We start from the raw sequence: 144,179 nt of genomic DNA, 5'->3' as shown, positions 1-144,179 counted from the left end.
AATGGCTGTCGGCTGAGAAATCACGGTACGAAGTGGGCCATTCGCCAACGCCGTGTCCCATTTATCGTTCGCTACGTGCGCAGCACAGCGGCGCATTTCACATCATGAGCATACCTCAGTGACGTCAGTCTACCCTGCAATTGGCATAAAGTTCTGACCACTCCTTCTTGGTGTTGCATTTGCTCTGTCAGTCAGTGTAAATATACGTTTATTTACAAGCTGCTCTACGTCGCACCGACACAGATAGATCTGATGACGACGATGGGAGAGGAAAGGGCTAGGCGTGGGAAGGAAGCGGACATGGCCTTGATTAGGGTACTGGTGTGAAAATGGGAAACCACGGAAAACCATCTTCAGGACTGTTGCTAGTAGGGTTCGAACCCACTATTTCCCGCCGAATACTGGATACTTGTCGCACTTAAGCGACTGCAGCTATCGAGCTCGGTTTTATGAAAATAAAGAAGCTTTAAAAAATGCTATTTGTTCGGGGCGTCAACCCATGTGGATCTTTTGCCCCTACTGACACTATATTGTATGAACCTGCGTGTATACGTAATTGTAATGATGCCGATGATGCTTGTTGTTTAAAGGGGCCTAACATCGAAGGTCATCAGCCCCGTAATTGTAATGACGGTAGTGTGGAAAGTTGTATGTGAGGAAAGGAAGAATAAAGAAACTTACTCGTGATTTTAAACGTCTTTAATGGGCAGTTAAGGCGAAAATGGAGCTCAACTCGTTCAACAGGAAAGGGTAGTTTAGGGATAGAAATAGTACTGTGAAAAGTATATGCAGAAGAGAGACCTATTCAAGACTCTGACTCCAATCTTAACCAACATGGAAATCATAACGCATCAGAATATTAACCGTCGATATTAAGAAGTTCATTAGAGAATGCAGTAAAACATATCAAGAATCACAAAGCTGTTGGCAATGATGGTTGATGGCATCTCATGTGAAATGATCAGGAGATAGATGACATAAGCTTTGATATACTTAATTCAATCTGTAACAAAGTATGGCATAACAAGTGTTGGCCAAAGGAATGGGTAACATCTGTTTTCACACCACTGAGTTCAACGAGGAATTGTGGTAACTATCGAGCAAAATAATGTGTTAATATGACGTGCAAACAAAGCACTGCTACACATTCTGAATCAATGCTTGAAACCATATGTCCAGTGTCACATTCCCATTGAGCAGGCTGCATTTGAGCAAGGAAGAGGAAGAAGGGAACACTTAACATGCGATAACTTATTGAAAAACCCCTGGAGTTAAACTCTTATCAACGGTAAGTATATCATGAGAAGAGTATTGGGTGACTGGCAAGGGCTCAGTTGGTGGCAAACTAATAGTTAATTTGCGTTTTGCAGACGGCGCCACCCTACTTGCAAGTAGCAAAGACGAAATTATTACATTGTTAAAACGCGCTGAGAAGAATAGTCGCAATCTTGTCCTGGAGATCAACCGCAGTAGAAGGTCACTGTCTTAGACAAAGATGATCATCAGTGATAAAAACAAAAAGTTACAAGTCAATGGGTGGTTAAAAGACAGGGAAACTGTGCATGAATTTATATATTTAGGCTCGTTGATGAGCGATGCTAGAGGTTCGATACGGGAGATCAAGAGAAGAATTGCTCCTGGGGTTACTGCAATGAGCAAAATTCGTAAGAGATGGCGTGATCGAGCGTCAACACAAAACAGCGCCTTGTTAAACCTTTAGTGTTCTCCATATTCTTCTTTGGCTGTAAAACATGGACAATCAAGGCAAGAGAAAAACCGTTTGGATGCATTTGGGAATATGGGCCTGGGAACGAATGCATCGGATTCAATGGACGGAGAACATATCGAATAACTCCACAATCAAAGAACTGGGAATACAGAAATGACTCTCCACTAACGGTGGATCAGAAACTTTTACAGTTATTCGGCCACATAATCGGGCGAAAAGGAGACACCTTGGAGAAGGTTATGTCCAAGGAAAATCGAATAGCAGAAGTTCAAGAGGGAGGCTGGCTAAAATGTGCGTTACCCACTTGCCTCTTCGAGACTATACGAAAGGCAAGTCGGAAAGATTTGAAGCATCTAGTAGCCTATCTTTTATCTCATAATATGTGAACATGAGCCTAACTAAAGAGAGAGAATAAACGAATGGCCTCACCTCTTATGAGCACGCACTGTTATCTAGGCTGCCTACGTATCAATTTCGGCGTTCCGTTTCACTCTACTGGATGGCAGAAAAACGGATCTCTGTTGGGCGATCTATGGCTGAGATTTAATTAATTTTATCGGGTGAACACCAAATGTGTCACCAAAGATCTTTTACTTACCGACATCGTACAAAGAATGCTGAATAGACAATTTTCCACCCTTCGAAAATCCGAACACTTCTGCCGGGTTTTGAAACCGCGATCTTAAGATTCGGAGGCCAGCACTCTATCACTGACCCAGAGAGGGAGCAATAATAATAATAATAATAATAATAATAATAATAATAATAATAATAATAATAATAATAATAGTAATAATAATAATAAATAATAATAATAATAATAATAATAATAATAAATAACAACTCTAATCAGGTAGAAATAAGGAAATTCCCTGTTGGTGAGATATATGGTGATTACGGGGGATGAAGAGCGTTATTTTGCATTTGAAGTGAAAACTTCTCTCTTTCGTCTCCTGTCTGACTTCACAGAGCAAACTTTGCTCTCTTACGAACCACATGGCAGCAAGGTATCGAGAGGTCTACGTAGTTGTTTATTTTCTCCTTTCATATCATTTTATCTTGTGTACACAGTCCAAGGACCCTCCGTTTTTCCCCTCTTCTAACTAATGATTCGGAGGCTATAACTTAACAAAAAATATAGATCAATGAAAGAAGCAATTAGGAATGAAGGAAATGTATAAATTGGTTCTATGAAGTTTCTTTATCACGTATAAATTCGGAAGGCCTTGACCTGAAACATGGAACTGTCACCCCAGCGACTGCTCGCTTGTTAAAAGAACATCCTCATCAGTCACACGAAGCTAGCGAGAAAAATCAATACGTAACTCTTAACTTTTGAACCCATAAGGCACACGAGGAAATACTCAGCAATTCTTACTATTCATACAACTGAGATTAAGACAGTTTATTATTTAATAGTTGTTGAGGTTCTTGAAAGTGCCATAAAAAGCCACTAATAACCAATGGCTAGCATAATAATAATAATAATAATAATAATAATAATAATAATAATAATAATAATAATAATAATAATAATACCACCATATACTGTCCGACTCTTGCCAAGCTGAGAAGCTCAGACAGTAAACCACTGGTCTTCTGAGCTCAAGTTGGCGGGTTCGATTCCGGCTTAGCCCGGCGGTGTTTGGAAGGTGCTTAAATACACCACCATCGTGTCGCTAGATTTACTGGCATGTAAAACAATTCCTTCGGGACAAAATTTCGGGACGTCGACGTCTCAGAAAACAGTAAAAGTAGTCAGTGGAACATAAAACCAATAACATTATCGACAGCGAGTTGTATCAAACATGAAGACTACAGAATGGAGGACTAAGCTATCTGGCGTTCCCCAAGGGTCCATTCTTGTACCTCTTTTATTCTTAATCTATATTAATGACATTTCTTCTCATCTGAATGACTGCAACTATCATCTTTATGTTGACGATCTTCAGATATACTCACACTTTAAAGTCTCCGACAATGACAAAGCAATCCACCATATGAACTCGACGTTAAGAAAATAAAACTTATTCGAACTTTCATTTTTTCAATAATTTATTACTGTGATGTCATATTAACCGATGCAACTGCAGAACAAACTATGAAACTTCAAAGGGCAATGACCTCTTGCATACGATTTATATTTTCTTTGAACTTTAGGACACATATTTCCCCTTATTATTATAAGCTATCCTGGCTGAAAATCGATCAACTAAGAAATTTACATACTGTGACACTAATGTTTCGACTTCTGAACGAATCTACACCTGAATACCTATCCTCACATTTTACCTTCCTCTCATCTATCCATGGACAGAATACCAGATCGACTTCTACCCGTATGATACCGGTTAATCACTCAACTGTATACAGCCACTCTTTCCTAGTGTCTGGGACAAGGCCATGGAACACACTCCCTGTCAGTATACGTAATAGCACTTCAACAGTCTCATTTACACGGCCTTATCGAGATTTCCTCTTAAATACGTGATCAGCTTGTATGAATGTTAGTGTGTATGAGTGCAAGTATGATTTAGAGCTATTGTTAGGGTGATGTAGATAGGCTAGATAATATTAATCATTAAAAATAACAATTATAGTCTGTTATAATATTACTCTATTAATTTAGGTAGTTCCTAGAGACTGTTAATGTTATTTTTCCAAGTTATGTGACTGTGTACTGTATGTTGTGGTTAAGTGTAAGAGAGAGCCGTGAGCCCTAACTTCGCCACATACAAAGGCATAAAATAAATAAATAAATAAATAAATAAATAAATAAATAAATAAATAAATAAATAAATAAATAAATAAATAAATAAATAAATAAATAAATAAATAAATAAATAAATAAATAAATAAATAAATATTATTATTATTAGAGTTGTAGATCGATTAAAATTTTGATCGGTTAACCGAATGACTTTAACTACAACTAGAGCGGATATACGCGAAGTTAGTGTTTTGGCTGATACAAACTGTATGGCAATGCGGATATTATTTTGCTGATCATTTCCAAATAATGACGTTTATTGATTTTCACTCTTGACATTGGTATAGGAGAATAGTGATATATACAGAGCCTTGAGACCATAAAGCCGTAAATCTGACCTAAGACTAACTGGCTCCTTCCCGCATTTAGTGGAAGGAAGGAACAAAGTTCAATACGTCGGTAGTTGTCACAAGAGAAAATCGCTCATAAACCTGTGACTGTAGGGGTTCTTGTGCTAGGTGTCAGGCCTATTGTAATATGTTAACAGATCTATCCGTTTCAGCACCTTCAGGTCAAATGTAGTTAAATATTTACAATAATCCGCGGATAACCATTTTGTGGATGCGGATAACCATTCGCGGATGCGGGTGCGGATGAAGCAAGTGAGGATGCGGATATTATTTTGTATATCCGCGCAGGGCTCTAGCTATAACTTCGAGAAAAACACCTGGCATAAAACGTTTTTATAATTCGAGATGCTATGAAGACATACTTTTTATTTTAAATTTTAATTGTATTGATGGCATGCAACTAAAAAAATTAAAAAGTAGTTACGTTAATATTTTAAATATATTTAAATAATGGTAATTTAAACGTTTGAAAGTGTGAGGTTGACAATTAGAGTCACACCTGTTTGCTATAGGACTTCAGACATGTCATTACATTGACATGTTCAGAACTAAGAGCCGCCCTTCTCATAGTAACAATATTTCTAGCATCAATGAACACTCTTTCACAAGGAACTGAAGTAGCTGGAATGCAAAGCAATTTTTTTTTCGCTATGCGTGCGAGATGTGGAAGTTGGACTGAATGTATTTTCCACCATTGCAGAGGGTCTGCGAAGTCATCTTCCAGTTTCACCAACGATTTGTAGATTGCAATCTCCATCTCAAGTGGTGTCGAATTCGAAACCGAAATGGCATGACCAGAATCCTGCTTGTATACGTCGGGTTCAAAATTCAGTTTCCTCTTCCTGCTGTATGGTTTGACTGGAACTTGTACTCCGTCCACGTCCCTCTCGGAAATTCTTTTCCACACGGATTCCCTGTCCTTTTCTTCAATACATCTAAGATATTTAAATCTTGGATCAAGAGCAGTAACTTCTTGGCAAGTCTTCAAATTACACCAGCCATTACATCTTCTACAAGAGTCCTTTTAAATTAGCTATGTATCCAGGATCGATATCGGAGCAATGTAAAGATAATTTCAAGGATGTTATCGCAGGCAATACTATACAACACTATCTGTCACATACTTGCTATCACCAACGAGGTCTGATATTTCTAAGCATGGCCTAAGACACACAATCATTTTATCTATCATCACTCATTTAATTGTTGATAGGGGTTTGATATTAGAAGAGTGGGTCGATAGGACGTTTATAATACCCCTTTTAGCTTTCATAAGACTCTTGAACATGAAATATGTACTATTCCATCAAGTAACATGGTCCTGTTTCAATTTAGAAGCATCAAGGTCTTGTTCTTTAAGTCTTTTATCAAGCTGATTTTCTAGATAAAAGCTGTGTTTAAAATGTCCCACTATTTTCCTGCACTTTAAAAGTAATGTCCTGATAGCAGCATCACTGATAGCTTTATTTAAACTTGATTGTAGAGTGTGGGCTGCACATCGAAAATTGTCGAACTTCGCTCTTTCAACTCCTAGAACGATATTTCTTGCGTTGTCAGTGGAAACAGCGACAACTTTATCTTACAAACCCCATTCACGAACTACATCTTCAAACTCTTCAGTGCAGTTAGCAGCATTGTGGTTTTCTGTAATAGGTTTAACCTGTAATGTTGAATTACGATATTTTCCCAATTTGAATCAATCCAGTGAGCTGTAACCCCCAATTAGTTACGGTTAGGTATGGAAGACCAAAAATCCCCCGTGAGACTAACAAATTCTGCATGTTTCAGTTCCTCTAATAATTTTAACCTTTCTACGTAATACAACTTGTCAATATTTTTGTTTTGTTTTGTTTGTTACCGTGTCTCTAGAGGGAACATTGTAAGTGTGAGAATTGAGAGCTTCCCGTAAAACCCTCTTCTAGACCATGATCAGAGACAATGTTGACTATCCTGCACAATCCACTTCACTAGTTTATTCATAATTTCATTTTCCTTTGGCTCAGACGGCAGCGCGTCGGCCTCTCACCGCTGGATACCGTGGTTCAAATCCCGGTCGCTCCATGTGAGATTTGTGCTGGACAAAGCGGAGGCGGGACAGGTTTTTCTCCGGGTACTCCGGTTTTCCCTGTCATCTTTCATTCCAGCAACACTCTCCATTCTCATTTCATAGCATCTATCAGCCATTAATAAATCTCTTTGGGAGTGGCGACCCCATCGTACTAATAGCCTATATCTGCTTCATTCATTCCATCCCTGACCCGGTCAATGACTGGAAAACAGGTTGTAGGTTTTCATTTTCATTTTCCTTATTAGAGGACACAGGCTTCACTATAAGGTGCTCCAACGTTGGCTGAGAAGATGAACTAGTGGTGACATTGATAGACGCAGATACACTTTGGAAAGGATGAATATGTTTGAGATGATATTGAAGACTACTTGTACTTCCTGTATAACTGAACGGTTTTCCGCATTTCTTACAAACAGTCGCGTCGACTGGGAATTAAAAGTGCGGGGGCAAAAACATATATAGACAACAAACACTACCTGGGTTTGTGGGATATAGCGCGGCGGGGGTGAATACATCAAAACTGCAAAAAAAAAGCGCTACAAAATGCTAAGTTTTTTTATGCTCTCTGAGCGAATTTCCACAGAGAGGTAAATGTCGACAGTTTACCAACTTAAGTGCGGTAATAATATTTTTTCGAGATTTTGATTCAATACTATCGTATTCAATAAAACTTTCACCAAAGGAACAATATTACACAAGTACGGCGTGATTATACAATTAAATAAGCATGTAGTGTTTGACTGCACACTAAGAAACGAACAGATGCTAAAGACTGATGAACGTGTGCGGCAAGCGGGTGCGTATTTCCGATAATAATTATGTTAATAATTAAAGAAAATAAAGGAAAGAATTAGCTGATAGGACAAGAGGGCTTGTACAAACTGCTTTTTAAAAAAAATAATTCATATAATTCCTAGTTAAAAACGTAATGCTTTCTCCACAAAGTGGAAAAAACAAATAACTTGCTACTGCCTACAAACCACTGTCTTTCTGTCTGTCACCTTACCACAATCGTTTCGTTTACATCCGAAACTTACACCAAGTTTTCCTTGCATCGGTTTATAAGCCATATTTGTACTGTCTTCTGAATAACAACTGCACACGAACTGAAAGTTGTCATTTTTTCTACTGTTTCTTTCTGGCAAATGGTATCTGTCCATTCGCACATTACGCAGGAATTCCTGGAAATTAACCTTCTGTCGGTCGCGCGGTGTCTGTGATACACGCGAGTCTTTCATCACATCATATTCCTTAAACGATAAAAGCTCCACTGGCCCACGCTTTTCAGTAGCTGCTTATCGCCGCTTCGGGAAGTCCCTGTCGGAAGTCCCTTTCGGTCTACACGTTTTATCCATGTATATCTTGTGGGATACAGGGGGACCGATCAAGACGCGGCGTGACATCCTTATGAAGTTCACAAACACTGAATGTGATTACAGTACATACTGTCTTCCAATTACCAACCCCATACCAACTGAGCTTAAAGTTGTCACATTTTCCACTGTTTGTTTCTTTTCGGCAATTGTATCTGTCCATTCGCACATTTCCTGGAAATACCTTAATGACAGTACTAAAGTAGCCTGTATTTCCTTTCCAATAGTTTGTAAAAGCAATGGTCATAAACCTCGTTTTAGAAGAAAGCAATTAATGAGATGATATTGCTTTTACCTTTCTGAAAGAAAGACATCAGCATCAGCTTACTTTAATGACCTATCAATCACATAATAGCTGCGGCTTGCACACCAAATGACAAATAACAATACTCTACACAAGTTTTGTGCCACGCAAAACAGCCATTTTTTCTTCGCCACACTGTAATTTTAATCGGCTCGATTAATCGGTTAAAGCACACTGATCGGTTAATCAGATTTTTAGATTAATCGGTTCGATTAATCGATTAAATCGATACCTCATTTCTTCTTCTTCTTCTTATTATTATTATTGCTAGGGCCAATAAGAACCGCGAGATTTCAACTGATTGTCTTCTTGTTAGCCAACCAGGTTTTCATCCCTTTGGAGTGTGCTTTCTTCCATGCATCAGAATGGACATGCTTCAGTCGAGTTGGGACTTCTTCTTGATGAACCTGTCTAAGTTTGTGTATGAGTGGTACATGGAATTGAATGTCTGTTTCTGTGATTTCATATTTTAAAAGAACCTTCTTCTTCTTCTTCTATTATTATTATTATTATTATTATTATTATTATTATTATTATTACTTCCGTTTATGGCCATTAAAGACCACGTTAAATAACTGTTATACATTTTGGAAGTCTTTTTTACAGCCCAGAATCGCTGCATTCTTTCCTTGGCAGCCTGTCGTCTTTCCGTCATCCAACCACTGCTCTGCTTTTGTTCTTCATAGAAGCCCTTGATGTTGTTGATTTGTTACCGGTAATGTGTTCGGTATGAGATGTCCCCTCACCTTATTCCAGCTTTGTTGAAATCCTTCCTCACCTGGAACCACCTGTTAGAAATTTTAGGTCTACTATCAAGTATTTGAAAGATTTGTTTTATCAATCACTTTCCATCCATTCTGAAGAGGTGTCCATAGAATTTCAGTCTTCTTTTCCCAATAGACTGCATCAGTCAATTTTCCTCATACAGTTCTTCATGTCCACGTAACATATATTGCCCATCTGCAAGCTTTCTTGTGAATAATTTCTCTCTTATCCTTCACCGTGCCTCCTAGGCCAGCCTTCCCAGGCACTCGGAGGCTCTGACTAGGATCGTAGTTGAAAACAGCTGCTGCGCCAGTGAGCTGTCATCATGTAGTAGTAGTAGTAGTAGTAGTAGTAGTAGTAATAGCAGTATTAGTAGTATTCGACTCTTCGGCCGAATGGTTCGGCTTAAAGGGCTCCGGGTTTGATTTCCGGTCGGGCTGAAGATGTTAGCCACGTCTGGTTAATTCTCCTCGATCAGGGGATGGGTGTCTGTGTTCGTACACATTAATACACTACTTCATTTATATACAACATACACACTGCCAAACACCTCAAAAACATGCAATACTGAATACATCCCTCCACATAGGGTTGACGTCAGGAAGGACATTCAACCGTAAAACTGGGCTTAAACTACATTAGTGCTGACCACACCGAGGAAAATACCTGGAAGAAGTCAATACCATGCAATTCTAATTCAATGGCACATGGTCTCCGGAGAGGCCTGGTGCAGGTCTTTTGAAATGACGCCTATAGACGACCTGGGCGTCTGCGAGGATGGGCCCCTACCTATGATGAATTCTAATTATGAAGACGGCACACACACCCAGTCCCAAAGCCAGAGGAATAAACCAATTAAGGTTAACATTCCCTCCCAACCGGGAATCGAACCCGAGACCCCACGAACCAAAGGTCTGCACGCAAACCATTTAGCCCTAGAGCCGGACACCATGCAATACACCCGATATCATGTTACTTGAGAAGCCCAAGGGAGCCCGTTACATCACTGATATTGCATGTCCTAGTCGTACAAACTGCACGTAAAAAACACACACACACACACACACAATATTATCTAAGTACACTGCTTTATCACTATAAATTAAAGCAACACAGAGAATCAAGAAAATTATCACTGCGCCAACAGTAGTGGCGTACAAAGGTCTTATTCCAAAGACACTGCACTAATAATCGAGATTCACCTGCATCCCTTCAGTTATACAAAACTACAAAAAGAAGCATCTTAGCCCACATGTCTGGAAGTTCTTGGGTAGGCAACATCCCCTACAGGACTTCAACATTTGAATAATCACCAGAAGTTGTTCGTAAATATTTTAAATCTGTTGTATACCTGCCGCTGACGGGTTAAGTTTTGTAATTGCAGCAGTAATGCGAGATGAGTGGCAGCAGAAGAGACAGCGCACACCTCATCAACAATAGTCAATAATGTTACTGTCGATAAGTTTTAGGAGCTTAAGACAATACAGGTGATTACAATGTGTTTTCTTCCGGCCCGGCGATCACGTTTCCTTTCTCATTTCGATAGCCATCATCATCATCTTCCTGATGAGTAGGGACCAATGATCACGTCACCCTTTGGGTGGGGGCGGTAATGTAACATTCACAGTATCCCCTGACTGTCGAAAGAGGCAACTAAAAGGGGCCCCAGGCGTTCGTACCTTGGGAGCATGAGTTGGCAACCACGGGGCCCTTAGCTAAGTCCTGGCATTGCTTTAACCTAGTTGTGCCAGGCTTTTCACTTCCATCTATCCTATCCGACCTTCGATTTGTTCTTTTCTGATCCCCACGGTATTAGGTTTGCGTGACCTAGGGAGTCTTTCACGCTCTCCGTGGCCCTTGTCTTTCTTTTGCCGATACTTTCGTTTTTCGAAGGGTTGCACCCCTTTAATATTTTCGCTGTGGTTAGTATTAATAGAGGATGGTTGGCCAGTTGTACTTCCTCTAAAAACAATAATCACTACCACTAACTATCATGTGGTTTAAAAACTTTCACCACAATCAACACCATTACCAGTCACTTCGTTACCATGACGACCAATGGACTTATGAATAAAAATATAAATTCGTGAATATTTCCATTAATGTAGCTCGTGCAGCAAAACTGTATCAGATTTAAATAATTGAAAATTACAATTTCTATGTATACTATTATTATTATTATTATTATTATTATTATTATTGCTACGAACACTTCTTTTTACGCAGATCTGATATTTTCGGAGAAATGTGACTGTTTGTAAAAATAAATTACAATATCTCTGCATGAACCATGAAGCATAAAACCCTATGGCGCTAGAACTAGAGCCCTAATATGCCTTGGCCTGCCAAGCGAACGCTGTTCATCTCAGCTGCGGCCTGGTCATTCCAGGAACCATTAGAACCGTTAGAACGGTAGCGTTGTACTGTTTGTGAAAAGTGAGAAACTGTGCTGTTTTTCATTTGATCGAGCATTTCATATTGCAGCATTGCTTTCGATCGCGACAATCCAATCTGTTAATATCGTATTCTGACAAGAATACTGACGTCACTGTAATGACCTGTGACGAGTTCAGTTTAATATTTGTCTGTGTCTGTTACAGCATCAGGGGAAAATGGGTGGATGAATTTTAATGAAGCTTGGTATTACAGTTTCAAAAAAGGTCGAGTAGGGTCTTAGCTATAAGTTGTCCAAAAATTTAACCAGAAGGGGGTGCTTCACTAGGGGCCTAAAAAATAAGCATCCATGCATCTCTTACGATTCGTTTTATACAAAAATATCTCGTGGCGAATTTTTGTTCTGTACCTCTTTCTGGAACAGGAAAAATAATGTTAATATCGGGTAACAGTCATGTGGAAGTCCAAAACCGGTAACTAGCTCCATAAAGTGTAAAGAGAGTCGCTATGGAGATCGTTTTGGCAACGTTTTGAGGGCTTTGTACACCTGTCAGTATTTTTTTTTTAATATTAACCCGATACTTGGCTTTCTTTTATACCAAAGGAGGCGATCAAATCAAAACCAGCAGTAATGAAAAAAATACGAAACTGCAAAGGGTCCAAGAGAGCAAGGAAGCGAGTACGTCACGACAAGCGGCTGAGAGGCATGACCACTCAACATGTCTCAGAACCCGGGGAACAAAATGTAATAATGCAAATGCTATGTCATTGACCCGTCGACAACGGGTACTACAACTAGTCTACGATAAATATGCCGGTACACAATTTGAACAATAATTCATCCCAACACAGAAATCTATTTCAGTATATTGAAATGGAATGGCTTACTGCCGGGATGTGTCCGAGGACTTCGGCTTGCCAGGTGCAGGTCTTTTGATTTGACTCCAGTAGGCGACCTGCGCGTCATTATGAGGATGAAATTATGATGAAGACGACACATACCCCCAGCCCCCGTGCCAGCGGAATTAACCAATGATGGTTAAAATTCATGACCCTCCCAGGAATCGAACCCGGGGCCCCTGCAACCAAAGGCTAGCACGCTAACCATTTAGCTATGGAGCCGGACTGTTTCAGTATATGAATCCATAGACGAGAGCAGCATCATACAGTGAAAAAACATTAATTTATATATTCCATGCTAAAGGTTAATGTTGAAACTACAGTGCAATGTTGGTTACACGGTTCATATATGGGGTACCATTAAGTGTACACCGTGACACACTGCACAATGCATTATTAAAGTCTGAAATGACATAGCTGGGAGATAACGTTGTTATGAACGATACAGAAAATAATTTTCTTCGTCATAAAAAAAGCAATTACACTGCTCTATTGTAAAGAAGATCTTTTGTAACGTTGCATTCTTAAAATTAAATTCTGTGAGGCTACAATATTTATGAACACAATAACATAATGCTACAGTGAGCAGTAAGAAATCTGCGCGTGATCGTTTACTTAAACATATTTTACTTGCAGTAAGTGAGGAAAAAACCCATGGCCGTATAATATAGCATGCAAGCTTGACTATCGAATAGACTTGCAGAACTTGAAGCAAAAATGAAATGACATCTAATGAACTTCTATACCGTAATTTACTGAAACAGCCATAAATATACACTGGCCGAAAATGAAATCCCAGCACCAAGAAGGAGTTGTACTAGATAAAGAAGAGCGCGTAACATCCCAATTAGAGCATGGTTCCATTAAATGGGATCCTCATCAAGATTGCTTGATTCGAGAACTGGAACCGAACCAAAAGAAATCAGCACGATTTGTTCTGGGTGATTTCCGACAAAAGATACTGCTACGTAAAAGTTGCAAACTTTGGGCTAGGAAAACATGGGAGTAGAGAGACGAGCTGCTCGACTAAGCGGTATGTTCAGAACTGTCAGTAGAGAGCTGGCGTGGAAGGAGATTAGTAGACGAATAAGCCTGGATGGAGTTTTTAAAGGTAGGAAATATCATTATATGAAGATAAAGTTGGAATTCAAGATGACAAACTGGGGCAAATATTAGTTCATAACAAGAGGAATTACGCATTACGATACTTTATCAAGAGTAAGGTTCAATAAATTTCCAACTTCTTAGAAATCATTTAAGGAAAGACTAGGTAAACAACTGCTAGGGAATATGCCAGCTGAGCGACAACCCTAAGTGCAGATCAGTGGTGCTTGCTTGATTGATTGATTGATTGATTGATTGATTGATTGATCTGACTGATTGATTGATCTGACTGAAGAGCTTTTCTGTCTATGGAGTAGAAATTCATGTTATACACAGGTGCATTAATGACAACATATACATTCATGTCTGAGGCCGGACTCGAACTAACAGCCAAACAGAGCTCGGCTGCAAAAACCAACACCTTGGCACGTGAGCTACCTTGATCGTTGAAAGACACCCTGAACGATGTATGGCTAAATTTTTATTTCCTGAATTGTTGTTGCTGTTTTTTGGTCATCATAACTCATGAACAGTGAGAATCAACACTACAATTCATATTCTACTATTCATATATTTTTCGGTGCCTAGTGCGCCTCTTCATTGATGCAAGCTGATGGGGAGCTGCTGAAGTCCCAACCAGCCTTCGGGCTGAGTACTCTACATACACATATCAACAATCTCCACCTTTAAGCATGTTGCTGCTTAGGTCATCAGTGCACAGACTGGTTTGATGCCAGCCTATCCTGTGCTAACCTGTTCATTTCTACGTAACTACTACATCCTACATCTACTCTAATCTGTTTGTCATATTAATACCTTGGTCTTCGCCTACCGCTTTTTACCGGGTACACTCCCTCAAAAACCAACTGAACAAGTCCTGGATGTCTTGAGAAGTTAGTGTTCTATCATTCTCTCTCTTCCTATGGTTCAATTTCGCCAAATTTAGTCTTTCTCCATTAGCAATCGATCTATCCATCTCATCTTCAGTATTATCCTGTAACACTATATTTCAAACGCGTCTATTCTCTTTCTTTCTGAGCTAATTATCGTCCAGTATTTTATTTCTATACAATGCCACGTTCCAGACGAAAATCTTCCAAAACACCTTTCTAATTCCTATATCAATGTTCGAAGTGAGCAAATATATTTTCTTAAGAAAGACCTTCTTGCTTGTGCTAGTCTGCGTTTTATGTCCTCCTTACTTCTGGCATCGTTAGTTATGTCACTACCCAGGTAACAATATTCATCTACTTCCTTCAAGACTTCATTTCGGGCCGATGACCTAGATGTTAGGTCCCTTTAAACAACAAGCATCAAGACTTCATTTCCTAATCTAATATTTTCTGCATCACCTGACTTCGTTCAACTGCACTCCATTACCTGTATTTTGGATTTGTTTCTTTTCATCTTGTATTCCTTCTCCAAGACTGGGTCCATACTATTCAGCAATTTCTCCAGATCTGCAGGCTCATAAAATAACAATATCATCGGCAAATCTCAGAGTTTTGATTTCCTCTCCTTGCATTGTGATTCCTTTTGAAATTTTTCTTCTTTGATTTTCTTCAGCGCCTGTTCTATTTAAACATTGAAAAATAGTGGGGACAAACTGCAGTCTTGCCTCACTCCTTTCTGGATTGCTGTTTCTTTTTCATAGCATTCAATTCTTATCACTGGAGACCGAATTTTGTACAGATTGTAGATAATTCTTCTTTCTCGGGATCTGATCTCGATCACCTTCAGAACCTCAAATAGAGTGGTCAATCAGCATTATCGAATGCCTTTTCTAGACCTACGAATGCCATGTACGTGGGCTTGTTTTTCTTAAATCGATCCTGTAAGCATAATCCAATTTCCCATGTTCACACTAGGAAAATGTTGGGGCTGTACCTTAATTAAGGCCACGGCCGCCCCCTTCCCATTCCTAGCCCTTTCCTATCCCATCGCCACAGTAAGACCTATGTGTGTCGTAAAGTCAATTCACAAAATAAGCAGAATCCAGTAAAGTCATATCAATTAGGCTGGAGTAATCGCACTTCTTATTTTCAATTTTCTGGATTTGTTACTGATTTTACGTCCTATTAACTACTTTCACAGTTTTCAGAGAAGCCCATGTGTCAGAAATGCTTTTACGTGCCGGTAAATCTGCCGACACGAGGCTAGCGAATTTGACACAACCACCAGACTTAGTCGGAATCGAACTCGCAATCTGGATTCCGAAAGCCGGTGTCTACCATCTTAAACACATAGGCCGGCTTTTTTGATTTGAAAGCATTAACTACAAAACGACAGTGGTAAAAATACTTTGTTTCAATTATTGTGCAGTAGAAAGTATCAAAGCAGTGTGGTAATGCTACTACATTAGCCCATAGTACGTAAGAAATAAACAAGGCGGCTTTAAAACAAGTTTTTGGGATATTACCATAAAGCTATTCAGTGACTATATTTTACAGACTCTCTATTTCCCATGGCAATAATTCACTACTGAAACCAATACCTCCTAGATATATAAGGCCTCACAACTGTTCTTGGAATATACTGTGACGTCAGCATCGCGAGGCAAGCTTGAACCTTTTCAGCAATAACACAGCAATGAGTTTGGCCATGTAACGCTGAAATTAGAAGGGTTTTAATTCGTTTAATGGTGCCAATTGCTAATACCGTTGTACGTAATGGTACTGATGTGTTGCGTTATCAACTGTAAGGAGAATTCCGACAGTGATAACGAAGTGCATGCATTAAGTTTACGAAAGACAAGGTTATGCGGCAGATATGTTTACGTGCAATTCCAAGACAAGACTACAGATTTACTAATAACTCAATGGTGAATAACTATTATTACATTCACACACAATCATAATGAGTATAGGCCTACACGCAATAGCTGGTGATATGTAGGCATGTTTACTTTTCAATGATATTAGGTTATGTTAGTTTACAATCATGGGATACATTATTTCAACGCTATTATTATTTTTATTATTATTATACGCATTAAAACATACCACCTACAAGAGCTGCTGGTGTAGGCCGAATCACTCTGTAAATGCACGAATTTCGCTCACGGTGATACATTATTTTACAGGTATGCCACAGACATTTCAAAGTCGGTGATATTTTATGGGAAGAGAACTGGTACTGATCCTCAGGAAAATTTTTTAACTACTCTTCTTCCAAGACCATGACTGTCAGCGACTGCAGTGGCTTATATCTTTCCCAACTGCCCATCATATTTATAGTCACGTTCTGGCTGGTGAGGAGAAGAACCAGGCAAAAATGTAAAATAGAAAGAGGAGCAATAAACAGAGCCACTGGAGATAGTACATATCTCATACACAGAATTCCAATCCACAATCTTACACAGCTGAAAAGTACAATAAACATGTTGTTACCTGATGGTAATTTTTCTCTACGTCGATACATCAAGGCAACCATACTGCATAGCATATGGAATCATCTTATAGGACATGGCCTTTATTCTAAACGGGTTTTATTAAAGTATAAAATATTTCTAATGTATATGTGGACAAAATTACTAATGCAAATGCGGTATATTCTTTAGTTACAAAACATCATAGTTGCATCACAAGGAATGAGTGTAACAATGTGTAGAAAGATTCAAGAAATAAGTTAATTCTAGTCCTAGTTGGTGAAGTGAACACCGAAGATGATGTCCCCACAGTTAATTTAATAGTCATAGTTACAAACATTTCTTAGTTCATAAAGGAGTATGTGTATGATTTTCTTGTTATTTGTTGAACTTTTTGTCTGATATCTCCTCATGTTTGCAAACTTATGGCCGACCCCATGGTGAAGGTATATAATGCCTGCCTCTTACCCGGAGGCCCCGGATTCGATTCCCGGCCAAATCATGGATTTTTACCTAGATCTGAGGGCTGGTTCGAGGTCCACTCAGCCTGCGTGATTACATTTGCGAGCTATCTGACGGTGAAATAGCGGCCCAGATCTAGAAAGCCAAGAATAACGACTGAGAGGATTCGTCCTGCCGAACACAAGACACCTCGTAATCTGCAGGCCTTCGGGCTTAGCAGGGCCAAGGCCAAGCACTTCAGGGCTGTTGCGCCGTGCGATTTTTACAAATTTATGAGACATAGTAGCAATTTAATGTTGACACATGTCAATACTTTTAAAAGAGTAGGCTCCAGTCTGAATGGTAGTCTAATATTAGGGCAGAAACTTACATACTTTCTGGAATACATAAAACATAAAATTCAAGGTTTTGAACAGAATGACGAATTGGTAACATCGATGGTAGGTGAAATACTCATTAAACCATGAACTTCAAGGGAGGAAATACTGCAAATCCTGCCAGAGTGATGCTACATCAGCTTCGATGTTAGGCCTATGCTAATATTACACGTGCTAGTTTACTGTGAAGATCATGTAATGCCTATTTAAAATGAAATAAGTTTGTAACATCCTGTTGTGCTGTTAGCAATTCGGCCTAAGTAAGTTAACATTGCAAAATGCTGCCATGTTTTACAACTGTTTGCTTTTTTTCTTTAATGGCAGAGTCACGAAAACACGGTAATAACGACAGTATAATTCAATATCCTTTAAATTTGAAACGCTATTTGTTAGTAAATAAATTATTCCATTGGCAAAAAATATTAAAATCATGTCTGTGTTTAACCATGTTCCGCGTTTCTCTGAATTGCTATCGCCTCCTTAGCGTGACGTCACCACGCTGTTGTTAGGCCTTATTATCTAGGAGGTGTTGGTTGGTGAAACGGATATTCAGCATACCTGTCCACCAATAGGATCTCTCTTCTCTCGACGTAGTAGTTGTAGAACTGTGAATTATTTATCCACTGATCCAAATTTCTGAATATGTTCGTGAAATCGTCTTGCACTGATTATAACGTGTTCTGTATAACCTAATTGTACGTTTAGGCAGCTCTTCTCTTCAGTCGTCGATGTACTTGTAGACTACCTGTCAAAAAATGTTGATATTTTCGGCAACTTTTCAATTTCTTTCAAATGTTGTTCTTTTAATTTACGTTTTTCGGCACCACTAGGATATTTTCTATTCATTTTACAAGAACATTAAAGTTGTAACTTACGAATGGTTCAATAATCAGAGGTAAACTGGAAGTTCTTTTCGTGATGAAAATATATAGTACAGCATGCGCATTCCACCGTGCTTCCCCTGTCCCCTCCCGCTCACTTCCTAGACCTCTTCCCCCTTTCCCTCTCTGCCCGTACTCGCAAGCTGCCAGAGTTTTTTCGTCAACAATAACCTTTACAATAATGACAGTGCGTAAGCAGCGAGGATTCGTGTCTTCGGACGGTAATTAATTCTAGCAGTGATGAAATACTAACACGGACAGCAGATAAGAAGGAAGAAAGAGTGCGTGTTTGATATTTTGCGAGCGTAAATATTCATATATATGTACGGAGGTTGAGCAACGGGCCCCTTGGCACGTGGGGCCCGGGGCTGCAGCCCCTTTAGCCCCCCCCCCCACTTAATCCGGCCCTGGTTGTCGCTAGTCAGTCTGTTGATAAGATGCCACCTGGCTGACTTTTGAGAAAATTTTGACCTTCTGCTCTCCTTACCAGGCCACACCACCGTAATCGATGCCACAATCAATATTTTTAGTTGCCAAATAGATAAGAACGCGAAGAGTTAGATTTTTGATTCCATATGTGTAAACAAGAAAACATTTAAATGCAAGCATGATAGATAGTCTTCGAAAAATCTTACCACTGAACCTCGTGATCTTGGGTACAAGACAGTTCCTTGCTAATCTGTCAGCCATCACCGTTACCCATAAAGCAGAAATATTTATGACTTTCTGAGTGGTGAATGCAACCAGACAAAAATAATAAAAGGTGAACAGGAGGGACTGACAAGGAACTCAATCATAATTAGATACCAACAATGTCATTGAATGGGCATCTGTAAGTCTAAAACTAAACGTAATCACTATTTAGTTGGCACTTTACGGCAGTGATCTGCAAAGTGGAGCTGCGCGATTTTTATGGAATGTTCGTACTGTGTTTATAATTTAATCTCTATAATGCATATTTATAAGCCGCGAACTTTCAAATATTAAAGCCATTCTAATTAGAGAGGTGTATGCAATACTGATGCGAGTAAAAAAATGAACCAATTAGTTTATTCCTAAGAATATATGCAACGCACTTTTACATGGGCTGCCTGGCCGTGACGGTAAAGACGAGCTCGGTTCGCCCGGAAGGACGCGATTTCGATAATAGCCCTTCAAGAAGTCGAAAAATCTGAAACGAGATTTCCACTTCGGGAGGTGCACATGGCCCTGAGGTTCACTCAGCCTGCACCAACAATGAGTACCAGGTTAAATCCTGGAGAGAAATCCGGCCGGACGCAGAGCTAACCACTCTACCCCAGCACGTAACGAGGTTAGGGGTAGTGGAAGCCTTTACCTTCCACCCCTCCGAGGGCCTTCATGGACTGTATGGAGATGACTTTGCTTCCTAGCTATCACTTTTCTTCCGGCGCCACTGATCTCGAACGGTTCCTTAAAATCCAGGACGACAGTTGTCATCCATAAATAGGAGTCATGGAACACCTCTGATCCATTGAATACATTCTTGCAGAATGGCGTCCTGGTAATATTAATTGAATTTCTCGAACCATACTGTATAGACAATGCTATTACCTAATGGCATGATTCCATAAAATAAAATAAAAAAGTAAACGCAAGCAAGCTTGTAATTTTACGTGACTGTTGATGTCGAGATTATAGCTACGGGACCTCCAGTTTTACGTGGACTTCGTCCGACCCACAGAGACGTGATTTACATTTTTAAATAATAATAATAATAATAATAATAATAATAATAATAATAATAATAATAATAACATGGATTTACATCCACTCAAATGAAAGTGATTTTAGGAGACGCCGGAATGCCAGTATTTTGCATTGAAAAGGAATCCTTTAAAGAGCCAGTAACTCTTCTATCGACATGGGTGTCTGGCATGTTGTTGTTTTTGAGTCATCAGCCCACAGAGTGGTTTGATGCAGCTCTCCACGCCAGCCTATCCTGTGCTAACCTTTTCATTTCTACGTAACTACTGCTTCCTACATCTGCTCTAATCTACTTTTCGTATTCATACCTTGGCCTACCCTACCGTTCTTACCGCCGACACTTCTCCCAAAAACCAACTGAATAAGTCCTGGGTGTTTTAAGATGTGTCCTATCATCCTATCTCTTCTCGTCAAATTTACAAATCGACCACCTCTCACCAATTCGATTCGGCATCTCTTCGTTCATGATTCGATCTAGCCATCTCACCTTCAACGTTCTTCTGTAACACAAGATTTCAAAAGCTTCTATTCTCTTCCTTTTTGAACTAGCTATCGTCCATGTTTCACTTCCATACAATGTCCAAACGAAAGTGTTTAGAAACACCTTTCTAATTCCTATATCAATGTTCGAAGTAAGCAAATTTATTTTCTTACGAAAGCTCTTCCTTGCCTGTGCTAGTCTGCATTTGATGTCCTCTTTACTTCTGCCATCGTTAGTTATTTTACTACCCAAGTAACAATATTAATTTACTTCCTTTATTACTTCATATAAGCACGTTCAAAACACGATTCCGCCCTGAAATAATGTGCAGAGAAAGCAAGCACCTAAACAAATAAACGACGCTTCTCATCAAGGTAGCCGCGGTTTCGAAACCTGGTCAATGCAAAGGGATATCTGAAACGTAAAGTTCTTACGGCTCCGATTTCACGTAAAACTGTACGTCCTGTGGCTTTGACCGCGGTATCAACAGTCACGCAAAACTCCAAGCTTGCTTGTTTACATAAATTACGTACATGAAATATGACGAACACATTAGCAGATCACATGACATGATACCTCCCAGCAAACATGACTATCAGGACATTGTTCCCGTCTTCTTAGACACTAGGAGAGATGATTGGAGGTTTAAATGCAAAGTAGTGAGGAGGGAAATGCTGAAATCTACATACAGGTCCTCAGGTGATGTGAATTAATAAAAAATGCGTACAACAGCGAAGTCTATTCCAATAATTAATAATGAACCATTCTGACATTAATATGTAGGTACTACGTATTCACTGAATTTGCGCATGTTTTATTTGGAGTAATACACCAAGAGCTCCACGGAATCTGGAGATCGAATTGTGTTTAGTTTAATACTTAGCGAATAACTACACAATTCAATGAGTCCTCATAATAAAAGTGCATAAATATAAAACAAATACATCGATATTCATAACTTCTACAGAGAACAAAACTTCCAGCTCTTGCCGATATGCGTTGATGAAGACGCGCTTTATTACCCTAAAACTATCATGACGTAAGCACCACCATCGCCAGTTAACACGAATGAACAATATTTTCATGTTAGTGATGCTCAGCGTTGACATGGACTAAGCAACAAAAGTCTAAATTATGAATATCTCTGTTATCATAGCTGGTTCGGTAAAACTGTATAAACATAAATTATCGGGAAATTGTATGCCAACAACTTTAGTTAGGGGCTGCCTGGCCGAGGCGGTAAAGGCGTGCTCGGTTCGCCCGGAAGGACGTGGGTTCGAATCCCCGTCAGGAAGTCGTAAAATTTAAGAAACGAGATTGCCACTTCGGGAGGTGCATATGGCCCTGAGGTTCACTCAGCCTACACCAAAAATGAGTACCAGGTTAATTCCTGGGGGCAAAGGCGGCCGGGCGTAGAGCTAACCACTCTACCTCATCACGTTAACAATGGTTAACGATTTACCTTCCACTCCTCCAAGGGCCTTCATGGCCTGCACAGAGGTCTCTTTCTCCTTGACAGCTTTAGTTATGTAGTATTTATCGATAGGTCTTCCCGTAAATTACCATTTCACCCAGCGTGAATACAATTATTTATAACCTAGACTGTATTCTGTATTCTCCAACTTTCGTTAAATTCTGTTCAGCGTTGATATGGACTATGCATCAAAAATTTAAATTCCTGAATCTCTCTATCATAGTATAAGACCTACGTGATCGTGAATTGTATTATCTATAACTTTTGTTATGTAGTGTTTATCGATAGGACAAATAATAACATAGATATTTGACAATTAAATTTTAGGCCTTCCCCTAAACTATAATTTCACTCAGCCTGAATAAAATTATATATAGCCTAGATTCTAGTAACTTATTCCCCGACTCTGCATAGCGATTTTCAATCAATTCTGTTCATATATTCTCTCGTGATGCGCGGTCAGACAGACAAGACAGACAGACAGACAGACAGACAGACAGACAGACAGACAGACAGACAGACAGACAGACAGACAGACAGACAGACAGACAGACAGACAGACAGACAGACATGACGGAAAATTAATAATAGCATTTTCTTCTTACTGCGCGCACGACCGATATAGAAATGCCATTCCTTTTTTGTTTAATTCTGAGCAATGTACAGACAAATCTCTTATTATATGTATATTTATATATAGGCCTAGATTCGTCAGTGGAGCCAAGAAGGAACATTCTTCCTCCCCACTTGAAAAACGGAAGTTATGATTTTAATTTGTAAACAAGAATAGGCTATTTTAAAAACTTTGTTAATATATACATCTTCATTATGGATTATAGACTGTTATGCCTTTCAGCGTTCAGTCTGCAAACCTCTGTGAATTTACTAATCGCCGCCACAAACCTCTATTTGTAACTAGTTCTGTGGCCTCGTTTAGTTCTGTGCCCCTTATCTTTAAATCGTTGGAAACTGAGTCTAAACATCTTGGTCTTCCTCTACCCCTCTTACCCTGCATAAGAATCCATTATTCTCCTAGGTAACTATCCTCCTCCATTCGCCTCACTGCACCTTGATTCAATCTCACTTACTATACTACCATCCTGGGAGAAAACACATCCTAAACAGTCTACTTGAAATGATCTGCCTGTTCCAGCTTCGTATACTCAATCTGACACAATTCTCTTGGATTTCTTACCTACTTACATCAATTTAGTCTTAGAAAGGCTAATTTTCACACCATACTCGTTGCACCTATTTTCAAGTTCCAAGATATTAGACTGCAGGCTTTCGGCACAATTTTCCATTAAGACCAAGTCGTCAGCATAGGCCAGACTGCTTACTGCCATTTCATGTAACTCAATACCTCCCTGCCATTTATTATCTTTCAGCAGATGATCCAAGTGAACAATGTACCGTGGATGAGAGTTTACTGACTTACCTAACCCCTATAAGTACCTTGAACCAAGAACAACTTATTCTACTGTCAATTCTCACTGCAGCCCAATTGTCAACATAAATGATTGTAATAATTAAAATATACCCTTAATCTCGTAGTCCCTCAGTACGGCGAACATCTTTTCCCTCAGTTCTCTGTCATGTGCCTTCTCTAGATCTACGAAACATAAATACAACTATCTATTCCTCTCGTAGTATTTTTCAAATACCCGGCGCATACTGAAAATCTGATACTGGTCTGAAACCACACTGGTTTTCAACCAACTTCCTCTCAACCACTGATCGCACCCTCCCTTCCAAGATGTCAGTGAACTCTTTGTCTGGTATACTGATTAATGAGATGCCTCGATAGTTCTAGTTTTTTTTTTTTTTTTTTTGCTAGTGGTTTTACGTCGCACTGACACAAATAGGTCTTATGGCGACGATGGGGCAGGAAAGGGCTACGAGTTGGAAGGAAGCGGCCGTGGCCTTAATTAAGGTACAGACCCAGCATTTGCCTGGTGTGAAAATGGGAAACCACGGAAAACCATCTTCAGGGCTGCCGACAGTGCGATTCGGACCCACTATCTCCCGGATGCAAGCTCACAGCCGTGCGCCCCTAAGCGCACGGCCAGCTCGCTCGGTTGATAGTTGTTGCAATCCTTCCTGTTTCCTTGCTTATAAATAGGTGAAATTACTGCGCTTGTCCAATCTGAAGGTATCTTACTAACACTCCATGCTAATCTTATTACTCTATGAAGCCATTTTATACCTGTCTTCCCACAATACTTCACAATTTCAGGTCTAATTTCATCGATTCCTGCTGATTTATGACAACAGAGTTTACTTACCATCCTTTCCACTTCATCAAGTGTAATTTCACCAACATCATTGTCCTCCTCCCCATGAGCTTGGTTGTTTTTGCGACGTCACCAGGAAGATTTCCTTTTACGTTGAGAAGATTTTCAAAATATTCCTTCCACCTCTCCAGTGATTCCCTGGGATATATTATGAGTTCGCCTGATTTACCAAAAACACTATTCATTTCCATTTTCCCTCCCTTCCTAAGATTCTTTATTACTGTCCAGAAAGGTTTCCCTGCTGCTTGACCTAGCCTTTCCAAGTTATTACCAAAGTCTTCCCACGACTTCTTCTTGGATTCAACAACTATTTGTTTCGTTCTGTTTCTTCTACATAAAATTCCCTGTCTACATCAGCCCTTGTTTGGAGCCATTTCTAATAAGCCTTTTCTTTAAGTTTACAAGCTGCTCTCACTTTATCATTCCACGAAGATGTTCGCCTTCTCCCATCCTTACACACAGTTGTTCCTAGACATCCACTTGCTGTTTCTACTACAGCATCCCTGTATGCCACCCATTCTTTTTTTATATCCTAAAACTGCTTATTGTGCATTGTTTGGAACTTTTCACTAATCATATCTACGTACTTCTGTCCAATTTCCTCCTTCTAGAGATGTTCTAGCCTTATTCGCCTACAGACAGATTTCACATTCTCTATCCTAGGCCTAGAGATATTTGGTTTGCTACATATCAGATAGTGGTCTGTATAATAAAAAAATCCAAGAATTTCCTCACATTCCTGACAGATTTCCTGAATTGAGAGTCGGTTATGATCTATTCTATTATGGATCTAGTGCCCCTACCCTCCCATGTGTAGCGGTGAATGGCCTTATGCTTGAAGAATGTATTTGTGACTGTTAATCCCATACTGGCACAGAATTCTAGCAAACTCTTCCCATTCCCATTGGCTTCCATATCTTCCCCACATTTACCAATCACCCTTTCGTATCCTTCAGTTCGATTTCCAAATTCTCGCATTGGAATCGCCCAATAGCACTATTCTATCCTTGCTGCTGACCCTGACTACGATGTCACTCAATGCTTCATAAAACTCGTCAACTTCATCGTCATCTGCACCCCCACATGGTGAATATACCGAGACAATTCTCGTTCTAATTCTTCCAACCGCCAAATCTACCCACATCATTCGCTCATTTACGTGCCTGACGGCGACTATGTTGCGTGCAGTAGTATTCCTGATGAAAAAGCCCAACTCCACACTCTGCCCTTCCCTTTTTATCACCTTTCAAGTACACTTCATAATCTCCTACCTCTTCCTCGTTCTCTCCACTTACTCGAATATCATTAACTCCTAACACATCCAGACGCATCTTCTTTGCTGACTCAGCCAGTTCTACTATCTCTCTTCCATAAGCCCCATTAATATTGATACAACCCAATCGAATTCCATTTCGTTCGCCAAGTTGTTTCCAAGGAGTCCCTCATTTGTCAAATGAGAGTGGGAATTCGTTGCTTAAAACGCTCTGAACATGCTCGATGACAAATTCTGTGAAGCAGGATGCTACCCTTGCTTACACATTGTCGAAGTGAGGATCTCTCCTCTAACGGGTTAGGGACCACCGATGGATTGCATAGTCGCAGCCGCCTGAGCACAAGGAGAGCCATAATTCAGAATACGTCCGAGATGCCCACTCCCATTTCATAGCAACTGGTATCCCGACTCTCAGGACCATTTAATAGACCACTCATCCGTTGCCTATGGGTCACGGGCCGATGACCTTCGATGTTAGGCCCCTTAAAACAACAAGCATCATCAACCTATGGGTCACGAACTAGGACGTGACTACAGTAACCCACACCATGAACCATTTTCTAATAATAATAATAATAATAATAATAATAATAATAATAATAATAATAATAATAATAATAATATCATCGAACGGAGTGCCTTTATGGAGAAGAAACCCTGACAAGGGGCGCAGACTCTGACCCCGAAAAAAAAAATAGAAAGGAAGTTCCTTCGAAATATCTTGGTCCGATGAAGTGTCAAAATGACCAACGTACTTTCCGGTTGAGATCAAATCAGAAACTCGATAAAATCATCGAAAAAATTACGACGACGATGAGGAAAAGAAGACTGACCTTTTATGGACACATTAAAAGGATGAATCAAGAGATTTAGGGCAACGAAATACTCCTACAAGAAAAGTGGAAAAAACAGTCTGGGTGGCTTACAAAGACCTAGCAGAAGTGGGTGTCAAACAGGAAGAGATACAGGACAGAACAACATTTAGGAGAAAGGTTGCGGGAATGAGGGCTGCACCCGAAAAGCCACTGTCCAACCCGCGGAACATCTCGGCGGAAGAAAGAGAAAGGAGAAGCCAAAAACTTAAGGATCTTTAGCAAGAGGGCAAATAAAAGGGCGTTAAGTCTGCGTGACAGAAGGGCAGGTTGATTGTGTAAGCGTGGATCACAGGTGGCCGTACCGATGAATGAATGAATGAATGAATGAATGAATGAATGAATATCGAACGAGTCAGGCGCACCGCTATATGGGGTTGTGTAGCTTAAGCTTACGTTCTGCAGGTGGCGGGTTTCGAACCCCACCGTCGGCAGCTCTGAAGATGATTTCCGTGATTTCCCATTTTTACCCTACGCTGAACCTTAGCCTAATTGAAGCCATGACCACTTCCTTCCCAATCCTAGCCCTTCCCTCTCCTACGATCGCCGAAAACCTTTTTGTGTTACTGTGACGATAAAACAGTAGTATAATAATAATAATAATAATAATAATAATAATAATAATAATAATAATAATAATAATAATAATAATAATAATAATAGTTTATTACCAGGATGACAAACCAGCGATGGAGACAATAGGTAGCCAGAGACCAGACAAAATAAAGTGAATTAATGTATACAACAGATGTTTCTAATAAGATTTAACTGTTGAATGAATACTATGATTTATATACAGGTTGAAACAGTGTTATTTGTGGAGGTGGTTATTTTATATTTTATAACACAATAACTCGTACTCATATATTATTTTTGGGCCTTTTCGTCCTGTTCTGACTGTACGGTATTTAAGGAGTAGGACAACATAGGTAACAATTTCATTACACCTTTAATATACAAAGCAATGCAGATAGAAACAAAACGTACATTTCATATTACAACACACTTATTTGTACACCAGTAATACAAACAATTAAACATTTTCTGCGATACAAGAAGAACCTAATATCTAATGGCATAACCTCTGGCCTTTATTACGGCTTTACAACGTCTCGGCATAGAATTTACTAGCCTTTTACAGACAGTGGAGTCAATTTTTTCCCACTCCTCTGCCACAATTTCCTTTAATTGACTTGATTAACATTTTCGGACCAGATGGGAACAGCAGAGTATGGAGGAAAGCAAATACTGCGAATGCGCCTAATAGTACCCACCTACAGTGAAACGTGGAGGTGGTTGCATTCTAGTGTGGAGGTGCTTGTCCTCTATAAAGGTGTTGCAACCATCCCCTTTATCGATGGGTTCATGGACAGATGGGGCTATCTTGAAGTATTGCAGAAAAATGTGAAACAGAGCGCTCAAAAGATGGGACTTCTACCCTCGTGCGTATTCCAGAAAGACAATGATCCTACCATCGGATTTTTTATTATGGACATTCGAATTTATGCTTTAATTAAAAACGAACCAACAGGCCTATTGCAAAGTGAGTTATACCAATATTCTCCTTGTTTAATTCTACATTAGGGTATATGAGATAGGATTACAAGATCTTCTTTACAGACGAGACCTGGTGCAGACAGAATCATACTATGAAATATGGGTGGCAAGAAAACGTGTCTGATGCTTTAGAAAACCACTTTGACAACTATAATCTGTACAGAGGGTACATTCAGCAAATTTATGGATAGCGTAGAGGGTTCAAAACACCGTCTGGAGCTGGGAAACGCATCACAATTTTACACATCGGAAGTGAAGAAGGATTTCTTGACGGTGCAGAACTTTGTTTTATTGGCAAGAAAGGGAGTGGTGATTACCACAATGAGATGAACTCGACCCATTATGAAGAATGGTTCACGAAAGTCCTGAGTTTATTGTCTCAAAGGTCTACTGTAGTTATCGATGCTTGTTGTTTAAAGGGGTCTAACATCTAGGTCATCGGCCCCTAATGGTACGAAATGAGACGAAATGCAATTACAAGATAAAAGTCCAAAATCCTCCACTGACCAGAATTCAAAACATGAGGACGAAGAATGAACGGATGGATATGTATTTAAAACAATCAGTGGAGCCGACCCAAAATGACTCAGTCACAGAAAGTGACGTAAAACACCGGTATTACTGGCCAAGGGACTGCTTCGATAGCACAATACTGAATCGATGATGTTTGCAGTCTAAAGGGGGTCCAGAATCCAGGTCATCGGCCCCTCATAATGGTACTTATCGGTAGGAAAATAGAACCATGGTATTTGTCATGGTGCGGTACTAATTATAAGTAGCTTAGACTAGCGGTATTCCACACATTATGGTACTACTCACAGGTAATGAAATTCGGACACCTAAATTCACTATCCATTGCAGCTCACCTAGAAGAACTACAGGCAATTTTCGAAAATAATAAGGTGCATTGTATTGGCATATCAGAAAGCTGGTTACGTGGAGATTTGCCGTCATGTGCTGTAAATCTCGACGGATACTCGCTCTTACGACATGACCGTACTGACAGACGAGGTGGTGGAGTAGCCTTTTACTACAGGAATGATTTAAAATGCAAGATTATCTGCACCTCAGACCCAAGCCTTCCCCTGCGACCTGAGTATATGTTTGTTGAACTCGACTGTAATAAGAAAATATTAATAGGAATTGTATATAAGCCACCTAATATTAGACAAATGGGGGAATTCGAAGCAGCTTTAACTGATCTTATCTCGGTCTACGAAGATGTCATAGTCATGGGGGATTTTAATACTGACTTGTTAAAACAAACTAGTGAATCGGATAAGTTGTGTCACATATTCCATGCTCTGAACATGGAAATCCTACCACTTAAAGCTACGAATCATGTCTACTACCCTGACCACTCGACTCACACTTTAATTGACCTTATAATTTCAAATCAACCCCAGAAAGTCGTTAAGCACGGACAGATCCCTGCTCCTGGGATTTCAACTCACGACTTATTGTACTTATGTTACTCTATCCGAGGACCGAAGTATAAAGCACGCTACGTTATTTTACGAGACATAAAACATATTGAATTAGATGACCTTCGTAATGACGCATATAACTTACCGTGGGATGACATACGTAATTTTCATGACATTGACTCAAAAGTCAACAGATTCAACTCATTAGTGCTGAACTTGTATGACAAACATGCTCCGGAGAGGCAGGTAAGATTTACCCGCCCCCCTTCTCCCTGGCTGACGACCGAGATAAGATCTGTTATGGCCAGCCGTGACCGTTGGTACAGACAATTCAGACGAACACGTGACAAATATGACTTTGAGCAATACAGGATACTTAGAAACAAAGTTAAACAGCTAATTAGAAACAGTAAATGCCGCTACTTTCAACAATTAGCTGGAAATAATAATTTAAACCAAACCTGGAAGAAGTTACGATCTCTGGGCATAGGCAAAGCCGTAGAAGAGCACATTCCCACCATATCTCTAGATACCTTAAATGATTACTTTTCTCAGCCTAAAGTCGGACCAGTTCCATTACCAGCTAATCCCACAAACTTAGCACGCTCTTCCGAGTGCGACCAGTTCTCTTTCCACACCGTTAGCGCAAATGATGTTAAACGTGTACTCTACTCTATCACTTCCGATGCGACAGGTAATGACGGTATCTCTATAAAATTAATTAAAAACATCATCGGGGCTGTACTACCAATACTGACTCACATATTCAACTACTGCCTGACCAATGGAGTATTCCCTAACGTTTGGAAAGACGCACTAATAAGGCCTATCCCGAAAAACAATACCTTGGATTCTCCATCAGATTACCGCCCTGTGTCCATCCTGCCACCCCTCGCAAAAGCACTAGAACGTCTGATTCATGCACAAATCACTGTATACCTGACCCAAAATTCCCTCCTTGACCCTTTTCAATCCGGCTTTAAAAAAGGACATAGTACCGCGACAGCATTACTGCGAGTTACGGACGACATCAGACAAGCGATAGACCAACGATATGTGACTGTAGCAACACTACTAGACCTAAGCAGCGCCTTTGACACAGTTAGCCCTGGGTTACTATTGCTGAAACTCCGTAGTCTCAACTTTAATATGACATCTCTTAAATTTTTTAGCTCTTACCTCACTGACCGTCGGCAACGAGTATCAGTAGGAACAATGTACTCAGGATGGCACAACAAATCAATAGGTGTCCCGCAGGGGTCGGTTTTGGGCCCACTTCTATTTGTTGTTAGTGTGAACGACATAGGGGACGCATTGAAATATAGCAAGTACCATATCTATGCAGATGATCTTCAGATTTATTATCACTCATATCCACAAGACATAGATGCAGCCATTGACAGAGTAAATTTTGACTTACGACGACTGAATGACTATGCAAAAAATAACAGCTTGTTAATAAATCCTAACAAAACTCAGGCTATTATATTTGGTACCAAAATAAACCTCAACTTGTTAAAAAGTAGACATGTACCCCCAATTATTTTAAATAACATTGTCGTGCCCTATTGTACGTCAGTGAGAAACTTAGGCGTTATAATGACTGAGACCCTCAACTGGACTGAACAAGTGACAAATACATGCCGTAAAGTGCAGAAATCCCTTTTTCCTCTCAAACGCTACTCTACTATATTTCCAAAAAATCTTAAAATACAACTGGTAAAATCCCTAATCTTACCAATTCTAGACTACTGCGACACTGTACTTACGGACATATCTCAAGACAGTAACAAGATGCTTGAACGGAGTTTAAACACCTGTATTCGATTCATATTTAAGCTGCGATATGGTTCTCACATTTCACCTTATTACAGGGAGTTGTCATGGCTTCGTGTTCATGAGCGTCGCAGTCTCCACATGTTGTCTCTTCTGCATGGAGTTCTAAACACAGGTGTACCGAATTATCTCTCTTCAAAATTTAATTACCTCTCCTCCTATCATAACCACGATACACGATCTGGCTCCTGTTTAACAATATCTCTCAGTCACTCCAGGACCTACAACCGCTCCTTTGTAGTCACTGCCGCGAGGCTGTGGAATACCCTACCTGCTACCATTAGGGATTTGCGTTCTCGTAGGAGATTTAAGACGGATTGCCGAAATCACTTTCTGAATACCTCTAGCTGACTTTCGATGTGTGTAGTGTGAATGAGTGCGTGAATGAGCATATATTCATAAAAATTAGAAATATATTTGCTAGTTATAGGTTTGTTTTTTTTTTCTTCTGTGTTTCCGTCTGTTATTATCACTAGTGTTAGTTTTATATTTATCATCATGTACACTTAGATTGTAGTGTTGTCCATTCTATAATAGTTTTTTTATTACAATCTCAAAATTTTCTATTAGTACCATATTATTTTAAAAGATCTGTTTATTTAAATATTATATGTACGTTACTCATTTTAAATATTGTGGTTAAGTGTAAGAGAGGGCCTTGAGCCCTAACTTCGCCACGAATAAAGACGAATTACTTACTTACTTACTTACTAATACAGACCTATGGGGTTTCGCACATTGCGGCGCCGTTTACAGGCAACGCAAACCTATGGTTTTCATCACATAAGTGTACTAACCACAGGGACTCGTACTATCCCGTGGTGTTCCTTATATAGTGGGTACTAATCATAGGCAAGCCAGAACCATGGTGTCGCTAATGTAGTGGTACTAATCACAGGTACTGTAAAAGCCTGACCGCACGGTGCTCCTGTGTGCTACTAATCACGAACTTATGTGGTACCTAACATAATGGTACTACGCGCAAGTAAAAGCGACCCATGGTGTTTCCCGCGTGGTGGTACTAATCACAAGTAGTTTCATGGTTCTAAGACAATCATCCCTTGGTCGCCCCTTTTAGTCGCCTCTTACGACAGATAGGGGATACCGTGCGTGTATTCTTCATCTGCGCCACCCACCCACAGGGGGTAGTGTGTTTGGTCCGCGAGAGGTATTTTATTTCCCTCCAGTCCGCCGGCAAGCCGGTTAGGACCCCCCTATCCGCCACCTGGGACGCGCCACGTGGGAGTATCACCTCTCCCCCTGCTACGCCAGCGTAGTAGGTTCGTGGTCTACTGTAGTTAAAGATCAAGCTCCATATCATACGACGATAGTCGATCCTTCAACTAAAAACCCGAACATGTCATGGCTGAAATCTGAAATTATATCTTGGACAACATCAAAGAATATTTCACTACCACCTGGTAGCGTGAATATAAATTGAAAGGTACTGGAGACAAACGCACCCTTGTTGGACACCAGACTAGACGACAGTCTCTGTTGAGTGAAATCTTTTAACTCTTATATCACGCTCTTGTCTGTCACTTAGTTTGTTCTTTTTAGAATTCTCAGAAAATTCTTTGTTGTGCTATTGTACCGAAATTTATTAAGCACATAATTCACTGTAGAGTGCGTTTTGTTTACTTCTTGCCCAATTTGTCTAAGGCAATAGCCTTTAACCCTCAAACACACGCGTATGGGGTGGAATCCACCCCAGGTCATTTTATTTCTTAGTGAAGTGTACAAATACCTTTTCTGTGCTCTCCCCGCTCTTGTACATTTCTGGCTGGATCCCTGCAGAAAGAGTCATTAGTACATAATCTAACTTAAAATCTCCAATTAATACAGTAATTCGTATTTTACAATACAATGATATGTGGGGTGGAAAGCACCCCGACGCGTGTGTCTGCGTCCTAAGATTAGGCGCGTGTGCTTGAGGGTTAAGCGCTAGGTTAACGATAAATTGTTTCAAATCAGTGCTCAGCTCTTTGCCCTTACCTATTGTGTACGCATCTGACTAAACAAGGACACTTACTATGTACATGCCCCATAGGCCGCGCAGTCTGGCGGTATGTGCACAACGTTTATTTGCGTTCGGAATTTCCTGGTCATTACCTCGTATGTACAAACAAGACTTTGCAAGTAAATAGGCCACTACATAACATATTGCCCTCCCATTACGAACTGTATATGCACTAGTATCAAACAGCGGATATAAGAGTTAAAAGAATTCACTCAGCAGAGACTGTTGTCTAGTCTGGTGTCCAACAAGGGTGCGTTTGTCTCCAGTATCTTTCAATTTATATTCAGAGTTTATCTTTAGGGAGGCCTCGACAGATCTGGACCACATACCTTTTATTAACGGGACACTATAGTGAAATTTCTAACTTTCATATTTCCAGATTTTTTTCTGAGGTGTAACTCCTCAGATATAGTAATGCAACCAACTTTCAATATTGTACCTATACAACTTTTTGAGTAGGAATTTTTTTACTCTCCTTTTACCAACATCGTTAAAAAAGTCCCTTGCATCACAATATTTTTCCATTTGGCACCAAATTTTTGCATTAATATGCTGTATAGTTATGCCAACAAACATCAGTATCACAGTTTGTTGTTTGAGAAATATATTGGCCTGTAGAATTTTTTAAAATGTAATGTTTAATTTTTCTAAGAAAATATGTGTACATACAAAATTTGGTAGGTCACAAAAAAAATTGAATCACCTTAAACAGCAAAATGCACACTGACATTTATGCACCAACTATCTAGCTACTATTGTATAAAATTTCACCTACATTAGACAAAAATTGCACGATAAGGGATTATTTTTGTGAAAGAAATCATGATTTTGCTAAGCCATAAAATGTAAAATAAAAATATATGCAACTTCACTCACTTTAGAACTGTCCTGCACAATAAGTATGCCCTTCAGAGTTCTTTTTTCTCTCCTCCAGTGATATCTTCGTGACCGTATTCTTTTTCCTTATTTCTTTGCTTTTACCTGAGCTCCATTTCCCGCTTTGCTGTAAGCGCCTTTGGTCTCGCTGGTGACTGATGTCCACAGCAGAAGTTGGTTCTGGCTTCCCTCTGATGGACTGAAGGACTTCAAGTGTTCTAACACACCCCATATTGAACTCACAGCACTCACAATACAAAGCTGAAGTTTATTCCTAGTAACAAATACTTATTTTGGACATTTGGTCATTTATTCCAAAGAACACTGTGAAGGTTCTTATTTGGATTTTGTGTCTTCCCTTTTGTGCACCTTTGTAGCAGTGCATCTGATGCAAGTCTCTGATATGTTGGCATTATTTTTAAAACTATATCATACAAAATATCACATCTGCTACTCAATGCTTAGATTACATTTGAAATCCAAATGAGAGGGACGTAGGAAACGGAAAGCAGCAACTGGAGGGGGCGTGTCCAGTAGAGCATGGGACAGTTAAATGCTAGCGCAGCACCATTTAAAAGAGACGCTGTGGGTTTTAAAATGGCGGCATTTCAAAAATAAAAAGCATTTTTCGAAAGAACACACATCAGGGTATTTTTTAGAGTTCTAAACCCAATTTTGATATTTTCCTCGAAATTCATTACATTTCACTACAGTGTCCACTTAATAGTGAGCGTCTCAATAATATCAGATACGCAGATGGCACAGTTTTATTTGCTGATTCCTTGGAAGGTCTACAACTGATGCGAAGGTATCAAAAGTAAGTGCACTGAACGGCTTAAAAATCAGTCACATAAAGCACTGAAAGAAACTTCCGTTTGGGAAAATCAAATGATCATACATACTATGTCTTCAGTAAAATGTGTGACACAATGTTGCCTAGCAACCGAACAGACTGTGATGTGAAGTGTTGGTGGATGGCCATTACATACAGATCCATGGGCTGTGCAGCTCTGTTGCTAGATAACACTGGGTCATGCATTTTGTTACATGGCACTATTCCACTACACAAAGTATTTGGATGACCCCCTCCCCCAACTCTAACAATAAGACATATTTATGTTAAAAGACAAAATGTTTGTATATTAATAATCAACAGAACATTTCAAGAAAATTACTTCTAAATGGTACAAAAATGGAGAGAGTAAATGTCTCAATACCTAGGGAGCTGTGTAAATTCAGATTTGGACCAATCAGTCGAAATCAAATGCTGAATAGAACAGGTACAAAATTCCTTCGCCTTAGTTCTATTAGTAAAAGTTACCATTTGAACATTCAGACTAAACCTCGATTGGTGAAATACTACGTGAAGATACAGGGTCATTGACTGCAACACTACAAAGACAATTTTAGAAAATAGAAAAAGAAATAGACGCGTTTGAGACATGGGTCTAGAGACGCATATAAAGAATTTTATGGACAGACCACCTAACAAATCATGAAGTTTTACGGAGACTCAGGAAGGATGAATAATTATTAAAACCGTTAATCAAATTTTAAAAATGAATATCTGGGACATAGCGTGAAACATCGTGAAAGGTTTGGACTCTTTCATTTAATACTTAAAGGGGAAAGTAGCTGGCAGTCGTAGGCGTGGAAAACCTCGGATGACCTGGCTAAAAATTTGAAGAGTTGGTTTAACACTTCATCGACAGAACTACTGTACTTCAAATTGCAGTCAACAAAAGAAAAATTGCCATGTGGACCGCCAACATCCGGTAACGGATCACCACTCTAGGGAAAAGAAGAATTTGCACTATGGATTCAAAGTACAATATTAGCAAAAAGAACGCAGCGAGTTCACACATAATTTGAATGTAGGCCTACTAGGCTATACTTTGCCATGAAATACTGTAAGTTTTCAAATTAAACACATGCCCATATCGTTCACCATTCGCATTATTCTGCTATATGAGATCGGGAGGTAAAGGGATTCGGAATACTTCACTCATGAGTTGAAAGCAGCCAGCACAAAGTGCTGTAGTGCGAATGATTACTGGTGTGTGTGCACGGGTGGGCAGCAGGATACATGGCATGACGAGATGGATGTCAAGTTCGAAGTGAACACACTGCATGAAGCTTTTATTAATCGACTTACGTGAAGACCTATGGTTGAAAACTAAAGAATATACAGATCGAATGAACGGATGTGGTACAGGTCGTGGGGTCGAACAGTACCATCGGCAAGTGGTTCACTGCAATTTCCCGTTTTCATACCAGGCATGTGAGGGTTCCTTATGTAAAGCCATGGGCACAATCTTTCTAGTTCCAGCGCCTCCCTATAGCATCGTCGTAAAAAACAAAACACATTTATGCTCAAGTGCAAAAACTTCTAGGAAAACAAAGAAAGAAAGAGAAACGAAAGTGGCGATGATTAAATTTTTAAGGGAAAGTAGACCTAAAACGAAATAAAAAACCTTTTAAACACTATATTACAGTAAAAAATTGAGGGGCTCCAAAACTTCGTAAAATCAGAAAGGAACGGACTACAAGGGCGACATGAAATATTCACTATATGCCTCGCAAACGTAATTCTCTCAGTCGAAACAGAACAGGAGTTGACCAAGGGAAGTCGTGTAAGAAATATGAAAGCGAGGAAACTGACAAAAGTAAGTGAAGAATACAAATGGATGCATTTGCAGTCCTCGGTAAAGGAATACATAACGACACCTAAGAATATAAATCTAGTACGACCTATTACAAGAGAAGAAAAAACTATTTCCTTTAGATTTCAACGTCTCTCTCAATAAGTTCATTGATAATGCTCCATAACATCTTTGAAACTTACATGTAGGCTATTAACAACTAAACAATTATTGAACATGCGAATTTTCTTATACTGTTCGGGTTAATTGGTACGAGGTTTTCATTATATTTCAATACGTCTTCAGAGAATAGGCTATAATGTAACTATACATGAAAGGTGTAACGAATTTCAGCTTTACTTGAAAATATCACTTTAATTTAGATGACCGCAACAGCTAATTTGACAACCCGATGTATCATTGTTTGTTTTATTTTATCAAAGAAGCATTAATACAGACAACGAAATCTAAAATATTCCATCAAACGGCCAACGAGTATTTCACACTACGGTACTTAGATATAGGCCTACGTGCTTTTCTAACTGGTCACTGGAGGACGGTGTAATTGTTTTTCGTCAATGAGCAGCCTGTCATATGAGGTTTTCAAGCTTTTGTCCGTGTTGATTAAGCTCAGTGTTTATGAAATGAATTAATAATAATAATAATAATAATAATAATAATAATAATAATAATTGTACCGGGCGGTACACCTCTACTCTGTTTATTTAAAAGTTGCGCCAGTTGAAACTCCTCTTCTGGAGGAAGGTTGAACTTTATCTATTCTATTAATTCTCTACTTTCTCAGAAGATGTCACCACGTGGAAAATTTTGAGTTTTTGAACTGTGTCACTTTTGATGTGTTTTTGTTTCGCTTGAAGTAAGAAGTGTGAACTTTATCTTCTAGAGGACACTACTGAAGAATTACAATAGTGCAACCTAGTGCGAAATCAAAGAACTATTTTGTTGGAGAAATTTTTATTTCAAGAGTTTGTTCTTTGTTAAATTTCTTTCTGTCATGGTTTAAGTTGGCTGTATACCCCTCTTTTTCCCCTTATTTTGGATCTAGCCAATCCCGAATTTCTTTAATTAATTTTCCACCAATAATGTGTTTCTTCTTCCTCTATGTAGGGGTTTCTTTTCCCTAGCCAATAAAAACTTTGAGGGAGGGTGTTTTATTTCCCCTAACGCCTAGAATCTTCCGCGAGAGGATATAAACTGCTGATTTTGGGGTCTCCGGGCCACTTCTGTTCCATCTTTCAGTGTATTAAGTACATAGCAGGAGGCGGGAAGCGCCTCTTTCTTCTTCAGCCGTTCAACACCAGGTAATGGCCTATTAATAACTTCTTTTCTTGCTAGGTCCGCAGTTTAACACTCGCGGCGGGTTCGAAGCATTTCCATCATGTAACCTTTTCCTAAAATGTAATTACTCTTTTCATCTTTTTCTTGTAAAGCTACATATTGGGATAGAGAGTGCTAACCCTCTCGAGCTCCCACTCACATTTGTTTTGAGGTGAACTTATTTTCTCAAACTATTCTTCGTTTATGTAATGTAAAGTGTTCTTCTCTAAGTCACCTCTGTAGTATGGGATTAGCCCTTGCGTTAGCGGCCCAGAGCCAGATTAGGTTTTAAAAAACAAAGTGTATTAGGAGTGCAAGATCGCCTCCTCTCAAATTGTTAGTTTAGAGGTCATGTAATCAACCTTCTTTTCATGTAATAGACCTCTGTAGGTTGGGTATTTTACCCCTGTGAATACGTCCTTAGAGGACAGCTTGAAGGTAGAGTTTGGTGTGGCCTTTGAGAGGCTTAAATTTTAAGAGCGGATCGCTCTTTTGAAAATGGAGTGTCATATGCCTCGTGGAGGCTTTTCTGTGTAATTCGGAGCCAGGGGCTCCTAGGGATGAATGGGGTTTTCTGCCCCTCTGTTAAAACTTGTGTTTGTGGTAAAACTGAGCTGATCGCAGAAGTCAGGGCGTGAAGCCCAAAACCTGTAAATATTGTATCTCCCCTTGTTTTGCTACATTGTACCTGCCATGTCTGTTATTGCTTTGTTTTTGAAAAGAAAATATAACCTAGTTAAATTTTAAATTAATTTTACATGCACTATAATTTCGTAGCTTGAAACCCATTCACGCCCGCACCTTCTTACGCCTCTACCTACCGCTAAAACACGGTAACAAGTGGTAGCAGAGCGTGGTTGAATGGGTCTCAATTTAGCCCCTTTTGACGGCTAAACATTGCTTTGATTCGAACTCTAACAATTGTCTCAGTTGCTGGAATTTTTTGAGTTTCTCAAAATTGTTCTGTCATCATGCCCGGCCCTCGCGATGTTCTCCTCCTTAACTATTTGCGCAAAGAGGAGTTGATATACGAGTTAACTATCAGAAATGTGCAATCTGGAGGCACGGTTGCAATCGACACCAACAAGCTTAGAGAGTCCCTTGATTTGCCCATTTCCATCCCCAATTTGGGAGAGAAAGAAATTGATGACTCTCTTTCCACGATTGTCGAGAATATTACTGGGCTAGCATCGGTAGTCAGCTTTTTTGATGAAAACGATCCGTCTCCTAATCAAATTAAGCGTGTGCAAGGCAGGCTGTATCACTTTGCAAATAGAGTTAATGATCTGTTGTCTCTAAAGGTGAATGACGTTCAGAGGAAGGACGCTAATACGCTCCTTGAAACTATTTCTGAATTGTCTAATAAGGTCACTCAATTGCTAACCGGCGAAGTTCCTCCCAAAACTGATCAACCCGCCACAGTGAACGTAGGTAGTGATGAAGAGCCTCCTCAGGGAGAAGTCAATAGGATAACCGTTGCTGCTCAAACTATCTCTGCCCCATCGAACAACGAATCTGAACGCCGTGCGTCATTGGGTAACATCCGCTCGGAATTAACTTCTTTGCCATTGAAACCTTTAACGACTATGTCACCTGGGTTCAGTAGCTTGCCTCATCCATTGGCAATGTTGCTTAGAGGTATCTCTAAGTTTTCCGTCAACACCACCAGTGATGTAATTTCATTTTTAAGATTTCTAGTGGAATTTCAGGATCATGCTCTGGTTTTTTCTCTTTCGCCATGTCAAATTTTGCAAATTATCTATCCGTATGCTATTGGTATTCTCTCGGATAAAATCGTAAGAGCCATTGCCGAGCAATCATCTATTGAGGATTTCCATGCCCATTTGCTAGCTAACTTCATCCCGGCTAGGGCCAGGTCCTCCCTGATTCAGAAGTACTATTACCGTGTACAGCGCTTGGATGAAAACTTGGCTGATTTCATTCAAGATATCAAATTCTACACTAGGGTGTTTGCTCTGCACTTTCCTGAAGATCAGATTGTGCAGGCTATTGTAGAAGGTATTTCGCCATCCTACAGGTCATATTTGTGTTTCGCGGCGTGTCCACAAACCTTCTCTGAACTTGAAGCATTGGCCGTCTCAGCGGAAGGAGTTAGATACGCCGATTCTTTGCGTGTCGCGAAAGAACCCCCGCCTTCCTTTAGTAACACTCGGCCTCCACCTCGCCGACCAGTCAATCCCCGTAAATGTTATGCTTGCGGGTCGCCTGACCATCTGCGCAACAAGTGTCCACTGATCAAGCCAAGTGGGACTAGGAATGGAGCTGGTTCATCACAAGGCTGCTTTAAATGTGGGGCTTTCTCACATATCGCCAAGAATTGCCCAAACTCAAATAGCACCCCCTCCTGCTCTGGTGCAAATTCCACCCATGCCAATAATAAAAAGTGACTAGCGGCTTCGGCTGAGTCGACTAATTCTGCTTTCCAAGGCTCAGCCCCGGGCAAAAGGGTCGAGAATTCAGGGAATGAGCAATCTTCAAATTCTTTTTTTGAATGCCCCAGAGAGTGTCTTAGGATTGCGGCGGATACCCCCGCACCGGTTCCTTTTCTTAGGATTGAGTTGAATAACGAGCCTATAACAGCTCTCTTAGATTCAGGCAGCGTTTGTTCCATTATTTCGGCTGATTGGTATTCTAAATTGAAATCTGTTTGTAAACTCCCTGACTATGACTCATCTCCTGTTAAATATGTTTCGGCTAATTCATCTCCATTAGAAATTCTAGGTTCCTTACATGTCAAAATTCGTGTTTTTAAATTTACATGGAAAATCAAATTGTTTGTGGCCAAGCATTTGTCTTGCCCCATCATACTGGGAGCGGACTTCATGTCTCACACTGGTCTGGTGCTCGATCTTCAGAGTAGGTCGTGCACATTCAAATTTGCGTCCAATTGTAGAATTCCCTTGTTAAAGTGTAATTCTGTATCATGTTCATCTATTTCGCCTACCCAGGATGAGATGTTGTTAGACCTTAGACATCTACCTGAGGAGCAGGCTGATAGTATTCGGAAACTGTGTCAGTCGTTTCCCGAGGTGTTCTCTGATACTCTTGGTGTTACTGACCTTATTGAATACAAAATTGAGGTCACGGATTCAATTCCTGTCCGTTTTCCACCGTATAGGCTATCTCCACCTAAAATGAAGGCTCTGAAAGAAATCATCGATCAGATGTTGAAGGATGGTATTATTAGGCCCTCTAAGTCAGCGTATTCATCGCCTATTTTTCTAGTACCGAAACCTCAAGGAGGCTTCAGGCCTGTCATTGATTACAGGGCTCTCAATCGGAAGGTGGTGTTGCAATCTGTGCCCCTTCCCGACCTTCATTCTTGCTTTTCTTGGTTTCGTAAGGCCAAGTTCTTCACCATCTTGGATTTGAATCAGGCCTATAATCAAATTCCCCTTGCCGAAGAGTCTAAACATCTTACAGCGTTTGCCACGGACTGGAATTTATATGAATACAACCGCGTGCCTTTCGGGCTCCCCACGGGGGCAGCTGTGCTCACTAGGCTACTAGATAGGGTCTTTTCCGACATCAAATTTGAGTACTTATATCACTACTTGGATGATGTCGTCGTATTTTCCGAAACCTTTGAAGAACATCTAGATCATTTGCGAGAAGTTCTCAATCGCCTTCGTAAGGCTGGGTTAACTGTTAAGTTGTCCAAGGTTGCCTTTGCTAAGCCCTCTATGTCATTCCTAGGGCATATTGTGTCACCTGATGGTGTAGCAGTCGATCATTCTAGAACACAGGCCATCCGTGATTTTAAACCTCCCAAGGACATTAAAGGTATCGCCAGGTTCATTGGCATGGTGAATTTCTTCAGGAAGTTCATTCCTAATTTTGCTAATAGAGCGGCGCCCTTAAACCTTCTTCGTAGGAAAGGCATTAAATTCGAGTGGGGACCTTCTCAACAAGCCGCTTTTGAAGATCTGAAATTAGCTCTCTGTAATGCCCCTGTACTTGCTATGCCTGATTTCTCGAAGAAATTCATCGTCCAAACCGACGCATCGTCGTCAGCAGTAGCTGCAGTTCTTCTTCAAGAGACTGAACTAGGGAGGCGACCCATCGCCTATGCGTCTAGGACATTGTCAGCTCAAGAAGCAAAGTACTCCATATATGAGCTTGAAGGTTTGGCAGTCTTATTCGCCTTAGAAAAGTTCCGTCTCTATCTGGAACACGTCAAATTCGATCTGGAGACAGATAATCAAGCCTTAAGCTGGGTCTTAGGTAGGCCGCGTCGTACTGGTCGTATAGCCCGCTGGGCTATTCGTATTTCCGCCTTCCAGTTTGATGTTAGACATATCAGAGGTACCGAAAATGTTGTTGCTGATGGACTCAGCCGTATGTTTTCTAACGACGTCGAGACCCATGAACCTGTCGACAGTTCATCACCTTCCGAGTCCATACTATCTGGTGTTAATGCCATCTTAACAGATGCTCCCATGCTTTTTAGGGATATTGAGAAATACCAACGTGAAGATCCGACGCTGGCTCCGATAATGGAAACCCTTTCTTCTGGGGAACATGCTGTCCCTTATGTTCTAAGGAATGGTGTTCTATGTTGCCCTTCGAGGCATGATAAGTTGATGAAAGTTGTTGTTCCAGCGGTTCTTGTACCTATGATCTTCAAATACTATCATGAGACCCCATTGGGGGGGCATCTTGGAATCTTTAAAACTCGTGAAAAGATTCGTGAAATGTTCATCTGGAAAGGTATGGACGGTGAAATCCGTGAACTTGTAAAAGCTTGTAAATCTTGTTTGCTCAGTAAACCAACCATGTCCACCAAGGTAGGCCTCTTGTCTTCGCATCAAGCGTCGCGCCCCATGGAACGCCTGTATATTGATTATGTGGGACCCTTCCCCCAGTCAAAGGGCAATGCCCACAAGTTCATCTTTGTGTGTGTAGATGGTTTTACAAGATTTTCCTGGTTATTTCCGACTAAGCTGGCTACCGCTCAGTCTACAATTACTTGCTTAAATTCTATTTTTGCTTCTTTTGGTCCGTGTCAATATATTGTATCTGATAATGCTAAGGCTTTTACATCAAATTTATTTCGTAAATTCTGTTTTGACTTGTCCATCTCTCATGTAACTACTTCTGCTTATTACCCTCAACCTTCTCTGGCTGAACGGGTTAACCGTAATCTCAGGTCCGCACTTATTGCCTATCATCATGAAGATCATTCTAGGTGGGACACGTCCCTGCATTGGTTAGCTTTTGCTTTGAATTCGGCGGTCCATGAATCACACAAATTTACTCCAGCTTCTTTAATGTTCAAGTTTGTTCCCAACTCGCCGCTCTCTAACCTCTGGTCTCTGAATGACATTCTGCCCGAGACAATAGATCCGGACAACATTAAAGATCTTTGGAAGAAGGCTAAAGCTAATCTTAAAGTATCTCATGAAAAGGTTAGGGAAAGGTATGATCGTGGACGGAGACCCACCACTTTGAAGGTAGGTGACCAGGTTATGGTCAAAAATTTTGTTCCCGCGGGCAAGCTTGCCCCCAGATTTCATGGACCTTGTATCATTCTCGATTTTCTTACGCCGGTTACCTTATTGCTAAGTAATCCAGCCACCGAGAGGATATTTAGAGTTCACCTGTCCCAGGTGAAACCGGTGTAATTTCTGTGTTAACTTGCTCCATATTATTTTGAAAGGATATGAAGGTTATATTTTTTTTGAGTTTCACTTTTAAGGCATTCTGCCCTTCTGTAATATTTTGGTTTTAGATGTAAGCCTTGTGTAAAACCTGCCCCGAAACGTTAAACTGCCATCCTGTTCTTGCCACGGCCATTACCACGCTCCCGTCTCCTGCTCCACCTTACACTGTGGCTTCATAATAGTAAATGCCATGGATATCTACACGCCGCTGGCCCCTCAACCTCTCCACAAGCCTGTACCCTCAAAGAAAATGATTGTCCAACACAATTCTGCCGCCTAGCTTTAATGTTTCAGCGCCCCCGCAGCCGCGCAGCGCCGTGCAGCGACTGGGGAGGGGGAGGGGCCCCCTCCTCTCCAGCGAGGACGACATGTGCACGGCGAGCCGGAGCTCACCTCCCGGCCAAGGCTGATGTGCGGCGCACGACCTGCTACATGCCCGCAGCCTGTATCTGTTCACCGCGGGCGCGGCGTACTTCAACACCTCTGCTCCCCTCATAGTGCGGGCGAGCGGTATCTCAGGGTACTTGAGGGGTCCGAGCGGCCTCCGTTGGACGCAAGCTGCAACGGCCGGTCTGGCCATCCGACTCAATCTACATCAACTACATGGACAGTCACCATAAGCAATAATTACATTTGGGAATTTAACAACAATATTTGGTGAACATTGCAAAACTTTTCTTCACTTTTAAGCATTAAAGGTTTATCTTCAGAAATTCAACTACTACAACAGAAAAACTTTACTGCACCGGCAACAACAAAATTTTGAAATTGCAACCAACCAAATTACTAAAATCTTATAAATGCTTCCGCAATTAATCTTAATATCAACATCAAAACTTGGACCTTATTTTGGAAACAAAGCTTATGTTCTTCTGTGTTACCCCTTGGAGGAACTTTTGGGGGGGGGAGGTCTGTACCGGGCGGTACACCTCTACTCTGTTTATTTAAAAGTTGCGCCAGTTGAAACTCCTCTTCTGGAGGAAGGTTGAACTTTATCTATTCTATTAATTCTCTACTTTCTCAGAAGATGTCACCACGTGGAAAATTTTGAGTTTTTGAACTGTGTCACTTTTGATGTGTTTTTGTTTCGCTTGAAGTAAGAAGTGTGAACTTTATCTTCTAGAGGACACTACTGAAGAATTACAATAGTGCAACCTAGTGCGAAATCAAAGAACTATTTTGTTGGAGAAATTTTTATTTCAAGAGTTTGTTCTTTGTTAAATTTCTTTCTGTCATGGTTTAAGTTGGCTGTATACCCCTCTTTTTCCCCTTATTTTGGATCTAGCCAATCCCGAATTTCTTTAATTAATTTTCCACCAATAATGTGTTTCTTCTTCCTCTATGTAGGGGTTTCTTTTCCCTAGCCAATAAAAACTTTGAGGGAGGGTGTTTTATTTCCCCTAACGCCTAGAATCTTCCGCGAGAGGATATAAACTGCTGATTTTGGGGTCTCCGGGCCACTTCTGTTCCATCTTTCAGTGTATTAAGTACATAGCAGGAGGCGGGAAGCGCCTCTTTCTTCTTCAGCCGTTCAACACCAGGTAATGGCCTATTAATAACTTCTTTTCTTGCTAGGTCGGCAGTTTAACACTCGCGGCGGGTTCGAAGCATTTCCATCATGTAACCTTTTCCTAAAATGTAATTACTCTTTTCATCTTTTTCTTGTAAAGCTACATATTGGGATAGAGAGTGCTAACCCTCTCGAGCTCCCACTCACATTTGTTTTGAGGTGAACTTATTTTCTCAAACTATTCTTCGTTTATGTAATGTAAAGTGTTCTTCTCTAAGTCACCTCTGTAGTATGGGATTAGCCCTTGCGTTAGCGGCCCAGAGCCAGATTAGGTTTTAAAAAACAAAGTGTATTAGGAGTGCAAGATCGCCTCCTCTCAAATTGTTAGTTTAGAGGTCATGTAATCAACCTTCTTTTCATGTAATAGACCTCTGTAGGTTGGGTATTTTACCCCTGTGAATACGTCCTTAGAGGACAGCTTGAAGGTAGAGTTTGGTGTGGCCTTTGAGAGGCTTAAATTTTAAGAGCGGATCGCTCTTTTGAAAATGGAGTGTCATATGCCTCGTGGAGGCTTTTCTGTGTAATTCGGAGCCAGGGGCTCCTAGGGATGAATGGGGTTTTCTGCCCCTCTGTTAAAACTTGTGTTTGTGGTAAAACTGAGCTGATCGCAGAAGTCAGGGCGTGAAGCCCAAAACCTGTAAATATTGTATCTCCCCTTGTTTTGCTACATTGTACCTGCCATGTCTGTTATTGCTTTGTTTTTGAAAAGAAAATATAACCTAGTTAAATTTTAAATTAATTTTACATGCACTATAATTTCGTAGCTTGAAACCCATTCACGCCCGCACCTTCTTACGCCTCTACCTACCGCTAAAACACGGTAACAATAATAATTGTACCGTGAGGTACACCTCTACGCCGCACATTTAAATCTTGCGCTAATAGAACTCCTTTACAGGAGAAACACTGAACTTGGAACTAGATCTACTCAAACTTTTCCTCAGAAGATGTCACTACCGTAATTTTGGTATTGTGAAAATTCCAGTACTGTGTGAATTTCAACTTGTTTTGTTTTCCGTTCATCAAGAAGTTTGGACATTTTCTCATAGACGTCACCACTAACAAACTTTTGATAACAAATTTTTGATAATGAGACAATGTCTCTCATAGTGCATTGGCACTGACGGTGGCTACAATTAGCCTACGCAGTGGCCTCCACGGTATGCACTATCCAGCGTCTTGGTAGGTGTGCTAGGTACCAACTGATGAGCCCAGCCTAGCACACGGGGGCGAAGCGCTGGCAACCAGGAATGAGTTAGCTGGAAAATTTATAATGTCCAATAACGGACCATTTATATTGGTATTATTAAACTTTGATCATGCACACTGGTGGGAAGTGAAGGAACCTTTTTGAAGAAATTTTGTATTCATAAGATTTTTCTTTACTAAATTTTCTGCTTATCACAGACTTCTTCCTCGATTCTGAGTGTCACTTTTAATGTTATCCAAAAAAATTGTGAGGGTGTGGCTGTTTGATTCGTGAAAGGTCTCGAACATTCCCCGAGAGTTTATAAACTGCAGATTTTCACGTCTCTTGGCCATTTGATCAACATCTAACTTAGTGTGTGTGTCAAGCAGGAGGCGGGAGGTGCCTCTTTCTTCAGGCAGCAGGTCTTCAGTAAGGTAATGGCCAGTTAACATCTTATTTCTTTGCTAGCTCCGCAGTTTAACCTGAGGGAAAGGTCCGAAACCTTAAATATGTAACCTACTTCCCTACAAAGGTAATTCTCTGCCGGCTTATGTAAAAAGTTCATAAAATCTTTAACTGTAAATCGGGGATAGAGAGTAATGCACCTCTCGAGCTCCCCTTCATTTTGGTTTGAGGTGACTACGTTTTGTAACTGCTTTTCTTCCTTTCCGTAATTTGTTAAATTTCTTTATTATACGAGTCACCTCCATAGTTTGGGAATAGCCCCTGTTTCATAGGCCTAGTGCCTTTTAGGTTTTAAGAATGCATATTTAGGAGTGCAAGTACGCGCCTCCATTCAATTTGGTGTATAGGGCCATTTACTTAACCTGTTCTTTTTTCTGTTAAGGCCCAGTAGGTTGGGTACAAGATACCCCCCCCCCGTTTCATTTTTTTTTAAGTTGTGCCTTGATAGCAAGTAATTGTAAAGTCTGATATTGCCTTGAATAGGCTTGAAAAACTGAGAGCGTGTTAGCTCTTTTCAAGTGTGGTAACTGTGCCTCTGGGAGGCTTGATATTTGAAGTTGGGAGCAAGTGCTCCAGGGAGTAGCGGTTTTCTGCCCTTGTGTAAAATAGTAATCGTTTGTAAGGTCGAGCTGAGAGCTCAGGAAATGTAAAGCGAGGGGCTGGAAGCCCGGATTACTAAACTGTCACTAAATTTTGGATGTACTTGCCTTGTATAAACTTTGTCATGCAACCTGTTATGTTATCGTTATCTCACCTAGTGAACAGTTGTTAAAGTTCTGTTGTTGTTGATTGTTGAAATTCAAAAAATATAACCTTTCTTAAAGTTTTAAATTAACTTTGATTTTGTAGTTGGACCCATTCACCCCGGCACCTTCTTTCACCTCTGCTGGTCCACGGGTAACCCCGTAACAACAACAACAACAACAACAACAACAACAACAACAATAATAATAATAATAATAATAATAAGAAGAAGAAGAAGTATGTACGCCTACCACTTAGTCCCATTTTTTTACTAGTAGTTCAACGTCGCAGTAACACATCAAAGGTTTTCGGCGACACAAGGATAGGAAAGGGCTAACATTAGGAATGAAGCGGCCGGGGTCTTGATTAAGGTACAGCCCCAGCATTCGCCTGGTGCGAAAATGGAAAACCGCGGAAAACCATCTTCAGGACTGCCGACGGTGGGATTCGAACTCACTATCTATCGAATGCAAGCGTATAGCTACGCGATCCTAACCGCACGGCCAACTTGCTCGGTAGTCCCGTTTCTTGGTACTGGGTCGGAAATGAAGTGAAATGAATTTATATGGCATGTTTTTACGGCAGGATATCTTTCCTGACACAACCAAACTCAGTTGAGGACCTAATGAAGATGAGATTGGTGGAGAATGAAAGTGAGTAAGGAGGTGGGAGGGCTCGGCTGTGGCTTATGAACAGTAACTGCCTTGGCATTTGCCTGGAAGTGAAAATGGAAAACCACATAAAACCATTCTCAGGACAGCCGACGGTGGGATTCGGACCCACGCGTTTCACGAATGCAGAGCTTGGCTCCATAGACATATTGCATTAACATGCGCGACTACTCTGCTCGATAAAAAAATACACACAGGCGAATTCGTTGATCACATCTTCGGAGTCTAGTTCAGTGGTCCGCAAAGTAGGGGAACACGGACAGTAATCTACGGCGGCACGTCTAAGATCGGAAGTTCATATGACGAAAAAAATTAATTATTTGAACAATTATTGCTATCCTCAGATTCTCAGTACAGAAAGCCATGCTATTCCTATTCAAAATTAATATGCTTTCGCGGAAATACCTTACTTAGAATTTCACAAGTGATGACCAGAAAGGCTGTCGTTTAGACCTGCCAGCACGAGTTCGGAGATTAGGTGCTGTCACACGTCCTTGACGACTCCAATTATGCCAGCACATTTTCAGATCCAAACCTACCGCCCGTGGCGCCAACTCCCACCACTGTAGCTTAAGTGCAATATGTTACGATAACAGACTCTTCTATCCCAGCCTGGAACTTGTTTTCTATGAGTGAACAATATTCTGTGCTGTACAGATGGATTTCTGTGCGTTCTGAGTAGGGGTAGTTACTCTTTTGTTAGTGCAAAATGTATCGTCATTACCATGGACAAGTGGCTGATTCACAGTGGTAAACAGCGATCCCGTGAAAATGTTTCGTAGAGCGACTAAAGAACAGGATGCGTATTTGGTTGTATGTTCACCTCCCACATTTGCTTCAGCTCTCGCCGGTAAGGTTAATTTTATTCGACAAAAACAAGAGTGCGCAAATATCAAGACGATTATCTAAAACTAGGTTTCACTTGTGAGTAACCAGAAATGGCCTCAGTGTGTTCTTTGCTTGGATATTTTGCCCATCGATAGTTTAAAATCTGCAAAACTTACAAAACACTTCCAGACAAAATATACAGAACATCGACTTTTTTAAGCGCCGCGAGCGACAATTGAAGGTAAATGTTAAAATCCTACAAAAGCACGCTACAGTTACTACGAAAGCACTAAGAGCATCCTTACAGGTTTTAACTACCATCGCTTGTTATCAAAGGCGAATCTATAATAATTATTCTTTCCGATGAGACCTGCTAAGGACCACGTACCAATTTCAATTCATTTCTTCATACTTTGTTGTTTTCTCTTCCGTTCCTTTCAAATATTCTTTCATCCTTTCACTATGCTGTTTCTTTCTGTTCTCGGACTACTTTGCACCAGGTTTCATGTTCAATCTTCCGCGGCATCTTTCCATACTTACTACCCTCTTTCTAAAAATCTCTCTCTTCTCTTATGTCTTTCTAAATCTTTCTTTACTTCTTGAATCCAGCTAGTTGTTGCCTTTTTGTCCCAAAGGTAGCTGAAAATCCTTTTTTTTGTTAATCTGGAATCATCCATTCTGTAAACATGTCCAAAAAATTGCAATCTACGTTTTCTTATGGTTTCTGTTATGTTTTCTATGTTCCTGTATATTTCATCAATAGATCTTAATTTCCATACTTCTGTTGTTTTCACAGGGCCTAAGATTTTCTCAGAATTCTCTTTTCTAGCACCTCCAGTTTATCTAATCTATAGTTTAGTACCAGGCATTCACTTACGTATAGGCATTCGAGTTTCACCATTGTAGTGTAGTGCGTTATTTTAAGATATTTAGATAGACACTTTTTGTTATAAAATGTTTTGCGATTCCATATGCTCTTTCCATCTTGTGTGTCCTTTGTTCTACTGCAGATTTGTCTAAACCATTTTCTTGAATTATTTCTCCCAGATATTTGAATTTCGTTACTCTTTCCACTGGACCAATATCTGTTGCCAACAATTTTGGAGCATTTTTGATGTTTGTAATAAATTTTGTTTTTTCTGCGGAGATTCTCAAACCTGTCTTGTTGGCTATTTCTTCCAAGAGATTGATTTGTGTTGTTGCACTTGTTAGGTTTTTCGACAATAGGCCTATAGCAAAATCGTCTGCAAATGCTAGGCAATTTATTTCAATGCCTTTGGTTTCTTTCCCCCAAAGTTACTGGGAAAATATGTTCTTTAAGCTTTACATTACAAATTCTTACAATTTTCTCTAGAACAAAGTTGAATAGAAGGGGCGGCAAACTGTCACCTTACCGTACCCCTGTATTTATCTTAATAGGTTTTGATATCTCACCCATAAATTTCAACTTTGAAATTGTGTCAGTAAGTGTTTCACGTATTAGGTTTGCCAATTTAGTTTTCACTCCAAATTGACGAATGTTTTATCTATGGTTTCTCTATCAACAGAGTCAAAGGCCTTTTTAAAATCTACAAAAGTCACAACAGTGTCCTTTGAATTCAATATCCTATGGCGAATTATGGATTTTAAGTTAAATATTTGTTCTGAACAAGATTTACCTTTAGAGATCCAAATGATACCCAGTTCCTTGTCAAGTGGTTTCTGCTCTATTCAGCAATATTTTTGAGAATAACTTGTATGCAATTTGCAGAAGAGAGATGCTTCTATAGTTATCAACCTTTTGCATGTTCCCTTTTTTATGCTTTGGGTGTGTTAGAGCCATTTTCTATTCTTCTGGAATTCTCTCTGTTCTCCAAATATATTCAAAGATTAACTGCAGCTCGTCAATGATTTTTGGTTGAAACCATTTCAAAAGTTCAGATGTCATGGAGTCTTCTCCACTAGCTTTATTATTTTTCAGATTGTTAATTACTTCTTTAATTTCTTCAGCAGTGGGTGGTACATCATCTTCCAGATTTTCAGTTGTTTGAGAGAATTCCAACTTATGGTCGGGTTCAGGGCAGTTTAAAAGTTGATCAAAGTGCTTCGCAAAACAAACTCCACGAACACAAGATTGATGACCAAATACTGGTTCAAAGCCCGCTAACAGGCCCGACAACAGCAATTCCTCTTAACGTACATGATGTACGCGGCACGTGCCAATGATTACGCCCCATTGAAATGAAATGTCGTATGGCTTTTAGTGCCGGGATATCCCAGGATGGGTTCGGCTCGCCTAGTGCAGGTCTTTCTATTTGACTCCCGTACGCGACCTGCGCGTCGTGATGAGGATGAAATGATGATGAAGACAACACATACGCCCAGCCCCCGTGTCATTGGAATTAACCAATTAAGGTTAAAATCCCCGAACCCGGGACCCTCTGAACCGAAGGCTAGTACGCTGACCGCTCAGCCAACGAGTCGGACATTATGCCCCATTGTATAGCCTTGATACCGCATTTGACCTTGAACAGTTGTGAGGGGAGAGTCCTGTCAACGCACTAGTACCGTACGTGCATTTCTTTTCTGAAGAAGAAACTGTATATTAAAACAGTAACCAATGCACTGTAACTACAGCTCAAATTATTATTATTATTATTATTATTATTATTATTATTATTATTATTATTATTATTATTATTCTCAAGACCCGTCCCACCCGAAGAGTTCACCGCGTCGCTGAAATACCCGGTAACAAGTGACACCTTCTTGCAGAGCATGAGACATGCGATGCTGAGGTAACGTTTACTCCTAACATTTACATGTCGCTTCCGTAACAGTGTATTTAAGTTGCAAAATGAAAATAAGATCATGCTAGATTAATGATCCTCTATATGAATGAATTTTGGCAAATTTTAAGAGACAAACATACTTTCAAGCAAAAAATAAACAAAAACAATCGACCAAGAGCCGTACGGGCTGCAAACTGCCACTACAATTATTAAAAGAAATACGTTAAATAGAGATTCAAGCGCGTGTAGCCAACAAAAGAACATCAGACTGAATGCTCCAAATGACTACTATGACGTCATACGGTAGCCATCTAGCGAGGAGACAGTCTGTAACTTTCAAAGTCTGTTCATAGAGCGCGACATAACACAAGCTGCTGTGCAGCAATGTTTACAGCTGATCTCCGTAACACATACGTCACGATTATGATTAAGTAATCATGTGCAATGTGTGGAGCTTCAATCACTCCGGTCCTTTACATCGGTAGATGAGATATGTGACTGCATAGCAACAAGCAACTAAAGATATCAGTTACTTCTGTAAGTATTTCGAAACATTTTTATAAGTCGACTCAGTATAAGATTGTTTCTTATTCCAAAAATACATCCTTTTCAATAGGAGGAAAACCTCACAGTAGTAGGAGTGGTAAGAAAACACAGCATAGTTTCACATGTCTAAAGACTTTTGAAAATATTAATAAACTCAAGTGTTCCAAATGGCCATATAACGCAGCAAGTCTCTTTAAAACTATAGTCATTTGATTTATTGTACGTATTTACTTACGAACATTCCTCTGCAACGGATTAGTTCACGGATTTAAATATAACGATATTTTACATAAAAGCATTTAAATAATGACTGATAAGATCCCTAATTTGGAGTTATCAAGAAGGGGTCTCTCTATTCTTCATTTATTTGACTGACGTCAAGTATTATGCAAAGTGGAGTAAAAGTTTAGCAGAATTTGCATGGTCTCGAGTTTATGTCTTCATGATTCTTTAAAAGTAATCTGTATAATCTGTAATCAATAACGCCAATGACACAAGTTTTTCACTGGCTTAGGAGAAACAAATTTAAGAACAGTTTTTAATATAGCATAATGATCTTAGACTAATTTCGAATGCCTTTGTGTTAAAGAGTACTGTGTTTTCCGGCTCAACATTCACATAATTTCATAAAATGCCACTGACTGATCAAAATACAAATTCAATTACCCTCGTTTAGAAAACGGCTGAGAGTTCATATCAATAAAGGAAAGTAGGTAGGTAACAAACAGGCTACTTTCAGTTAGTCTTCCAACCATTTCTTTCCAAGGAGAAAATGTTCTAGTATACTATACTTCTCATCAAGAATAATTTGTGCTTTCTTGGCTGGTTTCATTCTCATGAACTTTCCTCACTTTTCCCCAGAATGGAGAGAGATGGCTGCAGTTTACCACCTCTAAATAATAATAATAATAATAATAATAATAATAATAATAATAATAATAATAATAATAATAATAATAATAATGCATCTATAGAACAGACAGAGGATATTAATGATAATATGATTATATACCAGTTTATACAGGGTTTACAGGAGTAGCTGAATTGTGTGATCTCATATTTAGTCATAAATTTACTTAAAATAAACAACGGAGTTAAATAAAAGGCAGGTGAGGTATAAAACACGTGGTAATGAACAGACAAATGTTTTATTTCTGGGTATGAAAGAGCACACTTAAATAGGGCACTCTAGTGCAAATTGGAGTAGTTGTTGGAAGGTTGCAAATAGGTATAAACTGCAGAGGAACATGATACATTGCTGGCTTAGTGGTAAAACTGATAAAGTTCATTTAAAAAACAAAGAGTGTTTATTCATGCAAGCAAACCACACGGAGGTTATCTTACACCTTACACCTTACCTTACACCTTAATCTGGAACAGTCTCAAAATGACTGAGTTGAGATGATTCTTTGATTAAGAGGTAAAACCGACTATATTAACTGGTCAGTTTTACTTTATTATGATACCACAAAATAATGAAGTAACAGCGACCAAGTCCTACATAGCCAGTTTTACCACTTGATGGTGTCAGTTGATTGTACACTAGAAGGTGCGTGTATCTGCTTGTAGCTAGCAAAATTACCTAAACCAGTTGACTGCACAAATTGTGTGTACAAATGCATGAGAGAACGACCCAATTTAACGGGGAATGTAGAGGAAACATTTGTCACACATACCACAACCTATCATATTTGGGACAAAACAATATTTTACTTCAACTTGTAAGACGTTCTTATGTTGAACGGAGGCTGATAAGAACGAAGACAGAGAATGAAAGGTACTTCTTTAAGTCACGGGCCTGTTAATACTACAGTACTGGGCGTTGTGGATACAGCAAATTTCTTAGTAGAGGACAAAGGAGAATCACCAAATAAAACCCAAATAGATGTTAGTAAGAAAATCAAGGACCACACACAATCATTTCCAACGCAAGAAAGCAGTTACTGTAGGAAGACAACCAAAAGAAAGTACCTCGATGCAAAATTATCCATTTCCTAATTATATGAGTTGTTTAAAACCAAATGTGTGGACCATAACTTTAAATGCACTCATCCTTTGCCCGTATATCACCAGCTATTTTCCACATACTACAACTTGTCCTTCTTTAAGCCAAAAAAGACCTGTGTTTACTTTGTATGAATGATCAAAGTGTGTGTGTGTGTGAAAAAAGGAGAGTCCAAAATAAGAATGCCAGGAAAAGGAAAGTAAAGTGCAAGATAAAGAAAAAGACATTTGAATGATCCAGAATTTGAGTGCCACCCCACCTTTGATTTGGAAAATGTTCTTCAGATACCCCGTTTAGAAGTATAACTGTACTGCAGTCGCAAACTTTCAGCTATCAAATCTCACTATCTGTTAAGCAGCTCGTCGAAAGAAAAGCTGCTTTGCATGGACTGAAATTATGGTCAAAGGGACAGTTCTGAAATAGGTAAAGATTTACTCAACTGGTTGGAAATCACACGAGCAACAACTGAAGAAGTTTCATTGTTCTCAGACATCTCCAGTGGACAAAAAAGAAACCCCATTTATTGCCAGCCTTATTTTTGTTTGTAACTGAGTATGGTTTCAGTGTACGGGATCCTCATCAGGATTACTTGATTCCAGAAATGGAAAAATTCCAAAGAAAGGCAGCTTCATTTGTTCTGGGTGATTTCCAACGAAAGAATAGCGTTACGAAAATCTTGCCAAGTTTGGGTGGAAGACTTAGGAGAAAGGAGATGAGTTACTTGAATAAGTGGTATGTTCCGAGCTGTCAGTGGAGAGATGGCGTGGAATAACATTAGCAGACGAATAAGTTCGAGTGGTGTTTGTTTAAAAGTAGGAAAGACCACAATATGAAGATAAAGTTGGAATTCAAAGGAACAAATTGGGGAAAATATTTGTTTTATACCATTTCACTCAGTGTGAGTAAAATTATTTATGACCTAGATTATAGCGACTTATTTTCCGACTTTGCATACCAATTTTTATTAAATTCTCTTCAGCAGTTTTCTCGTGATGCATGTACATACAGACAGATAGGCAGACAGAAATTACGAAAAATTAAAAAGTGCATATCCTTGTTACTGTGGACATGACTGATACAGAAGTACCATCCTTTTTAAATTCTGAACAATGTACAGACGAAACTCATACTGTATAGGCCTTCCATTTGAAAGTATTGGAACATAAGTTTAAGGAGAAAGGACACTCACACATGGAAGTTGATTCCATGGACAGTGCCACAGAATAAAAATATACCTGATGCAAGACTGACTAAACATTTTCCAGCTTGCTAGATCCTGAAGAAATTCTAACAAAAGTGGCAAGTAGTACATTACCAAAAAATTGAGTTACAAAGACTTCCAAGATCTGAAAGACTTACTAAAGAGTACCATGCAAAAAACAACCTGTGACGAAATGGATTACCAGTGAAGTGGTAGAAAATAGTGATAATGAGATATAAAAAGGAAGAAAAGGGTGTCATTCTCTCCCACTAAGATTACTGTGGTGAATACAGGGAATTGAACGTGTTTGGAAGAGCGAGACCTTACAGATTGGCTAAGCAGCAAGCAGCAGTACATAAAACACTTGCAATTCCTCAAGAAAAACGGAAGATCTCCTGAAATTATATAGCAAAAATGTGATACTTGAAGAGTACCATCACCTCTTATCAAACATTACTATACTCCGACAAGAAGAAGTGTAGAAATCCAGTGCATCAGATTTGGATTAACAAAGTAACAAGGATTATCTTTGGTCATTTACAAACTGCTTCTAACAGTTCTCTAGTATTGTAAACTGATGTATTGTTTCCCCATATCTGTTAAAACAATGTTCGTGTTGTTTCTTGCAATATAACATTGAGTATCGGAGGAAATAAAAGGGCATACAATTTGGTATTCAATTATTCCTTTCCATAAAATGGTAAATGTGTCCAAGTCTCACGATCACTGTTAACTTCCAGCACCTGAATTAAAATAAACAAAACTGAGAGTAAAAGTAAATTAACAGAATTTAGAAAGTTGAATAATCCTTGATTTATAGTGAACATTTCATTTTTAAACTGGTGTAGTGTAAAATTAACAAATGTGGATTTGGTCACTTTTACTTCTAAGCCAATGATATATGGTGATGGGGAATAATCTCAGAAGTGTATAAAACGCACTGATTATGAATATGTTCACTTGTCCTTTTGCCTCACTGGTTTAGGGACATATGGGCCTATTTCCCAACAAACAGTATAGACATTGCAAGATTTGCAATAAATATAACCTTATTGTGACAAGTAAAGTCTAGTATGATGCTGAATTTTGATTCAAGATAAGGGTATTATTTTACCATATTTGTATTTCATGTTACAATTTGATTTGTACGGATATTCTTTTATCTATGCAGGGGATTGTCACTTGCCCGGTTGCCAGTGCTACAAGCTTGTCTCCTGCCAAGCACTTTGCCATAATGCGTTTCTCGGCACCATAATTTCCCCTCCTTTGCAGTCTGCTGAGAGCTTTATCAGCGTAAGGTTCAGTTTAGTCATGTGTTCACATGTTTAGTGCTCAGTGTGTTGTTCCAATGCCATTTTCATTACATGAGCGTGTGTGTGTGTACATACCTTCATGGAGTACAGGAAATCTTTTGCGAAAGCACACTATGACTCAATGCTGGCTGCATTACGGCAAAGTGTTTAGAGGGAGACAGTGCTCTCAGTACAAGCAACTGGGTGAGTGACGATATATATATACTGAATATACAGAAGAATGTCCCTATATAATACGGAAATAAGAATGCTAAATTTACAATACAAATGGCTAAATATTTAGTTTCTTATGATCCTTATTGGTTTGGCTCAGATTCCTGATACATTTTTGTCCTGAACTTCAGTCAAATTAAACCAATTTCTAGTTTTTGTGAACGTGATGATATGATTTTTATTCGTCATATAACCTATACCGGTATGTATAATTTACTATACGGTATTTGATTAGTAAATCACATGTGAAAGAAATATGGTATAAAAGCATATTTTTAGTCATATTATAATAGTGTTAGCCATTCTCCAGGTATTATTCACATGTATTTTGTCAATAATGCAAAATGATTTTGTTTGTGTTTGGTCAGTTTGAATTTCCTTTCCTTGTAGTTATAGGCCTATGTAGTTTGAAAGTAACAGGTTTTGTGGGCAGTAAGTTATCAAAATAGATAGCCAATCAAGTTATGTGGCGAGTTTGCTTCTGGTCTTCTAAGCAAACTTAAGACAATACGTAATTTCTTTTGCATCATATTTCTTAGTTTTAATATCTATAAGTGCATCAGATTTGGATTAACAAAGTAACCAGTGCTGTTAACAAGGATTACCTTTGGCCATTTAGAAACTGCTTCTACAGTTCTCTAGTATTGTAAACTGATGTATTGTTTTCCCATATCTGTTAAAACAATGTTCGTGTTGTTTCTTGCATTATAACATTGAGTATCTGAGGAAATAAAAGGGCATGTAATTTGGTATTCAATTATTCCTTTCTTCTTGTCAGAGTCTAGTAATGTTTGATAGAGGTGATTGTACTCTTCCAAGTATCACATTTTTGCTATATAATTAGAGAGATCCTCCTTTTTTTCTTGAGGAAATTGCAAGTGGTTTTATGTACTGCTGCTTGCTACATAGCCAATCTGTAAGGTCTCCCTCTTCCAAACACATTCAGTTCCCTGTATTCACCACAGTAATCATAGCTAGAGAGACTGACACCCTTTCTTTCCTTTTTATATCTCATTATCACTATGACAAATGAAATGTTCACTATAAATCAAGGATTATTCAAGACTTTCTAAATTTTGTTAATTTACTTCTACTCTCAGTTTTGTTTATTTTAAGTCAGGTGCTGGAAGTTAACAGTGATTATGGGACTTGGCACAATATCTATTAGAATATCTATTGGACGAAACAAGGGAATTGATCAACACTGTAGAAAAGAGGAAAATCAAAATCCTTGGCCACACACTTCGACATAACACATTCCTCATGACTATACTGGAAGGAAAAGTTCTGGGTAAGAAGGGAAGAGGAAGGCCGAGGAAGAAGTATCTGGATTCCGTGATGGACAGGCTTAATTTGAAAAAATATGTTGATATGAAATGCTCAGCAGAGGAGAGACAAATGTGGTTGCAGCGACAAGGCCTTTGGGATATGAATTAATGAAGTGCATGCATATTTCCAGAGTTTTTAGGCCATAGAAATCCAAGTCCTATTTATCAGTACAGTGATTTAGAATAATACAGTATTAAAATTCTTGTTTTTGATGGAGTTGTTTCGGAAGAAGCACTGCTTGAAATTTGTCACAAAGGTTCTTTTTCAAGCTTTTCTAATTCTATGAAATACTTTCCACACATCACAGCAACTTAGGTTCAAGGAAATATTCCCCCAAAATTCTGATGAAGTATATTCTTTACTGTTAGCAGGTACCAGGATGCTTCGCCAAGTATGTTATAAAGTCCTGGAGAAGGTGCCAGTTCCTATCCGAACACTCCACACTGGATCATTATGGAGGTCAAGTCACCAAGTAGAGTTAACTTCAGTGCGTTACCCAGATGTCAAGAGAGGGAATTATGCAGTACTGAGTGACCAACATGTTCAATATTTTGAAAACATCCTGGGTAAAGATCGAGTGATCACAGATGAGTCTGAAGTTCAGTCTTACAATGTGGACTGGATGAAAATGGTAAGAGGTATGTTGTAAACGTTAATGTTATGTCCAAATTACTCATTTTTACTTTGTACTTACACACACACACTCAGGTGAGTGTAACTGGATTATTTTGAGGAAACAGTGCTGATTATAACCTGATTAGCCTATCATACAACATTTTGTAAACCAGAGAGGCTATTAGCTATCAAATTGTAGCAAACAACTGCTGAAAGATTAAAGTAGCCGAGCAAAATGGGGGAGTCTGATCATGATCTTTCTTTATCCTCTTATTTTCCACTTCCTCTGCATTTAGTTACTTCTACAGAACTTATATCACATAAACCAAGACTGAAGAACTGGACTTATTCAAAATAGACAAAACTGATCCAAGGTACATACAGCCCATTAATAGCCTTGGCCTGTTAAGATGACTGCTGCCCAGCCACATGGCCTGCAGATACTGGAGTGCCATGCGGTCAGCATGACAACATCCTCAGCTAAATTGCTTGGTTTTTGTGACCGGGTCCACTGCCTTTCACATCAGACAGCTACTCAGTTGGACTTACGAGGCTGATTGAACCCCATTTCAGCCTTCAGTCCAGAAAGAACACTTTCAACTATAATATACAATATTGTGATTTCCCAGCCTTGAAGTGGAATGAGTTTCTCATCAGTACTGAACCAAATAACTTTAGTTTCTGAATAAAATATGTCTGAATTTCTTTCTTTTTGACAGGTGCAAGTAAAGTAGTACTCAAACCAAAAAGTACAGAAGAAGTATCAGCCATTCTCAAGTACTGTAATGATCAGACTCTGGCTGTGTGTCCACAAGGTGGTAATACTGGATTAGTGGGAGGAAGTGTACCAGTGTTTGATGAGGTCATCATATCAACCACCCTAATGAACAACATTATCAGTCTTGATGAGTTCTCAGGTAACTTATATTTAGTTATCTCCAGCCTTCCTTAAAAAGTTTCATACATTTATAAAAAGAATGTGAGTAGTCTGTAACTTTTATCATTATTGACTACCTGCCTGAATTACTGGACTTAAGATCTAATATCAGTAGATAATTACAAAAATAATGTTATTAGTTTTTACGTCCCACTAACTATGTTTTAAGTTTTCGGAGAAGTCTTGGAGAAGTTCTTTTACATGCCAGTAGATCTACCGACAAAAAGCGGACGTATTTCGAGTACTTTCAAATATCACTGGACTAAGCCAGGATCAAATCTGCCACGTGGGGGTCAGAAGGCCATCAATCGTTTGAGCCACTCAGCCTGGTGCAGCATCAGTAGAAACAATACTTCTGACATTACGGTCTTTGTCCTCTATAATGAAGCTAGAGTTAGATAGATACTTGTCCAGATCAAAATCTTAACAGGCAAGACTGGTAACATAGGCTACCACCAAAATCTTTACATTTCATGTCAGTCAGGCACCAATGTAATGTAGTTCAGATGAAAGTGTTCAATTAAGTTACATCATGATGGCATTCAAAATTGCAATTTCTCCAATCTTTTCTTATCTAACAATTTAGGTGGCACAACTGGTTAGGCACTTGTCCTTTGTTACTATATTTATAGGATAAAATAGTGGTAAAGTCAATCGGGATTTAGAGGTTCATAAATTTGAGAGTAATTTACTGATTTCTAATTTACTGATACAGTAATGCATTTCTTTCAGACCATTTTGAAGGATGTTAAACTACCAGCACCATCCTTCTCATTTTAAACAGAGTAAGTTATCAAATTGTCTGTGCCTTTCTCTCATACAAGGTGTCAGTAAACAAGAGGTAGCCGACACACACTGAAGTTCATCCATACAAAAAACCAGCAACTGAAACAATTTAATTAAACAAAGACAAGAATAACAACATTAAAGAAAGTCCAGTGAGTCTACCGACACAAGGCTGACTTATTTGAGCACCTTCAAATACCACCAGACTAAGCCAGGATCGAACCTGCTAAGTTTGGGGTCAGAAGGCCAGTTCATCAACTGTCCGAGCCATTCAGCCTAGTGGAATATGATTATTTTAGTATGGAGTATCTACATTAAAAAAATTTGTACATTAACTAGCTGATAAATTTTTCAGTATTTCACTGTATGAAACCAATCAAATTAATTTTTTTTTTTCGCTATTTGCTTTACGTCGCACCAACACAGATATGTCTTACGGCGACGATGGGATAGGAAAGGCCTAGGAATTGAAAGGAAGCGGCCGTGGCCTTCATTAAGGTACAGCCCCGGCATTAACCTGGTGTGAAAATGGGAAACCATGGAAAACCATCTTCAGGGCTGCTGACAGTGGGGCTCGAACCCACTATCACCCAATTACTGGATACTGGATGTAGGATGCTAAATGGATACTGGCTGCACTTAAGAGACTGCAGCTATCAAGCTCGGTAATGAAATTTTTAGTCAGAAGTAATTGTGCTTAAATAATCAATCTCAATGCCAGCATGCTCCGCAATGACAGTACTACGGGTGTGGTATTGGTCATGTAGAATTACACCACTGATTGATGCTTCATGGCATAGTGAGGTAACAACTACATTATTAGGCATGTCAGTGTACAATAAATTTACAAGTACCTAATTTCTTTTATGGATCGAGTATCTTATTGATACAATATATAACTTGTGAAAGAGGAATGCAAAAAGCATTTAGTGATGAGAGATGGGTTGGGGAAGATAAGTAATCTGAATGCATTGTTAACCTAATTGTGGGTCAAGACAAATCAAGGGGCCGATGACCTTCGATGTTAGGCCCCTTAAAACAACAAGCATCATCATCATCATCAGCAAGACAAATCAAGCCAAAAATGCTGATCAGGACAAATGTAACAATGTTCATACAGATTATAATGGCAAACTTCAAACCTTGGCTGTTCTCTCTGTGCGCACTCTTTCTTGCATGTGTTTTTATTCTACGTCTTGATTAAGGATGTGCCATTTCACTTTTGAGGCTCTCAATTATTGTTGCTTCTACACTGTAGTTTCTTGAACGTTTCTATTACCAAAACAAAATTATATCTAATTCTATTTGGAGAGTAAGGTGACATCTCCTTAATCATATCACAGCCTTTGTTCCAGATTTAATAACGGTAAAGATGCTAAAAGACCCTTCTTCTAAATAAAACTAACACAAGTTAGTACAGGTTTTGAGACAGGGACAGGGGATACATCAGAACAAACTTCTGTTTTTCTATTTGCTTTACGTCGCACCGGCGTCTTATGACGACGATGGGAGAGGAAAGGCCTAGGAATAGGAAGGAAATGGTCATGGTCTTAAGTAAAGTACAGTCCCAGCATTTGCCTGGTGTGAAAATAGGAAACCACGGAAAACCATATTCAGGGCTGCCAACAGTGGGATTCAAACCCACTATCTCCCGGATGCGAGCTCACAGCTGCGCGCCCCTAACCACACAGCCTACTCGCCCGGTAACAAACTTTTTAATTAGTATATAAACAATAAGCATAATTGTGTGTAGAAGAATAACAGAAATGGATCAGAAGATTAATATAAATGATAAAAGCCACCAGCTGAATCTAATTAGATGCTTGAATAGTATAACCTTGATGCCAGTTGCTACTTGAGATAACAGGTCTAAAACTTATCTGATATGCAAACAAGAACCTGTCCACGATTTATATGCTTGTAACACCTTATCTTGAAGTGTCAGGAGATTGAAAAATGGGTACACTTTTTTCATTTCCATTCCTTTGGTAATTAAATCCAATTAGGATTATTAATGCAATGCATAATCTTGGCTAAGGTTTCTGTTGGAAGATCATGCCATGATCTTAATAAATAAGATATTCACCATGCAATTAAAATCCTTAAACATTCTTTATATATCTTGTGAATGGTGAAATATAATGGGAAGGCAGGGATGAAATGGCTTCATAGAGTATTAAGATTAGCATGGAATGGTTTTTTTTTTTTTTGTTTTTTTTTGCTAGGGGCTTTACGTCGCACCGATACAGATAGGTCTTATGGCGATGATGGGATAGGAAAGGCCTAGGAGTTGGAAGGAAGCGGCCGTGGCTTTAATTAAGGTACAGCCCCAGCATTTGCCTGGTGTGAAAATCGGAAACCACGGAAAACCATTTTCAGGGCTGCCGATAGTGGGATTCGAACCTACTATCTCCCGGATGCAAGCTCACAGCCACGCGCCTCTACGTGCACGGCCAACTCACCTGGTAGCATGGAATGTTAGTGAGGTACCTTGTGATTGGACAAAAGTAGTAATTGCACCCCTCTATCAGCAAGGGAACAGGAAGGATTGCAGCAACTATCAAGGTATTCCACTGGTATTTTGGGAGGATGCGATCGTGTTTGAGGGTAAGCTGGATGAAAACTGTGTGGTTTCGGACTGCAGAGGAGCTGTCAGGATCAGGTCAGATTTTCAGTGTGTGTCAGGTAATTGAAAAATGCTATGAGAGGTATAGTTAGTTATGTTTATGTTTCATAGATCTAAAGAAGGCATATGACAGAGTACTGAGGGAAAAGATGTAAGCCATTCTGTGGGACTGTGGGATTAATGGGAGATTATTAAAAGCAATCAAAGGTATTTATTTTACAGTTGGGCTGCAGTGAGAATTGATGGTGGAATGAGTTCTTGGTCCAAGGTACTTACAGGGATTAGACAAGGTTGTAATCACTCACCTTTGGTGTTCACATGGATCATGCCCACCTGGTGGCCATGATCATTAAGGTGTTGAAGTCTATATGGTCTGACACTGTCGTTAGCCGGTTCCGAGTCCCACTGGTTGAAAAAATTTTCACCATCAGAATGTTGGCTGGCAGGATAGAGGAGGTGGTGCTATACAATTTCTAATCACTAGACTGTGTGCCGAAAGCCTGAATTAAATTCCAAAACCTCTCCGTGGTGCTCATATGGAGTGAGGGCATGTGACGCTGTTGATGGTGATTCATCCGTCGGATGGGGGCGTAAAGCTCTGAGCAGAGTCCCTTTGTTTTATTCAACAGGAGTAGGTTACGTGCCAACACTGAGTTTCACCCTCCTGCTACCTCATCATCATCGTCATCATTATCATCATCATCATCATCATCATCATGACACATCCAGACACGCAGGTCGCTTATGGCCGTCAAACAGAAAGACCTGCACCAAGTGAGCCAACACGTCCTTGGACATTCCCGGCACTAAAAGCCATATGATGTATGTTGTATGTTGGGTATTCAGCCCAAAGGCTGGTTTGATCCTCTTCAGCTCCACCAACAGCTGTCATAAATAGCCTAGGCATTACTGAAGAGGCGTACTAGGGAAATGAGGAGTGAGGTAGTTTCCCGTTGCTTTCCTCACCGAGCCAGCCGTTGCTGTTACATATCAGTCTGCCAAGCCCACTGAAATGCATGCACCAACCGACCCTATGAGCGATATTTTCATACCATTCATAGCAGGGACTGGCTGCATAAGGAATGGTATTACTAGCATCATTCATACCTCAGTCACTTTCATATTGTCAAAGCCAAGGATGAGACTGAGACAGGTCAATGAAAGTAACAAATTTGATATAGCCCATACCAGAAGACATAGTGCACTGTAAACACTACATCTCGCCAGCAAAGGCATAGCCATATGATAAATAAATAAAATACATGGATCATCTACTAAAAGGTATAAAGTGGCAGGGAAGGATTCAATTAGGTGGAAATGTAGTATGCCGACAACTTGGTCTTCATGGCAGATTATGCTGAAAACCTGCAGTCTTGAACTTGAAAATAGGTGCAATGAGTGAGATATGAAAATTAGCTTTTCCAAGACTAAAGAGATGTCGGTAGGTAAGAAACCTAAGAGAATTAAATGCCAGGTTGGGAATACAAAGCTCGAACAAGTAGATCATTTCAGGTATTTAGGATGTGTATTCTCGCCGTAGCCGTGTTGAAACACCGGATCCCGTGAGATCTCCGAAGTTAAGCAACATTGGGCGTGGTCAGGAGTTGGATGGGTTACCACGCGCTGTTGGTGGGGGTAAGGGAATGGAGGAGTGGAAAGGAACTGGCCACCCTACCGCACGTAAACTCCGGCTCAGGAACACCTCTGCGGAGGTTCGGACCTGCCTTCGGGCAGAATAACCCTTACCTTACCTATTCTCGCAGGATGGTAGTATAGTAAGTGTTATTGAATGAAGGTGTGGCCAAGCTAATGCAGTGAGCTCGCAGTTCCGATCAAGAGTATTCTGTAAGAAAGAAGTCAGCTCCAAGATGAAACAAACAATCTTTACATAGGTCTGTTTTCATACCAACTTTGCTTAACGGGAGTGAAAGCTGAGTTGACACAGGATATCTTTAATAATTTACAAACAGATGGGAACAATGTATGGATTGGAATGAGATAAAGGCTAACTCAGGAATTAACTCAACTGATGAGGCTGTACGCATAACCCAGCTTTGGTGGTGGGGTCATGTGAGGCAAATGGAGGAGGATAGGTTACTTAGGAAAATAATGGACTCAGTCATGGATGACAAGAGGAGTAGAGCGAGACCAAAATTATGATGGTTAAACTCAGTTTCTAATAATTTAAGATATGAGGTATAGAACTAAATGAGGCCACAGAGTGAGTTAGTTAGTTAGTTTAGTGAAATCACAGAGTCTTGCAGACTACTATAATAAAGATTTATATAATTATGTCTGTCTGTCTTGTACCTTTCAAGGGAGGTGGTGTTCTATTTTGAAGAAAAACACCCCACTTTTTTTTTTGACAGGAAATCTGTTTACCATTGCCTTTACCGCTGCTTTAGTTAACTTCATTTGTACTTGGTAATTTAGAATTTAAATTTTTTTAAACAGGCCTACTTAAACCTGAAAGTCAATTAGCATTTTTATGGTGTTGAAATAAAATAGTTGAATTGCTAGTTTACTTTATGTAAAACAAGACAGGTAAGTTCACACTTACTTCCATTTTATTTGAACAAGGTTTCCCACATTTTGACTCCAAGAACAGCACCCAATATTCTTCAGTTGCTAAAAATTATTGCTTTTGAGAACCAACGGAAGTGGAATTACAATAGCAAGAGTGAACTGAAATGAAACTGTGCTGGTGTTCAAGTCCTTTGCTGCTTTATCATTTACCAGTCCTTGTTTCCTCTCAACTTAAAAATTAGAATTTACATGAATTGCTATCACCATTGCAAATTCTAAGATTCTTTCCATGGCATTTCCTCTGCAAATTTACAGCAATTTTAGTCCTCAAAAAACATGTTCATTCCAGAAATACAGTAAGTAGTGCTTTATGCTTCATATGTACGTAATTTAACTATGATAGTAGTGCTCTAACACCAACCACCTACCATAATAAGGCAGGTCATTACAAGAAAGAAATAATTGAACATTATACACTACATATTAAACAGGGTGTCTGAAAATATGTTACGGAAAATTTATGGTCATAATATGCTCAAAAATGTACGAGAGGATCTGTCGTCCATCTTTTCCTAAACCGTTTGGTTAATTACTAGTGGTAACTGCTTCATATCTCTTATGCTCTATGGTGTAGTGACCTGAATTTGTAAGAAAATGTTAGTGGTGAAATGTTAATATTATCTCTGAAAATTCCCACGGAAAATGCATCAGGTATACAGAAATTATCACAACCCTTAATAGTGAACAGATTGCAGACATGAGTGTGCGACTGAGGACTGCGCGCTATTGGCAAGGAGTACAGTAGTGCATTGCATGACAACACTGTAGGGAAGGAGCGTGGACAAGCAAGGGGTATCAGGAAGAAGAAATGTGTAACAGCATTTCCTGTAAGTGTCCTCCTTCCTTTAGTGCACAAGACAAAAATGAAATTACCGGCTGAGTTGGCCGTGCGGTTAAAGGCGCTCGGCTGTGAGATTGCATCCGGGAGATAGTGGGTTCGAATCCCACTGTCGGCAGCCCTGAAGATGATTTTCCGTGGTTTCCCCATTTCCTTAATTAAGGCCATGGCTGCTTCCTTCCAACTCCTAGGCCTTTCCTATCCCATCGTCGCCGTAAGACTGACAGCCACTAGCAAAAAAATGAAATTAAAAAAATATTGATGTTCAGAGTATGATAGATAAACAATTACATAAATCAATTATTGAAAAACTTCTTCAATGTCTAAGGATTCTAAAGTCGAGCTATAAAGATCCGCTCTGTTATGGCAGGGAATCAAAATACCATAAATTTGGCATTAATGGTGGTGCACGTTTTTAATAAACACCTAATAATAATGTACGGAAGTACCATGTCAAACTTTGTTTTTATTAACCTACTAGTTATATTAGCCGGTGTTGCCTGGGCATTTTATTGATTGTTTACTTTTAGGTATTTTATTACCTGTTAATTTTGTTTGAAGCAAATTTTTGTATTTTTCGTTATTGTGACGTTGAATAATTAAGAACTATTATGTAGTTTAAAAGTTATTGTAATGTTTTTAATTTCAAGACTTACAGATTATTTTGTTTCTCGTTAATTAAACTAATCTCGGTAAGTTTGGACATTTTCTTCATCACCACTTTTTGCCATGCCTATGCAGCCAAACTGGTATTTACATGGCATCTGGAGCACCACAATACAACTCAGTGACTACAGAAACTATGGATTTGATGGTAATATTGGTAGTTTTAGATTATTCTTGTACATCATTCAATCCCCTAAGTTTGCTAGAAGGTTGTCTTACTCCTCCAGTATCTTTTTGAGATAGGAATTTGTTTTTGTACGAAGTTTGGTTGAGAGCTGTCCTGGAAGATACTGCTCATACATACATCTACAATTTGGATAATTTTCTCTTTCACACCTTTTACTTTTAGAATTTGTATTACCTGTTTAAAGAGCCTCCGTGACTCAGACAGCAGCGCGTCGGCCTCTCACCGCTGGATACCGTGGTTCAAATCCCGGTCGTTCCATGTGAGATTTGTGCTGGACAAAGCAGAGGCGGGACAGGTTTTCTCCGGGTACTCCGGTTTTCCCTGTCATCTTTCATTCCAGCAACACTCTCCATTCTCATTTCATAGCATCTATCAGTCATTAACAAAAAATCACTTTGGGAGTGGCGACCCCATCGTACTAATAGCCTATATCTGCTTCATTCATTCCATCCCTGACCCGGTCAATGACTGGAAAACAGGTTGTAGGTTTTCATTTTCATTACCTGTTTAAAGTGGTTTTCTTAAGTTTTCTTAATTTATTGTGGCTGTTGATTATAAACTCTTGTAAATTTAGAAATATTGTTGTGTGTATAATTTTACCTTTTAGCTTGACATTATTTAGTTTTGCCTTAAAGTATTTCCTTGTGGCAGCTCAAATTGTCTGGGAAGTAGTTGATCCTTTCAAACAAATAATAAAAATAAGTTATAACTAGAGAGCGGAAAAATGTGAAAAATATTTATTTTTATGTGCTGAAAAACTTTAAAATAAGTGATTAGCAAATTAAAATTATTTTCCTTTAAATATCACGTAACTACTCATGTTCAAGAAGTAAATAAATATAACGTTTTGTATTAAAATATGGTGCTACCAAACGTGCTCCTTAAGGAAAAATTTAAATTCTTGCCTTGCGCTGCCTTGGACTACCTCAATTACGACCTGAATTCTTATCTTCAAGAAGTAGCGCACTGTGCATATACGTTTTTCATTTGTTTCCGGTATTGCGCTTTTCACCATTTTTCTCTTCGCAATTGTTTTTTACGTCAACTGTTCTAAAGAATCTACAAGATCCTAGTTACATACTTCAATTATATTAAATTGTATTTTACACACACACACACACACACACACACACACACACATTTTCGCAACCGAAACAATTACGGACTGGATCATCAAGCTATTCACCGAGTTCCATCGGCATTTGAAAGCACAGTGCCGGACATTGATTGTGTTGCGCTGATCTTCAGGAGCTAGCAATTCGCTTCAATCAAGTGACTCGTCTTCGGTTTCTACACTATTTTGGACTTCATATTCATTAAATTATGTTATGACTTTGTGCCTGACCTCTTCTCGTAAACATTTGGAGACAGTGCCAAACTTTGCGTGTGTTGTGCTACTATTCAGAAGATCGCGCCTTAATTCATACAAGTGACTGACCTCCTACTACTTCTAGTTTTCACGATTTCAAATCGCCCAGTGCCAATCCCCATCATCTTATTTTGCCTCTTCAACAGTTTTTGTGAAAGACTCATTCTTTAATTTCTTATTTATCTATGCATTGTTTTTGCATTTTATTCGGCTGATGATGACCCAGATTGGGGTCGAAACCGGTACCGGTTCCGCTTGTAATTAAATAGAAATGTAACTCTACATTTCTTATTTATTTGTATTGGATAGGTTGAACTACGTTATTTGTTATTTCAATTTAATTGTGATACAGTTCAATATGGACCATCATGAAATTTTTATCTTTAAACTAATATCGGCTGTTATTATTTTACATATCACCCCCTTCCCCCCAGGGGTGTTTGCCCCTTCAGTATCTTTCTAGATAGTAACTCATATCTGTACAGAGTTTGGTTGAGAGCTGTTCTGGAACATATATACATAATCTGGGACATTTTTTATCACACCTTCTTACCCCCACCCCCATGCCAATGGCAACTCAAAGGCATCCATAGTGTCAGTATTCATCTAAGCAACCCCCAGAACTATGGATTCGATAGAAATATTAGTCGTTTTTGATTATTTTTAGTATCATCCCCTCTGCTAGCGGTGTCTTATCCCACATAATTATTTTCTAGATAGTATAGTAAGTCATGTGTGCACCAATTTTAGTTGACAGCTATGCTGGTATATAACACACACAGCCATAATCTTGGTCATTTTGGACATTCTTTTTCACCCCTTCTCAACCTCCATTCCGACAGGGCCTGAACTATGACTTGAATGGTATCCTAAGTGTCACGGTGTTAGGGAAGTCCTGCCTCCACAGTCATTTTTTCAGATAGTAAGCCATGTGTGCAATATGTTTGTTTGAAAGGTATGCTGGAACATACATTCATCCATAATCTTGGTTATTTTGGATATTTTCTTTTTCACCCCTTCTCACCCCCCATGCCACTGCAGGTGAATTTGGACTTAAACAACATCTGGAGTGTCATTATTCATCTAGCGACCCCGAAACCTATGGATTCAACACTAATTTTGATTATTTTTATATGCCACACTCTCCCGACCACAACTGCTAGGGGTGGTTTACCTCCAGAGTGCTTTTTTTTGAAGACGGTCATGTGTAGCAGAATCTCTCCTTGGCCTAGCCTACATTTACGCTCGTGCCTACTTCGAACACCAGGGCTGTACTGTATTCTACTGCAGAATCCCTGAGCTGACATTGCTGTGGTTACAGCTGGTCATTTCTTAATCCAATTCCTAGAGCGGGGTATGTGATGCCAATATCTCCAAAACGGTTATGTTAGCCCATGTTAATGTGCCAAAGGACCTAAATATAGGGAATGGAGAGGGATGTTAAAATTTCTTGTAGATGTTGGTTACCCATAGGGTCCTTAGGGTCCTCAGATTGGTGGAACGGTATGGATTTCTATAAGGAACAGATGGACATACAGACAGACATTCTGTATTATATATGTATAGATAGATATCACAGGATACTATGTACAAAACTTAGCCTTTAATACTTGTCAATACCTCAGGACATGTTTGCAACATTTACTTTCATTACATAACTTATGTTACGTGGGTATGTCATTTCAGTCATTATTTTGCCTTTCGACTCTGCATGAGCAATACCTCGTATTCCACAATGCTCTTCTGATCTATTATCCTCCTTAGGACTGGTCACACCTCCTGGCCACGCATGGATATGCAGTCCATCAGAACAATGTTCATTGTGCTCATTTTTCTATCCTAATGTGTAAAGGAAAATGGAACCTTAAATGCATTGTACTGTAGTAGTGCGCAAATACTTCATGAACGTATACATTCCTACACTACATTCCCTGTAATGGTGTGCCAAATGTCACTCACAGGGTCGGCTGGTATGTATATTGCAGTGTGTTTGGCAGACTGATATGTAATGGAACGAAAATGTATGCAATGATGCTTTTTTTTCTCCCAGTAAGCACATGTATATCTTACAGGCTTCAATGCTGTATAAGAAGGGGATATTCTTTTGACTGTTTCTATTACTACACGGTGATGCCTTTTATGTCTTTCAGCATATAACTTGTGATGTTATGGCTTTTCTGTTTGGACAAGAGGAGTCAAATGAAAGGGTATTTAAACCTAATGAATTTTCTGAATAAAAATTCTTATTGTCATTTGTGTCTAGAAGTACATCACAGTACTGACAGCAAGATTAATCTTTCAAGCCACTTAATGATAGTTATTTATTCCATATCCCTAGTTTCCTATTTTTTGCCTACGTAATTTCTGTGAATGTTCTTTATCTAGCCTAATGTTATTACCAGGAGTACTGGTGTGCCAGGCCGGCTGCATATTGGAAGCTCTAGAGACTTACCTCTCGGAGCGAGGATACATTATGCCATTGGATCTTGGAGCTAAAGGGAGCTGTCACATAGGTGGCAATGTGTCCACTAATGCTGGTGGTATACGGCTGTTGCGGTATGGCAGTCTTCATGGCAGTGTGCTGGGAGTAGAGGCTGTAAGTTCCTCCTATAGAAGCAAGCAATAATTTAAGGCTAAAGTACATGTGTTTTCTGTATAACCTTACCATATAAATTGTACTAAAGATCTGTGTCATATTTCCAAACTAAAGATAAGGTCAACTTCAATCATTAACTATTACAGAGCTATTGTGTTGTTGTACTGTACTCTCTACCAGTTGTGACAGTTCTTCCCTATCACAAATATCCAACTCGAAGATGGTAATTGTAAGAATAGTAAGGTACTGATTTAAACAAATGTGGAGCTGTACTGAGCTAACACGTATGGTGTTATATTTTATGTTACTGCATATGTTTAATGTTGTGTTCTGGTTTTAAAAATTTAGAAAAGAACAAAAAATTTCCATTTGTTATGGAATGTTTTCTCTGAGTTTTTCCACCTAAAAGGTGTGCAATTCATGGAAGACTCATTATTTAGAATTATACAATCAGTATTAGAAAAAAAAAAAAAAAAAACCCTGAAGATTTCAATTTTTTGAAAAGCAATCTTGTGCTCTTTAAAATGCAGTTTAATTCAAAAATCTATCTCTAGCATAAGAGTTCCATACAAGAAGACGAAGACAACTACTACTACTACTACTACATTTGGACCAAGAGTATGACAAAATGGAGGGATGGCACTATAGTATACATAGAACTTTATTAGTCTATATCAGAGGTGCTCATGCTGGGCATTTCGTCCCGCGGGCACACAACACTGTAAGTGGGCCGGCAGGCAGGCGATGAGCGTATGTTATTCAGACACAGTGACGTTGTGGTTATGATACAGGACGTAAAGGTTGAATGAAGTTCTCCCAGTCACTCTCAATCAGAGCTTGAAATGGAGCCAGAAAATAATTAATTAAAGAAAGGGGCAGAAATCCACATCATTTCCAATTTATGTTGTAAGAAATAAGTTATTTATGTTCATTGCAGTTTATGTATTTTGACCGGATACAATAAAGAATTAGGCCAATAAACTAAAAAATATTTTTGTACTGTACGTAATGAATTACAATTTTCAATATCAATCAATCAATACTGATCTGCATTTAGGGCAGTCGCCCAGGTGGCAGATTCCCTATCTGTTGTTTTCCTAGACTTTCCCTACATGATTTCAAAGAAATTGGAAATTTATTAAACATCTCCCTTTGTAAGTTATTCCAATCCCTAACTCCCCTTCCTATAAATGAATATTTGCCCCAGTTTGTCCTCTTGAATTCCAACTTTATCTTCATATTGTGATTTTTTTTCCTACTTTTATAAACGCCACTCAAACTTATTCGTCTACTAATGTCATTCCACGCCATCTCTCCGCTGACAACTCGGAACATACCACTTATTTTTGCAAGTAATCAGCTTCATTTTCCGTATCAAATTCTAATCACAAATAGTTACAATAGGTAATTGAAAACCTTCCACCTTTTGATACTTTTTATTTGCTTTTTTAGCAAATTATTATTTGTAAACAGTACATATTTCGTTCTCACTTGGAAACATCTTCAGCTGTTGTTAAGCTTAGGTGAATCGCTAAGTTTCTGAACTCACACCAGGCAAATGCTGGGGCTGTACCTTAATTAAGGCCACGGCCGCTTCCTTCCAACTCCTAGGCCTTTCCTATCCCATCGTCGCCATAAGACCTATCTGTGTCGGTGCGACGTAAAGCCCCTAGCAAAAAAAAAAAAGTTTCTGAACACGTTATTTGCAAGTACATTGATCCTCTTAAAGACTACTTGAAATCAAATTAAATTAAATTAAAATGATGTTAAAACAATGTGGGAGTTAATGGGTTAATGAAATGAGACTGGATAATTACATAGTTGGTCAGCTTAAAAACTATATCTATTCATTGGAATAGTTGTTAAAACTAACAAAGTAACAAAGTGAAACTTTGCCATCTGTTCACCCAAACTGATCGTTGTGCTGCAGTGACGAATCTCTGCACTGTAGCCACTAGTTTCTCCATTGCTGTAATGGGAAGCGAGGAGAAGTGCTCTCACTTCCTCTTTCTATTCGCTATGCTTTGGTAGTAAAGAGTTACGAGGTGGTTGTTACATTTCAATACATTTATCAGAGACTTTAATGTAACTCACATTGCATGAAAGATGGAAATTTAATTTTTACTTGAAAATATTACTTAATTCAGGTGACTGCAACAGATGATTTCATAACTTTATTTTTCATTAGTTTTTTTAAAATATTAAATAAGCATTATTACTGACAACTAAATCTAAAATGTTAAATAATCAATAGCCAATGAATATTTCACACTAAATTCTGCCCATTATACTTCCCTCCAGGTACTATTTAGTATAACTCAGTTTTTCTATTTTCCGTCATTGAATAGCTTCACATACAAGGTTTTTAAACTTTGGTACAAATATCTAAATTTTAGAAAAAATCTGACTTACAAAGTTTTAATTCTTACGTGTTGATTTGGTGGGAGGAAAAAAACACAAATATATCAACATGGGTCTAGAAATGTTTAATTTCTTGAGTTACCTATCAACTTAGTGTCAACCAATAAAACTGAGACACTGATATGTTATAAAGGCCCCAGTACAATTATCAGCTAAACTGTGCAGCTTTTCATTTAGAAGAACTAAGCAACAAACTGAACTACTAACAGAACTGAAGATCTGCACCTGTTATACAGGTTTTCCTTCACTTTGCCCAGGTGTTTTCCTCTCAGTTCCATGCCTCTGTTTGTGTAGTCAGGTCGAATAAGAGGGCAACGTGAAGGTGGACTTTCCTTCCGCGCTATTGCAAAATGTCTTGGCAGAAATCTCTCCACCGTGCATGCGTATTTGGTACATGCAACGAGGATATATGTGGGTATATGCCGTATGCCTTCTGCTTAACTTCATTCAGTAGAGTATGCCTCCTGATTTTTTGGATGTACTTTCTGCTTTTCTTTATTGATTTAATTTAATTTTGCTATTCTGTCACTGAGTTTTAACATTCCTACTTAAGCATTGTGCTCATAACTAAAATGGAAGTTGTAATATGTGTATAAGATTTTTCTCGCCATTTGTTGAATAATATATGAACTGATGTTTGCTTTCGGGCGTGTTCCATCGAAATAGCCTATCGAGCAAGTTGCTAATAGCAACCTACCCCCAGCGTGGTTGTTACAGTTATAGATGGCTATCATTCATTACAGATGGTACAAACACAATTTAACTCGCCATGACTTTACATTTCAAGGTATCAAGCATGTCCGATTGATCGATTTATACCTACTGCTACTAATATTGTTATTTTACCAATAAATTTTACTGGCGTATTTTATAATGTAGTGTCTAAAAAAAAGCAGCTACCTACCGTATAGGGTGGTATTGTTATTGCATAGGTTTGAATATTTAGCAAATATGCAGTATATAACATAACATTGGTATATTGATCAGTTTTGTGGCTATGGGTTGATCTCTCATCTTTCCATCAGAATGGAAATTATTTCATGAGTTTTCAACACTGTCCTGTAGAGTCTTACATGTTTCTAACAGTTTCTTTGAGAACGAAAGCAAACAACACACTGTTCAGCAACAAGAAAGATGGATCATTATTTGGAAATGGGTAGCTTGAATCAAAAAAGTAAATCTGAAAATGAAGATAGTGATACCTACTTCGAAGAGTAAGTCATTATATTACAGGAAACCAGTTGTATACGGCCAGGATGAGTGGCTCATCCAATTTAGGCGCTGGCCTTCTGACCCCAACTTGGCAGGTTTGTTCCTGGCTCAGTCTGGTGGTATTTGAAGGTGCCTCGTGTCAGTAGATTTACTGGCACGTAAAAGAATACCTGCAGGACTAAATTTTGGCACCTCGGCGCTTCCGGAAACTGTTAAAAGTAGTTAGTGGGACGTTAAAACAATAACATTATTATTCTGTTTTATATATGAAGTGCCATTAACTAATTTTAGGAACAGTGGTGATCTGAAAATCGGGATTAGTCACGGCCTAACTTTGGAGTATACCCTGAAAAAATGTTGCAACTGCAGCCCTGAATCAGGTGGTCTTCTGTGGCTAACTAGGAAAATGCAGTAAGTTGTTGTTTACTTGTTGGGAGTTTTTTTGTTGATAAGGAAGATTGGTTCATTTAAACACCAAAGTGAAGAGCTGTATAGACTGTCAGGACTGGTGAAATACTTGATTGTTTTGAGTATTTCACTAACACAGGTTATTATTTTATCGCAACACTTTCACTGGTGGCATCTAATTTCTCAACAAGCATATCGTAATCTGCTTCGTTTTTTTACCTCTGTTTGAGTAATGCCGAGCCACTGTGTCCTGCAGTTCAGGCAAAACACAATAAGCCTCTATAAAGTTAAGGGTTGCATCTCTTCGTGTTGGCTGGGATATTAGAATCTTGGTATTACCATGGCTAACTGAGGAAACTGTGTGATTAACTCAGTGTACTGCACAGTTTAAAAAATTGCACAATTAACTGTACAGTTCATCCAGTTTTGTGTTCAGACAGGATATCATATGGTAAAATAGCTGTTTAACTTAAAGTATACAGGGATCTTAATTTTTTTTGCTATTTGCTTTACGTCGCACCGACACAGATAGGTCCTATGGCGACGATGGGGGACAGGAAAGGCCTAGGAATGGGAAGAAAGCGGCTGTGGCCATAACTAAGGTACAGCCCGAGCATTTGCCTGGTGTGGAAATGGGAAACCACGGAAAACCATTTTCAGGGCTGCCGACAGTGGGGTTCGAACCCGCTATCTCCTGGAATGCGAGCTCACAGCTGTGTACCCCTAACCGCACGACCAACTCTCACCCGGTCACAGGGATCTTTATATATAAATATCCTAGATGAATGGAACAATGTTTTCTAGCAACTCTCTGTGAGTGAATTGTGTAGCCTGTCAGAATACACATTACACAAGGAATATGAGTATGTCAACAGAGTATACTAATATTCTTTAAAATCACTATAACAATACGCAAAACATAAAATTTATATTTTGTGGTCAACAGAGTACAGTATGACATAATTCCTGCAGATAATTTAATGGTGTATGGTCTCTGGAGAGGCCTGGTGCATGTCTTTTCCTAGTAGATGGCCTGTAGGCGACCTATATGTCGTGAGGATGGGGCCCTACCTAAGATGATATCTAATGATGAAGACATCAAAAACACCCAGTTCCTGAGCTAGATGAATTAACCAATTAAGGTTAAAGTCCTCAACGCGGCCGGGAATTGAACTTGGAACTCCTTTGATCAAAAGCCAGCATGCTAACCATTTAGTTAAGGAGCTGGGCATTCTTGCAGATAACCCCACAGGATTGCTTTAAGATCATATTTGACAGTTGCGTAACTCAGAAACTAAGCCCTTTTGAAAATCACGCTCTTCTGGGGAAAAGGAATTATTTTGCAGATAGAGAGTCATAATTGCAACAGAAAAACGAGCCTGTTGAAAGGTTTAAATTGGAAGTCTCATTATCAAGATTGAGTGTTGTACAGGGTGGAAATGAACTCTACCAATGAACTTTCATAGTTGGTTCAGGGATTTTGGCATAAGGAACCCATGATTGCTGGTGATTCATTAGTGAATAAATGTATTTCTTTCTTCTTTTTAAACGTGACTGACTGCCTTTGTGTTTGTTAATTGCAATTGTACTCAATGATGAGCATAATGTTTAAATTACATTTTGCAGTCTCACCACAAGGTTTGAACTCTACCACAAAAGCGAATACTGCAGCAATTAGTCACATGATTCTGTGCTGAGTTAGCATATGCAAGGGTAGTTCAGTTCAAAACACAAAACAAATATTCCATGTAAACAAATAAAATAACATGTCCTGACTGACTGACTGATTCATCATCCCCGAGCCAAATATACTAAGACAGAAAGAAATGAAATTTTGAGGATACATTTGTATTACAGTGTAGGTGCTCATTAAGAGAGGATTTTTGGATATTCCATTGCTAAGGGGGTGAATTGTTTAAATGAGTATATCTTTATCTCAGAAACTTGACAGTTTAGAGGCATCAAAATTGGTATTTGGAATCTACTTTATTTTTTAAGAAACACATATTTTTTTGTTTTGTAAAAATCCTTTTAGGGGGCATAAGGGAGTGGGAGGGGGGGGTGTATGAAAAGAGGTTGTCTTTTTTATGAGGATACTTACATATAAAAATCTGAAGATATTACAGACATGAAAATTGGTGGTGGTGGGGAGTTGGCTAGGGGGTGAGGTCTTGACATCATAAATATTCATTTCTCTCAAACCATTTGGCATACAAGTTTGAAATTTCACATTATGGTTGCTCCTATATGTCTTAGAATTTAAATCAAAAGTGGTTTAATATCATATACCCCTAAGGGGTTTTGACTATGGGGGTCAGGCCTAAGAATACAAATATTCATATCTCTGAATTCGACTGGCATATGAGGCTGAAATTTCATGTGATGTTTGCTACTCAATGTAATAGATTTTAAATAAGAAGTGGTCTTAAATCAGTACACCACTAAGGGTGTTTGACTGGGGGTGGGGGGTAGCTGAAGACATAAATACACAGTTAAAAAAAATTAGGGTAACATGTTTCTGAATGTATGCCATGCTCCACAAAACAATACCTCACACCCAGGTAGTAGTACCAAATAAACCTTTTATCTTTACCGTTGAAATATACAGAAGATCATCGATGGATTTGTGTTCATTTTCTGAACACAAAGGAAAATGTCCAAATAGGGGCGAAAACAAAGTGATAACAGTCCTCCAGGGTGAATTTTTATCACAGCTGGAGAGCTTCAGTATGGTGTATGTACTCTACCAGCATTTATCACTGTTTGGAAACTACGTAGCATACTCTGTATAAATCAACGGAGGTCACGTTGCGGTATCATGTCCCATTCTTCAATGAGGGCCTGTTCGAGGTCTTGGAGATTCTGTGGTGAAACAGGACGCCCACGAACACTTCTGTCAAGCCTATCCCCACACATGCTCGATTGGATTACGGTCGGGACTCACTGCTGGCCATTCCATCTCTTGGATGTCCAGTTCTCGCAAGACAGCTCTGTTGATGCACGCTACATGAGCCCTGGCATTGTCGAGCAGGAGTACGAATTCAGGGCCAACACCGCATGCAGCAACCAAATTATGCTTTAGCGGCATCTGCTCGATGTACCCCGGAGCGGTAAGATTACCACAGACGACGACATCCATACGGCCATCAATACTGATGCCACCCCACACCATCACAGAACCTTGTCCGAATCGGTTGCATTCCTGGACAACATTTGGCATGTAGTGCTCACCACGGCGTCTCCATACACATTGATGTCTATGACGCTGTGTCAGGGGAAATCTGGACTCGTGTGTGAACAACACAGGACACCATTGGCGAAGATGCCAGTTGACGTGGGTACGGGCAAACAGAAGACGAGCTGTGCAATGTTGCTGCGTTAGTTAAACGGGGCACTCGAACAGGATGTCTAGGTCATAAGGACACTTCTCTTAACCTGTTCTAGTCAGACACCGTAACTCCAGTGACCCTCCCGAGGTCTGGTTGCAGTTCTCTGGCAGTTGCTGAACAACGCCGCAACGTACAGATGGTCAGATATCGGTCATCCTGTGGGGTTGTCATGCGTCCACGACCTTGTCCAACCCTTCTCGTGAACTTACCTGTCTCATTGTAGTGATTCTACAAGCGGTGAATAACTGACGGAGAGACAGCAACACGACGAAAAGTCCATCCTTCCTGGATCAAAGTGATGGCCTTTGCAAATTGAACCTCGTTAAGATGTCTCATGGGATCTGCTGGTTGACGTACATGTTCAAATGACCGCACTACTCTGTGTACCTCACAACAACACATGGGCACACTGCTATTCACTTTGTTTTGAGGGGTCACCTGACATTTTAATGCCTACAGATGGAGTAAAACTTCGATTTGACATACTCTGAGTAGCTATGGTCTCAGCATATTCTGTACGACTATTGGAAACCCATCTACCAAATTAACATTCACATGCCAGATGTTACAAAACATGTTCCCCTAATTTTTTTAAAACTGTGTATTAATTTCTCTCAAACCATTTGACATACGAGATTGAAATTTCACATGATGGTTGTCCTGTATGTCTCAGATTTTAAATAAAAAGTGGTCTTAAAATAATACACCACTAAGGCGTTTTAACCGAGAGGGAGAGGCCTGAAAAAAATATTCGTATCTCTGAAAGTGTTTGACTTATGAACTTAAAATTTCTCATGATGGTTGCTCCTATATGTTTTAGATTTTAAATAAGAAAAGGTCTTAAAACGATACACCTCTAAGAGGTTTTGGCTGGGAGTGATGACTTATGACAATATTATTCATCCCTCCAAACCGTTTGTTATATGAATTTGAAATTTTACAAGAACTTTGGATGTTGTAGATGTCAAATTTGATATAATTCAAAATATTTCACTTTAAGGATCGGGATCATGTAGAAGTTGTTAAAGTTGTAAAACTAAGTCTCCGCAACAGCCAAGGTACTGAATTTCCGACTCCTTTTATTTATTGCCAAAAAAAGTTATTTAGAAAACTCAGGGGTTAAACAGAAATAATCTTCAACTTGATACGCAACTGGAGGAACATTGTTTTGGAACTGTATACCATTAATGGTACCTACGAATTCTTGTGGATATTGAATGTCTAATATTTCAAGATTTAAACCTCTCAAATTACTAATTACTTTCCCCAAGCTTAATACATATAATAGGCCTAAATAATCAAGGAGGTTTCATCTCGAATGTATCAGAGATAGGTGTTGCCCTCTATGTCTTATATTTTAAATAAGAAGTGGTCTTCAAACACAACACCCCTTGGGGTTTTGACTGGGGGGATGAGGAATGATGACAAAAATATTCACCTATGAAACCGTTTGAATTACAAAGTTAAAACTTCAAATCGTATCCTAGGTGTTAAGTAACAGAAAGTTTGAAACAAATTCAACCCCTCAGAGAGTTAAATGAGTGTTAAGATCCAAAAACAGATACTGTATATTCATTCCTTCCTCCAAAACTATTTAACGTACAAAGACAAAATTCCAAATAGTGGTATATATTTTAAATTCTAGGTGTGAAATACGAAATACTTTTAAACATTCCACCCCTAAGGTGTTAAATGGGTTTATCTCAGCAAATGAAACTATTCATCCCTCCAAAACTGTTTGAGGTACAAATTTGTAATTTCACTTATTTTTACAAATGGAGTAACTTACATTTATTTTTCCACCTATTCAATACAATCAATACCACACTATGTGGTCAATTAGACACAGAAAATCTAAATATTATGGGACATGTTTCGCTCTTCTTGTTGGGAATCATCAGCCATATTAATTTAATCTTAAAACAAACACTGTTTATAGGACAATGACACTTTATAATTTGTAAAAATTGAACTGTGATTTATTATGATGTTAACTTTACAGAATAGTGGTTATAAAATATGCTGTTGAGGCATAACATGTACACACATGCTAAAATTATTGTAAACATTTAAAATCTTGTCTAAAAGAAAGTTTGTGTCAATATAAAGTTCTAAAAATGGCACGTGTCTGGTACTGAAGTGGATCCTGTTCGTTATAAAAGTCAGCATATATTTGCTGGGGCAGTTGTCAATGTAAGTTTTCAATAAACTAAAATGGTTGAAAACTTGAGGGTGAATCTTGTTTATATTCCGACATTAAAAGATTGGCTAAGAGAAAAGGCGAATATTGTGATGTTATCCTCATTACGTTGATTGTTCTAAAATATTATCTGATATAACCATTGCAAACAGATGTTGGTTGAAGCTGCTTTGAGACAAGTTTTTTTCGGGTATTTGACAGGTTATGTTTGTTTTTCACGTGAAAATGTAGTCCTTCAGAAGATGTGAAACATCGATGAATAGAATGTGGTTATATCATATGTCGTATGTATATCTATCTTTAGCAGCATTGTAATTTTATAAGAAGGTTCTTGGTTTATGTCCCACATGTTAAATATCATATACAGTACTTCAAAATATTTTTCCTCTAAAGGATTTAGATGGTGGTTGACTGTCAGAAACACAATATCCATTCTTCTGAAACCGTTTCAGGTACGATCTTAAAATTTTACATGAAGGGTAAAATGTCCTAGATGTTAAAAAATATTTTTAAAACAATCACCACTTAAAAAACATTTATCCCCCATTATTGTTCGACGTACATCTAAATTTCACAGGTTGATCGCTTTTACATCTTAGATGTTAAATAAGATAGGGTTTGAAAACATTTCAATTCTTCTGTACGGGTTTCAATTGCATGTTAGAAAATAAAATAAATAATCGTTCCCCCAAAACCGTTTGATGTGTGAAGTGAGGTGTATTTTACAAGCTCAGTTGACAGAAGACTCTCCAAAATGTAAAACTTTGAAAAATAACTTTCAATTTAAAACCTTAGCAAAGCACTGTTATCTTGCTAGTGTAGTATAAAAAGAAGAAAGAAATGTACCGGTATTTACTTAGTACTAACTTGTTCTGTTTGTAACATCTCCATTCTAAAAGTTTTGTTTCCTTCCCACTAGCCTGCAAATTACTTTCTGACCTTAGTTTAACAGGAAGTACCATGAACAGTTCCTTTCTTTCCTCTTGGCCCATATCTCAGTTACAGACTAATATTGAGCTTATTATCTCTAGGCCTGGATTCAGTTAATTATGCCAATCATCTATCGGGCCAACTTTTCTGAGCTGCCATTCTTGTATAACAGATTCAGTACAAAATATTTGCCCTTGTTACTGATACAAAGGACTGACAAAATTATTCTTGTACTGTCTATTTCTGGCTTAGGTACAATTGTGAGACAGCTGCAGGTTGACATAATTGCTTCTGTAGTAACATTATTGGTAATGTTTTGTTGCAGGTAAAGGCTGATGGAGAAGTTATTGATTGCCTTAGCACTCTCAAGAAGGATAACACTGGCTTCCATTTGAAACATCTTTTTATAGGGTCAGAGGGTACACTGGGACTAGTGACAAAAGTGGCAATTCAATGCCCTCCAAGTCCAAAAGCTGTGAATGTTGCTTTCCTAGGTAACTATTGCTGTTATTCACCTGCACATCGTCTTAACTATTGCAAATCTCTTTAGGTAAAATTTAGGTGATGTGTAGGTTTCAGAATGGAATATTCTTGGTAGAATTAGAAGGACTGTTATGAGCTGAAATATTATTATGCAGCTTGTTTATAAACAGGTACATACTGAGTGAAGACAAATAACTTTAACATTTCAAACAGAAATATGTTCATCATTTTCTATGCATCTTCTTACTTGCCATAAAGGTTTTGGATTAATTTCAAATGCTCACTATACTTACTCAAAGAATGAATAATTATAATGAAATATGCCTAGGCAATATGTTAACATCAGGTTTCATCCCCCTTTCTTAATATGCTGTACTAAACAATAATATTTAAACTTATGTTTTAATGGTCCACCTTTTCAATACTATATTATGCAATGTTTACATTAGATGTTTTAAACTTGGTTTACAGATCAAAACCATGAAGTTTATATTCTATGAGTACTAAACAAATCAAACAATAGTTGGAAATAGAGCTCACTGAATAAATGGGAGTAGGCTCTTGGCAGCATGTCAGCAGAGACAGTTTCATTTTCTTTTTTCAGGTTTTTTAATGAATCAAAGTACCAGTATTTCAAATTAAATATTAGTACTGTATCATAAAATATGAAGTGCTGGTATTCTGAATAGTTCTTTATGAAATAATATAAACTGTTATCAGTCACACCAGTTTTATTATTTACTCCACTATACATTTCAGATACTTTGCTCCATGGTCAGGTGGTGAAATGGTGATTCATAACTGTTGCTTTACTTGATATGCTATTGTTTTCAAAGGATATTATACTATTGCATATTATGTTGGTTAAACTGTAGGAGTATGTCTTCTCAGAAATCTACTGTTGCTGCTAAATATTGTTTTTAAATATTCATTTTCATTTTTATCATTGAGCATGTGTTGTGGATCTGTTAATTGATGACTGCAAATTTCTAGAGTTCCAAAAATGTTCACTTTTATCCCTTTTGGATGAGTTCATAAAATAGTGAGAGAATTCTGTATATTTGATTCTCTTCATATCCTGTGTTATGTAATTGTCCAGCACAGCTGATTTTTCATGCTTTTGTTGCCAAAGTACTGTCAGGTGTTCCTGAAATCTTATGTCAAATCTCTGGTGCATTGACTGAGTGTGGTAGAATGTGATCCAGGTTGTTTATGGTTGAGAAGCTGATGAGGCGCAAATTATACTCATCAGACAACACACACCTATAGTTAACCCACCATAGATGTAATAAATTCATAATGTACATAGCTCCTACTCTTAAAAGCAATAGTATAATATTCTTTATTAGTGGGGGATAAAACCAATAACATTATTATTGATATTCTTTTGAAAACAATTGTGTATCAAGAACAACAATTATATATCACCATTTCACCACCTGAAAGTCCATCTCCATTGCTAAATGGTTAGTGTGCTGGTCCTTGGTCACAGGGGCCCCGGGTTCAGGGCTGGAAATTTTAACCACCACTGGTTAATTTCGCTGGCTCGGTGTATGTGTCATCTTCATCATAATTTCATCATCACGACATGCATGTCGCCTACGGGAGTCAAATCGAAAGACCTGCACCTGGCGAGCTGAACATGTCCTCGGACACTCTGGGCACTAAAAGCCATACACCATTTCATTTACCACATGACAAAATGGAGCAAAGTCTCTGAAACGCGTTGTGGAATAAATAATTTAATGAAACTTGTGACTGATAACAGTTTATATTATTTCATAAAGAATTCATTTACAGTCATGGACAAGGTCTACATAAAGACATGACTATGTATAATATAAGAGTTGATCAAATAATTCAAAGGTCACTTTTAGTAATGGAGAAGAGAGAGTGCCAAAAAATGTTTTTTCAGAGAAGTTAACAGTAAAGAGACCAAGAGGAAGGCCCCAAAAGAGATGGACAGATTCAGTGTGGGAGTGCATAGAGAAGAGGGGAGGAAAACCAGAAGATGTACTTAAAAAAGGAGAAGAGTGATGGAGAGACGGGCAACAATGGAGGTCCTTGATTCACAACCCAACCCGGGAAGCTGGAAACGGGAAATGAAGTTGATGATGATATATAAAATCCCTATTGTGTCTGTTATTCACAGCAATATCTAGAAAACAAGAAAGTTTCAACAGCTGAAATTAGTACCTACCAGTTTTAGATTGTTTTCTTCTTGTATAGGAAATGTAACAATGAACCTCTCACGATCACAATTTCTGTACTTTCTAAAAGAAAAATATTTCTTTCAGCGAAGTGATCCTCTCATATTCACTGTGATGACGTACGCAGCTATATCTATCAGCATGAATACGAACTACGTGCATCCCGACTTGTGTCACCTTCCACAGAGATATTGAGAAAATGGAAACTTTGAGAGGCAAACTGATACAAAATATAGATTACAGTGATGAGCATCATACTCAAACTCTTTTGTGAAAAATATTTTCACTAAAGTAAATTAATTTTTTTTCCATTATGGCATATGAAAACACATTATCTCCATCAATAAGCACCAGATGAAATTGTGATTTTGCTGTACATAATAGCATTCATGTCATCTATTGGCATAAGACCGAACCAAGTCCTAGTATCTGCTCTGAAGTTTTTGTGTATCGAAAGGGATAACTGATAAAAGACAATCGTTAATGCTTCTCATTCAGTGCAGTGAGGTGGTCATTTTGGGGCAAGTAGCAACATTAACATCATCTACTGGCATCAGATTGAACCTAGTCCTAATCCTCGCTTTTATGTGTTGATATTACCGAGAGCAATATTAACAAATGACAATAATTCATTATTTAATATATTTGTTTTCTGTGTGTTTTAGTCTGGGTCGTAGACACCATCTCGATTTGTCATCACCATGACTATGTTGGCATGTAAAAGATCTCTGGTGACAAATTTGGTGTAATTGTAATCACAAAGACATACAGACAGGATGCTGTCAATTGTGTACATTATTTTCTTTACACACACACACGCACGCACGCACACACACACACACACACACACACAAAATGAAACATCATCTTGCCAAACACTTGATTGCTACATTAGCATGTCAACCAATTACCAACACCACAAAATCACAACATGAGTTCACAGACTTGACTAACGACTTTCACTAAGAACAACTGCCGTTAACAACTCTGCACCGTCTCTGTATATACCTTGCCTGGCCAGGCTTCTAGGAAAGTATGACACAACATGTTTTCTACAATTTTCTCAAGTCTCCAATAACCTATTTACAAATGAATAGAATGTTGACAATGATGAGTTGTTCTATTACCGTGTGTTGCACAACATTACATTTTATATATACATCATATTTACAGGTAATAATAAATTATATACTATTAATTATGTGTTCTTACATTAAATAAACTCTTATTAATATATATATACAGCAGATGTATCGTGACATAACCTCACATGTTTTGTTACACAAGACAGATCATACAACACACAAATAATAAATGTTCGACCACAATTTATACCAAATAAATTTTGTACATAACTACATAAATAATAATAATAGACGTAAACAACTTCATAGCCACACCTCAAAAGTCATAATAATAATAATAATAACACTCGATATTTTCACTATTTACCCACGGGCTTGGAGAATTGTTTCCAAGTTTTGTACTAGTCCATTACACTTGCATCAATTCTCTTCAGTGGAGCTTGGAGCTCTAGGCTTAGTTTAACTGGCTATATGTCCACACATACAGATTATTAGAAGAAATTTCAAAAACATTGATTATGTCACACACTGTATATGTGTTGATCATGATGGCTTCAACATTAATATTTATGATAGTTTAAACACTGATGCTTTGTTGCCAGGAAAGAAAGATTTTATATTTAGGTTGTTCCTGACTCTTGTCCCTATGTTCATCACCATGACAATGTCGGCATGTAAAAGATCTCTGGTGACATATTTGGTGTTCACCTGACAAAATTAATTAAAACTCAGCCAATAATGCCCAAGAGAAAGAGATATGACTCTAAATTCTTAGACCTGTATGTGTAACTTAAGAATATCAGATGATACAGAGAAATCAGACAGGCTAATTATAAATGGGACAAGGCAACCATGACTTCCCATTCTGCTCTTTCAGCAGCAGATCAGCTACTTGTAATGAACAAATGTCAACAGGTTCTGAATAGTTTGATAGGTGACCAAATAATGTACTTTAGCATTGACTCCTTACAGTTCGACGTTAATGAAGTTAATAAAGCTGGTTTGTGCAACGGAATGAGACTGACTGTCCTAAAGCAAGACAAAAATATCGTACGTGCAGAAATTCTGATGGACTCAGCTTCAGGAAGAATTATTTTATTCCAAGAATAAATTTAGCACCTGTTAATCCCGATGTGCCACTTATTCTTAATCTATCCAAAAGTCAAGCTGAGCTGCTGGGATCAAGATTACAGCAATTGAATGCATTGGGCAAGGAGACAAGAGTTAGCATATTTCAACATTGTGAAAATAAGTATATTCAGTATTTTTCAACCAAAACATGCTTCATATATTGCAATGATGTAGATCAGGGCCTCTCAGAGTGCATGCGCCAGTGCACTGCACGCCGCAAGGTGGAGGAGACGACTTCATTAGGTTGACCAGAGTGCAAAACCCCCCACTCCTCTTTTCCTACATCTGTCTCACCCGTTCGGCCTGTCTCCGCCTTCTTCACATTCCCCGCTGATTCTCCCCTCACTGCGAAATGTTTATGTGCGGTGAGTGAAGACACTTTGTTGTATGGAACAATATTACCGGTGTTAAAAACTCTTCTTTCAGTTTGGTTTGAGTATACAGTTTATCTTCTCTACCTCTTCTTTTCCTATTTCTTTGCAGTTACACCAGTAATGTCTGGAACAAGGGATCGGCTGACAGCAATTTTGAGAGTGCTCTTTAAATCACAATCAGAAATACTCACATGCAATCAAGTTTTTGTACAAGTCAAAAGATAGAAATAATCTTCGCTGTTTTTCAATGCAACTTAGGAAAATCTTCCTTCGAGAAATTCTCACAGAATTTGAACAAAGTCTTTGTATTGAAAAACAGATATTTTTGATCATAACATAATTATTGTCCCACTGGTTAAGCATTTGGCTTTATCATCGCAACTGAGAAAAATCATGAAAGTTCCCAGTTCGATTGAAATGGACTTTCGGAAGTCTTTCCTTTCTTCAAAATAGGTTGCTTCATTATTACGTTGTTGTCTTGCACTTATCTATTTCACTGATAAACAAGCCGTCTATCACCGAACGCTTCGTCACCTTCAACACACTACACCATCTGAGTCTAGCTGAGTTGAGCCGAGTTGGACCGATGCACAGTGCATGGAGTCTCTGCGCCTCGATTTGCACCCAAGATTTTGGGCGTTTGAGAGGCCCTGATGTAGATGGTATAATGCCATCTCTTGGAGTAATTTGTACTCGGATGAATGGCGACTCTTCACAGATTCCTCCAAAGTAAGTTTGAAAGCTGTTTTGTTTTATTACATAATGGTAACAAACTCCCTTTGATTTCAATTGCCCATTCGGTGCATTTGAAGGAATCTTATGAACATGGAATACCTATTAAATTGCATCAACTATAAATATTTCAGCTGGAATATATGTGAGGACCTAAAAGTAATTGGTGTTCTTTTAGGTATGCAGCTGGGTTATACGAAATACTGCTGCTTTTTGTGAGAATGGGACAGTAGAGTTAGATCTGAATATTACACTGTCCATGATTGGCCAGTAAACCGGGCGAGTTGGCCATGCGCGTAGAGGCGCGCGGCTGTGAGCTTGCATCCGGGAGATAGTAGGTTCGAATCCCACTATCGGCAGCCCTGAAGATGGTTTTCCGTGGTTTCCCATTTTCACACCAGGCAAATGCTGGGGCTGTACCTTAATTAAGGCCACGGCCGCTTCCTTCCAACTCCTAGGCCTTTCCTATCCCATCGTCGCCACAAGACCTATCTGTGTCGGTGCGACGTAAAGCCCCTAGCAAAAAAAAAAAAAAAAAGGCCAGCAAGACAAATGAAAACAGGCCATAAGAATGTGTTGCATAAACATTAAAAAAAAAACACAATTGGCTTTACATCACACTGACACAGATAGGTCTTATGGCGACGATGGATTAGGAGTGGGAAAGAAGCGACCGTGGCCTTACTGAGGGGGTGAGAGGCCAAGGGGTACAAGTGACATTTTTGAAAAAAAAATGAGTTAAGTGCAGAAATGGATACCTAATATATGTAAAATTGTGGCCAAGAGATACAAGTACACCTCCATCTGGTGCTGTGATCTGGTGAGTGAAAGAAAAACTGCTTAGTAAATTGTCTGTTTTCTTTGGAGGCCAAGAGGTATATGTGACTTGGTCATAAATGTCTGTTTATTAATGTAAAAAGTGTTACTGTTTTGAAGTGCAGTTAAAATTTGTGGTGCTTATAAGTGAATAAAGGAACTGTACTGCCTTTCTTCTTTCCATTCACACATATATTCATATCTTTTTTTATACTGAAATGATGGAAATAAGACTGAAGAAGTTAAAGTAGCCCTGGGAAAGGAACACACTGGAAACTTTCCTAAGTACAGTAGTCATTGTTCATGCCAGAAAGCACTTAACAAGAAATATCTCGCTGTTAACCTTAATCTTAAGAGAATGTATCAGATTTATAAAAAATTTTGTGAGGGGAAGCGAACTGAACCAGTACGGGGAAACCTTTAACAACATATTTTTAACACATTGCTGTAATCTCAGCTTCTATAAGCTACATAGAGACACGTGCGACAAGCTGCAAAATAACCATTGACCATGGTTTGCCTGACAAAAGAATTAATGCTCTTGTCGAAAAGGAGTTCCATCTACGGAAAGAAAAAAGCGCTCGGAAAACTGGTGGATGTAAAAAAATTGGTTGAAAATTATCCTAAAGGTGAGGCTTCCCAAGGATGTCAAGAGAACATGTCCTGTCTGTTGACATTTATTAACAGTTTGCCACCTACCATCATGCATCTGACCGCACTTGGTGAATATAAGGGGGACAAAACAAAGGATGACCATGGACATTGTTCTATAAATGTAACATTAAACGAAGATATGGAACTCTTAACATACAAGATGAAAGCTAAAGCAGTTGGAAGAGATGTTCAGACATTGCCATCGCTTACTCACAGGTCAACGTTGCCAAAAATTAATGGAAATAAGTACCAAGATTTATTCAGCCTTCTACCATTCGTTCCTCCTGTACATCACAGATTCTACAGACAACTGAGTGCTCAAGTCAGTCCATGGAGCATAAAGACGATCGAAGCTTGTGGAGGAAAAGAACAGAAACAACCAGTTACAGGTCTCGGAACCAACATGTGCAGCATGAGTTGAAGAACACATTTTCCCAAAGAGCAGTTACTCAGACAATGCAATTGACAATATCTTTGACAGTATTTCAGATTAAATGAAATGTATCAAGAAATGTAGAGTTGATCATATTTTCTTTATTTTTTATTATTTCATTAATCTGAAGAGAGAATTTTCAGAAATTTACAATTCATTTTATAAATTTTAAGAGACAATTTTTCTGTATTTAATTTTGGTTCATATTATACAAGTAGATTTGCAAAGTCATATAACTTTTATTCACCTCCTATCTTTTTAGTTCTCACTTGGAAGCCAAGGGGTACAAACAATACCTTTTATCGCGGTATCAATGATAACTGTCGACCGGCTACAGTAACAATAGGCATGGACACATAAAACACTATCTTAACATGATATATAAATAATATTTCCATATGTATGTCCTAGAATTAAATATCCAATCTAAACTTTAACCTCGATTTTCTCAAAAGTAACTTTCTGTCACTTGTACCCCTTGCCCTCTCACCCCCTCAATTTAGGTACAGCCCCAGCATTTGCTTGGCGTGAAAATGGGAAACCACTGAAAACCATCTTCCGAGCTGTCAGCAGCGGGGTTCAAACCCTCTATCTCCCGAATGCAAGCTCACAGCTGCGCGACACTAACCGCACGGCCACTTGCTCTGTCATAAAAATCTTGTTAAATCTTGCACTAGTTCCATTCCACACTCTTGCACATTAAGATAGAGCTAATGAAAAACTTTATCCAGGATATGGGTAGGAATGAGAGGGTATTTGTAGGTCCAAAGCTTGGGGTTTGATGAGATTGAATATGATGCAGTTTTAGAGGGAAAAGGAAAACATGCCTGGGTATGTTTTAAGGATGCCACAAAATATTTCCTAGGGAACAGGAAACCTGAAAACTACAGAGATTATGTGATGAAAGTACAGGATTATGCAGAACTGATCAACTGACATAAATTACATTTGATCCTAAAATATCCTGGAATCATTGCCAACAAAAAAAAAAAAAAAAAAACTAGAGGAATGTTATTTATCTTGTAGATTCATTACAATTTGAAACATAATTGATCATCAGTTCCAAGGAACATTTTGCTTCATACTGTGTATTTGTGCCTACTCCATGAAAGATTAACTAGTTCTCCGTGGTGTCCCATTTTCACCTTACCTTAATTAAGTCCATGGCCGCTTCTTTTCGACAGCTGGGCCTTTCATAACCTATTGTCGCCATAAGACGTATCTGTGTCGGTGCAACGTAAAACAAATTAAAAAAAATTAACTAGAGTTGTTTGACATTGAACTGTTTTAGGATTGAATACCTTTGATGATGTTCTGAAAGTTTCTCAAGCTGCCCGGCATGGTCTTGCGGAGATTCTTTCATCATGTGAAATGATGGATGGCAGTACAATGGAAGCTGTAACCACTAATCTCCAACTACGGAATCCTATTGGAGAACATCCTTTCTATGTTCTACTAGAAACATCTGGAAGCCATGGAGAACATGATGAAGAGAAATTGTCAAAATTTCTTGAGAAATATATGTCAAATGGGCTAGTTTTGGACGGGACTGTGGCAAGTGAACCATCCAGGATACAGGTACAAATTTATTTAATCCTTTTTGATTCTTTTGCTATTCTGAAAGCCTGGCTCAGACTGTTGAGGCTAAAATCCTTGACGTGGCTGAAATCGACCCCACGGTCCTGCAAATCAGAGGCCACTATGCTGATCATTCAACCACAGAGTCGGACGAGTAAGCAACATGTTAAATATACATAATGATTGTACCGGGCGGTACACCTCTACACCGTTTATTTAAAAGTTGCGCCAGTTGAAACTCCTCTTCTGGAGGAAGGTTGAACTTTATCTATTCTATTAATTCTCTACTTTCTCAGAAGATGTCACCACGTGGAAAATTTTGAGTTTTTGAACTGTGTCACTTTTGATGTGTTTTTGTTTAGCTTGAAGTAAGAAGTGTGAACTTTCTCTTCTAGAGGACACTACTGAAGATCAACAATAGTGCAACCTAGTGCGGAGTCAAAGAACTATTTTGTTGAAGAAATTTTTATTTCAAATGTTTGTTCTTTGCTAAATTTCTTTCTGTTATTGTTTAAGTTGGCTGTATACCCCTCTCTTTCCCCTTGTTTTGCATGTAGCCAATCCCGAATTTCTTAAATTAATTTCTATCCAATCAGATGTATCTTCCCCCAACTTGAATCGATTGCGGGGTCCTATCCAATAAAAACATTGTGGGCGGGTGTTTTCATTCCCCTAACGCCTAGAAACTTCCGCGAGAGTATATAAACTGCTGATTTTAGGGTCTCCGGGCCACTTCTGTTCCATCTTTCAGTGTATTAAGTACATAGCAGAAGGCGGGAAGCGCCTCTTTCTTCTTCAGCCGTTCAACACCAGGTAATGGTCTATTAATAACTTCTTTTCTTGCTAGGTCGGCAGTTTAACACTCGCGGCGGGTTCGAAGCATTTCCATCATGTAACCTTTTCCTAAAATGTAATTACTCTTTTCATCTTTTTCTTGTAAAGCTACATATTGGGATAGAGAGTGCTAACCCTCTCGAGCTCCCACTCACATTTGTTTTGAGGTGAACTTATTTTTTTTAAACTATTCTTCGTTTATGTAATGTAAAGTGTTCTTCTCTAAGTCACCTCTGTAGTATGGGATTAGCCCTTGCGTTAGCGGCCCAGAGCCAGATTAGGTTTTAAAGACAAAGTGTATTAGGAGTGCAAGTTCGCCTCCTCTCAAATTGTTATTTTAGAGGTCATGTAATCAACCTTCTTTTCATGTAATAGACCTCAGTAGGTTGGGTATTTTACCCCTGTGAATACGTCCTTAGAGGACAGCTTGAAGGTAGAGTTTGGTGTGGCCTTGTGATAGGCTTACAATTTTGAGAGCGGATCGCTCTTTGAAATTTGTTTCTGTATGCCTCGTGCAGGCTTTATGTGTAATGTTTGGAGCCAGTGCTCCTGGGCATGAATGGGGCTTTCTGCCCCTTGGCTAAAATTTTTTTTGGAGTAAGGCGGGGCTGATGGCCCAAGAGTTATGAAGTAAGGGCACTGAGCCCGAATCCAGTAATATTGTACCTACATTTTTGCTACTCTGTACCTGTTATGATTGTTATCTCTTGTTTTTGAAAAGAAAATATAACCTAGTTAAATTTTAAATTAATTTTACATTGCACGTTAATTTCGTAGCTTGAAACCCATTCACACCCGCACCTTCTTTCACCTCTACCTACCACGGATATCTCCGTAACAAGTGGTAGCAGAGCGTGGTTGAATGGGTCTCAATTTAGCCCCTTTTGACGGCTAAACATTGCTTTAATTCGAACTCTAACAATTTTCTCAGTTGCTGGAATTTTTTGAGTTTTTTTAAAAATTGTTCTGTCATCATGTCCGGCCCTCGCGATGTTCTCCTCCTTAACTATTTGCGCAAAGAGGAGTTGATATACGAGTTAACTATCAGAAACGTTCAATCTGGAGGCACGGTTGCAATAGACACTAACAAGCTTAGAGAGTCCCTTGATTTGCCCATTTCCATCCCCAATTTGGGAGAGAAAGAAATTGATGACTCTCTTTCCACGATCGTCGAGAATATTACTGGGCTAGCATCTGTAGTCAGCTTTTTTGATGAAAATGATCCGTCTCCTAACCAAATTAAGCGTGTGCAAGGCAGGCTGTATCACTTTGCAAATAGAGTTAATGATCTGTTGTCTCTAAAGGTGAATGACGTTCAGAGGAAGGACGCTAATACGCTCCTTGAAACTATTTCTGAATTGTCTAATAAGGTCACTCAATTGCTAACCGGCGAAGTTCCTCCCAAAACTGATCAACCCGCCACGGTGAATGTAGGTAACGAGGAAGAGCCTCCTCAGGGAGAAGTCAATAGGATAACCGTTGCTGCTCAAACTATCTCTGCCCCATCGAACAACGAATCTGAACGCCGTGCGTCATTGGGTAACATCCGCTCTGAATTAACTTCTTTGCCATTGAAACCTTTAACGACTATGTCACCTGGGTTCAGTAGCTTGCCTCATCCATTGGCAATGTTGCTTAGAGGTATCTCTAAGTTTTCCGTCAACACCACCAGTGATGTAATTTCATTTTTAAGATTTCTAGTGGAATTTCAGGATCATGCTCTTGTTTTTTCTCTTTCGTCATGTCAAATTTTGCAAATTATCTATCCGTATGCTATTGGTATTCTCTCTGATAAAATCGTAAGAGCCATTGCCGAGCAATCATCTATTGAGGATTTCCATGCCCATTTGCTAGCTAACTTCATCCCGGCTAGGGCCAGGTCCTCCCTGATTCAGAAGTACTATTACCGTGTACAGCGCTTGGATGAAAACTTGGCTGATTTCATTCAAGATATCAAATTCTACACTAGGGTGTTTGCTCTGCACTTTCCTGAAGATCAGATTGTGCAGGCTATTGTAGAAGGTATTTCGCCATCCTACAGGTCATATTTGTGTTTCGCGGCGTGTCCGCAAACCTTCTCTGAACTTGAAGCATTGGCCGTCTCAGCGGAAGGAGTTAGATACGCCGATTCTTTGCGTGTCGCGAAAGAACCCCCGCCTTCCTTTAGTAACACTCGGCCTCCACCTCGCCGACCAGTCAATCCCCGTAAATGTTATGCGTGCGGGTCGCCTGACCATCTGCGGAATAAGTGTCCTCTGATCAAGTCAAGTGGGACAAGGAATGGAGCAGGGTCATCACAAGGCTGTTTTAAGTGTGGGGCCTTCTCACATATCGCCAAGAATTGCCCAAACTCAAATAGCACCCCCTCCTGCTCAACTTCTGGTGCAAATTCCAGCTATGCCAATAATAAAAAGTGACTAGTGGCGTCGGCTGAGCCGACTAATCCATCTTCCCGAGACTTAGCCCCTAGTAAACAGGTTGTAAATGCAGAGAACGACCAGCCTTCAAATTCATCTTTTGAATGCCCTAAAGAGTGTCTTAGGATTGCGGCGGATACCCCCGCACCTGTTCCTTTTCTTAAGATTGAGTTAAATAACGAGCCTATAACAGCTCTCTTAGATTCAGGCAGTGTTTGTTCCATTATTTCGGCTGATTGGTATTCTAAATTGAAATCTGTTTGTAAACTCCCTGACTATGACTCATCTCCTGTTAAATATGTTTCGGCTAATTCATCTCCATTAGAAATTCTAGGTTCCTTACATGTCAAAATTCGGGTTTTTAAATTTACATGGAAGATCAAATTGTTTGTGGCCAAGCGTTTGTCTTGCCCCATCATATTGGGAGCGGACTTCATTTCTCACACTGGTCTTGTGCTCGATCTCCAGAGTAGGTCGTGCACATTCAAATTTGCGTCCAATTGTAGAATTCCCTTGTTAAAGTGTAATTCTGTATCATGTTCATCTATTTCGCCTACCCAGGATGAGATGTTGTTAGACCTTAGACATCTACCTGAGGAGCAGGCTGATAGTATTCGGAAACTGTGTCAGTCGTTTCCCGAGGTGTTCTCTGATACTCTTGGTGTTACTGACCTTATTGAATACAAAATTGAGGTCACGGATTCGATTCCTGTCCGTTTTCCACCGTATAGGCTATCTCCACCTAAAATGAAGGCTCTGAAAGAAATCATCGATCAGATGTTGAAGGATGGTATTATTAGGCCCTCTAAGTCAGCGTATTCTTCGCCTATTTTTCTAGTCCCGAAACCCCAAGGAGGCTTCAGGCCTGTCATTGATTACAGGGCTCTCAATCGGAAGGTGGTGTTGCAATCTGTGCCCCTTCCCGACCTTCATTCTTGTTTTTCATGGTTTCGTAAGGCCAAGTTCTTCACGATCTTGGATTTGAATCAGGCCTACAACCAAATTCCCCTTGCCGAAGAGTCTAAACATCTTACAGCGTTTGCCACGGACTGGAACTTATACGAATACAACCGCGTGCCTTTCGGGCTCCCCACGGGGGCAGCTGTGCTCACTAGGCTACTAGATAGGGTCTTTTCCGACATCAAATTTGAGTACTTATATCACTACTTGGATGATGTCGTCGTATTTTCCGAGACTTTTGAAGAACATCTAGATCATCTGCGAGAAGTTCTGAATCGCCTTCGTAAGGCTGGGTTAACTGTCAAGTTGTCCAAGGTTGCCTTTGCTAAGCCCTCTATGTCATTCCTAGGGCATATTGTGTCACCTGATGGTGTAGCAGTCGATCATTCTAGAACACAGGCCATCCGTGATTTTAAACCTCCTAAGGACATCAAAGGTATCGCTAGATTCATTGGTATGGTGAATTTCTTCAGGAAGTTTATTCCTAACTTCGCTAATAGAGCGGCGCCCTTAAACCTTCTTCGTAGGAAAGGCATCAAATTCGAGTGGGGACCTTCTCAACAAGCCGCTTTCGAAGATCTTAAATTAGCTCTCTGTAATGCCCCTGTACTTGCTATGCCTGATTTCTCGAAGAAATTCATCGTCCAAACGGATGCGTCGTCGTCAGCTGTAGCTGCAGTCCTTCTTCAAGAGACTGAACTAGGGAGGCGACCCATCGCCTATGCGTCTAGGACATTGTCGGCTCAAGAAGCCAAGTATTCCATCTATGAGCTCGAAGGTTTGGCAGTCTTATTTGCCTTAGAAAAGTTCCGTCTCTATCTGGAACACGTTAAATTCGACCTGGAGACAGATACTCAAGCCTTAAGCTGGGTCTTAGGTAGGCCGCGTCGTACTGGTCGTATAGCCCGCTGGGCTATTCGTATTTCCGCCTTCCAGTTTGATGTTAGACATATCAGAGGTACCGAAAATGTTGTTGCTGATGGACTCAGCCGTATGTTTCATAACGACGTAGAGACCCACGAACCGGTCGACAGTTCATCACCTTCTGAGTCCATACTATCTGGTGTTAATGCCATCTTAACAGATGCTCCCATGCTTTTTAGGGATATTGAGAAATACCAACGTGAAGATCCTACGCTGGCTCCGATAATGGAAACCCTTTCTTCTGGGGAACATGTCGTCCCTTATGTTCTGAGGAATGGTGTTTTATGTTGCCCTTCGAGGCATGATAAGTTGATGAAAGTTGTTGTTCCAGCGGTTCTTGTACCTATGATCTTCAAATACTATCATGAGACCCCATTGGGGGGGCATCTTGGAATCTTTAAAACTCGTGAAAAGATTCGTGAAATGTTCATATGGAAAGGTATGGACGGTGAAATTCGGGAACTTGTAAAAGCTTGTAAATCTTGTTTGATCAGTAAACCCACCATGTCCACTAAAGTAGGCCTTTTGTCTTCTCATCAAGCGTCGCGCCCCATGGAACGCCTGTATATTGATTATGTGGGACCCTTCCCCCAGTCAAAGGGTAATGCCAACAAGTTCATCTTTGTGTGTGTAGATGGTTTTACAAGATTTTCCTGGTTATTTCCGACTAAGCTGGCTACCGCTCAGTCAACCATTACTTGCTTAAATTCTATTTTCGCTTCTTTTGGTCCGTGCCAATACATTGTATCTGATAATGCTAAGGCTTTTACATCTAATTTATTTCGTAAATTCTGTTTTGACTTGTCCATCTCTCATGTAACTACTTCCGCTTATTACCCTCAACCATCTCTGGCTGAACGGGTTAACCGTAATCTCAGGTCCGCACTTATTGCCTATCATCATGAAGATCATTCTAGGTGGGACACGTCCCTGCATTGGTTAGCTTTTGCTTTGAATTCGGCGGTCCATGAATCACACAAATTTACTCCAGCTTCTTTGATGTTCAAGTTTGTTCCCAACTCGCCGCTCTCTAACCTCTGGTCTTTGATTGACATTCTACCCGAGACAATAGATCCGGATAACATTAAAGATCTTTGGAAGAAGGCTAAAGCCAATCTTAAAGTGTCTCATGAAAAGGTTAGGGAAAGGTATGATCGTGGACGGAGACCCACCACTTTGAAGGTAGGTGACCAGGTTATGGTCAAAAATTTTGTTCCCGCGGGCAAGCTTGCCCCCAGATTTCATGGGCCTTGTATCATTCTCGATTTTCTTACGCCGGTTACCTTATTGCTAAGTAATCCAGCCACCGAGAGGATATTTAGAGTTCACCTGTCCCAGGTGAAACCGGTGTAATTTCTGTGTTAACTTGCTTCATATTATTTTGAAAGGATATGAAGGTTATATTTTTTTTGAGTTTCACTTTTAAGGCATTCTGCCCCTTCTGTAATATTTTGGTTTTAGATGTAAGCCTTGTGTAAAACCTGCCCCGACCCGTTAAACTGCCATCCTGTTCTTGCCACGGCCATTACCACGCTCCCGTCTCCTGCTCCACCTTACACTGTGGCTTCATAATAGTAAATGCCATGGATATCTACACGCCGCTGGCCCCTCAACCTCTCCACAAGCCTGTACCCTCAAAGAAGATGATAGTCCAACACAATTCTGCCGCCTAGCTTTAATGTTTCAGCGCCCCCGCAGCCGCGCAGCGCCGTGCAGCGACTGGGGAGGGGGATGGGCCCCCTCCTCTCCAGCGAGGACGACATGTGAACGGCGAGCCGGAGCTCTCCTCCCGGCCAAGGCTGATGTGCGGCGCACGACCTGCTACATGCCCGCAGCCCGTATCTGTTTACCGCGGGCGCGGCGTACTTCAACTCCTCTGCTCCCCTCATAGTGCGGGCGAGCGGTATCTCAGGGTACTTGAGGGGTCCGAGCGGCCTCCGTTGGACGCAAGCTGCAACGGCCGGTCTGGCCATCCGACTCAATCTACATCAACTACATGGACAGTCACCATAAGCAATAACTACACTTGGGAATTCAACAACAATATTTGGTGGACATTGCAAAATTTTTCTTCACCTTTAAGTATTAAAAGTTTATCTTCAGAAATTCAAATTCTACAAACATAAAGACTTTCATTCACCTGCAACAACAATATTTTGAAACTGAATTAAGAAATCTTGTAAATGCTTCTGCTATCTATCTTCGTATCAACATCATTACTTGGACTTTGTTTCAAACTGATTTCATGTGTCACCCCTGGAGGAACTTTTGGGGGGGGAGGTCTGTACCGGGCGGTACACCTCTACACCGTTTATTTAAAAGTTGCGCCAGTTGAAACTCCTCTTCTGGAGGAAGGTTGAACTTTATCTATTCTATTAATTCTCTACTTTCTCAGAAGATGTCACCACGTGGAAAATTTTGAGTTTTTGAACTGTGTCACTTTTGATGTGTTTTTGTTTAGCTTGAAGTAAGAAGTGTGAACTTTCTCTTCTAGAGGACACTACTGAAGATCAACAATAGTGCAACCTAGTGCGGAGTCAAAGAACTATTTTGTTGAAGAAATTTTTATTTCAAATGTTTGTTCTTTGCTAAATTTCTTTCTGTTATTGTTTAAGTTGGCTGTATACCCCTCTCTTTCCCCTTGTTTTGCATGTAGCCAATCCCGAATTTCTTAAATTAATTTCTATCCAATCAGATGTATCTTCCCCCAACTTGAATCGATTGCGGGGTCCTATCCAATAAAAACATTGTGGGCGGGTGTTTTCATTCCCCTAACGCCTAGAAACTTCCGCGAGAGTATATAAACTGCTGATTTTAGGGTCTCCGGGCCACTTCTGTTCCATCTTTCAGTGTATTAAGTACATAGCAGAAGGCGGGAAGCGCCTCTTTCTTCTTCAGCCGTTCAACACCAGGTAATGGTCTATTAATAACTTCTTTTCTTGCTAGGTCGGCAGTTTAACACTCGCGGCGGGTTCGAAGCATTTCCATCATGTAACCTTTTCCTAAAATGTAATTACTCTTTTCATCTTTTTCTTGTAAAGCTACATATTGGGATAGAGAGTGCTAACCCTCTCGAGCTCCCACTCACATTTGTTTTGAGGTGAACTTATTTTTTTTAAACTATTCTTCGTTTATGTAATGTAAAGTGTTCTTCTCTAAGTCACCTCTGTAGTATGGGATTAGCCCTTGCGTTAGCGGCCCAGAGCCAGATTAGGTTTTAAAGACAAAGTGTATTAGGAGTGCAAGTTCGCCTCCTCTCAAATTGTTATTTTAGAGGTCATGTAATCAACCTTCTTTTCATGTAATAGACCTCAGTAGGTTGGGTATTTTACCCCTGTGAATACGTCCTTAGAGGACAGCTTGAAGGTAGAGTTTGGTGTGGCCTTGTGATAGGCTTACAATTTTGAGAGCGGATCGCTCTTTGAAATTTGTTTCTGTATGCCTCGTGCAGGCTTTATGTGTAATGTTTGGAGCCAGTGCTCCTGGGCATGAATGGGGCTTTCTGCCCCTTGGCTAAAATTTTTTTGTAGTAAGGCGGGGCTGATGGCCCAAGAGTTATGAAGTAAGGGCACTGAGCCCGAATCCAGTAATATTGTACCTACATTTTTGCTACTCTGTACCTGTTATGATTGTTATCTCTTGTTTTTGAAAAGAAAATATAACCTAGTTAAATTTTAAATTAATTTTACATTGCACGTTAATTTCGTAGCTTGAAACCCATTCACACCCGCACCTTCTTTCACCTCTACCTACCACGGATATCTCCGTAACAATGATAATAGAAAGAAGCCATGAGGAATATCTTCCTAACTTTAAATGCCAGTTATTCAGTGAGTGAACAAGAGATGGTGAGTATTGTTATGAGAGGAAGTATAACTGGGCAGCCATCCTCTTTTTACACTAATCAGAAGAAATATATGGTAGCGGTTCAGCCCTTTTTAGAATGAAGGTGTGAGCTTGTATTTGAGAGATAGTGGGATTGAACCCCACTGTTGGCAGCCCTGAAGATAGTTTCTGTGGTTTCCCATTTCACACCAGGCCACACCCGCTTCTTTTCCACTCTTAGCCCTTTCCCATCCAATTGTCACCATAAGACCTATTTGTGTTGGTACGACGCAAAGCAATTTATAAAAAAGAATAAAGGTATTAGAAAAAGAAAGGAAAGGGCCGGAAAGAATGTGAAAATGAAAACTTTCTAGGCCTTGCAAACCTAATATTGCTGGGGTCAGAAGAGAATGAATTGGCCAGGGGAGGTCGGAGAAGAAAGTTAAAGTGAGGTGCCTGGCACAAGCAAGCGGAAGTGATACGAGACTCAGCCAGGGGACCTGTACTATCATTTTTATGAAAATAGAGTTTAGAAATAATTTAATTTCATCTAAAATGTGCTCTGGTGTAAAAGCTGAGTCCTATGGGTGGGATGACCAGATATAAATAGATAAAATAAAAAGGACAAAACCATTTAAAAAGGAGGACAATACCGAAAAAGAGGACACAAAATTCCTCCATTGAGAGTGTGAATTTAGATATATTCTAATTTTCACATACATAAAATTTATCCATTTCTACATTATAAAATAAATTCTTACAAAATTTAAACAGTGAAATTAAATTACATGCCTTGCTGGTACTTTTCTGAAGATTCACTTGCCTGTCTAACATATAAAGATACATACTAATATTCCTTTAGATTATACTGAACCATTAAAAGGATTTTGATATTCTACTTTGAAATGGTTCCTATTATCAGTCTATTGTGCTGAGATCAATAAAAATCCTCTTTCTACGTTTGCAAGTATTCTGCAAGTTTTAATAATATTCTGAACTACAATCAACTTTGCCCATTTCTGATTACAAAGTAACTTGTTATATTCAGGGTCACCACTACTCTCATTCAGGAATTGTTTGAAATTGCAGAACTGATCAAAAGATTTCACATTATCAATTTGAAAGCCAAATACAAAATACATTGTTCAACATCACAATAATAAAGATTTATTTCAGTGCCATACATTTAAAATAGGTTTTCTTCAAATCCTGATTATCTCCCGTCGCTTATCACGTTGTCAGCTGTCACACATTAACATAGCAGTGGTATTGCTGAGAAAGAAGCATGTAATATACATAATGGTAAATAGTGTCTGTTATCACAATACAAGGCATGCATAGAATAATCGTATGTACTGTATATCCATAATCACATTTCTGTATATCGATACGATATTGATCGTAATGAAGAATACTTGAAAAAATGAAGTAGTAAAATAGATTACCCCAAAATAAGCAGATTCACTAAAAAGGTTCTTTTTTTTAAATAATCCACCTGGACCCCAAACAATGGTCTAGAAAGGAGGACATGTCTGGATAAAAGAGGACATCTGGTTACCCTACGTATGGGCATTTCATTACATTCCAAAACAGGACCGATAACCTAGATGTTAGGCCCCTTTAAACAACAAGCATCATCATCACATTCCAAAACATATTTAATATTTACAAATTTATCTGTATTTATATGGCTTATGGAACATTAATGCAGTTCATTTCAAACAGGAAACTTTCCACTTTTCAGTTCCTGGAACAATTTTCTTCATTTATAGCTATTTTCAAGAGCAACTTTCTGTTTCACCAGTTAGTGGACATTACAGCTGTGGCACAATTACCGTATTTCTCCACAAATTTTATCATTTGGTAAACGCTCCTCCATAACTCAATGACAAGATGATTTACACTGAAAAGCAATTAAGGAGAAAATATACAACACTTGATCTTTCACTTTACGTCTAGCACAAATGTTATACTGAAATTGTGGATAGTCAGCAGTGTACATTCCATCATCCAGTACTATTAATACCTACCTGTCTTTCATCCAAACAAGGGGATATGGCTAGATTGAACTGTGTGTAAGCTGTATGTTGTAGGATGTATTCTTGTTGCACTCCATAAGACCAACCTTGGTGAGATATATGTAGGGATTATTATTCTCCCTTAATTCCACAAGAAAAATTAGGGTATGTGATATACACGATGGCGAGCTGTACGCAAATAAATACAGAATGGTAATTTACCATCCTAGCATGATTAACGGAAAAGAACTGCAGTGATACTGTTTAATTTAGTTCTGTGCATAGGATTATCATTTCTTTATTATCAGTGATCTAAAATATCCTTTGATGTAAAAGCTAAGTCCTGTGGGTATTTTACATGGGTGCACTTCCAGAATTTTCTTAAGCCGTACCTCTATGGATTATCAAACTGTGTGTAAAAATTTTTTTTTGTCTTCATGTTCTGGCTAAACAAATGCCCAGGAAATGAATCATAAATAGAGATCGGGATATTTCCTCAGTTTTTCCCTCCTCTGTTACTATAGAACAAGTAATTCCCTTTTGCATAATGTGTCTTATTTTGCAGTCCATATGGGAAGTTCGAGAAAGAGTTGCTGAGGGTTTGCTGGCAGATGGTTGCTTCATTGCATATGATGTTTCTGTTCCTCTTCATGCATTCTACGATATTGTGCCAATAATGGCCAAACGCCTAGCTGGTACATCTGTTAAACGCTGTACAGGAATTGGTCACATTGGTAAGAATGAATTATTGTAGCAGCTAACAGATTGGACTGTGTTACTTCTTCAACAATATAGCAACTAAGAATGAAGTGACACCATTTAAGGTAGGATGTGTGAAAAAGATGGGACACATCTAGTTACTATGTCATAAGTAAACCCATGTCCTCATCCTGAGGTGGTGCAGCTCTTTTCAGGCACACCCCCATTGGAGGTGAGCTGCATGTACCATTTCCACCATATACCAGCCCTCCTGCCATTCTTAAATTTCTGGCAGTACCGGGAATCGAACCTGGGCCTCTGAGGACGGCAGCTAATAACACTAACCGTTATGCTACGGAGGTGGACACTGTGTCATAACTACAAGTGTGATCCTGGGCAATGTACCATATTTGAACAGCTGGACTGAGTGGCTCAGATTGGGATGTAAAACCAGTAACATTACTATTGGTAAACTAAATTGAGTAGTTTGATCTTAATTTCACAGAGGTCAAAAGAGTGTGTGTGTGTGTGTGGGGGGGGGGGGGGGGGGAAGAGGCAGGGAGGAGGCAGAGGTAAATACAGTAGGTTTTACACTGCAGAGGGATTGTGTTGTGTAGTATAGGATTGTCCATCAGGAAAACAATAGTACAGAGCATAGTTTCTGTTACTCTAATAAAGAATGAGTGAAATGAATATATTTGGTGCAAACTATGATGAGTTACACAAATTATATGAGTTGGGTCAATAATAAAAACAGCGTTGAACAAAAGTGTGATTTCTAAGCAAGTAATTGGAAACCATTAGAAATTTCAAACATTTATTTAAAATATAACTTTTACTGAAAGTAATCAGAAACTACCTTACTCCTCATTTCCCTAGTAAACCTCTTGAGAGATGCCTGGACTTTATACAAATTTGGTGGAACTCTTGGGGATGATGTTAGCCTTCAGACACAGGATTAAATAAACAGTGCGCATAAAAATACTTTTTAATCAAACTTACCAATGTTAATGGCCATATTCTTGAGGAAGAATTCACAGTCCAACCTGTTCTTGTTTCTTTACAGAACTCATTGTTATTCTTATTTACAGTACTTGTGGCAGTTCAGAGAACGGGTTGCAGAAGGGCTAGTTCATGACGGTTATGTTTTCAAGTATGACATATCCCTACCCTTGAAAAGCTTCTATTCTATTGTACCAAAAATGGTAGAACGCTTGAGTGGTAGCTCATACATTCGCTGTTGTGGATATGGTCATGTAGGTAAGAGCCATTTTAAAATCTCCAACTTTTTACTAGCACAGTTTTTCACTCCTGTTCTGCATGTTTCTTGATTTTTTAATTAAAAAATATTTTTTAATGCAGAAGATGTGTCATGCAAAATAATTAGCTTTTCTTGATTGGCACCAACTATTAAATAGTACGCCTAAAACTAATCTCCTTTTAACACAGCCCCAACCATAGAGGTGACACATTGATGCACGTAGTTTTACTGTGTATTATCTAATTTTTTGGATTCATTTTTGGGCAGAAAGTTATTTTTAAGTTAAAGATCGTTTTTGCTCCTTAATAAGCAGTTTTTGATGTGCAACATGGGGACTCGGTGGTAGATCCTTTAAAAAAAAAAAATGCCTTTAAGTTTTGCGTTCTTTGCAAATGCACTGCCAACTGATGGTGAAAGATGGACTCACAGTATTTAATCACCTTAGCAGTGAAACTAGTGACTTTAAAGAAACATGATTTAGACCTGCATCCTGAGAAAAGCTAGCTCACAGTGTCCACGATTTTGTAAAATTTGTCAGACAAATTGGAGGTTTCTTTTAACTACACACCTGATTAAGACTGGCATTTTCAGTTAAGAGAATTGAAACAATATATTCTACTACATACATTTAAAATAAATCAATTACCAGAAAGTTGTAGATTAAGAAATTCCTTCCTTAACTGGGAATGGAAAATTTGCAATTTCTGAGTTTAAAAGTGTATAATGCTGATTTTTTAAATCAGACTTCTTAGCCAGGTGTGTGGTGCAGTTGGTTAGATGTTTACTTCCTTCCTCTGTTGAGAGGTATTTAGTCTTTGCCAGTATATCTGCTCGCCATCAGATTGATAGGACTGCAAGTGTTGAAGCTAAATGTGACAGATGTTTCGTAAAGGAATATATTAGTAAAAGAAGGCATATGAGCATCTTAATTGAAAACACCTGCTATGCAGTCTACCTTTAACCCTTTTCGAATCTTTCAGGCTGTGCGTGTTATATTTTGCTTCTCATGAGCTCGGCAGGCAACAGAGATAATTGCTATTTTGTGTACCTTTTCTCACACTCATTGTTGATAACTTGGGCATACTAGTTGCAAATTTTCTGCTGTTATCGTTACAATTACAGAGTGTGCTTTAATTTTTATTTTTTAAGTTTCTTCCCTAACTTCTTGATGTAAGTACAGTATTGGATCTCACAGTCTGTACATTTCCTACTGCCTAATGTTCAAATTCTAGAGGTACAGTCGAAAGCCTACCTCGACAACTTAAAGTGCAAGTCGCGCAGCTTGCTGGCATTCCCGACAGTCAAAAATCATCAAGCCTCAGGTGGACCTGGCAGATGCAGTTTCTGCACATGGCGGTAGAATGGAAAAACGAGTGATGTGTGCGCAATCTACAGAAAGTACATTTGGAAGGAGCATACAACAATGTCCTGTGTGTTTCTGACAATGGTAGTGGATGAGTATGACAGTGTTATACAGGGTTTTTATTTATGCTTGGCAGTGACTTTCTCGCTCGACCGTAGCTGCCAGTGATGGCTCAGTTGCCGGCTACCGCGTGTGCGTATGTACAGCAAAATACGGTGCTCAAAATCATGATCATGCATTTTACTCACCATTTTTACAGTTTATGCTGAAAATGTTCCCCATGCGCTGCCAAAATAATCGGCATCTCCTAATGAAGTTTTCGGTTACTCTACCAAGCTCTACAGCACTGATGGATGGAATTGCAACTCTTATATTGTCTTTAAGTTCATCTAGTGTGTGAGGGTTGTTCCCATAAACTACATTTTTTAACATTCCCCACATATAAAAATCACATGCCATTAAATCTGGGCTACGAGGGGGCCACAGATTTTTACTTATGATCCTCATACCAAACACGCTTAAGGAGATAACGACCTTTACGTCTATTTTTATCGTTTACTGAACCTGTAGGAGCTGCCTGGCCGAAGCGGTAAAGGTGTGCTCGGTTTGCCCAGAAGGACGTGAGTTTGAATCCCCGCCAGGAGGTCGTAAAATTTAAGAAACAAGATTTCCACTTCTGGAGGTGCATATGGCCCTGAGGTTCACTCAGCCTACACCAAAAATGAGTACCAGGTTAATTCCTGGAGGCAAAGGCGGCTGGGTGTAGAGCTAACCACTCTACCCCATCACGTGCCGAGGTTAACAATGGTGGAAGCCTTTACCTTCTACTCCTCCAAGGGCCTTCATGGCCTGTACAGAGGTGACTTTGCTTTGCTTACTGAACCTGTAGGTCTGAATCTCTTGGCCAGCTGTTTTATTGTCGGATTGATAGGAATGGGTCTCCCTGAAAATTTCACTCGAAACTTTTTGTCTTGTCCTAGCGCACAATTTTCTACACTTAATGTAAGTATTGTGCAGATATACACGTTCACGTAATGAATATTTCACATACATTACAGCACTATATACAATCACAATAAAACACTGTACAGTATGACGTACAGTACGCAGTCGCTTCATTGAACCCCCTACTATCTCGGATCTCAGCTCTCAGCAACTGCAGAAGTGCCGGAAACCACGCGCGCCAGTGGCCGGTAGCGGCCTGTCATCGGCGGCCAAGTTTGAGCGATAAAGTCGCTGCCAAGCATAAATAAAGACCCTGTATGTGCAGAGGTTTAAAATTGAATCCAGGCTTGTAGCACGCAATCCAGTTATTAGAAATTGTATACCACCATCTCTTCTACCCTGCTGACAACATTCTGACGGTGAATATTTCTTTCTACTCAAACCGGCTAACCGCAGTGTCAAACCATTAATTCAACATTTACAATTTGCTTTACGTCACACCGACACAGATAGGTCTTATGGCGATGATGGGATAGGAAAGGGCTAGGAGTGGGAAGGAAGCGACCATGGCCTGAATTAAGGTTGATATGGGCTGATGACTATGCAGCTTTTAACCTTAAGACAGTCACAAAAACCCACCACCATCGCCAGTTAACATGACTGAACAACATTTCCATGTTAACTGTGTTCTGTGTTGATATGGACTAAGCAACAAAAATCTAAGTTCATCTAAAAATTGAAGTTAGGCTTTCCCCTAAACTACCATTTCACCCATTTATAGCCTACAGTGTAGTACCTTATTCCCGACTTTACATACCGATTTTCATTAAATTGTGCTATGCCATTTTCTCTCGTAACTCGGTGTTGATGTGGACTGTAACAAAAGTGTAAATCATGAGTATCTCGGTTACTACTGCTGGTACAGCAAAAATGTACAGGTCATAAATGATCTAAAATTGTATTTTCTATAACTTTGGTTACCGATTTTTTGATAAAACCACTGATAATATAAATATTTGAGAATTACATGTTTGGTTTCCCCTAAACTACCATTTCACCCAGAGTGATTAAAATTATTTATAACCTTATTCTCCAACTTTACGTACTGATTTTCATTAAATTCTGTTCAGCCACTTTCTTGTGACACGCGTACGTATGTACATACATACAGACAGATAAAAATTACGGAAAACTAAAAATTGTATTTCCTTCTTACTATGGACATGACCAATAGAGAAACACCATTCTTTTAAAATTCTCAGCAATGTACAGACAAAAGTGTTATTATATATATATATACATATATATATAATAATTATGAGTTAAGAACTAGAATCATCTAAAATTCTTTTTACAGATGATGTTAATATTGTAGAGAGTAATAAATATATTACAGGATTGCAAGAAGACCTTGACAAAGTTGTGAGATGGATAGCAAACAATGGTATGATGGTAAACTGGGTGGAAGGTCACATTTTAAGTTTTACCAAGAGGAAAAGTCTCTCAGTTTAAATTACCATGTTCATGAAATGAAAGTACCTCATGGAGACCACTGTAAGTACCTAGGTGCTAATATAAGAAAGAGATCTTCATTGGGGTAATCACCATCAACAAGGTTGTAAATAAAGATTACAGATCTCTTCATATGGTTATGAGGGTATTTAGGTGTTTTGGGTATGTAAAAGTGAGGGCTTTTAAGTCACTAGTAGGACCCCAATTAAAGTATGGTTCCAGTGTATGGGACCCTCAGCAGGATCACTTGATCTGAAAACTGCAAAAGATCCAAAGGAAAGCACCACAATTTGTTCTGGGTGATTTCTAGCAAAAGGATTACTTGATTTGAAAACTGGAAAAGATCCAAAGGAAAGCAGCACAATTTGTTCTGGGTGATTTCCAGCAAGAGAGTAGTGTTATGAAAATGTTGTAAACTTTGAGCTGGGATGACAGGGGAGTGATTGATTTGATTGATTACTGATTTATTTATCCTGGCAAGATTAAGGCCAGGTGGCCTTCTCTCACGTCTAACCAGTTTAATACACTATTTACCGGAAGTTGTTTGTGACGTATACAGTATATGTACCAGTGGTGGCGCGTGGATAAAATGGCTGGGAGTTCACTGTTTTGGAAAATGTGTTCAAATTTATTATTACTTGCTGTTTACATAGATGTAAAATAGTGACATTGCTCGATCAGCAAAGCAACTTTCCTTTCAAGGCACATGGCTGCAGCTCAAAGAAGATACTAAAACAGTAAAGAATGACAGATGGAGAATATGAGATGCAATTACTATAAGCTAAACCAGTTTCCTCTGATTCTGAAGACATTGCTTGTGTAGAAATAACTGCTTCAAGAACGTGCTAGGTAGACTACTGTTACTTATGTCTTGATGTATTTTGCTCTTTACTTTTCATAAAACACGTATTACTAATTAAAAGTTTCATTAATTGCATAAACTTAGGCTATACTGATGCTATACAAATATACCAATATAGTATGGTTCATTGCAGTTAATTACATTAGAAGCGCAAAAGCTTGAAATTAAAATCCCTTCAAACCTACCAAATACAACAAATTCTAACTGCACACTTTGAGACTGCTTTGGCTAATTTCGGGGTTGCCTGAGGTAACTCGTAATGTATCACTGGTCACCTCGCCAGTGATACCTGGGTTATGTTTTCTCACAGCCTGCGCCCTCAGTCTTGAAATTGAACCTCTTTGTTGGTTCTGGAGAGTGTTGATGTCAAAATTATCACTACATGCGCAAATATACAGAGCTAATTAAAGGAATGTGCTCTTGATAAACCATTTTATTAACACTTATCTATATCTAGGGGGTTTGCTGAACATATAGAACGTGCTGCCACCGATTTGTACATACAATACAAATTAAGATATTTGTTAACTGAAATTATTAAAATAATAATATACCTACATATAAATAAATAAGATACAAATATTGAGTTTTATCTGCTAAACATATTTATGATGTTATGTAGTGTAAAATAATAATTTTAGCAATTAATAAACAATGTAAATAAGTCGTCGGCCGCTATTCATTTCTGGGAATATGTTTTTCTCCTGCAGTTCTTCTTAAAGTGTGTTGGCTCTGTAGAGATGTCGCTGATGATTGATTAAGCCAATCTTCGCATAAAACATGCAGCTACACAGGTTACATCTAAAGATGGGTGGAGGACGCAGTTGGTTCTGACGTAGTTTCTGCTTTTTCATGGGTTCAATTTCTTGTCTGTGACGTGCCTGCTCAATCAGTGAGACACTTCTGCAGTAGCACCAAAGAACATGGTTTTGTGCAGTTGTTGGCCAGGTGTTAGCATTTATTTTGGTGCTATTCAGAGTCTTCTTAAGCTGGTCTTTAAACTACAAGTATACCGGGCGAGTTGGCCGTGGGCGTAGAGGCGCGCGGCTGTGAGCTTGCATCCGGGAGATAGTAGGTTCGAATCCCACTATCGGCAGCCCTGAAGATGGTTTTCCGTGGTTTCCCATTTTCACACCAGGCAAATGCTGGGGCTGTACCTTAATTAAGGCCACGGCCGCTTCCTTCCAACTCCTAGGCCTTTCCTATCCCATCGTCGCCATAAGACCTATCTGTGTCGGTGCGACGTAAAGCCCCTAGCAAAAAAAAAAAAAAAAAAAAACTACAAGTATAACAAAAATGAACTTATCTGGATAATGATTACCATATGTATGAATTTAACAAGAGTCAGCTAGTTTCATTTGGAGGATAAACAAGAGAAATACTTGAATTGGTACACTTAGAAATTAGCAATTCAGTTACACAAGAATTTCCAGACAGCAGCGTTGAAAGCATTTCCACTTTGTCTAGCCCTGATTTTCTCAGGAATTTTGTTCTATTCATGAGATGCAAAAACTGAAGGAGTTGGTGAACATGATAGTTCTGTGGGTTGGCAGTATAAGAAGGGTCGTGTTTATGCTAAGGTATTTCTGACATGGTGTGAGGAGAGGTAATTTGAAGGAATTTTTCAGGAAGACAGTTGTGAAGAATTTGGTATAAGATGCTGAAGTATTAGAAGAAGAGGTCGTGTATTACTGTGTATGCTGCTTCGAAGGGAACAAGCTCACTTAAAGATATAATTTATATCCTAGGGTAAATACATTGTTGAATTATCAGGCTTGAAAGAGGACTATTCCTCTCAAAATGATTAATCTAATCTTGAATTGCTGAACATTTTTCATTTTTAATGCTTGAATGGCAGGTGACACATTAACAAAAACACAAATTTGTATGTAGCAGTTTAGAAGATGCTATTAACACTGTAATTCTCTCAGCATGCAGAATAAACAAAAATGGCTAAAAAGTTTTGTGTTATCTTGCATTCATGTAGTGTGCGTTTCATGAACAATATGCCACGTAAAGCAAATTGGAATTTAAAAAATCATCACCAATATGGAATTGATCCACTTGGTGCTCTGAGTATCTGTGGATGGTATAACAGATAACCTTACAGTTGGATTAGGCTCAGTTGACTTCATGGCTTTGTGCTGTACTACTGGGCCCGCAGGTCAACTGACATTATGTCAAATGATTTGTTTCTCCACTGAGGTTACATAAAAAAAATAAATCCCATCTTAATACTACGGAGGCCGTGAAGAATGGCATGCTGATCCCCGTGGGGCAGAAACACATCACTCACTTGAAAGGTGAGTGGTCATTCAAAATCAGATGAATTATGGAACAATTTGTAGAACACTGTCAATTTATAAAGTTTATAACTGTTAGGTTCTTCAGTCTGCTGAAACTAATTTTGAATAAACAAATTTATGAACTATCTGAAAAAGAAATCATACAGTAACAGAATTATACCTTAAAAAAAAAAAAGAAACAACTTAATTAAGAATAATTCTGTTACCATATGTTTTCTTTTTCAGTTTTCTCTTTTATAGCTTATAAATTAGATGCTTCGTTGGCTGTTTGGTTAGGGGCGCGCAGCTGTGAGCTTGCATTTGGGAGATAGTGGATTCGAACCCCACTGTCGGCAGCCCTAAAGATGGTTACAGCCACAGCTGCTTCCTTCCTACTCCTAGCCATAAGACCTATTCGTGTGGGTGCGACGTAAAGCAACTTGTAAAAAAACAAACAGATGGCTTCACATATCACAAATTATAAAGTACTCTTAAATTCCTGATTATGGGTGGGGCTGAGTGGCTCAGATAGTAGAAGTGCAATACACCACTCTCATGTGGTAGATTTACCAGCGCATAAAAAAAAAACTACTGCAAGACAAAATTCTAGCACCTTGGCATGTCCAAAAACAGTAGTTAGTGGGACGTAAAACCAATAATACCATTATTCCTAATTATAATTGGTACATTAAACTGAACAGTTTGATCTTAAGCTACAGGGAAATTTGGCAGTTATCGTGAGTGTAGTTTTATCTCAGGTCTAAAACATGCTTTATCCTATTGAAGCCTGATTCCTTGGTTGTTAATAATCTGTTGGACCACTAGAGTTACCACAAGAACTGCTTATCAGACAAGTTTTTCACACAGGGCTGGTACAGAATCCCTACTTTTGAAATCAGTAACATGATCGGAGATCAGTAAATCTAGATACTCCATTAGGACGATAAGTAACGGGGTTCAAATGATTTCTGTCACCAATGTCATGCATGAATCTCAAATACTATTATCAGATCAGTTTGAATTGTTTCCTTGTTTTCATCATGGCCCTATTCGAACATTACAACAGAAAATAAGGACTGGTACAGTATTTATATTTCAAACTTCAATAAAATTCTGCTTGGTAGTATGGCTTAAAGCATCCTGATCATGGAAGAGACATTGTTAAAAAATATCTAACTCCTTGTACTGCGTCTGGGCTTACCCTTGCAAGGTTAACCACTGATACAGCTCAAACAATAAATAACCAAATCTTGAGAACTGCACCCTTGGATTTTAATATTAAAATTTGAGGACTGTTATCCTAGTCCTGAGATGGTTAATTTGAGTGTGTGGATACCCATAGAAGAATGCATGGATAGTTCCTTTTATTTGTTATGTTACTATGGTATTTAAATAACATTTATTTATGTTTATGTACTTTGATTTCAATTACAGGTGATGGAAATCTCCATCTGAACATCACTTCTAAAGAATTTGATTATGAAATACATAATCTGGTTGAGCCTTTTGTGTTTGAATGGACTTCTAAACTGAAAGGCAGTGTAAGTGCAGAACATGGCATTGGATTCAAGAAGACAAAATTCATTCACTATTCAAAGTCTGAAAGTTCACTGAATCTCATGAAGGAAATAAAAAAGTTAATGGATCCAAAAGGAATATTAAATCCATACAAAGTACTGCCTAAATGAGAGATATCACCTGTATGCTGTGTGCCCTAGAAGGTACTTCATATTAAACAATAAGGGTGTTATTTCATCTAGTTTGAATGCGAGACTAAATTATCTTTGTTATTTGTTTGTATTTGTTAACAGTTCATATTTTTTTTTTAACAGTTCTAGGTCTATTGAACTACAGATATTGTGCTGGTCTGTTCTCGTAAGGACACCCATTAAGTCTGCAACTCTCTGAAAATGGTACTGATGAAGTTCAGCATATGCCTTTGTCTGTGAAATACAATGTGCACAGCACAGTATTCAGAATGGAAAAGAGTACTGGTAATAATGAACAAGGAAGAATGATCAGTACATTCATAAGATGTAATGTACTGAAGTGAAATAAAAGTAAATTTCAAACTTTATTTAATTTTTGTAAATATTTATTTCCTTTGCAGACTACTGCATCCTTTTCTTTGATCAAGTGAAACCACAAAGTTCAGTGAATGTTTCTTTTCCTTTCTTTTTTGCTAGTGGTTTAATGTTGCCCCTCCCCCCCTGGAATTCTAAAAGGGTTGATATTCAATTGTTTGATATCATACCAGGTTATTTCATAAACTGAACTTACTGACAGTCATCTAGCATCTGTTATAACTGGAAATCTCTGTAAACAATTTAATGTTGCTGATGTTATATTGGTTTTTATTTTCAAGAAAATTGTTAATGTGTGTGTGTGTGTGTGTGTGTGTGTGTGTGTGTGTGTGTGTCCCCCGGGAAAAGATCCTGTGGGCGCCCATGGTCCTAGCATTTGCCTAGTGTGAAAATGGGAAACCACGGAAAACCATCTTCAAGGTTACCGACAGTGGGATTCAAACCCACTATCTCCTAAATGGAAAACCACAGCGACGCAACCCTAACCGCAAGGCCAACAGTGAATAGTTTAAATTAAGAGACAGGAAATTGACAAATACAAGAAGAAAATAAACTGTATTTTCATTTAACCTGAATATGAAGGATTGAAAGAATAATAACATTATTTGTACAAAGTAGTCTTCAACAAACAGAGCAGTATGCACTAATAGGCCAAAAGTCACGGGAAGGGGTGTCCCGTTAGAAAATGTGCCATGTATGAACCCTGAGCGTTGCAGCTAGCTGCGGCATAGCTGAGCAGTCTGTCACAGACACCAGTGTTGTGAAGATGGCAACACGTCCCGAGTTAACCAACTATGAACGTGGGATGATCATCGGCGCACAGTGCATAGGTCGTAACATTGCGGAGATTACACACAAACTCGGGTTTCTGAGGTCACCAGTGTCGAGCGTGGATCTTCAATATTGCAGAGAGAATGTTACCACCTGTGTAAACTGCTGCACGGGAAGACCACAGGTATTTAACGGAAGGACATCACGTCGCCCCTGCAGTGCCATACTGGGCGCTCTACGGGCTACTGTGTGTTAGATCACCACCCAGTTGAATGTTGGGAGTCAGGAACCCATTTATACCAGGACTGTAAGGAGGCAACTGCACCACATAGGCTTCAGGAGCCGGCGACTAACTTCTGTCCCTATGCTGACATGTCGACGCAGAGCTCAACGATGTGCATGGGCCCACGAACATTGGCAAAAGGACCCTGGAGCAGTGGGAATGAGTGGTATGGCCCAATGAATCCCAGTTCCAGTTGTATCGAGCTGATGTGCGTGTGAGAGTGTGATGTATGCCCCATGAAGCTATGGATCCTGCATGTCAACAAAATTGTGTCCAGGTGGGAGGTGGCCCAGTTCTGGTCTAGGCGGCATTCTCATGGTTGCAGTTTGGCCCCATTGTCTGGCTGCAGGGATCGCTGACAGGTGCAAGTTATGTGGACATTCTTTCAGATCATCTGCATCCATTTCTGGTCCTAGAGTATCCTGATGGAGATGTCATGTTTCAACAGAAAAATGCCCCATATCACCACTCTGTGGTGGCATGCAAGTGGTTGGAGGAACACTTCAGTGAAGTTTATGACCACGATTGGCCCTCCAGATCCCCCAATCTTAATCCAATCGAGATGCGTCGGTCCAGATCCCCCCGGAATGATTCCAACACCTTGTAGAGCCGATGCCTCACCATTGCTGCCCTGACTTGTTATTAACATCACATTCAGTGTCTTCCCATGACTTTTGGCCACTCAGTGCATTTAAAGGTTAATCAATTAACACAGGAGAAGTTCCCATTTTTCATCAGCCTCTGTACAAACTTTCTGAATTGTAGTTGCAAATTGTAGTTAAAGCATAATATAGGCAGGACAATGGCTGAGAGCAAGGTTTGTTGAAGATGAGAAAAATTTTCGGCTATATTCTGCTGTACATACAATTTTCTTCAGGTCACCCAACACATTTCTGTGGTCACTGTAGCAACCATGGCTCAGTTTGGATTTAAGGCTGGTTAATCCTGATGCTACGTGATTTTTCAGATGAAAATTTTACCCAAAGGCTAGAAAGCCAGCCACTGTACTACATCACATTTAAAATCAAGCACTGGATTTTCTACATGAATCATGGTGTTGTGTCACAAACTGTCCTCAATTTTGCTTATGTGCACTTGGAAAAAAGAAATTAACATGGATAATTTTTAAGTTTCAGTTGTGTATTTTTGTCTGACGGCTACATTTTATGATTGAATTTATTGATGGTCCTGAAGAACACCTTGTATGAACAGAGGGAGAGTACAGTATAAACTCCAGCCTCCATAGGTATCATTACTTACTCCATCCTGTGAAACTTCATGGCCACTACGATCCGAAGTTCCTCAGTGTCTGAAATATGATCCTTGTGTATCGGATACTATTACCAGGTCCTTGAAATGGACAGGTGTTTACGGAGTCATTGCGGTCAATTTGACCACGTATATATTCCCAGATATATTCCAATACAATCTAAATCTGAAGCCAGAGTAAGCCAGTCGATAAGTTCACTGTGTGCTTGTTGAACAAATCAAACTTAATTAATTGGGGGGAGAGGTCCTACTGAAAATGTGAAGCTGGATCATCCAATTCCACTCAGAATCCTAATAATTTGCATAATATCCAGGGGAGGACAAATGAGAACAAAATTTAGGAGCCAGCAAAATTTCTTAGGAGTCAGGCATATATCTATAGCAATGGTATTCAACCGGTGCAACATGGAATGACTGTCTGGGATGCTGCAGATTTTTTCATAGTAGTGAGGAGACCGTTTTGGGAAATTTCATTTTTGGTATTTGTCAACAGTAGCAGCGATTGGGAATTAGAAGTGGGGGGGAGAGGGGAATACAAAGAAAACAAAAAGTACCATGGTTTGTGGGATATAGCAGGTGGTATATACATCAAAATTTTAAAAAAATCTATAAAATGGTAAGTTTTTTTAATGCTCTCTGAGCAAATTTTGATAGAGAGGTAAAAGTTGACAGTCTACCAAATTAAGTGCGATAATAATAGTTTCTTGAGATTTTGATTCAATAGTATACAATAAAACTTTCATCAAAGGAACAATATTACACATGTATTACAATTAAATAGAAGCACGGCATTATACAATTAAAAATCTTGTAGTATTTGACTACAAACTAACAGATACTAAAAAGACTGCCAGACTGACAAATGCATGTGGCAAGCAGGTGAATTACATCTCAGTGTCCATGACCCCAGCAAAAAATATAACCTTGCTACCTTTCCTCACAGCACATGCAAGTCTCCACTATTTATTGTGGTGCTATACAAATCCGTTAGCTGCAACTGCAACAAAAAACATTTTGTGCGTATTTCTGCAAATAATTTTGTTAATAATTGAAGAAAATAGAGGAAAGAATTAGCTGGTAAGATAACAGAGTTTGTACAAATGGTATTTCTTAAATAATTCCTAGTTTCAGGTGGCTAAAATGGAATATAATCACCACCACTGTTTGTCACCCTGAGTGGCCTCTGAGGAATTTCACTCCAGATGTTGATCAGCCTGCATAAGAAACCCTAACCTTGAAACTAAACTAACAAACAGTTAGCAGCAACGTAGATTTTTGTGTTTCCAACTCTTTCTGAATTTGGTAAGTAGAAGTAAAAAACAAAACTTAAGGACAAAAAAAAAAAAGGTAACGAGTACAGAAAATGCAAGTATAGAAAATACGATTATAATAACTAATATTTTGGTGTCACTTGCACTCTTGTGAACAATGAACAGCATCCACAATGTGTTTTGTGTTTGAAAGTACTTTTTGTTGAATGTATGCAACCTAGAAATTGAAGCATAATTTAGGAATGATGTGGCCAAACCAAGATAATATTTCTCTACAAAACTGAATCAAATGAAACAACGTAAGTCAGCATTTTCTAAACAGGCAGCAATCTCGAGTAAAGCTGCTCTGGCGTCCTGCAGTGTAGCTTACAGGTGGCAAAATGTAAGGAAACCCATACGATTGCACAAGAACTAGGCCTAATTATACCATATGCTATTGACAAGGTGTTCACTATGCTTGGAGAATTCAGAGAAAAACAGCTTCTACCCATTCCTTTGGCTGACACTACAATCAGTCATTGAATTCAAGATCAAGGAGAAGATCTTCATGAACAAATTGTAGAAAAACAATGAGAGATTTTGATTTACACCAGTTACAGCAAGCAAAGATTTGTTTGAAACTGTGGACAAATTCATGACAGAAAAAAATAAAATAAAATGAGTGGGTTCATTGTGTTAGTGTGTGCACTGATGGTGGACGTTCCATGTACAGCTGTTACAATGGCCACAAGCACTTAAGAAGTTATTATATTAATAAAAACCACCTTTCCAATACACAATAGTCCTTTATATTTAGGATAAAACCATTAATAGATATTACAAGTAGGACGTTTCGCTCATTCTTAGTGAGCATCATCAGCTAGAGATAACTTAATCCATGGCGGTATATATAACTAAAAAAAAGTCTCATATTACATTGATAAAATACGAATTTTAACAATTTAAAAATAATCAGTACGATTATATTATGTCTATTAAAACAAATATTGATCATTAAAATTGCTTAAAATGTAAGTGGAACGAATGACATGAAAATGTTACTATAATATGTAGTGATTAATTGTTCGTATAAATCAATGACCATAACAATCTTCGCTCAATGGCATTAGACTGTTTATGATCAAATGACTGACCCACCATGGATTAAGTTATCTCTAGCTGATGATGCTCACGAAGAATGAGCGAAACATGTCCTACTTGTAATATCTATTAATGGTTTTATCCTAAATATAAAGGACAATTGTGTATTGGAAAGGTGGTTTTAATTAATATAATAACTTCTTATTCTGAAATCCAATACCGTTTTATAATGAGATTCATAACTTGTAACACACGCACTATCTGCAACACAGCTCCTGATACTAAGTGGACCCATTTTATTAGCCTCAGAGAAGCACTTGTTTTGCAGATTCTGAATCCAATTCTGCAAATTGTCATAAATGTGGTGAACATTATTAAAAATCCTCAGAAAGTTAAGATTTGTTAGTCAAATGTGTCATGACATGGTAGCTGAATATACATCTCTCTTATTTTACAGCAGCACTCGTTGGCTTTTCAGAGAAAATGCCTTATTGTATATTTTTGAACCTAGGCAAGAACTGTATTCTTACCTAGAAGAAACCATATTAGTGCTAAGTACTTTCTGGACACTGACTTTCTGTTCCAAGACTGCATACCTATGTGATCTTTCTGAGTAGTTAAATTTATGAAATAAGCTTCAGCAAGAAACTCATTTGATTCAGCTTACTGACAAAGTTTCAGCCTTCAGAAAGAAGCTTCTTTGGAAGACCAAAATAAATAACGGAGGAGAAATGGACGATTTCCCATGTTTGCAGCATTCCATACAAGACAATGAGACATTACTGCAGATATTTATAGTTTCTGTAATTGAGGACTATTTATCATGGACCATTTCTCATGTTTTTCAGCATTTCATAGAAGACAATGAGACATTATTGCAGATATATCGTTTCTGTAATTGAGGACTAATTATCTGAACTCTCTTCATTTTGGATTTTTCCAGCCCTGATGATATACAACTAGGGAGCAAATTGTAAACTCATCTGAAAATATGGTGTAATTCCAATCAAGGTCTTCATTTAACTTGATAAATGAAGGCAGTAAAGCATGTGTGGTCATTGTAGGAGAGAACCTCTTCTTTAGTAGCACTGAGACAAACGCGGCTGACATCTTCTAACAGATGGCAGATAGTCTGAAAACATTTTGGTGACTTCCCTGCAGTGGGTTACATTTAAAAAAGAATTCTCCCACTAAGGTATCAACCAATAAGCTATCCTCAGGAGCAGAAGTCCTTCTTGAACTGGCCCCTTGACGCTGACCTATTTCTCCTGTCATTTGTCTTAACGATATCTGATCACTGAATGTAAAACATAGCTGCCTCTAGTGCGAGGGGTAGGGGTAGGGGAACTGCCACAGTGCATTCAAGTCAGCTTTTGACTCACAGAAGGCACTTGTGCACTGAAAACTGACAATTTATTGTTTTTGTTGGTTCAAAATTTTCAGCTTGGATTTATGGGAATACTGAAATATTGAGACTCGAAACACCGAGACTCTACTATAGTTGTAAATGAAAATGCAGTCAATATAGCTACGTTTTGGATGGATGTTGGAATCTGGACACAAAAAGTAAGTATGAAAGAAAGGTTGTTTTTACACCTAAATTACCCCAGCTCACCCTAACATCACCAATGGAGGGAAGAAGAGAGACTCTCCAGGCTGTGGTGGACAGAAGGTTATTAGAGGAAGGAAAAAAAGATAGGAACTGCTATCTGATGTTAAGTGTCTTTGACAGCAAAACAACTGTCTAAAATATAGTTTGATTAGTAGAAATGCACTTCTTACAGGGGCTACAATATTCGCTTAGTCATTCTGTACAGTGTTAACGGGTTGATAACTGTTCATATCAAGCGAAAATACTCTTGAGCTTTGGAAGGCAGTTAGTTATAACTGTGGAGCACTTGAGAAGAAGCTGACTGGGATTATTTTCTTGGACGGCATGAGGTTAGAATTCTTTGTTTGGACAGTTTAGAGTAGGCTAGCTCTTACAGGAAAAATTTCAACTGAGGTTGCTGTTGTTTACGCATACCTGCATACTAGGCTATATAATTAATTATAATTCTGCTGTATAATTAGGTTTTCATTTTTAAGTATTTCAAGAGTAGTCAGTGGTATATGCTTTTAATCATCGTACTTTATTATTCCAAGTTTAAGGGTCGACGCCCCGAAAAATAGCATTAAAAAAAATCCAAGTTAGTGAAATACACAATCACAAGAGTAACTTATTCATAATTAAAAATACAGACAAGTTGAAGTAGGCTATTTCAAGTAGCAGTAGTGGAGTTAGTTTTTTTAAACTGGTTTAGATCTATTAACAGAGGTTTACTTATATCTTAGGCCCATGCCACAGTGCATGCAACAGACTGGAAGAGTGCATTGACTTGCATGGATTAATTAGACACGAGTTCACATCTTCTGTTTATTTGCTGCCTTAGAAACAAAATGCATGCTGAAATATAACAGTCATGCAAAAATTCCTGTCAGAAATAAGACCTCAAAAATGAAATTGATTATGTTACAGTCAATCAGCAAAGATGCAAAAAATGGCATTTTCTTAGGAAAATAAGTATAAGCTAATCCAGCTTTCTTCTTATCCCACACTTTGTACATCAAGACTAAAGATCTGTCAAGATGGCCCATAATGAGTTTGTTGGGGACTGAGAAGAAATGGATAAGCCTACAGACAAATTGAGATTGATGAGGAGATGGCCTATCTATTTGAGGATGGCAGTGTATGAAGACTTGCATAGATTAGACATGACTGCACATCTTCTGTCTCTTTGCTGCCTTGGAAACAAGATGCATGCTGAAATAGTACAGACCCATCATGTAAATATTCCTGTCAGGAATTAAATTACTCACTGAAAATTACTCATCGGTTTAACGTTGCATTAACACATAAAAGAATTTCGGCGACATAAAAATCAGAAAGGAATGGGAAGGTAGCGACCATGGCCTTAATTAAACATTTGCTTGGTGAGTAAATGGGAAACAAAGAAAAACCATCTTCAGGACTACCAACAGTGGGATTCAAACCCTTGTTCTTTGTTTTCATGGTACTGCTCCCTCTTCAAATACTGACCTGCCATTGTGTTGATCGTATTAAGTGTTTCCTATTCAAGTTACTATCTCTCTAGCCTATATGACTATTTCCAAGACTTAAGTGATGTCTGTAGAGAAGGAACCTAATACAATTGAATGTCGGATAGGAAATGTGAAACTGGAACAATATGGATAATTTTAAATACTTCGGATCAGTATTCCGCCAGGATGATATTACAGTGGGTGAAAATAAATCAAGGTGCATTAAAGCTCCCAGTTCTTATAAACAATACGATGGAAGTGAGCTCTCAGATTAAATTATTCTTACATCGCTCCATTTTCAGACCGAGTTTGGGGTACGGAAGTGAAAGTTGGGTGGACTCTGGCTATCTTATTCATATGTTGGAAGTAACAGTCTTGAAAGTAGTGGTAATAATATTTTTTTTTTTTTTTTTTTGTGTGTGTGTGGCTATTGCTAGCCTGGTGCAGCCCTTGTAAGGCAGATCCTCTTGACAAGGCTAGGCAGCATCTGCCGTGTATATAAAACTGTGTGTTATTGTGGTGGAGGATAGTGTTCTTTCTCTTATTATTATTATTATTTTTTTTGCTAGTGGTTGCATTAACACATAAAAGGTTTTCGGCAACACAAAAATCAGGAATAGGAAGGTAGCGACCATGGCCTTAATTAAAGCACATCCCCAGCATTTGCTTAGTGTGTAAATGGAAAACAAAGAAAAATCAGGGCTACCAACAGTGGGATTCAAACCCACCATCGGATAGTATTCTGTGTGGTGCATGAACTGCAGGGATGCTGGGAACAGCACAAACACCCAGTCCTGAAGCCTAGGGAATTAATCATTTAAAATTAAAATCTCTTTTCCAGCCAGGAATTGAACCTGGAGCCCTTTGACTCAAAAGCCATTATGCTAACCATTCAGCCAAGGAGGAGACAGACAGTAGTGAGAATGACTGCTGGCACAAACAGTCGAGAACAATGCCAGAAGGCCACTCGCAATGCAAGCAGTTAAAGCCTAAGTTAGGAATGAACTCAAATGCTGCAAATAAACTAGCTTTGTTGGTGGAGTAATGTGATGCGAATGGTGGTGGATAGGTTACATAGGCGAGTAATGGATTTGGCCATGGAGGGTAGGAAAAGTAAAGGAAGACCAAGGCAACTAAGATGTATGGAACCAACACAAGGCTACTGTGTTAACTGCAAAAAGAGGATTGTGGAGGGGCATAGTTAATTAATGAAGGCTTGCAACCTGAGCACTCAAAGGAACAATAGTTATGATAAAGATGTATATGTATGTGTTGTTTGCTGTTGACAAATTATTTATGGGAATAAGAATGATCTCCAAAGATCATTTGATGAATTTTATATTCTGTGGTAGAACTACAATATCATATACCTCTAATCAAAAGATGAAGATGAAGATTTTGGTATTAATAATAATAATAATAATAATAATAATAATAATAATAATAATAATAATAATAATAATAATAATGTTATTTGCTTTACGTCCCACTAACTACTTTTACGGTCTTCGGAGACGCCGAGGTGCCGGAATTTAGTCCTGCAGGAGTTCTTTTACGTGCCAGTAAATCTACCGACACGAGGCTGTCGTATTTGAGCACCTTCAAATACCACCGGACTGAGCCAGGATCGAACCTGCCAAGTTGGGGTCAGAAGGCCAGCGCCTTAACCGTCTGAGCCACTCAGCCCGGCGATTTTGGTATTTAGAGGAATTCAGATAATTAAAACAAAAATATGGAAATAATTATTTTTGTATCTTACCATAGCCTATGTTACAACCCAGATAGAAGTATGGTATTTATTCTGATTCTATCTGGGTTGTAACATGGGCTATCGTAAGATACAAAAATAATTAATTACATTGATTTTATTGAAGATCTACAGATGGAATGATTTACTAAACACTGGAGAATAAAATCAGAAGAAAAAAACTTTCTAAAATTGTATATAACTTTAACAATGCAAACATAAGGTCTATTGTATGGTTGTGAAGATTTTCAAATCGAAATCCATAATATATGTGTGCAGCTGAAATTAAATTGTACAGTAAAGAAGGAGGTAATACAAGACTAGGCAAATTAAGACATAATAATATAGCCTATATATATATTACATACTTCCTCAATTTACACGCTACCTAAAAGACAAAGTATAATTTACACCAGCTAAATGTGTGTGTAAAGGAAAAATAAATAAAACAATATATTGTACTTAAAGAAAATACTTATTGACAATTTTAAGGCAGAAAGTGCAATGTCATTAATCAAAGATTTTGGTAGGTGGAATGTCTTGCAGAACTCAACAAATTTTCATGGTATTATGCCCCTACTCACCATCACCAAGCCTATGACTACAATTTTTTTTTTTTTAGGTTATATGTTTTCTTGTGGAATGTCGGCAGGTTGACTTGCGGAGGATTCAAAGTGGATGGTTGGATCAATTATATACCCAACACTGTAGTCTTTGGAGGCAATCATATCAGTCCCTCGAGTGCTTCCATTCTCTGCCAAGCTGTAGATCTCTTCTTGGATGGTAAATCCAGTTCTTCTGAAGGCCTGGGCATTAGATGAAAATCTCTAATATTACAAATAAAAATGAAGCAGAAAACTCCTCAAGTGCACAGTCACTGAATTGTGCTTCAAAGGAGGCTGACAGTGATGTCTCAACAACGGTGTACTATCTCCCAGCGTCTTAGAGAGGTGTGGTAATCCAAATGATGAATTCACTGCCACTCTGGGGTGAAATACTGGTAATTCCATGAATGATACAGTCTTAAGCCCTTAAATACTTTCAACAATGAATAAATCTCTAGGAAAGCACACATGATGAACAACCGATGAAACAGGTTACTATAACCCAAAAGACAGCAGAAATTAGGGATGATAACAACGAAGATGAAATGATGTATGAAGCCGAAATGGACAGCCACCTAATCCATGAAGTACAGAAGAAGAAGATGAGTTACAGAAAGCACTGTGAATGCAATGCCATACCGGAAAGGTTACCTCACCATAAGAAATGTAACAAACAGATAAGCAGTTCTCACTCGAAACATTAAATGAGAAAGTAGAACATGAAATAACCACAGGATTTTCAATTCCCAACGGGCCACCAGAAAGTTTAAATTGTCATGACTTTCTTTTTACATTACAATAACAATAATTTAAATAATTATAGTAATTTTTGTTGTTGTTGCTGCATCAAGAGTAAATTACATATAGTGAAGTAGGCTATTCTGCCTGCAGCTAAAAACCCGTAACTGTGTCATTTTAGGAGAGATGGCTAGGGTGGTTTGGCACAGCAATAACTTTTAAGCCTGACTTGTAACGTAAAGAAATATACTTGGTTGGATATTTGAAAAATACTTCACATTAACATTTCCCTAAAGTTAAAGACAATAAGAAATTAAAGAACATAAATCAGAATGAATGTTCGTAAATAATTAACAGCAACTTTCCAACTGATTAGGTTTCAGAGATCGATCGACCAATCAATCAATCAATCAATCAATCAATCAATTGATCTGCATTTAGGGCAATCATCCAAGTGGCAGATTCTCAGTCTGTTGCTTATCTAGTCTTTTCTTAAATAATTGCAAAGAATTTGGAAATTTATTGAAAATCTACCTTGGTATATTATTCCAATCCCTAACTCCCCTTCTTATAAACAAATATTTGCCCCAATTTGTCATCTTGAATTCCAATTTTATCTTCATACTGTGATTTTTCCTACTTTTAGGCTATAGACACCACTCAAACTTATTCATCTGCTAATGTAATTCCATGCCATCTCTCCACTGACAGCTCGTCTCCTTTCTCCCAGGTCAAGATTCCAGCCTAAATTTTGCAACATTTTCGCAAAGCTATTCTTTTGTTGGAAATCACGCAGAACAGATCGAGCTGCTTTTCTTTGGATTTTTTCCAGTTCTCAAATCAAGTAATCCTGGTGAGGGTCCCATACACTGGACTCATACTCTAGTTGAGGTCTTAACAGAGACTTATATGCCCTGTCCTTTACATCCTTACTACAACCCTTAAATACCTCAGAGATCTGTACCCTTTATTTACTCTCAGAAATCTGTACTCTTTATTTACATGTTTACTTATATTAAAACCTAGGTGCTTACAGTGATCCTCATAAGGAAATTTCCACCCCATCTACGCAGCAGGCCTAATTAAAACTGAGAGGACTTTTCCTATTAGTGAAACTCAACTTTTATAGTATTGCCTGCCGTCCATCTCACAACATTATCATTTGCAGTTGCTCACAATCTTGTAACTTATTTATTACTCTATACAGTAAAACATCATGTGTAAAAAGCCTTATCTCCGATTCCAGTTCTTTACTTGTGTCATTTATAGCCTATACACAAGAAAACAAAGGTCCAAAAATACTACCCTGTGGGATCACCCTCCTCTCTTAATTACAGAATCAGATAATACCTCACCTACTCTAATTCTCAGAGTTCTACTTTCTAGAAATATATGCACCCATTCAGTCACATTTTTGCTGAGTTCAATTGCACTCATTTTTGCCAGTAGTCTCCCATGATCTACCCTATCAAATGCCTTACATAGGTCAATTGCGATAGAATCCATTTGACATCGTGAATATAAGATATCTGTTATATCTTGCTGGAATCCTACAAGTTGAGCTTCAGAGTAATAACCTTTCCTAAACCCAAACTGCCTTATATTGAACCAGTAATTAATTTCACAAACTTGTCTAACATAATCAGAAAAAATGCTTTCTGAAAGCTTACATGCAACACATTCAAACTGAATGGCCTGTAATTTTCGGCTTTAAGTTTATCACCCTTTCCTGCATTCAGGAAAGCACAACACTTGTTTTTATTATGTAAGCCTATAAACTGATCATCATAGACATTTAAGCCAAAGACCGATAAGAAAAACTAATGTAGGTCTATTCAAATTAATCCAGTACCACCACCACAACAGAACTTATTGAAAATAATTCACCTCTACATAAATTCTAATAACTTAATTCTCATATGGTATGTGTCATCCAACAATCATCAGACAACTCAACTGTACATAAGACATTCTAGTTATCAGTAGGAATATGAGGAGCTTGTAGGTATTCATGGTAGTAATGACTAAATAGGAGCCAGGTAAGAGATTACTCAGTAAATCTGCTCAGGCCACAGGCATCTGGCAAGTCTGAATTAACATTCAGTGGCTAAAACTGAATACAACTTACAGCCTAGAGATATGTATTCTGATAATACATGATGTGACTGAAGCTGGCGATTCAGTTTAAAGGTTATTGAAGTTGTGACCATCACCTTCAGAGGTTAATGATAACTTTCCGAAGCATAATCGACCAAATTTTAATGATTTTTCGTCGAATAAGAAGAGGTTAGGTAATGCACACATTCTCATTTAATGTATGTTTCCATTTTATTAAGTATATTTCAACGTTGAACAAACGCCAGAAACCTCTATAAGTAGAAAGACGTTAATACATTTCTCATAAGTAATAATTTCTTACAAATAATGATGTAAACAAAACCTTACCTCTTCTATGAATCCCATTATATTGATCAACAAACGTCGGTATCGAAGTGTCATTCAACCAGGTTGACAACGAAACATTAAGTAGCACCTAGGGTCAATAAAGGATATAGATTTCACACAGAAAACCACAACACACGGCCAAAAATAAATTATTTGTTTCGCGATTTCGAATGACAACACAGCCATCTTGATGTTTAGAATTTACCGGTGTGCTGTTTGCGCATGTCTGGCATTGCTTCTACACCCGAGGAAAATGTTACTTACCGGTAATTTGATTTCATTATTATTAAGTAAACTTTACACTTCCATCTTTCCTACGTTCGCTGAACATCACAATGGAGTTTTACTCCAGAAAAAACAACGTGAAGTTTATAATGAAAATAGGAAGGAATTCTGTTCGTGCTTCTCCTCAAGAAAATAGTAGGCCCTATGGTACCATGCCTAACATTCTTCTTCATTTGTGATTCTTTTTACCCAATTACTTGGATACTTGGTATGGATTTAGTCCACTTTTACGGCCGGCTGCCTTTCCTGTCTTACCGCTGTGTGTTGGGGCGGTAGAATAACTCCCACAGTATCCTCCCCTGCTTGTCGTAAGAGGCGACTAAAAGGGGTCCCAGTGGCTCCCAACTTGGGAGCGTGGGTTGGCGACCACGGGGCCTTTAGCTGAGTCCTGGCATTGCTTCCATTTACTCATCATTTCTATTTTTTCTCTCAGATTAGTGTTATATAGAGGACTAGCTGATATACCCGTGCTTCGCTACGGAATTTACACTGTATACAGAATTCTATGTTAGGTAGTGTGCACATGGTAAGCAAGATTCTATTAAATTGCATAGCTCTTAACGTTACCCTAGAAACGCGACGGGGAATTCGCCATACGTCTTTTCTCATGGTAGGCCCGCTTGCCTACCATCAGTCACAATCAGGTTGGGGAGTTTTCATTATCATGGCAGAAACTCACTATCCACCTGCCTTTTCGCATCCTCCGGAAGACTGTCTTAGTGGTTTTCCCAACTGAAATGAACATAGGTCATTTCTATGACGTCAGTAGGAATGGCGCGATTAAAAGCAATGCTTTCATGTGAAATACTTGATCAAATGAAAAACTACACATTTTCTCACTTTTAACGAACAGTATTACGCTGCCGATCTAAAAGACCAAAGTTCCAGAGCTTGAATGACCAAGCCGCAGACAGCCGTGATCCGTGAACACACTTTGTCTTTATTCGGCGGGGGGGGGGCTCGAATAGTGGAGAGTCCTAAGGCAAAAACTATGCCTTTTTACTAATCTGTTTCCTAGGAGTACCCGATGAGTCGGAAAATCTCAATTCACTACACTGGCGGCGGAAAAATCTATCTGACATGGAAGCAAATTTTTCTTCCAAGCCAGAGCAAAAACCCCCTCTTCAGTGCTAATTTGGAATAAAATGAATGTAGAATTTAATAAAAGTGAAGAGGAAGAAGCTTTTCTGAAGAAATGGCTCTTTTCAGGGTTGAATTTTGAGTTATTTAGTGAATTGTGGTGCTATAATTTGGAATAGGTCTAAAATGTAAATTCTAGATCAGGACAGTAGCGGCGATTAGGGGGGGGGGGGTCGAGGGGGGCAGGCAGACCCCCCCCCCCCACTTTGTGGAGAAAACATCACATTTTAATTCCATTTTAGTCAACTTAAAGTATGATTTATATGAATTATTGAAAAAAGCAATTTGTACAAACCCTGTTGTCTTATCAGCTAATTCTTTCCTTTGTTTTCTTTAATTATTAACAAAATTGTTAGCGGAAAGACGCACAAAATGACGTTCGTCGCGGCTAACCGATTTGTATAGCCCCACAGCAAATAGTGGAGACTTTGCATGTGCTGTGAGGAAGGGCAGTAGTGTTATAATTGCCGCCTCTCTACTAACCAGCACTACATAACCAACGCATCCCAACCCAAGAACTTTCCCACCCAGAAACACTGCATGCCTCAACAACCGACATCGCATCCCTAAATATATCCCTTCTAAACCTCTTAACGAGCCCCACTTTGGAAGTGCAAATAAGTCACCCATTTCTAAGTCCCAAACAATGGCAAACAAATGTCACCACCACATTTCAATACCGGTACCTCCACCATCGCCATTCCACGATTTCCCTGAAATACTGGAAAAACTACCGAACAAACCCACCCGTCAACGCTCTTAAGAGCCACACGTCAAAATGAGATTAAGGAGCCAATCGGCCGAGAATCTCAAAAATTTCCCACGGTTGTCGCTCTTCGAGCGGCAGCAATCGCTACGCGAGGTTCAGGCGCATTCGTCAGTCTGGCAGTCTCTTCAGCGTCTGTTAGTTTCTTAGTGCGTAGTCAAATACGAAATATTTTTTAATTATATAATCAAGCCGTACTTCTGTTAAATTGTAATACATATCTAATTATTGTTCCTTTTGGTGAAAGTTTTCTTATATAGCATAGCACTGAATCAAAATTTTTTTAAAAACTATTATTACCGCACTTAAGTTGGTAAACTGTTAACCTTTACCTCTGTCGAAATCGCTCAGAGAGCATCATAAAAAATGACCACTTCTTAGTTTTTTCAATTTTGATGTGTATATTTCGGCCCTATCCCGCTATATTGGACAAACTTTTTGTTCTCTGTACATTTTTTGCCCCAGCACTCCTAATTCCTACTACTACTAAGTGAGCCTCTGCCTCAAGTGTGCACTGCTCATTCAGAACAGCGCGTCAGAGTAGGGATCGAATAGCTGTAATACTATGATGAACCAGTGTGTTATTTATCAGCAGTATCAGAAAATGTATGAACCAGAGAAATGGCATGCTAAAGAAGAAAGTTTTCTAACTCCTCAGCTATTTCCCGCCAATTCTCAGTCAGGTTGTTATACTCGGTACGCAGCAGTAATCCCATCTATCGGAGTTGAGTGGCAGCATAAGAGACAAAGAATATCACAACAAACAATGGTCAATGTAATGTTATTGTTGATCAATGTTATGCACTTTCGATATTATAGGCCTTCATATTTAGTTTTCTTCCGACTCTGAAATACCACTCCATAGTCGATACGGTAAATCGGAATAAAACATCTGTTTCTAGAAAATAGAACTCAGGTAATTAGAGTAGGTGAAGCGTTATCTGTCCCTGTAAAAATTAAGAGGGGAATTCCTCAAGGCAGTATTATAGGACCTTTATGTTTTCTTATATATATCAATAATATGTGTAAAGAAGTGGAATCAGAGATAAGGCTTTTCGCAAATGATGTTATTCTGTACAGAGTAATAAATAAGTTACAAGATTGTGAGCAACTGCAAAATGACCTCGATAATGTTGTGAGATGGACAGTAGGCAATGGTATGATGAAAAACGGATAATAGTCAGGTTGTGAGTTTCACAAATAGGAAAAGTCCTCTCACTTTTAATTTGTTGATGGGGTGAAAGTTCCTGTTGGGGATCATTGTAAATACCTAGGTTAATATAAGGAAAGATCTTCATAGGGGTAATCACATAAATATGATTGTAAATAAAGGGTACAGATCTCTGCATATGGTTATGAGAGTATTTAGGGGTTATAGTAAGGATGTAAAGGAGAGAGCATATTTGTCTCTGGTGAGACCCCAACTAGAGTATGGTTCCAGTTTATGGGACCCTTACCAGGATTACTTGATTCAGGAACTGGAAAAAATCCAAAGAAAAGCAGCTCGATTTGTTCTGGGCGATTTCCGACAAAAGCGTAGCGTTACAAAAATGTTGCAAAGTTTGGGCTGGGAAGACTTGGGAGAAAGGAGACGAGCTGGTCGACTAAGTGGTATGTTCCGAGCTGTCAGTGGAGAGATGGTGTGGGAGGACATCAGTAGACGAATACGTTTGAGTGGTGTCTTTAAAAGTAGGAAAGATCACAATATGAAGATAAAGTTGGAATGCAAGAGGACAAATTGGGGAAAATATTCGTTTATAGGAAGGGGGGGGGGGGGGAGTTAGGGATTGGAATAACTTACCACGGGAGATGTTCAATTAATTTCCAATTTGCAATCATTTAAGAAAAGGGTAGGAAAACAACAGATAGGGAATCTGCCACCTGGGCGACTGCCCTAAATGCAGATCAGTAATGACATTGATTGATTGAACATAAATGATCGGAAATTGTATTCTCTGTAACATTTGTTATGTTGTACTTTTCGCTAGGACCAATGACATAGGTATTTAAAAAATTTAGGCGCCTTCCCCTAAACTACTATTTCAATCAGGGTGAAAAAAAAATGTTTATAGCTTAGTTTCTTATTCCCCGACTTTATACACCGATTTTCATTAAAATTCTGTTTACCCATTTTCTCATGGCTCGGCGTTTGTATGGACTTAAAAAAAATACAAATTCATGAATCATCGTGTTATCATAGCCGGTACGGTAAAAATATATAAGACATATAAGACATAAACGATCGGAAATTTAATTCTATATAACTTTAGTAATGTAGTATTTATCGATATGACCATTAATAATAAAAATATTAGAGAATTAAATTATAGGCCTTCCCAAAACTACCATTTCGCTCAGGGTGAATAAAATGATTTATAGCCAACATTGTGGTGGCTCATCCCCCGACTTTACGTACCGATTTTCGTTCAATTCTCTTCAGCCGTTTTCTCGCGATGCGTGTGCAGACAGCCAGATAGACAGACAGACATTACGGAAAAGTAAAAAGTGAATTTCCTTGTTACTGTGGACATGACCTATACAGAAATACCATTCTTTTCAAATTCTGAGCAATGTATTTTATATGTATAGGCAACGAAAGAACATTTATAAGGGCGGCTGGCTAGAAAAATTAAGAGATATTTGGAGATGATAGGTTTGGGGTACATGTGGGAAGAGGTGTGGACGAAGACAGAAGATAGAGGAATGAAGGTACTGACAAGGAGGATTAAAGATATGTATAGGCAGAAATTATTGGCTGAAAGTAGAGTAAGAAGTTCTCTTAGTGTAATTAATAAAGTAGAAGAAGTAACGGGGATAAATATTAGAAACGTTGAGAGTTTAAAAAGGAGAGGGTTGGTTTGGTGGGGATTCATAAAAGTAAGGGATGGTTAAAAGGTAGAGAGAAGTCGGTATGTATATTTTGTGGGGCAGAGAACAACGATTTTCACTTGTTAAATAATTGTGAGCAGGTAGCAGGTAGGGACCCTCTTCGGAGGCAGCCCTACCCAGGGAGTGGCGCCCCTGCCTATGTGAGTCCCAGAGCACACTGACCCGGTGTGTAACATCTGGTATGGGTCCCAGCTCAGGGTTACGAGTGAAGACCTCAACGGCATCTACGGCGGAGAAGGTGGACTTCGGTACGGCGGGGATGGCGGAAGGGGCATACCCGTAGCGTCTGTACTCCAGAGGAGCGGCTACGAAAGGCGTCTGTCTCCATGTTAGGGGCGGCCTAATTTTGAACCTGGCAGTAGGTATAAAATGCCTTTGGGTGTGGCGAGCCCATCGTAACAATAGCCTATATGGACAAAGCAAATATGGTGCCTCGGAAAAGGTTAGGGCGTCCCCTGCTAAAAGCGACGCGCAGCTCTTCAGGTGCTGGGGAAAATGTTAAAAATGGGCAACCAGCACCAAACTACATCAAAATTGCAAGAGTTAATGTACTGACACTGACGGGAAAGACAGAAGAACTGGTTGACTTCATGATAGAAAAAGATATAGCCATACTTGGACTGTGCGAGACCAAGAAGAGGGGTACAGGGGAGATCCCTCTGAGAGAAGGATACAGGCTGTATTACAGCGGAGGACCTGAAGCAAAAAATGGAGTGGCCATCATACTTAGAAGAGAAATCCAAGAATACCTGGAATATACAAAGTACGTCAGCGATAGGATGATGATGATGAGACTCCAGATTGAAAATGGCATGAAAGATCTCAGTTGTATGCCCCACAAACTGGTTGCATAGATGAACATATAGAGGACTTCTTAGAGGAAGTGGAGAGACAGATAGAAGATAAGGAAGTGCTATTGATGGGAGATCTAAATGCACAAGTTGGAATGGAAAGACAAGGAAAGGAAGATGTTGTAGGGCCCTTTGGATATGGAAATGTAAATCCAGAAGGTGAGTTGTTGGTGGATTTTTGCATGAGGAATCAAATGATTGTTGGAAACACCTGGTTTAGGAAGAAGAACAGTCAGAAGATTACAAGGTATGGCTGGGGAGACAGACGGACAAAGACCATGATTGATTATATAATCATAGAGAAAGAACACCGGAAGAACCTTGTAGATGTAACAGCCATGCCTGAAGAAGCCTTTGGTGGAGATCATAGAGTTGTGATAGGAAAATTGAAAGTTGGAAAGATTGAAAAACCCCAATTAAGAAGAGAGAAAAGAATTAAAGTATGGAAGTTGAAGGAGAAAAGCATACAAGAAGAATTTCAAAGGGAAATAATACCCTTGGTACCCAGGACAGAGGTGGGGAATGTTGAAGAGGAATGGAAAAGATTTAAGGAAGCACTGGTTGGATGTGCAGAAAAGGTGTGTGGTAGAACATCAGGAAATGTGAAAGACAAAGAAACACACTGGTGGAATGATAGGGTAAAGATTAAAGTGAAGGAAAAGAAAATGGCATGGAAAGCATGGAAAACATCTAAGACTGAAGAAAGGAGAAGAAAATATGTGGAGGCAAAGAATTTGGCCAAGAAAGTAGTGGAGGAAGAAAAGAGGAAAAGCTGGGCCTTATTCACACAGACATTGAGAGATGATACGCAGGGCAGCAAGAAATTACTGTATGGTATCTTAAGAAACAAAAAGAGAGATCAAGTAAACACCAGATTTGTGAAGGATAAAGGTGGCATAATTTGAACAAAGCCAGAAGAAATAAGAAATAGATGGAGAGAGTATTTTCAGAAGCTGCTGAACATAAGAACGGATGACAGTCATTCAATTTTTTTTTCTAGGGGCTTTACGTCGCACCGACACAGATAGGTCTTATAGCGACGATGGGATAGGAAAGGCCTAGGAGTTGGAAGGAAGCGGCCGTGGCCGTAATTAAGGTACAGCCCCAGCATTTGCCTGGTGTGAAAATGGAAAACCACGGAAAACCATTTTCAGGGCTGCCGATAGTGGGATTCGAACCTACTATCTCCCGGATGCAAGCTCACAGCCGCGCGCCTCTACACGCACGGCCAACTCGCCCGGTGACAGTCATTCAATGGACGACCAGGAAAGGCAATTAGTTGACGAAGAAATGGATAAAGAAATTACAATGAATGAAATTGAAATGGCAGTAAGAAAGATGAAAAATGGAAAAACTGCTGGAATAGATGAAATTTCAGTGGAGATGATAAAGGCAGCTGGAGCTGTAGGCCTGCAGTGGACATATCGGATTCTCTGGAATGTCTGGGAGAATAAGGAGGTCCGTGAGGATTGGCAAAAAGGAATAATCATCCCAATTTTCAAGAAAGGTGATAAGAAAGTTTTGAAGAACTACAGGGGAATTGCTCTAATATCCCATGTTGCTAAGATAATGGAAAGGATACTGGAAAGTAGAATAAGGTTGAGGGTTGAGAAGCAGATACAGGAAAATCAGTTTGGTTTCAGAAGTGGAAGGTCAACAATAGAGCCCATTTTCATTATGAGACAACTAATGGAAAAGCATTGGGAGTACGGGAATGATATGGTGATGACATTCATTGATATTGAAAAGGCATATGACAGTGTCCCTAGGACGAAAGTTTGGGACAGTCTGGTGCAAAAAGGAATTGGACAGGGATTAATAAAAATGATCATGGCATTGTATAAGGAATGTTGTAGTTGCGTGCAAACACAAGTTGGCAGGACAAGTTGGTTCAAAATAACTAGTGGGCTGAGACAGGGAAGTGTTCTATCACCAATCCTGTTTACAATAGTAATGGATGACATCCATCATGAAAACAGCAAAAGCAGCATATGGAGGAAGAGAAATGAACATGATGTTATTTGCAGATGATATTGTGATTTGGGGAGAAGACGACAGGAAGGTTCAAGAACAGTTGAATGTGGTGAATGGGAAGATTGAAGAATGTGGATTGAAAATAAGTGTAGAAAAGAGTAAAACTCTTGTTATGACTAGAGGGGAGAAAGAAGGGAAAGGTCAGATTAGACTTGCAGACAAGTCCCTGGAAGTAGTGGAAACGTTTAAATACCTGGGGAGTGAATTAATGAAGAATGCTCGACTGGATGCTGAGATTAGTAAAAGGATTCAAGCTGGAAGTTGTTTCTATCATAGTGTAAGAAATATGTTATGGGACAAAGATGTGCCAATGGAAGCAAAGGATACTATGTACAAGATGTATTACGTACCCATAACAACTTACGGAGCAGAAACTTGGACAAAGAAGGATGAGAGTCGAATACAGGCAGCCGAAATGCAATTCTTCAGGAGTATGATACAGAAGAGTAGAAGAGACAAAATAAGGAATGAGAAAATCCGGGAAGAAATTGGAGTGGAAAAAATGAATGATAGAATAGAGAAGAGCCGACTAAGATGGTTTGGGCACATAAAGCGAATGAGCGACGAAAGAATGCCAAAAAAGGTGATGGAAATGCAAATTCAAGGAAGGAGAGGCCGTGGACGACCACGATTGAGATGGAAGGATACCATCCAACGCAGCATTATAGAAAGAAACCTGGACTGGGACACAGTGTTGGAAGAGGAGTGGTGGAAAGACCGAAGAAAGTGGAGAGGAACCATATTTGCCCCTACCCGGCTACAGCTGAATAAAGGGAAATGATGATGATGATGATGAAGATAATTGTGAAGAAATAAGTAAGATAAGAAATAGTCTATTGAGCGCCAAACGTCGGGAAATGTTAGGAATAGGGGACGAGCGGAGTATTATAAGGTGAATTATTAAGGAATGGGAAGACGGAGGTGAATTAAACAGGTATTTATTACACCCTTCCGGGCCTCGAATGGATGACCCACGCATAAGAATGCCTCCACGTAACGGGGTAAACACCTACGGATGAGATTGGATTGAAGAGCGGGTCGAATTGCTTAACGAGCTTCGAACCGCTCCCCTTCCTACTTTCTGTGCTGGCCCGGCAGCCTGAGCACTTGGGGAGTGGTACGTTCGAAAGAAAGAAAAAAAGAAACAAATACTTAAGATGGAGCCTTATATATATAATATGAAAGTAGGATCTCTGGGTTCAAATGCCTACTGGATACTGCTTCGCACTGCTACAAATGACAAGAATCATAAAATAGGAGTTACGAATACTAATTTATTCAAATCTGACATGTTAAAGAAATTGATACAGCTCTATACAATGAACTCTCCGCATATGGGAGGAAAAGAAAATAATGATCACTTTAAAATGTGAATCGCCCATGGGCGTCGTCTGCATAACGGTGTAATTGAGGTTTTGCGATTGCTATCGTTGATCTTTCCTCATTAGTTCATACCGTTCATGACATTTTTTATATTATTCTGTCGATCACACCGTGAGATGATCTGATGTCCCTACTCACATATTACTTCCTGTTCTTAGCACGAAAATAATCGGGGCCTACGCTACATAATTACCATATTAAAAGAAACATTTGCATGATACACAAACAAATACACATACCATTTAGCTAAACCCCGGACTTCCTCATCTATCACCAAGACCACGCAACGTTGTACAAAGGTTCTGTTTGAACTCAAAAAATATATGCACATTAATTCTACATATACACTTCATGCATAAAGGAGAGCCATTCCTAGGAAGAAACAGCATGGTTATCACTGTCTCCGGCCCAAGGCGCAAGCTTGGGGCAGCTCGCTCAAGGGCGCCATCATGATCCAGGATCGAACTGGCCGACTCCCGACCGAGAGGTACTGTGGATTTCTGAAAATCCCTAGACTAGCTACAGTCTCATATCACCGGATATCTGGGGGAGATCCCTACTCATTTATTAAATACCTTCTAAATCAGCGTGATATTATCATTGCCGGCAGTGTTTTAGTTGGACCAGTTAAACAACAGCAACTTACGGGGGAAGCCCATAGCCTCAAACCTTAACTATAATAGCACAGCGGGACCAGCTCTGTCGTAGGGACGAGGAGCAAATACTCACAAAAAAAGGGAAGGTCATTCGCTACTCCAGCCATCACTCATTCATTAGCCACGGCAGATTCTTGACCCCTTTCAATTACCATGGCCAGCCGGGGCACATATCCCTGGCCCATTTCATTTGTTTACATCATCTTACCGCTGAGTTCCCAAGAAATACACTTTTATTCTCTCCCTTCTCATTATTACCGCTGAACGCCGACTGTGGGCACGATCACTTCTAACTCATCTCATCGTAAATTCCTCGGGCATTCGGCCCTCTCATTACGTCTCATATCGCGTATCTTCTTCCCTTGGGCATAGGGCTCTGATGACTCCTCAGTCCACTTTTTCCATACTCCTCGTTCCTCGTACAGGAAATATACATATGTTTAAATCTTTTGACCAATGATTAGAGACTCCTGCCTCTGTGTCTCACCCCGGCTATAGATTTAAAAAATAATACTCCGTACATTCTGGCCAATTAATCAAAAATCACGGGAGACTTGCACATGGTCCCTCACAACTACCTAAATAACACAGCATATACCTCTCCCGGTCGGGATTTCTTCTCTCTTGCTGTACATGCACTGATTATATGTGTAAGCTAGGCATGCATTGTCTGAGTGACTCATGAGTTTCCCCGGCATATACGACAGCCACGTGGGACAGTAACTAACAACATTTCGACATGGTTTCCCCTGCTCGCCAGCATTATTTTTCCAGCCACCCCTAAGGGGAACTCAAATATTCTCCTAACCTTGTTCCCATATTTGCTAGGACATTCTACATATTACTAAAAATATAACCCTCACGATAAGCTAATCATTAAGAAAAAATGGGGCGTCCGGGAATTCAGCTCCCTTGAATTTACTTCAACATTATAAAGATCAATAAAATTTCCATATTAGGACATGCATTATCTTACAACATTTTGATATTTACAAAAGAAAGCGAATCCTATCCCCGGTTACATTATCATGCTTAAGAAATTAGATTTGGACATCACTAATCTGTTTGGTGGCCGTTGTTTTTCCTTCCACGGGAGACCCATGGTGGAGTTTAGTACTGCATGACCCCGGGGCTGGTGGCGGGCGTGCAGTCCTTCATCCCTGGTCCATACAAGTCCGACATCCTGGGGAACACGTTCACAGCTGAAATCTTACAGTAATCCAAAATGGGTAACACTTCACCACTCGTCACACGGCCTCTATTTCCAGAGTTTACACCACGAATAAGCCGGTCTTTCAAATCACGGCGGGCGCGTTCACAGCAGGGATCGGGTGGCTCACGAGACTCGAGCACCCGGATTCAGAGTAACACTTTGGGTGATACCAATTTATGAATTTCACTGACTCATTTAAGCCGGCACTGTCCCAGCCGTCTTCCGCTACTCGTTTGTAAATTATGTTCGCGGATTAACTAGTTTGACACGCGGCACAGAGACAATTCACCTAGGCTCGTTTGGCCTCCCGTTACACTTCACAAAGGCTTTGTACTTCACGACGCGACGGACACAATAACCCTCTTAGTAAGCGGTCAATGGGTTCGGACTGTAAAACTGGAGCACCGCGGGACACAATGTCCCTTCTCAACGACCCGCAAAGAACTGTCTTCTGCGATGGCCAACCCGGCCTATATTATTTTCCCCGCCGGAAGCCTGGGGGCGTAAACGTTCACGGTTCATTAAGAACAAGAGCTCCTTTCATACCAAGAATTGAAGACATTAAATAGTGCATCTTATGGCCCTCTATCTCCTCTTTCATTTGAGCAAGGCGTGCTGGACCTACGATCGGCAGTTTTTATGCAATTTGCTTCCCGCTTTTGATTAATTCATAGCGTCCCTTGGGGGGTGGAATCATCTTTTGAGCGCGACTCTTAGCTTGGGTGACGCTGTTGTATTCACATGTGTTAGCAATATGTTAAATCTGGACAGCTGGTGACCTCCTTTCTTCCCCTGAATAAATTATTACATATTTTTAGCCTGGGAAACGCAGAAAATTCACCTCTATTCATTGGTGTGTCTCACATAATTTTCCTATGTCTGGATCAAAGTATCATCCCATGCTTTTATGAAAGTGTACCAGTGTAGGGCTATATTTCTCATCCCTTGTAGATTATCGAGTGGATACTTTTCTCTTCAATTTTCTCTGATTTTTGGACTTATAGTACAATGTTGTTATCAGAACTGACGAGCACACTTGTTGTTTATTCAGATTTTCTATCTATAAAACTAAAACTAAACTAAAAAAAGAGGAAAATCAAAGCAAAGCACAGCAAAGCACAGCAAAGCAAAGTCATCCCCGTACAGGCCATGAAGGCCCTTGGAGGGGTGGAAGGTAAAGGCTTCCACTATCCGTAACCTCGTCACTTGATGGGGTAGAGTGGTTAGCTCTACGCCCGGGCGCCTTTGTCCCCAGGAATTAACCTGGTACTCATTTTTGGCGTAGGCTGAGTGAGCCTCAGGGCCATGTGCACCTCCGGAAGTGGAAATCTCGTTTCTTAAATTTTACGACTTCCTGACGGGGATTCGAACCCACGAGCTTCCGGACGAACCGAGCACGCCTTTACCGCCTTTACCGCCTCGACCAGGCAACCCCCGAAAAAAAAGAGGAAAGAAAGAAAATGTCAAAATTTAGTGCTTTAACTTATGCTGTGGTCATTTCCTTGTCCGCCCATTCATGAAGGCATTTTGATTTGGGGCATCTAGGCTGCCTGCGTGTCAATTTAGGTCCGTTTTACTCTACCAGATATCAGAGGAACGAATCGGTGTTGGGTGATCGAGAGTTGAGCTTTTATTCATTTTGTCGGGTAAACAAATATGTCACCAGAGATCCTTTACGTGCTAAAATCGAACGACACGGAGTGTCGAATGGACATTTTTTCCGTCCTTCAAAAGTCCCGTTGCCTCTGCCAGGTTTGAACCCATGATGCGGGAATCCGGAGGCCGACATTCTACCACTGATCTATGATATGCTACTGTTCATACCCTCCCCCTCTTACCTTGAGGCGGATCAACTTTAATATCGGACTCTCAGCTGTCAATTATAACTATTTCCTTCTTTTGACATTTTTCTTCATACCACTCTCCCACATTAATACGTGGCAGGCAGAGAGGCCTGTTGCAGGTCTTTCGAGATGACACATTATAGGCGAACTGCGCATCTGTGGGGATGGAACCCTACTTATGATGAATTCTAATGCTGAAGACGTCTCACATCCCCAGGCCTCGAGTCATTGGAATTAACCAATGTATTAACATTTATCATGTAGGTTAAGATTTCCGACCAGACCGGGAATCGAATCCGGGATCCTTTGGACCAAAGGGCAAGACGCTAACCATTTAGTCATTGAACCGGACATCAAGATTATGCAATTTAACACTGAAGGAGTATTTATCATAAATACATCAATATACAGAATCTTCGATACTCAAAGAATTGTATGCAGATGTGCTCTTATGACAATATTACGAAAAAATCAGCATGTTGCATTCCTTCTTCGATGTTGAAATGAGACACATTAGCGTTAATAGTCACAGATGAGTTAAGGAATTACAGTATACTTACACTGAAGTAAGAGTCCACCAACATTTATATTGATATTTCTGTATATACAGAGTGGTCGGAAACACGTGAACCGAATATATGAGCGTTAGACAGTTGGTGATACTAATGAGTAATTTGAAGAAATTACTTCGATATCTCACTCCGTTGTCATTTTATCAGCTGCTGAAGTTAGCCAATCAGATCGCTTAGCGGGCGAATTCAGTCGGTCTTCATGAGGCGGCGTTGCTAAATCTGCTCGTGGCTTAGTCGAGCTTGAGAGCCATGCCAAGAAATGAGCATAAAACACTAACACACTGTGGGTTCCAGCCAATGCCACAGTAGCGTGCTTTTTACGGGCCGAGCCTATCACCAGGGAGGTTCTTGTTCAAGTCACTCCCCTGGAGAAGTTTATTTCTTCTATTAGCGCTCTCAAGCCAGTAGTAGGTAGTAGTATCCAGCGAATCACTTACATTCAGTAGTCAGTTATAAGAAAGTTATGTTATAATGCGGAATATAATACTACTCACATTGATATCTGTAATATTTAAAGCCAATTAAAAACGGTACATCTCGAGAATAAAACTAAGGAAATTGTACAACTAACCAGTGATTAACTACCGAAGATAAAATAATAACAAACCTAATATTCGGAAAACAAAAACGTAAGGCAATTACAACATAGGCAACTCAGTATCATTGTAAATGGTATCATAAAAGTGATTGAGAGTAAGCCAAGCCACGTGGGGGATAGCATCCCTAAAAAAAAAATTGCGTCACTGCGATCGTCAGCATGGCAACAGGCTACTTTTGAGCAGCATTAGTCAGTTTTTTCTCGTTGCCAGCACTAAACATCAGACTCCAACTCTTGTGGGCCCTAGTTCAGAATATGATTATGTATTAGGTTTAGTTTCATAGTTACTGTTCTTCTCATTATTATTATTACTTTTATTGTCCGACTGCATGGCTAAATGGTCAGCGTGCTGGCCTTTGGTCCAGTGGGTCCTGGGTTCGATTCCCGGCCGGGTCAGAGATTTTAATCGCGTCTGATTAATTCCTCTGACCCGGGGACTGGGTGTTTGTGTCTGTCCCAACACTTTCCTCTTCATATTCAGACAACACAACACACTAAGCTACCAACCACCACAGACACACGCAATAGTAATTACACCCCTCCATATTGGGTTGGCGGCGGGAAGGTCATCCGGCCGTAAAAGAGGGCAAAACGTACATGTGCGACCACACAGATGTGGGAAAAGGGGTGGAAGAAGAAGAATAAGATTATTATTATTATTATTATTATTATTATTATTATTATTATTATTATTATTATTATTATTATTATTATTATTGATGGCTGACGGACGTGCGTGAGATCAGCTCCTCAGTCAAAGTGAATTAGCAGGTGTTATTTCCTAGTAACATATATCAAACGTTGTGTTAAAGTGTGCAAACATAGTTTGAAAGTGTTTAAAGTGAAAGTGTCTCCCTGTTGTGGTCATATTTTTATCAGTTCATTAAAATATTCCATTGTAAAACAAGATGACCAGGAGTAACAAGCGCAACAGCAAGGAAGCGAACGGTAGTGCCAACCTCGTGGAAGAGACCGTCACGAGGATCCTGAATGAGACTCTCAGCTCGGGTAAGTTTCTGGACAGAATTATAGAGGCGATATCGGAGCGAGTGACCACACTTGTCGTTAAGGAACTAGAGAAATCTCTCCAGTTCAATGCTGAACTTGTAGCGGATTTAAAGAAGAAACTTGAGTGTCGGGACAAGGAAATCCAGGCACTTAGGTCAGAATTCGAAGCTAGAAGCGACTCTCTCGAACAATATAGTAGGAGAAATAACCTTAGAATCTTTGGAGTACAGGAGAGCTCACAAGAAAATACTGACGAACTTGCTGTAAACGTCTTCAGAGATATAGGCGTGAATATAAACATCAATGATATTGATAGAAGTCACCGTGTTGGGCCTAAATCAGTAGGGAAAACTCGGCCTATCATTGTCAAGTTTACTTCCTATCGTACACGACAAGAAGTATTCCGTAACAAAAGGAGACTAAAAGGCACTCATGTTACCATCCGCGAAGATCTCACGTCCGTTAGACTCTCCATACTGAAGGCTGCCATTCACCGTTTCCATGTAGCGAACTGTTGGACTGCAGACGGCGATATCATCATTAAGAAACCCGATGGGGGCAAAGTGCGCATTAACCGGCTGTGTGACTTACCGGAGGATAGAGATAGCAACTAAACGGACAATTCACTTGACTGTTCTGATCTCTATTTACTATATTTCATTTTATTTAAATACCACCTTAGTGTAATTTAATTAGATTAGCTCACTGTACTTAGATTATTTCATTCACATAATTATTAATTTTTCATAAGGTAATTAGATTAGCTCACTTTAGTTAGATTATCTCATTCGCATAATTATTACTTTTTCATAAGGTGGCAACGAGCACTAATGGGTTACTTTCCTCTGACAGTACCGGACATTCCTTCCCAGCCACAATCCCGTTCAAGGCCTCACTCACCCCTCCACTCTCCACAAACAGAACACGACCTTGTGACAACTGTCCACTGACCCCTCCTGGAATTACCCACCTTCCTTCTCACTCAACTAGAGACCTGCTACTAGCTAAAGTTTCCTCTTTCCCGAAAGGTCTCCATATAGCCCATCTAAATGTACATTCATTGTCTGCCCATTTCCACGAACTTCAAGAACTTGTCCCGGACGTATTTGATGTTTGCCTTCTCACTGAAACCTGGCTTCATGATCTGATCCCTTCGAAGACTTTCAACATACCTGGCTACTGTTTACTTCGGAACGACAGAGCTGGAAAGA

At 39.2% G+C, this 144,179-nt stretch overlaps 1 protein-coding gene across 4 annotated transcripts; it reads left to right on the top strand.

Annotated features, from left to right (window-relative positions):
- Positions 1–52,986: 52,986 nt before the first annotated feature.
- On the top strand, positions 52,987–114,432 carry D2hgdh (D-2-hydroxyglutaric acid dehydrogenase). Of its 4 annotated transcripts, none has more exons than XM_067150076.2 (9): positions 52,987–53,118; positions 59,557–59,826; positions 60,523–60,720; positions 72,201–72,394; positions 83,280–83,448; positions 92,164–92,450; positions 105,219–105,387; positions 113,790–114,076; positions 114,188–114,432. In XM_067150076.2, the coding sequence occupies exons 2-8, from the start codon at positions 59,568–59,570 to the stop codon at positions 114,041–114,043; spliced, it is 1,530 nt and encodes a 509-aa protein (XP_067006177.2). In that variant the 5' UTR covers positions 52,987–53,118; positions 59,557–59,567; the 3' UTR covers positions 114,044–114,076; positions 114,188–114,432. The 4 variants fall into 4 exon arrangements, with proteins under 4 accessions (XP_067006177.2, XP_067006180.2, XP_067006178.2 ...); XM_067150079.2 differs by lacking the exon at positions 105,219–105,387 and adding an exon at positions 103,994–104,162; XM_067150077.2 differs by having other exon boundaries at positions 52,989–53,118; positions 59,560–59,826.
- Positions 114,433–144,179: the final 29,747 nt, after the last annotated feature.

Source organism: Anabrus simplex, chromosome 6 (genome assembly GCF_040414725.1).
Source record: "Anabrus simplex isolate iqAnaSimp1 chromosome 6, ASM4041472v1, whole genome shotgun sequence".
In the NCBI taxonomy this organism is placed as follows: domain Eukaryota; kingdom Metazoa; phylum Arthropoda; class Insecta; order Orthoptera; family Tettigoniidae; genus Anabrus; species Anabrus simplex.
The sequence above is the reverse complement of the archived record's forward strand: the minus strand, read 5'-3'. Positions and strand labels throughout refer to the sequence as shown.

Coding starts and splice junctions, on each gene's coding strand:
- D2hgdh (XM_067150076.2), top strand. CDS start 59,568: ATGCTTCGCCAAGTATGTTATAAAGTCCTGGAGAAGGTGCCAGTTCCT. Junction 59,827..60,522: donor CTGGATGAAAATGGTAAGAG/GTATGTTGTAAA, acceptor TCTTTTTGACAG/GTGCAAGTAAAGTAGTACTC. Junction 72,395..83,279: donor GTGTGCTGGGAGTAGAGGCT/GTAAGTTCCTCC, acceptor GTTTTGTTGCAG/GTAAAGGCTGATGGAGAAGT.